Genomic DNA, 144,179 nt, shown 5'->3' with positions numbered 1-144,179 from the left:
TCTCTATGAATGGAGGAGAGAGATACATTGTATCATTATATACATTCTATTATACATTGTATCATTATATACATTCTATTATACATTGTATCATTATATACATTCTATTATACATTGTATCATTATATACATTCTATTATACATTGTATCATTATATACATTCTATTATACATTGTATCATTATATACATTCTATTATACATTGTATCATTATATACATTCTATTATACATTGTATCATTATATACATTGTATCATTATATACATTCCATTATACATTGTATCATTATATACATCCTATTATACATTGTATCATTATATACATCCTATTATACATTGTATCGTTATATACATCCTATTATACATTGTATCGTTATATACATCCTATTATACATTGTATCATTATATACATTGTATCATTATATACATTCTATTATACATTGTATCATTATATACATTCTATTATACATTGTATCATTATATACATTCTATTATACATTGTATCATTATATACATTGTATCATATTATACATTGTATCATTATATACATCCTATTATACATTGTATCATTATATACAGTCTATTATACATTGTATCCTTATATGTATCATTATATACATTGTATCATTATATACAGTGTATCATTATATACATCCTATTATACATTGTATCATTATATACATTGTATCATTATATACATTCCATTATACATTGTATCATTATATACATCCCATTATACATTGTATCATTATATACATTCCATTATACATTGTATCATTATATACATTCCATTATACATTGTATCATTATATACATTCCATTATACATTGTATCATTATATACATCCCATTATACATTGTATCATTATATACATCCCATTATACATTGTTTCTCTCTATCTCCTGGCTTAGAGGTAAAAAATGGTTTTTGGTTCAGGGTCAAAGGTCAGGGTTTTTGTTTTTTTTTTTAATAGGTGTTGGTGTCAGTGTGTTTTTTGTAAACAAAAAACAAAATGCGCACTATTGTTTCTGGACCGTACTCCGGGTACAAATAACATCCACGTATTTGGTATCGCTGCAATTGGCAATAGCTGGAAAATGTGTTTTGGGTTATTTGGTGGTAACAAGAATTCACAGCTACATTTAAAAAATAGTAGGGTTTTTTTTTTGTGGTTTTTTTTGGGCCAGTTTTCCTTTGATAATCTGACTAGAGTTCATTTTCTGACTAGAGCTCCACTTTAATTTTTGCTTTTTGTCTGGCCATCTGTATGAGGAAGTCCCACAGAAAAGAGAGGGGTGGACTGTAGGAGGAGGGGGTGCAGTTTCAAGGACCCCCAGCTTACTACTCCTAATCACACATTCAGATTTTAACTATTCTTGTGACATAAATAACGTTCCAGATGAACCCTCTGCACACGGCCACATCACCTTCTTTAGCAAACTTCGCACAAAAATAGAAATTTTTAGTTCACATACATTGCAGCACATGTTAAAGCCGTGTGTCCATGATCCCTCTCTAGCCAGTCTTTCTCTGTTCTGCCAAAGGGATCCCTCTCTGGCCAGTCCCTACTCTGCTCTGCCAAAGGGATCCCTCTCTGGCCAGTCCCTACTCTGCTCTGCCAAAGGGATCCCTCTCTGGCCAGTCCCTACTCTGCTCTGCCAAAGGGATCCCTCTCTGGCCAGTCCCTACTCTGCTCTGCCAAAGGGATCCCTCTCTGGCCAGTCCCTACTCTGCTCTGCCAAAGGGATCCCTCTCTGGCCAGTCCCTACTCTGCTCTGCCAAAGGGATCCCTCTCTGGCCAGTCCCTACTCTGCTCTGCCAAAGGGATCCCTCTCTGGCCAGTCCCTACTCTGCTCTGCCAAAGGGATCCCTCTCTGGCCAGTCCCTACTCTGCTCTGCCAAAGGGATCCCTCTCTGGCCAGTCCCTACTCTGCTCTGCCAATCTCCAGTGTATAAATCCCAATGAGTAATGACAAAAGCAACCAAGCAGAGCAGAAGACTCCTCCAGTGACACCATTATGTCTGCCTATGTAGTCTTGGTTTCTGTGTTCAGGTCAGCCCTTCATATCTGACACCTTCTCCTTCTACATAGGAGGGACAATGTGAAGACAATGGCGGATCGCGTCCTGCTCATGAGAGCGGAGCTGAAGTCCAGACTGGAGGCCCTCAAAACCCCGGGCACTTGGAAGCACATTGTGGAGCAGATCGGAATGTTCAGCTTCACGGGTCTCAATCGTAAGTATCCGTCCTCTCTGATCCTACAGCTCTACAAATCATATACTTTTCTCACTCTGGAATTTCGAGGTCCAAATTCATGGTGGATATTAACCCCTGCTCTCTGCCACCGCCTCCTCCCGGCCCTTTAAGGGCTTTTGAATGCCTGGAGGTGGGCATTCAGGTCACTTGACCACTGTAATTGGCCGTCACAGCGGTCACATGATCGGAAAGCTTCCAATCACTGCTATGCATCGGGAGCTTTCAGTTCCTGCTGGTGTCTGCACTGGGGGCGCGCGAGGGGTGCTCTCAGCACAGAAAACAGTTTACATCGGACCACATATGTACGGCCTTTTGGTGTTTAAAGCCCACCCAGGGAAAGGCTGTATATATGCGCCACGTTGGCAGAAACCGGTTAGTGGAAGTCGAAGATACCACCTGACAAGTTCGTTCATGGTTTTTTTTTTTCCTTTTTTTTTTTTTTTTTCCCCTCCTAACACGTGTCCTGACTGACCTGGGTAGGAAAGCTGCACATACTTATTTTCAGGTACCGTCATGTAATGTTTTGTATCAGACAGTGGCAGCTGCAGGGGAGAGGAGAGAACACATGACAGCTGGTACAGCCCAGGAGCAGAGATGTCACCCATAGGCTCCTGTGGCCAATCTGCTGTCAGCGCTCCCTCCTCTCCCCTGCAGTCACCACTGACTGACACGGGGATCACTGGGCCGGACCAGCATGAAACTAGGTAAGTATCTTTCTTACACAGGATAGTCAGCATAGGTGATAGGAGAGGGGGAGTGGACATTTGTGAAAGGGATTTGTGCTTCTAATGACCACTGGTAGGTTCCGGCCCCCCATTGGGCCCAAGAGACTGCTCTCTGGAGGAAGAAATTCTCATGCACACAAAGGCTTCCAGAAGGCAATATGAAACTTTATTCATAGATTCTTCTTCTTATATTGTAACAGAAAATCATACAATAGGATTTCGCTGGATACTTGTCAAGGCTGTGTACGTGAACAATTTAGGTTTCTCAAACCTTGAATCAGTTACAAGTAACCAACCGTTATTTTCCCGTGGGACAGAAGTCATTGACTTCTAACTATATCATAGCAGAAACAAATGCTGTTAATACAAAGAAATAACTGGATACTTTCCCTGCCTCTACCAAGGCTAAGATAAAAACAAAAGGATGTGAGCACAGTTCTGGAACACAACTGACACGGCATATTTTCATTAACTCATTCTGGGTATAATATACAACAATTAATCAACATGGAGTACAAAATATGAAAGGGAGGGGAAAACAAAGACATACATTTCCCTTCAATTTGTATGACTACTTGAGTGATAGCCTTGAATTCCACTTAAAAGTGGATGTAAAACTTCCATATCTCCAGTGAAGTGACCCGCCTCAGGTGATAGAGAAATGAAGCCACTCCTACATAAGTTGTACCTGTGTATCTGCTGTCCTCTACATCCATTCATAGTGCAGAATGTACACAGGATCTCTCCGAAAAGCCGGGGGCAGGGAGCTGACATTACATCAGTGAGGAGAGCTGATTGGAGGGAAGGGTCAACAGGAACAGAGCTGAGGCCGCCAATCATCTGGAGCTCCTTCCCCTGTCACCTTCTATCTCTTGGTGTCATGAAAACTCGTGAAGGGATTCATGTTGACAGCAGAGGAAGGAGGCAGCAGACAGAAATGACACTCAGTGCTGTGGACTGAGACAAGTACGCACTATAGAGCAGGGCTGTCAAACTGGTGACCCTCCAGCTGTTGTGAAACTACAAGTCCCATCATGCTTCTGCCTTTGGGAGTCATGCTTGTAACTGTCATTTCTTGCAATGCCTCATGGGACTTGTAGTTTGGCAACAGCTGCAGGGCTGCCAGTTTGACACCCGTGCCATAGAGGGATGTGCTTTGCTCATATTTCATGTCTGAGGGTTACAGCCACTTGAAGCGGAACTAAACCCAGATTACAGACATTAAACGGAACATTTTGGGTAACTCGGCAGAGCGGCACAACTCCTTTGTGTACAATCTGGCAGGGAGGGAGCCGTCTGTCACACTCATCCTTCCCCACTTTGCTACAGGAGGAAAAGCCCCACACATGCAAAAAAAAAAGTTGCCACGCCCCCTCTCCTTTGATTTACATACATCCTGCATGAGTGTCCTTTGCATGTATGAGTGAAGGAAGTGTGACTCCTGCTGCCTCCGCCTGGATGGAGGGGACTTTGTTCACCTCATAGGCTTCTCAACACATCAACCATTTCATCGTCTGCCCCCTTCCTGCCTGCCGGGCGCTTCTGCCCCCTTCCTGCCTGCCGGGCGCTTCTGCCCCCTTCCTGCCTGCTGGGCGCTTCTGCCCCCTTCCTGCCTGCCGGGCGCTTCTGCCCCCTTCCTGCCTGCCGGGCGCTTCTGCCCCCTTCCTGCCTGCTGGGCGCTTCCGCCCCCTTCCTGCCTGCTGGGCGCTTCCGCCCCCTTCCTGCCTGCCGGGCGCTTCCGCCCCCTTCCTGCCTGCCGGGCGCTTCCGCCCCCTTCCTGCCTGCCGGGCGCTTCCGCCCCCTTCCTGCCTGCCGGGCGCTTCCGCCCCCTTCCTGCCTGCCGGGCGCTTCCGCCCCCTTCCTGCCTGCCGGGCGCTTCCGCCCCCTTCCTGGCACTGTTGCCCCCCCCCCCCTCCCTACCTGACACTGCCACCCCCTTCCTGTCCAGGCCAATTTTTTGCTTTCAGCGCGCTCATACTTTGGATACAGCGTTGCATGAGTGCGCAATTGTCAAACAAAAGTTGATTTTTTTTTTTTTTTTTAGCGCTTTCTTTTTGGTGGGATTTAATCACCATGGGGGGGGGGGGGTTATTTTTTGCTAAAATTAAGACTGTAAATTTTTTTTATTTTTTTTAGTTTGTCATAAAATTTTGTAAAGTAATTTTTTCTCCTTCACTGATGTGTGCTAATGAGGCTGCAGTGATGGGCACTGATGAGGAGGCACTAGTAGGTGGCACTGATGGGCATTGACAGGCATCACTGATAGGCAGCACTGAAAGGCATCACTGATATATGGCTCTGTTAGGCGGCATTGACTGGCAGCTCAGTTGGGCGGCACTGATGTGGCATTGATGGGTACTGACTGGTGGCACTGAATGGGCTACACTGCTCATCATGTGCCGATTACTGACTCTCTTCATGAGCTGCCAGCGGGAGGAGAGGACTGCTGATAACCGGCATTTCCTATTTCCATGTGATTGGACACAGCTGATCACATGACAGAGCTGACTTCATTGGCTCTTTACAGTAATTGGTGATCTGCTGTGTCCCAGGGGCACTGTGTACCACCAGTCGCTGCGTGCCCCCCTAGAATGTCATATGATGTCCTCCCAGAATGAGACAACCGCCGCCCGTCCGTCATTTTCGTATGGGGCAGGCAGAAGGTGGTTAAAGGATAAGTTCACCTGAGGAAATCCCTCCAAAATAAGGGAGTCCCTGGTTGTCACCAGAACCAGTGTCCCCATTGGAAGATCTCTCCTCTATTCCTGTTCTGGTGACAACTCAAAAAATTGGTGTTTTCTCCCCCCCCCCCCCCCCCCCCCCAAGTGATAACCATAGAGCGGGCAAATCTCTCCTATGGGGACACAGACTGCAATAAAACCTGACAAGGGGGTCTAATCCTCCCTCCATCAAAAACTTAAAGACAAAAGTTTTTATTTTATTTTTAACGGCTCCCCTACAGACAGATGCCGGCCGGGTGGCAGTTCAAGGCTCGAGAATGCTGAAAGTTGGAATTGCCCTGAGCAGGAAGAGGGGTGAAAGTGCCCGGTATTGAAGGGGTTAATTATACTTCAAGGGGCGCTTTGACCCCTCCTCACTCTTACATCCATACCACCATTGGAGCATCATGAACACGAGGCCACACTACATACATGAATTGTGAGCCTTTATCTGTGTCCAGGGAACAGAGTAGTAATGAATGGCTGAACGCGGGTCCAAGACGCACTTGTAGAATCGGATATAAACCCCAAGACGCAAACCGCGTCCAGACATTCACACCCGTATCCAAGTACTCCGTGTACCCGTGTCCAGCCCTTCATTACTTCTGTTCCCTGGTCAGAGTACGTGGATAAGCATGCGCATGCACGGGTGTGAATGTCTGGACGCGGTTTGTGTGTCTCGAGGTTTATATCTGCGTGATTATACAAGTGTGACTTGTACCCGCGTTCAGCCATTCATTACTATGGGCTGTGTGCTGCGTCTTCTGGGTGTGGAAACGCCCACAATGTGTATGGCCTCCTGCGCCTCTGTGTGCATGCGGGGTTATGGTTTCAAATCTGATTTTATAGAATTTTTTTTTTTTTTCCTTCATGCATAAAAAGGAAACCTTCAAAAAAAATAACCCTTGCTACCCCTTCATTGGGATTCCCGGTAACCCTTGCTACCCCTTCATTGGGATTCCCGGTAACCCTTGCTATCTCCCTTGGGGTACCCCAATAATCCTCCAGACCTCCCCCAGGTTCCCCAAACCATTGGACATCCTAAGCCAAAAACGAAACCATTACAATACAAATGTTGGTCTACTCCATGGAATGTCCCCCAGTGCTGAGCGCCATGTGTTCCCGTAAGACGCAGAACAAGGCAGTTATCTTACAGGGCGCCATATTCAATAGAGGATTGTCCATCCAACCTGGTGACTCGAGTCCCTTCATTTATCCGTGTACCATTATGGTGGTTCTGGAAATCCGCCTTCCCTTTTATATTGTAATAATAAAACTACTAAAATCTCTGATCTCAGCCAATCCAATCGTTTCTCTGTCCAGAACTAAAATCCGATGTGTGTGGACACTCAGGGTGGCGAGGGTAGGGATTGCACTCTTGAGGGGTAGTGAGGGTAGGGATTGCACTCTTGAGGGGTAGCGAGGGTAGGGATTGCACTCTTGAGGGGTAGCGAGGGTAGGGATTGCACGCTGGGGGGGGGGGAGCGAGGGTAGGGACTGCATGTTCGAGGGGGGGGGGAAGGGAAGCGAGGGTAGGGATTGCACGTTCGAGGAGGCGAGGGTAGGGATTGGACGCTCGGGGCGGGGGCGGCGGGGGCGGGGATTGGACGCTCGGGGCGGGGGCGGGGATTGGACGCTCGGGGCGGCGGCGGTGGTTTCACGTTTCTTCCCTAGTCTGATCCTTATTATATATATTTATATTGATGGATAATATTGCTGATAATTGCTGTGTGATGTATAAGGTTTGATGATCGCACTTTTTTTTTTTTTCCCAGCCAAGCAGGTTGAATACCTCATCAAAGAGAAGCACATTTATCTGATGGCCAGCGGTCGCATCAACATGTGCGGTCTGACCACAAAGAACCTGGACTACGTAGCCCAGTCTATATATGAAGCTGTCACCAAGATCCAGTGACACCATCCAGCCGTGTCAGACCGGTGATGGAAATGTCCTCCTTCTGTATGTTTTGTGTTTCTGTTCTCACTACGGCTTTAATGGAACAAACTACCAGGGAGAATGTGCTGAGCTGCAAGTCCCATCCAAGTCTGAGGGTCTCCTGCGCTCCCCAAAATCTACAGTAGTTTACTGTATTCAGGCCATTCCCCCAAATCCCCCCCCCCCCCCATTAAAATCCTATAGCCATATTCTGTGTGCAGAGGGTTCAGGGTACACCCCCCCCCCCCCCCCCCCCCCCACTGTCCAAATCTAGAGCTGTCTTCAGGCCATCCCCCCCCCCATCCAAATCTAGAGCCATATTCTGTGTGCAGAGAGTTCAGGGTAAACCCCCCACTGTCCAAATCTATTGATGTAGCCTGTATTCAGACCATTCCCCCAAATCCCCCCCCCCCCATCCAAATCCTATAGTCATATTCTGTGTGCAGAGGGTTCAGGGTACACCCCCCACACTGTGCACATCTAGAGTTGTATTCAGGCCATTCCCCCCCATCCACATCTGGAGCCATATTCTGTGTGCAGAGGGTTCAGGGTACACCCTGCCCCCCCCCCTGTCCAAATATAGAGCTGTATTCAGGCCATTTCCCCATATCCCCCCCCCCCCCCGACACTATCCACATATACAGCCATATTCTGTGTGCAGAGGGATCAGGGTACACCTTGCTGCCCCCCCCCCCCCCCACACACACACACTGTACAAATCTAGAGCTGTATTCTGTATTCAGGCCTTTCCCCACATCCCCCCCATCCACATCTAGAGCCTTACCCTGTGTGCAGAGGGTTCAGGGTACACCCTGCCCCCCTCCACTGTCCAAATCTAGAGCTATATCCTGTATTCAGGCCATTTCCCCTCATCCCCCCCCCCCCACCACTGTCCGTCCTGTATTCAGGCCATTCCCCCTTATTCCCCCCCCCCCCTGTCCATCCTGAATTCAGAGGATGGGGTTCTGTAGCGGGTTCACATTTGGCAAACCAAACCGTGTGAACAGACCTCATGGTGGGTGAAGACCGATTGATGCCTGATGGGCAGTGCAGGGACAAGGTCATCGAGCAGCACCCAGGGCGACACTGGCACATTACCCCCCCCCCCCATATAATGTATCAGGATCGTGTGTCAGCACAAATCTTCCTTTCTAACAGGAATCCACTCCCCTTGTACAAATCCCTCCAGTCACCCTTTCTGGCACAACCCCCAAATCCCCACTGTGCCCGGGGCAGCCGCCCCTCCTGCCCACCCCTTGTTCCGTTCCTGCTGACGGGTATCCGTTTTATCACCTGTGATGCAGCCCCCCCCCCCCCCCCCGATATGATCTTGTAGTACATAAATCTGAGGATCTCGGGACCATGTAGACTGACATACTGCAGTCTTGGACCTGATTGGATATCAGACTTGTATGGAATTGTGCTGCTGATCTCCCGCTGATCCCGGCTTACAGGACATTCTGGGGTCACCTTCTTATTAAAAGAGAAGTTCGGATTTCCAAAAAAATAAAAATGATTTATACTGACCTGGGTGGGTCAATGCTGCACCTGTCCCCCACCAATCCTGAGGACAAGAATTGAGTGATCAAAGGTCACCAGCTCTCTGCTCTCCCCCTCCTGCGCTCACTGACTCTCCGGGCTGTGGTGGGGGGAGGAGGGGGCTGGCTCAGAGGAGGAGCCGGCTGCCTGTCCTGGCACCTGACTTTAAAGCAGAGATCTCCAAACTACGGCCCTCCAAGTGTTGAACTACAAGTCCCATGAGACCTTCCAAGGCTGGCAGCCACAGTCAAGACTCCCAAAGGCAGAGGCATGATGGGACTTGTAGTACTTCAACAGCTGGAGGGCCATAGTTTGGAGCCCCCTGGTGTAAAGGATAAGTTCACTTTTCGTAACCTGTATGTTACACCCATATTCATGTTATGCTTCACCGCCATTGTGGTTCTTTGAGCACTACAAGCTGACCACCACTAAGGCTGCTGGGACTTGTAGTCACTCATTCACAGCATTCTGTGAATGAGCGACTACATGTCCCAGCAGCCTTAGTGGTGGTCAGCTTGTAGTCCTCAAAGAACCACAATCGCCGTTAAGCACTGTGAAAGTTTGATTCTTCTGGTCAGTATATCTGCTTGCCTGTACACCCCCTCACATCCCCGCACACCCCCTACACCCCCACACACCCTGTACATCCCCGCACACCCCCTACACCTTGTACATCCCTGTTCATCCCCTACACCTCGTACATCCCATACATCCCCACACGTCAAGCAGATATTCTGACAGGTCTGCAGGAGCCCTGCGTGGCGCCAGTGATCTGCTGATAGCAGTGCAATGCTTTCCAGGCTCCTGCAGATAAAAATAATAAATGCACTTTTTTTTTTTTTCACCTGCAAAAAAAAGAGCGTGCATTTTATTTTTTGTTGAAAAGGTGAACTTATCCTTTAAAGTCTGGACCTTTCCCGACCCTGGACTGTGTGAGGGGTGTCAGCTGACAGGGGCTTTATCCTGCCGTGGGCTGCTAATGGGTCACAGCAGTGCAATCCTCTGATCCCAGGAGAAGCCGGGCCGATGTAGCTTTGGCTGTACTTCTCTGTTAATGACATGGGACCCGTGTGACCTGACCGGGGACCCGTGTGACCTGACCGGGGACGACATGGGACCCGTGTGACCTGACCGGGGACGACATGGGACCCGTGTGACCTGACCGGGGACCCGTGTGACCTGACCGGGGACGACATGGGACCCGTGTGACCTGACCGGGGACGACATGGGACCCGTGTGACCTGACCGGGGACGACATGGGACCCGTGTGACCTGGACGAGTATTTCAATGTTGCCTTCAAAGCTTTACCCCGTGTCATTAGTTCACTCAGAACACTTGAAGCTCATTTTGTTTTTCTTTTGTACCAAAGGGGTGAAAAGCCGGGACCTGGCATGCTTTAACTTTGAGGTTTCGGTGCGAGAAATCAGCTTTGATGGCGTTCCTCCACTGATCTCCCCCCCCCCTCCATATATCCAGGCGACGGGAGCGTTCACACAGGCTTTACCTGCTCACTACTATTGTACAGAACATCTCCTGTAGTGAGCATTTCAAGGATAAGTCCACCTAAAATAAATGCAAACCTTTTTGCAGATTAAAAAGGAAATGTATTTGGGGTCGGTTCACACCAGACGCAGTCCAGCATGTCGGGGGTTTTCCTGCATCAAAATGAATGCAGTGTTTTCCATGTATTCCAATGACTGTAGTTCACACTAGTGCAGTCAGGTTCTGGGGCAGAAAAAAAACACGCTGTGGGCCAGTTCACACCACAAAAATGCCTTCCGTTGTTTTTTTGTTTTGCTTACAGTTCACACCACTTTCCGTTCCATTTTTGATGCGTTTTGCTGCCTTCTAGTACAGTTCTGTGCAGAAAAAATGCAACCTGTTCTCATTTTTTTATTTTTTTCTGCGATTTCATGGTGAACTAGCCGTGTGTAAGCCTGGGTTCACACTTGGGCGGGGCCGGCAGTCCTCGGGCGTGTGCGGTGTGCGGGGCCGGCATCCCTCGGGCATGTGTGGTGGGCGGGGCCGGCATCCCTGTGTGGTGGGCGGGGCCAGCATCCCTGGGCGCGGGCAGGTGGTATTCAGAATCTGATTCTTGCAGCCCCTGTCCCGTCTGTGCAGCCGTGTGAATGCGGCTGAAGGTGAATCTTCCATCGTTCGTCATTCATCATGAGAACAAGAAGTGAAGGTTATGCCTCCCAGAAGGGACAGACAGCAAACTGGGGCCTTTAGTTGTTCCTTTGTATTTGGATGGTCGGTGGGGGTGGGGTGGAATTCTCGGCGGCTGTTCTATTCCCATCCTATCACAGGAGTTTTACGCTGGTATTGATTTTATTGCACTTTTTGCTGCTTTGGAGTCATTTCCAAGTGAAGTCGGAGAAGACGATTTACAATCCGGCCCCCTTAATGTAGGGAATCCCACCTGTCGCCGATGGTTCCTCCTGCCTCCATGTTCTCACAGGTAGAATTGTACATTATAGGAGAGCAGTGGACCACGGTACCCCTCACACCCCCCCCCCCCCCGTTTTCTGCTTTTAGCCTCTTCATGCATGCATCCCTGTGCCCGTGTGCAATACGAAGCCTCAATCCAGACGGTTCTATCCGGTGCCACGCAATAGCCGGATATATGTCTGTCTTCATGATCAAACCTTTTGGGAAATGTTGTGTCCTACTGTAATAAAATGATGTATCAGATACGGGTTGCAGATTGTTTTTTTGGTCACCGTATATATCTAGGACAGGAAGTGATTGTTATGGTCACCGTATATATCTAGGACAGGAAGTGATTGTTATGGTCACCGTATATATCTAGGACAGGAAGTGATTGTTATGGTCACCGTATATATCTAGGACAGGAAGTGATTGTTATGGTCACCGTATATATCTAGGACAGGAAGTGATTGTTTTTTTGGTCACTGTATATATCTAGGACAGGAAGTGATTGTTAAAGACTTTACAGACGTGTCCTACAGTGGAATCACACAGAGGAGGCAAGGGGCTGGACACCTCTAACAAATGTTGGAGCCGCTCAGCAGGAATGTACGAGAGGAGTTGAGCTGAAGGAGAGAGCAAGGAGTGAGGCTGTGTGGAAGGAGGCTGAAAGGAGGCCCAGGGGGATGAGGCTCACCTGCAGGCCTGGAGCTGGAAGAGAGGAACGTTTAGAGCTCACTGGCCCCCTGAGGAAGGACCACCTGTATGGGAAGGAGAAGCCCAGCTGATAGGCCTGGTAGCAGCAGCCCTCCCACAAGCGGTACAGGAGAGGATCTGATTGAGTAGACCTGCACCCCCTGGGGGGATAGGGGAAGGAGCACTCTGGTGGGAAACCAGATTAGGCCCCTACTTGTGACTGATCACCTCCATTAAAGGGACAGGAGCCACACCCCCTGCTCAGGGATACCTCCAGATTGCTGGGTGAAGAGGAGAAGTCCACCTGGGGTGGTGCACTGAGGAGACTCTGGCTAGCCCTCCAACAGAGGCTGTGCTGCAGAGACGGCTTGTAAATAGTTCCTGGAAGTAGTCCTCAGTTGATCGGAACCCTTGAGCATCCTGTACCCCCCTCACCCCCTCCCAGTTCAAATCCTTTCCATAAACAACAAAACCAAAGCTGAAGGACTGACTCTGGATGCAAGACTGTGAAGATACATGTTGCCTGGCTGTGCAGGGCTATAGGGGGACCCCAATACTCAGCAACTCCTAAGGGGGTCTCTATCTATCCATTCAGTGGTACCCGCCCCTCGGCGATTGGTGATTGGATGGACCGTCACTCGTAAGCGTCTTTTTCCATGAATTTTCTTAGCAATTATTTTACAGGGTAGGTTGCCGGGTCTTTCCCCAACCCCCACCATGGAGGAGATCCCACATGGCCAGGGATGGAACTAGGACAATTTAGACAGGAGCCAATGAGCCTACCGGCATGTCTTTGGAGTGTGGGAGGAAACCAGAGTACCTGGAGGAAACCCACGTGAACACAGGGAGAACATACAAACTCCATGCAGGAGGCGCCATGGTTGGTAATTGAACCCATGACCCAATTACTGCAAGGCAGAAGTGCTAACCACTATGCCGCCCCCTAAGGGCGTGCTACATAAACATTAAGGGGTGCTACATAAACATTGTTGGTGACCAAGTCCACCCCTTCATGGAAATGGTATTCCCTGATGGCAGCGGCTCCTTTAAGCAGGATAATGCGCCCAGCCACACTGCAAAATGGTTCAAGAATGGTTTGAAGAACACGAGTTTGAGGTGTTGACTTGGCCTCCAAAATCTCCAGAACTCAATCCAATCAAGCATCTGTGGGATGTGCAGGAAAAACAAGTCCGATCTATGGAGGCCCCACCTCCCAGCTTACCGGACTTAACGGATCTGCTCCTGCGGGCTGGGTGCCAGATAACACAGCGAACCTTCAGTGGTCTAGTGGGGTCCATACCTCGATGGATTATGGTGGGTGGTCATAATGTTATGGCTCTGTGACTGTGTAATACACAGCCTGAACCCAGCTGCTATATCAGTCAATAGCCGGATATACATCGATCAGGTTGGTGAGGGGTACCCTGTACTATGGTCCCAAATATTGTACACCCCCCCCCCCCAGAAATCACAATGACTCCAAGGACCAGAAACGCTCTACCCGAACCATCGGAGATACAGCCAGGACCATCGCAGATACAGCCGGGACCATCGCAGATACAGCCGGGACCATCGCAGATACAGCCGGGACCATCGCAGATACAGCCGGGACCATCGGAGATACAGCCGGGACCAACGCAGATACAGCCGGGACCATCGCAGATACAGCCGGAACCATCGGAGATACAGCCGGGACCATCGCAGCTACAGCCGGGACCAACGCAGATACAGCCGGGACCATCGGAGATACAGCCGGGACCAACGCAGATACAGCCGGGACCATCGCAGATACAGCCGGAACCATCGGAGATACAGCCGGGACCATCGCAGCTACAGCCGGGACCAACGCAGATACAGCCGGGACCATCGGAGATACAGCCGGGACCATCGGAGATACAGCCGGGACCATCGCAGATACAGCCGGAACCATCGGAGATACAGCCGGGACCATCGCAGCTACAGCCGGAACCATCGCAGCTACAGCCGGGACCATCGGAGATACAGCCGGGACCATCGGAGATAAAGCCGGAACCATCGGAGATACAGCAGGGACCTTCGGAGATACAGCCGGAACCATTGCAGATACAGCCGGGACCATCGCAGATACAGCCGGAACCATCGGAGATACAGCCGGGACCATCGCAGCTACAGCCGGAACCATCGCAGCTACAGCCGGAACCATCGGAGATACAGCCGGAACCATCGGAGATACAGCCAGGACCATCGGAGATACAGACGGAGATACAGCCGGAACCATCGCAGATACAGCCAGGACCATCGGAGATACAGACGGAGATACAGCCGGAACCATCGGAGATACAGCCAGGACCATCGCAGATACAGCCAGGACCATCGGAGATACAGACGGAGATACAGCCAGAACCATCGGAGATACAGCCTGGACCATCGTAGATACAGCCGGAGATACAGCCGGAACCATCGGAGATACAGCCGGAACCATCGCAGCTACAGCCGGGACCATCGGAGATACAGCCGGGACCATCGGAGATAAAGCCGGAACCATCGGAGATACAGCAGGGACCTTCGGAGATACAGCCGGAACCATTGCAGATACAGCCGGGACCATCGCAGATACAGCCGGAACCATCGGAGATACAGCCGGGACCATCGCAGCTACAGCCGGAACCATCGCAGCTACAGCCGGAACCATCGGAGATACAGCCGGAACCATCGGAGATACAGCCAGGACCATCGGAGATACAGACGGAGATACAGCCGGAACCATCGCAGATACAGCCAGGACCATCGGAGATACAGACGGAGATACAGCCGGAACCATCGGAGATACAGCCAGGACCATCGCAGATACAGCCAGGACCATCGGAGATACAGACGGAGATACAGCCAGAACCATCGGAGATACAGCCTGGACCATCGTAGATACAGCCGGAGATACAGCCGGAACCATCGGAGATACAGCCGGAACCATCGCAGATACAGCCGGGACCATCGCAGATACAGCCGGGACCATCGCAGATACAGCCGGGACCATCGCAGATACAGGAGTTGCTGAGTATTGGGGTCCCCCTATAGCCCTGCACAGCCAGGCAACATGTATCTTCACACAGTCTTGCATCCAGAGTCAGTCCTTCAGCTTTGGTTTTGTTGTTTATGGAAAGGATTTGAACTGGGAGGGGGGGAGGGGGGTACAGGATGCTCAAGGGTTCCAATCAACTGAGGACTACTTCCAGGAACTATTTACAAGCCGTCTCTGCAGCACAGCCTCTGTTGGAGGGCTAGCCAGCGTCTCCTCAGTGCACCACCCCAGACCCCAGGTGGACTTCTCTTCACCCAGCAATCTGGAGGTATCCCTGAGCAGGGGGTGTGGCTCCTGTCCCTTTAATGGAGGTGATCAGTCACAAGTCACAAGTCTAATCTGGTTTCCCACCAGAGTGCTCCTTCCCCTATCCCCCCAGGGGGTGCAGGTCTACTCAATCAGATCCTCTCCTGTACCGCTTGTGGGTTTGCTGCTGCTACCAGGCCTATCAGCTGGGCTTCTCCTTCCCTGCCATACCAGTGGTCCTTGCTCAGGGGGCCAGTGAGCTCCAAACGTTCCGCTCTTCCAGCTCCAGGCCTGCAGGTGGGCCTCCTTTCAGCCTCCTTCCACACAGCCTCACAACTTGCTCTCTCCTTCAGCTCAACTCCTCTCGCACATTCCTGCTGCTGAGCGGGCTCCAACATTTGTTAGAGGTATCCAGCCCCTTGCCAACCTCTTGTTTGGGATTGGCCAGGACCCCTCAAGAGTGTAGCCAACCACTCCTCAGATCCACCCACTGCCTCTAAGGCCTTCCTCCAAAAGCCTCAGCAGGGGGGAATTCTAGAGGGGTTGACCTGCAGAGCCTCTCAGCCCTCACCACAATTTGGCCCCTCCCTGTCTAACCATTGAAGTCTAGCTCCCCCTAGCTAAACTAGGAGGGTGCTATATTTAGGTAGTAGTGATGTCAATGTATGCAGCACTTTACATATATATTGTACATTCACATCAGTCCCCGCCCCCGAGGAGCGTACAATCTAAGGTCCCTAAGTCACATTCATACATACACATACTAGGGACAATTTAGATAGGAGCCAATTAACCTCCCAGCATGTCTTTGGAGTGTTGGAGGAAGCCCGAGTACCTGGAGGAAGCCCACACAGGCACAGGGAGAGCATGCAAGCTTCAGGCAGGTGGTGCCATGGTTGGGATTCGAACCAATGACCCGAGTACTGCCAGGTGGAAGTGCTAACCACTGAGCCACTGTGCTGCCTCCCAATATCCACACGAATGGCAGTACTCGAGGTTTCCCAGCAGAACATTGCCCAATGCATGACATGGCCTCCGCCAGCTTGTCTTCTTCCCATCCTGCATCCCGGTGCCATCTCCTCCCCAGGTAAGTGATGAACACCCACCCGGCCATCCACATGATGGGAAAGAAACCATCCTTCATCAGACCAGGCCACCTTCTTCCATTGCTCTGTGCTCCAGTTCTGGTCCTCACCCTCCCATTGTAGGCACCTTGGCTGTGGACAAAACCTAACTAACTAGTCTTGAAACTGTCCCCTGACACCGCTGCTGACTAACCTGTGTAGGGAAGATGTGTACTTACCTATGGTCAGTTGGTCATGTGATCCGGCTCCCCTGTGTTAGCAGTGGTGACTACAGGGGAGAGGAGGGACTGCCAACAACGTCTGGCCAATGGGAGGCTATGGATGACGTCACCTGTCCAGGCTTTACCAGCCGTTGTCAAGTGTTGCCTCCTCTCCCCTGCAGCCACCTCTGGCAGACACGGGGTCACATGACTGCACTGGAGTGGGCTGAAAACAGGTATGTACATACATTTCTTCCACAGGTTAGTGGGCATGGGTGTCAGGAGGGGGAGGGGACATAAGACTAGTTGGGTTTAGTCCGGAATTTTGCTTTAAATGGGAGAATTTGCTGATCTTCCAGTCGTGTTTAGTGAGGGAAATGGATTTGTTGGAAGCAATAAAACAATATAAAATGTATACAGAGATGGGCCCCCTCTACACGTGAAACATGTCTGCGACTGGAAACCGCACGATGCATGGTGGGTGGTCTATGGTGAGTGTATCAACCCCCTAAAAATGTACAATCACATTGCAGATCAGTGGTCCCGGTATGTGGTGACCGCATTCCTTTTCTTTTCCTCACCCGTCATTTTTACTAAACACACTTCCTGCCCCTGAGCGGCTACGCTCACTCCGCCATTGTATCTATGGAAGGAGCCATGATGGCCAACCAGGGTGGACTTCCTGAGGGGGAGGGGGGGATGCTTGTATTGTATGTTAGATACACCGCCACATCAGGGCTCTCCGCATTCTAAACCGCGTCCTCAGAAATAATAACAGCAAGTCTTCCCAAACTACAAAAACTGGAATGTAGAAACATTGTAAAATATTAGAAATGTCAATATATTGATGTGTTTTACTGCTTAAAGAAATCACAAATGGTGAACGCTGAATAAATCCGGAGGGGGGGGGGGGTTGCAGCGTCACGCAGATCGCTCAGTCCCATCCGGAGACACAATCACCCCATAAATGAGCCACACAGGCAGATTCCTTCCTTTCTTTATTAAAAATACCTCAACAAATATATTTCTGGAATTAGAACAAAACTCAACATCAACATTTCCTCATTGTGCAGAAATACATGAAATCCAGAGAAATCGAGTGCAGCATCTTCTGGTATACGCAAAATTCAGCTGTGGGGACACATAGGAAGCTATGCGGGGGATGGTAACACTCTGGAGCTCTCTCCTCTTCACACTCCTCCCCTCTCTCTCCTCTTCACACTCCTCTTCCCACTCCTCTCTTCTTCCCTCTCCCCACTCCTCTCTCTCCTCTTCCCATTCCTCTCCTCTTCCCACTCCTCTCCTCTCTCTCCTCTTCCCAGTCCTCTCTCCTCTCCTCTCTCTCCTCTTCCCACTCCTCTCCTCTCCCCACTCCTCTCTCCTCTCTCTCCTCTTCCCATTCCTCTCCTCTTCCCACTCCTCTCCTCTCTCTCTCCTCTCCCCACTCCTCTCTCCTCTCTCTCCTCTTCCCACTCCTCTCCTCTCTCTCCTCTTCCCACTCCTCTCCTCTCTCTCCTGTTCCCACTCCTCTCCTCCCTCTCCTCTTCCCTCTCCCCACTCCTCTGTCTCCTCTTCCCACTCCTCTCCTCTCTCTCCTCTTCCCATTCCTCTCCTCTTCCCACTCCTCTCCTCCCTCTCCCTACTCCTCTCCTCTCTCTCCTGTTCCCACTCCTCTCCTCCCTCTCCTCTTCCCTCTCCCCACTCCTCTGTCTCCTCTTCCCACTCCTCTCCTCTCTCTCCTCTTCCCATTCCTCTCCTCTTCCCACTCCTCTCCTCCCTCTCCCTACTCCTCTCCTCTCTCTCCTGTTCCCACTCCTCTCCTCCCTCTCCTCTTCCCTCTCCCCACTCCTCTGTCTCCTCTTCCCACTCCTCTCCTCTCTCTCCTCTTCCCATTCCTCTCCTCTCCCCACTCCTCTCTCTCCTCTTCCCATTCCTCTCCTCTTCCCACTCCTCTCTCTCCTCTTCCCACTCCTCTCCTCTCTCTCCTCTTCCCATTCCTCTCCTCTTCCCTCTCCTCTCCTCCCTCTCCTCTTCCCTTGTTGGAATTTGTTTTGTTGTTTTCGTTGGTCTGGATGGATTTGAAAAATTTAGTTTTTTTTCCGGAAGATTGCTAGATATTAGTTTTCGAAATTCAATATTTCGGGTGGATTTGGTATTCATATATTGAAACTATTCGGAAGAGAAATGGAATGAGCTGATTGGACAATATCGACTGGCGCCATCTGCATCCAAAATCTAACACACGGGTCTCCAAACATTCCAAGCAAAGAGCCAGTTTTCTGTCCTTTGGGGTTTAGGGGTTCCAGACTGTGGCCAGTGGGGGCAGAAAATGCCCGGCGTCAGTGCCCCATCATTGGTGTCATTGGGAGGAATAGTATCCCGTTGTTGATTTTGAAAAGAAGAAAAGTACACCATTGATTGTCAGTGGGAGGAATAGTGCCCCATCATTGGTGTCAGTGGGAGGAATAGTGCCCCATCATTGGTGTCAGTGGGAGGAATAGTGCCCCATCATTGGTGTCGGTGGGAGGAATAGTGCCCCATCATTGGTGTCGGTGGAAGGAATAGTGCCCCATCATTGGTATCGGTGGGAGGAATAGTGCCCCATCATTGGTGTCGGTGGGAGGAATAGTGCCCCATCATTGGTGTCGGTGGGAGGAATAGTGCCCCATCATTGGTGTCGGTGGGAGGAATAGTGCCCCATCATTGGTGTCGGTGGGAGGAATAGTGCCCCATCATTGGTGTCGGTGGGAGGAATAGTGCCCCATCATTGGTGTCGGTGGGAGGAATAGTGCCCCATCATTGGTGTCGGTGGGAGGAATAGTGCCCCATCATTGGTGTCGGTGGGAGGAATAGTGCCCCATCATTGGTGTCGGTGGGAGGAATAGTGCCCCATCATTGGTGTCGGTGGGAGGAATAGTGCCCCATCATTGGTGTCGGTGGGAGGGATAGCGTCCCATCATTGGTGTCGGTGGGAGGGATAGCGCCCCATCATTGGTGTCGGTGGGAGGGATAGCGCCCCATCATTGGTGTCGGTGGGAGGGATAGCGCCCCATCATTGGTGTCGGTGGGAGGAATAGCGCCCCATCATTGGTGTCAGTGGGAGGAATAGCGCCCCATCATTGGTGTCAGTGGGAGGAATAGCGCCCCATCATTGGTATCAGTGGGAGGAATAGCGCCCCATCATTGGTGTCAGTGGGAGGAATAGCGCCCCATCATTGGTGTCAGTGGGAGGAATAGCGCCCCATCATTGGTGTCAGTAGGGGGAATGGCGCCCCATCATTGGTGTCAGTGGGAGGAATGGCGCCCCATCATTGGTGTCAGTTGGGGGAATGGCGCCCCATCATTGGTGTCAGTGGGAGGAATAGTGCCCCATCATTGGTGTCAGTGGGAGGAATAGTGCCCCATCATTGGTGTCAGTTGGGGGAATGGTGCCCCATCATTGGTGTCAGTAGGTGGAATGTGCCCCAAGGGCAAGCAAAGGGCCACATCTGGCCCCCGGGCCGCAGTTTGGAGACCACTGATCTAACAAAGGGAACGAAATTCAGATCCATTAATTATCTGAATCTGAATTTTCAAATGAATTCAAAAGTTGAATTTTGGGCTGAACTACAATCACATCATGTGACGGCAGGAGAAGAATGCATTTCTTAATTTCGTTGTAACTTTTTGGGAACTTTTTGTACAATCGTCATGTTCATTGGAGATTCATATTCATCCAGTCCTCCGAAAATCAGATTTTTGTATTATGAAACAAAACACACGTCCATTCCTCATTCCTCTCCTCCGACTCTGGACCCTTCTCATGTCTCCCCACAAATCTCCCTCCACACACCTCTCCTCCTCATTCCTTATCTTCCCTCTCCACACTCCTCTCCTTGCTCCTCCTCCACACTCCTCTCCTTGCTCCTCCTCCACACTCCTCTCCTCCTCATTCCTTATCACTCCTCTCCTTGCTCCTCCTCCACACTCCTCTCCTCCTCATTCCTTATCACACCTCTCCGCGCTCCTCCTCCACACACCTCTCCTCCTCATTCCTTATCTTCCCTCTCCACACTCCTCTCCTCCTCATTCCTTATCACTCCTCTCCGCGCTCCTCCTCCACACTCCTCTCCTCCTCATTCCTTATCACACCTCTCCGCGCTCCTCCTCCACACACCTCTCCTCCTCATTCCTTATCTTCCCTCTCCACACTCCTCTCCTTGCTCCTCCTCCACACTCCTCTCCTTGCTCCTCCTCCACACTCCTCTCCTCCTCATTCCTTATCACTCCTCTCCTTGCTCCTCCTCCACACTCCTCTCCTCCTCATTCCTTATCACTCCTCTCCTCTTCTCCACACTCCTCTCCTCCTCATTCCTTATCACTCCTCTCCTCCTCACTCCTGTCCTCCTCATTCCTTATCACTCCTCTCCTCTCCTCCACACTCCTCTCCTCCTCATTCCTCTCCTCTCCTCGCTCCTCTCTCCACCACGTTTCCTACATGGCTCACGTTTTTAGCGTGTTACGCTCTGGAAGATCATTTAAAGCAGCAGATCACCTGGTTGAGGTTTTCCAGGGAAATATCAAATACAAACAGTGCAATGAACTATTAATTGTCGGGAGGTTCAGGAATACCCAGCATGGTGCGTCCCGTTAAAGTGGAAGTCAAGGCGTTTCTCTAGCAATCCTTCCACCTAATCCATGTGCCTCACCACCGAGATTTACATGATGAATGCTGACTAAGGATCTGTTCCTGTGGACTGCGGTGATTATGGCAGTGATGGGGACAGTTGTACAGACTGCACACCAGAGATGGGCCCTCCATGACATCCCGTGCCCATAGAGGCCGACATGCAGCAAGGGACCTCCATTGGTCATGTCTTCTGAATGGTCTGCAGGGGAAAGATCCTCCCACTGACCACATCACAGATTACAGATTGGGGCCTCTCCAAGGCTTCATCGTTTGAAATGGAAAGTAGGGCAGCTAGATCATGTGACTTGGCTTTGGTAGATAGATCATGTGACTTGGCTTTGGTAGATAGATCATGTGACTTGGCTTTAGTACAAGGATCATGTGACTTGGCTTTAGTACAAGGATCATGTGACTTGGCTTTGGTAGATAGATCATGTGACTTGGCTTTAGTACAAGGATCATGTGACTTGGCTTTAGTACAAGGATCATGTGACTTGGCTTTAGTACAAGGATCATGTGACTTGGCTTTAGTACAAGGATCATGTGACTTGGCTTTAGTACAAGGATCATGTGACTTGGCTTTGGTAGATAGATCATGTGACTTGGCTTTAGTATAGGGATCATGTGACTTAGCTTTCGTAGATAGATCATGTGACTTGGCTTTCGTACATAGATCATGTGACTTGGCTTTGGTAGATAGATCATGTGACTTGGCTTTGGTAGATAGATCATGTGACTTGGCTTTAGTACAAGGATCATGTGACTTGGCTTTGGTAGATAGATCATGTGACTTGGCTTTGGTAGACAGATCATGTGACTCGGCTTTAGTACAAGGATCATGTGACCTGGTCTTAGTAGACGGGTTTCTGGAATTTTCGCAGGACGGCCATCTTGGTGCCTTGACTTCCACTTTAATGGACATCAACCATTTGTAAACTAATTGGATTCAAGTCACGAAGGGCTCTAGCTGGCTAACATGAAGGCGACAATCACACATATGCATGCGGAATCATGTGCGTTGACAGCAGTATTTAATGCATCTGCACACATGCGGTGTGGTACCCTTGTCCAGTCATCAAAATGCCCCCCCAATTCCCACCACTCTCCCGCTTTCCCGAAAGCACTATATTGTGCTTCCACATGTATGCATTGCGGCGTGTATATGTGTTGCAGTAAACTAGAGGATTGATCATTTGGTCAAAGCTATCAGTTCACAAGGGAGGATGAATTTGTAGGTAATTGGTATCCAATGGGGTAGGTTCTGTAGGAGTGTGGAGGGTATGACAGTGGACACTATGTACAGGAGAGGAGCGTGGAGGGTATGGCGGTGGGCACTATGTACAGGAGAGGAGCGTGGAGGGTATGACGGTGGGCACTATGTACAGGAGAGGAGTGTGGAGGGTATGACGGTGGGCACTATGTACAGGAGAGGAGCGTGGAGGGTATGACGGTGGGCACTATGTACAGGAGAGGAGCGTGGAGGGTATGACAGTGGACACTATGTACAGGAGAGGAGCATGGAGGGTATGACGGTGGACACTATGTACAGGAGAGGAGCGTGGAGGGTATGACGGTGGGCACTATGTACAGGAGAGGAGCGTGGAGGGTATGACAGTGGACACTATGTACAGGAGAGGAGCGTGGAGGATATGACGGTGGACACTATGTACAGGAGAGGAGCGTGGAGGGTATGACGGTGGACACTATGTACAGGAGAGGAGCGTGGAGGGTATGGCGGTGGGCACTATGTACAGGAGAGGAGCGTGGAGGGTATGGCGGTGGGCACTATGTACAGGAGAGGAGCGTGGAGGGTATGACGGTGGGCACTATGTACAGGAGAGGAGCGTGGAGGGTATGGCGGTGGCCACTATGTACAGGAGAGGAGCGTGGAGGGTATGACGGTGGGCACTATGTACAGGAGAGGAGCGTGGAGGGTATGAAGGTGGGCACTTAGTACAGGAGAGGAGCATGGAGGGTATGACGGTGGGCACTATGTACAGGAGAGGAGCGTACATGGTATGGCGGTGGCCACTATGTACAGGAGAGGAGCGTGGAGGGTATGACAGTGGACACTATGTACAGGAGAGGAGCGTGGAGGGTATGACGGTGGGCACTATGTACAGGAGAGGAGCATGGAGGGTATGACGGTGGGCACTATGTACAGGAGAGGAGCGTACATGGTATGGCGGTGGCCACTATGTACAGGAGAGGAGCGTGGAGGGTATGACAGTGGACACTATGTACAGGAGAGGAGCGTGGAGGGTATGGCGGTGGGCACTATGTACAGGAGAGGAGCGTGGAGGATATGACGGTGGACACTATGTACAGGAGAGGAGCGTGGAGGGTATGGCGGTGGGCACTATGTACAGGAGAGGAGCGTGGAGGGTATGACGGTGGGCACTATGTACAGGAGAGGAGCGTGGAGGGTATGACGGTGGGCACTATGTACAGGAGAGGAGCGTGGAGGTATGACGGTGGACACTATGTACAGGAGAGGAGCGTGGAGGGTATGGCGGTGGGCACTATGTACAGGAGAGGAGCGTGGAGGGTATGACGGTGGGCACTATGTACAGGAGAGGAGCGAGGAGGGTATGACGGTGGGCACTATGTACAGGAGAGGAGCGTGGAGGGTATGACGGTGGGCACTATGTACAGGAGAGGAGCGTGGAGGGTATGACGGTGGGCACTATGTACAGGAGAGGAGCGTGGAGGGTATGACAGTGGGCACTATGTACAGGAGAGGAGCGTGGAGGGTATGACGGTGGGCACTATGTACAGGAGAAGAGTGTTGATTTCCCTGTGTGTGCTTCAGGGTTCACATAAACATTCCTCCCTATGGGGTGCCTATAGGTTGTGAACGGTCACCCAACACATCCCAACATCCTTCATACCACACATGACACATCTAATGAAACCCTTTACGGTGCCTTGTGGTCACTACAACACGGGTGGGCTGCCATAGTGCACTGGGGGGGCCATTGATTTGTGGTAACGCATGCACCACTTTAACATGGAAGAGTGACCCCGGCATCGGAAGGCCATGTAAAGTGCCGGCAGCTCGGTGACATAAAACTCTATAATAAATCGTCTCTGTGAACGCCATACATGCGCGATCTCTGAGGTAAAGAACGGTACAATATATATACAGCAGATCCGTCCGCCGCCATTTCACTTCTTATACAAAATAAATATATCTTTATCTCCTTCCATCAGTCAGACGTATCAGAAAATAAAATGTGTCCTTTTGGAAGGTTCTATCCGATGAGGCAGAACGTGGCATGCAGGTGAATCGTCTTCATGAAACGCAATGGGCGGGGCCGCGGATAACTCTGATGTCACCATTCCTTCTCCTCCAGTGATGACACCATCGTCTAGGATCACTCCGCGTCTGATGGTTTATAGGCTGGTGTCACCCATCATGTGACGGAGGTGAAGATCGTTCATCTAATCGGTTCCATGTGATTTCCTCGTTTCTAGAGGCGATCGCTGCGTTTTCACTGACAATCCACATCACCCGTCACAGGCGATACTTCCAGCATGGAAAGATGAAGCAGCGACTTTCCCCGCACAACGATGAACCGAATTCCGCTGACTTTTCTCACTGCGATGAATGCGTTGCTGCACCCGCTGGTGGTTGGGTGGTCAGGATGGCACAGCCGCGCCGCACAGATGACGCCAATCTGTAAAACCTGCCGGCATTTTAGGTCTGGACACAAGGAAGTCTCAGCTGCTCATCGAATTGTGTCGGGATTGATCAGAGCACTAGAGGCGCACAGAGGTTACCACCATCACCTGAATGGCTGGAGCCCTGGGTGCAAAATATCATCCCAACCTGATCTGCAAGGAGATTGTATGCTCCTCCGGGTCTATGTGCTGCTCGAGAATTCCAGCATCCTGCGGAATTTGTGCTTTGAGTGTTCAGTGTGCGGGGATTGGTGGGGATGGTGGAAGGGTCTATCCAGTATGCTGGTGCTCTAGGAATGCCGGAAATAAAAGTGAACTCATAATCTGAATGGCACATCATTGCAGTTATAATGATGGTCAGGTAAAGAGCTGTCCCCGGGGACAGAAGAAGCAGCCATATTGTATGATCTCAGGGGGTCCAATAGATATTCTTCTAAAGTGTAAAAAAAATTGGGAGGGGGAGGGAAGGTGTTGCTCATCAACCAATTGTTTATCTTTTTCAAATTGCTACAAAAAAAATCTATATATATGCATATTGCCCAATATCCGGCCTGATCTCGTTGTTTGGATCCTCCAGTTTCAGCTCTTAGGAGGTCTTATGGTTGAATGGTCTTGCCATGGTTGCACAGTCATTCCATGGTTGGATAGTCCAGCCATGGCCGCATGGTCATCTCATAGTTGGATGGTCTTGGCATGGTTGGATGATAATCTAATGGTTGGATGGTCTTGCCATGGTTGCACAGTCATTCCATGGTTCGATAGTCCAGCCATGGCCGCGTGGTCATCTCATGGTTGGATGGTCTTGGCATGGTTGCACAGTCATTCCATGGTTGGATAGTCCAGCCATGGCCGCGTGGTCATCTCATGGTTGGATGGTCTTGGCATGGTTGGATGATAATCTAATGGTTGGATGGTCTTGCCATGGTTGCACAGTCATTCCATGGTTGGATAGTCCAGCCATGGCCGCATAGTCATCTCATGGTTGGATGGTCTTGGTATGGTTGGATGGTTGTCTCATGGTGGGATGGTCTTGGCATAGTTGGATGTTCTTGGCATGGTTGGATGGCCACCTCATGGTATCTCATGGTTGGATGGTCTTGGCATGGTTGCCTGGTCATCTCATGGTATCTCAGTTGGATGTTCTTGGCATGGTTGGATGGTCACCTCATGGTTGGATGGTCTTGGCATGGTTGGATGGTCGTCTCATGGTTGGATGATCGTCTCATGGTGGGATGGTCTTGGCATGGTTGGATGGTCTTGGCATAGTTGGATGTTCTTGGCATGGTTGGATGGTCACCTCATGGTATCTCATGGTTGGATGGTCTTGGCATGGTTGCATGGTCATCTCATGGTATCTCATAGTTGGATGTTCTTGGCATGGTTGGATGGTCTTGGCACGGGTGGGTGGTCACCTCATAGTTGTATGGTCTTGGCATGGTTGTATGGTCAGCTCATCCTTGAATGGTCTTGGCATGCACAGCAGGTAGGACAGTTGCAGACATCTGTGGTCACAGGTTGTAGCTCTGTAAATGGTTTTCCGATATCTGCAGAATCACAGACAGTACAGGAGTGCATAGACACAGAGACAGGAGGTTCTTCTACTTCCTGTCAGGAATGTGTGGGACTTCCCGCCGCAATCCCGGACTTCCATTCCATCCGTCCATCTTCTTCATGTCATCAGGTGCAGAGCTGAACTTTCTTCTGGACTTTTCTCTGCATCCTTCGATTTTTTTCTGGTTTTACCACCTACAGAAAAGATATAAAAAATATCTGGATTGTTCACATTGGATGTCCCAGCAACAGCATACATGATCTCCTTCCAAACTGACTTTGACCCTTCGCTGAAGCCACCCAGAGGTCCTTTAAGTGAATGTTGTCCCAGCAATCTCATGAGCAGGACGTGGACTCCATGACTCCTGACTGCAGAGACCAGGAGCTGTCTGTGACAGTGTGGCCGGAATTCTGGGAGTGCACAGTGAGCGCGCCCCCAATACAGAACCCAGTGAGCGCGCCCCCAATGCAGAACCCAGTGAGCGCGCCCCCAATACAGAACCCAGTGAGCGCGCCCCCAATACAGAACCGGGGAGTCGCATGGACTCGTGTGTAGCAGCTGGCCAGCTCAGGCCCACCCCCACTCCCACCTTGCTGCTTTATATATTTATTACACCAATAGGAAACACAGGGCCAGTACTAGACTACTGTGTGCCCTAAGGAAGACCAGCTACTTGCACCCCCCTTCCCCCCACCAAAAAAAAAAAAAAAAAAACTTTACCTGTAGTTTTACTTCACCCCTCCGAGCACACATCCTCATTCCCCTCAAATTTCTCACCCTAGCACAAATCCCCCCAATCCCGCCTCCTAGTACAACCCCCCTAATCCCGCCTCCTAGTTCAAATCCCCCCAATCCCGCCTCCTAGTACAACCCCCCTAATCCCGCCTCCTAGTTCAAATCCCCCCAATCCCGCCTCCTAGTACAACCCCCCTAATCCCGCCTCCTAGTTCAAATCCCCCTAATCCCGCCTCCTAGCACAAATCCCCCCAATCCCGCCTCCTAGTACAAATCCCTCCCATACTCCTCTCTCAGCACAAATCCCCCCAATCCCGCCTCCTAGTACAACCCCCCTAATCCCGCCTCCTAGTTCAAATCTCACCCAAATGCCCCTCCTAGCACAACCCCTCCTAATATTCCCTCCCAACCCCCCCTCCTAACACCAATCCCCCCCAATCCCCCCTTTTAACACCAATCCTCCTCTCCTAGCACAAATCCCCCCAATCCCCCCTCCAAACACCAATCCCTCTCTCCTAGCACAAATCCCCTCTCCTAGCACCAATCCCCCCCAATCCCCCCTCTTAGCACAAATCCCCCCCAACCCCCCCTCCTAACACCAATCACCCTCTCATAGCATAAATCCCCCCCAATCCCCTCTTCCAGCACAACTATGCCCCACTCCCCTCCTCTTAGCACAAATCCTCCCCACTCCCCCCCTCCTATCACAAATCCCCCCTCTTAGCACCAATCCCCCCCAATCCCCCTCTCCTAGTGCCAATCCCCCCAATCCCCCTCTCCTATCACAAATCCCCCCAATCCCCCTCTCCTATCACAAATCCCCCCAATCCCCCTCTCCTAGCACCAATCCCCCCAATCCCCCTCTCCTAGCACCAATCCCCCTCTTTTAGTACAAATCCCCCCAATCCCCCTCTCCTAGCACAAATCCCCCCCAATCCCCCCCCCTTAGCACCAATATCCCCCCCTCTTAGCACCAATCCCCCCAATCCCCCTCTCCTAGCAAAAATCCCCCCCATCCCCCCCTCTTAGCACAAATCCCCCCCCCAATCCCCCTCTCCTAACACAAATCCCCCCAATCCCCCTCTCCTAGCACAAATCCCTCAATCCCCCCCTTCTAAGCACAAATCCCCCCAATCCCCCTTACCTAGCACCATCCCCCCCAATCCCCCTCTCCTAGCACATTTTTGCTGGGATCGATCTTTCCTGCTGGATCGTTCTACACCAGATTTGTGCTAGAAAGGGTACTATGGTGTTTGTGTGTGTGTGGGGGAGGGGGGATTTGTGCTAACAGGGATGATTGGGGGTATTTGTGCTAGGAAGGGACATTTGGGGGGGATTTGTGCTAGGAGGGGAAATCTGGAGGGAATTTGTGCTGGGAGGGATTTGTGCTAGAAAAGGTACTATGGTGGTGGGGATTTGTGCTAGGATGGGGGATTGGGAGAATCTGTGCTGGGAGGGGGGATTTGCACTAGGATGGGGGAGTTTGGGGGGTTTGTGCTAGGAGAGGATTTATGCTAACCGGGAAATTTGGGGGGTTTGTGCTAGAAAAGGTACTATGGTGGTGGTTGGAGGGGGGGGGGGGTAATTTGTGCTAGGATGAGGGACTGGGAGAATTTGTGCTGGGAGGGGGGATTTGTGCTAGGATGGGGGAATTTGGGGAGTTTGTGCTAGAAAAGGTACTATGGCGGGGGATGGGGGATTTGTGCTAGGAGAGGATTTGTGTTAACAGGGATGATTGGGGGATTTGTGCTAGAAAAGGAACTGTGGGGGGGGGGGGGGGGATTTGTGCTAGGATGGGGGGTTTGTGCTAGAAAAGGTACTGTGGGGGGGGGGGGGATTTGTGCTAGGATGGGGGAATTTGGGGAGTTTGTGCTAGAAAAGGTACTATGGTGTGGGATGGGGGGGGGGATTTGTGCTAGGAGAGGATTTGTGTTAACAGGGATGATTGGGGGGTTTGTGCTAGAAAAGGAACTGTGGGGGGGGGGGATTTGTGCTAACAGGGATGATTGGGGGTCTTTTGCTAGGTAAGGAAATTTGGGGGGGATTTGTGCTAGGATGGAGGATTGGAAGAATTTGTGCTGGGCGGGGGGGGGGGGGGGGGATTTGGAATGCGGGGAGAGGATTTGTGCTCAGAAGGGAAATTTGATGGGTAGGATTTGTACTAGGAGGGGGGAATTTTTTTTTTTTTGGGGGGGGTGGATTTGTGCTTGGGAGTGTGTGTGTGTGCAGGGGGGGGGGGGCAGAGATTCGTGCTGGGAAGGGGACTTCAGCAGGGGGGTAGATTTGTAGTGGGAGGAAGGGGAATTTACGCTTAGGTAGTCAGCATGCAGATTAGTGCTCCATTTTCTTTTTTTTTGGGGGGGGGGAATTTGCTGACACATAATGCTCATACATCTTGGGGGGGGGGTACAATATGGCATGTTCACCCCGGGCTCTCGGTGGCCTTGTCCCGGCACTGGTTCTGATCCACGGTGAGTATAGTAAACAAACTGTAAGAGCTCCTATGATTTCCCAGTGTGTGGCTTCCTCTAGAACCCCGGGGCCCAACTTGCAGCCCGAGGGCCACAGTCTCCAACCACTCCACAGAATGATCTCTGACCATTTCTTCCAGTAAGTCTTCGGTCTGGGACAGTTTTCTGGAGCATGACATGTAATCAATATATGTGGCCCTTTGGAGACATTAGGGGCCACATCTGATGCGCTCTGTATGGATCGGAGGGGACCCCAATGTTATAGATCAGACAAGTTCCCATACTCAACGTTCGAAGTAATTTCTTCCCCAGCGTCTCCTCTGCGCTGCTCGTCGTAGAGCTGACAATCATCTCATTACAGGGGTGCTCCGGGTCCACGCCAACACACGTGTCTGCATCTGTAGACAAACACATTCCATGTCACTGCCACACACAGGAGGAAACATTCACATATTTCTGGGGCAAAAGAAAACATTTTTCAGCTTTGGAAGAAGAATGGAAAGGTTGGGATCCCCCCCCAGGTTTTTATTGATGCACTACAATACACCTCCCTCCTTTAACAAAAGATCCCAAATTCCTTTTATTGGGTATGTGTGTTTATGCAATACTTCTTAACTAAAAGTTACCAAAAGTGCTACAAAACACCTCCCTCATTAACTACATGTGTGCCATGTGAACATATCTCTGTTGTACCTGATTCACTAAAGACGAACGATGCGATTCTCAGCACAGACCTTATGGCCCTCGAGTATTCGATCCGCAATAAATCAACCAAAGTGCGCCCATTAGTGCTGTCCTTAAAAAGTGATCAAGACCAGTGCAGACCAGTAAGTCCAGTGCAGTCCAGTAAGTAAGTCCAGTGCAGACCAGTGCAGTCCAGTGAAGACCAGTGCAGTCCAGTGCAGTCCAGTGAAGACCAGTGCAGTCCAGTGCAGTCCAGTGAAGACCAGTGCAGACCAGTGCAGTCCAGTGCAGTCCAGTGAAGACCAGTGCAGTCCAGTGAAGACCAGTGCAGACCAGTGCAGTCCAGTGAAGACCAGTGCAGACCAGTGAAGTCCAGTGAAGACCAGTGCAGTCCAGTGAAGACCAGAGCAGTCCAGTGAAGACCAGTGCAGTCCAGTGAAGACCAGTGCAGACCAGTGCAGTCCAGTGAAGACCAGTGCAGACCAGTGAAGTCCAGTGAAGACCAGTGCAGTCCAGTGAAGACCAGTGCAGTCCAGTGAAGACCAGTGCAGTCCAGTGCAGACCAGTGCAGACCAGTGCAGTCCAGTGAAGACCAGTGCAGACCAGTGCAGTCCAGTGAAGACCAGTGCAGTCCAGTGAAGACCAGTGCAGACCAGTCCAGTACAGTGCAGACCAGTGCAGTCCAGTGCAGACCAGTGCAGTACCAGTGCAGTCCATGGTGCTTGGAGCACTTTGTAAGGACTTCACTACTGGATAATTGATTGCACAGTTGTATACAGGGGTGTAAGTACAGGGGTCGCAACTGCAATTCAGCCCCGTGCTCCGGGGGGCCCTTGCGGCCACACCCTGTCACATGGCCTGTCATCAATTACAAAACTCTTCTAGTTGTCCAGTGACAACCGGATTTCCTCTCACTTCCTGATGTGTCTGTAGAACAGGAAACTAAAAGGCAAATCTCCTCCAGAAGGACCCGGACAGTATAGGAAAGAGACCTGAGAAGAGTATTGATCCTTCCTGACACCGTATAAAATAGAAACATGATTGGCTGAGCTTCCCTTTCAATATATTCCCGGCTCCCTTCGCTTGAACGTTCGAGGATCTGAACCTTTGTAGACTTAGTTGGTGTTTGTATTTCATTGTATTTTATTGATTTATTATCCATCAAATATTGGGACTGGCAGCACTAGAGACCCATTGAGCACCAGAGGACTACTTCTGATAATTATAAAGGACTTTATTAGCTGCCTATTCCCCATCATTGTTCTATCCAGACATTCTACACCAGGGGTGTCAAACTGGCGGCTGTTACCAAAACTACAAGTCCCATCATGCCCCTGCCTTTGGGAGTCATGCCTGTAACTGTCAATCTCGCAATGCCTCATGGGACTTGTAGTTTGGCAACAGCTGGAGTTTGACCCCCGTGTTCTACATTCATATTGATATCCTCACTGTACAGCCGCATTCCCCACACTCACCGGATGTGGATTGTCGTATACAGTTAGACTGGTGCTATGGTGACACGGTTCCTCTGGTGCTATGGTGACGCGGTTCCTCTGGTGCTATGGTGACGCGGTTCCTCTGGTGCTATGATGACACGGTTCCTCTGGTGCTATGGTGACACGGTTCTTCTGGTGCTATGGTGACGCGGTTCCTCTGGTGCTATGATGACACGGTTCTTCTGGTGCTATGATGACACGGTTCCTCTGGTCCTATGGTGACACGGTTCCTCTGGTGCTATGATGACACGGTTCTTCTGGTGCTATGATCACACGGTTCCTCTGGTGCTATGATGACACGGTTCTTCTGGTGCTATGGTGACACGGTTCCTCTGGTGCTATGGTGACACGGTTCCTCTGGTGCTATGGTGACACGGTTCCTCTGGTGCTATGGTGACACGGTTCCTCTGGTGCTATGGTGACACATTCCTCTGGTGCTATGGTGACACGGTTCCTCTGGTGCTATGGTGACACGGTTCCTCTGGTGCTATGGTGACACGGTTCCTCTGGTGCTATGGTGACACGGTTCCTCTGGTCCTATGGTGACGTGGTTCCTCTGGTCCTATGGTGACACGGTTCCTCTGGTCCTATGGTGACGCGGTTCCTCTGGTCCTATGGTGACACGGTTCCTCTGGTGCTATGGTGACTCGGTTCCTCTGGTGCTATGGTGACTCGGTTCCTCTGGTCCTATGGTGACACGGTTCCTCTGGTCCTATGGTGACGCGGTTCCTCTGGTCCTATGGTGACGCGGTTCCTCTGGTGCTATGATGACACGGTTCCTCTGGTGCTATGGTGACACGGTTCTTCTGGTGCTATGGTGACGCGGTTCCTCTGGTGCTATGATGACACGGTTCTTCTGGTGCTATGATGACACGGTTCCTCTGGTCCTATGGTGACACGGTTCCTCTGGTGCTATGATGACACGGTTCTTCTGGTGCTATGATCACACGGTTCCTCTGGTGCTATGATGACACGGTTCTTCTGGTGCTATGGTGACACGGTTCCTCTGGTGCTATGGTGACACGGTTCCTCTGGTGCTATGGTGACACGGTTCCTCTGGTGCTATGGTGACACGGTTCCTCTGGTGCTATGGTGACACATTCCTCTGGTGCTATGGTGACACGGTTCCTCTGGTGCTATGGTGACACGGTTCCTCTGGTGCTATGGTGACACGGTTCCTCTGGTGCTATGGTGACACGGTTCCTCTGGTGCTATGGTGACAAGGTTCCTCTGGTGCTATGGTGACACGGTTCCTCTGGTGCTATGGTGACACGGCTCCTCCAGTTCTATACAAGAGTTCCCTGAGTGAGGCTGCTGCCCTGGAGGATCCGGGGAGAGGGGTACCAATGGAAGAGCTGGGTGCAGAGATCTCATTCCGGTGAGTACAAATGGCCCCGGGTGGAAGGAGAAACTGGTAGAGGGAGATGGCTGCTTAAAGTGGGGCTCCACCCAAAAGGGGAAGTTACACTTTAAGCCTTTGTCCTTCACTCCATGTTAAGGATTGGTACCTTTGGTGAGCGGGGGAGGGGGTACCCGAATTTGACAGGCACCCGCTCCCACTTCCACTGTGATCACCTAGGCGATAGGAAGCAGAAGTTGTCCTTCCCATAGTCTTCTGGGACACGTGACAGGTCCCAGAAGACTACGGGGCCATTCACAAAGCTCAGCGCTTCTCGCGCATGCGCAGTGGGCACCCGGCTGTGAAGCCACAAGCTGTCACAGCCGGATGCCCACACTGAAGATGCCGACGCCAGGGAGAGAAGACGGCCGGTGAAACCAGCCATGGTGAGGACACCGCCAGACTGAAGGACAGGTAAGTGTCTCTATTTTACAAGTCAGCAAACACAGTTTTTGTAGCTGCTGACTTTTTTTTTTTATTTTTAGGTGGAACTCCACTTTAAAGTGTTGCATATGCTTTCACATGAGACTCCTGCGGACCGGCCACTAAATATGATTGACTGTGTAATGTGAAGTGACTCCAGAATTGATGTGAAGTGACTGTTCTGCCATCCCCTGAATTCCATCAGTAAAGTGCAGCCATTCTATTCTTTGGTGTGGACATTCTTTCCTTGGGATATGAAGGTCAATCACTGGGACTGTAGTGTGGAGGCCTCTGGTGTGGAGTGGGGAACGATATTGGCCTTAGCAGGAGGGGCAGTGTTCTTGCAGGACAGGAGCAGGAGGTAGGGATGTGTGCTCCTGGCGCCATTACTAGCCAATCACAAAGCCCCTCTAACGTGCGCACTTCACTTACAATAAAGGGGGGGGAGGGGATGATCTAGAGGTGGTTTTGTCTTGGGGGTTGTATTGCTAGGGTTAGGTCTTCTGCTCTCCTGCCTTCTGACCTCTGTGACCTGAAGGTCTTCTGTAGCCACACCCCTTCCCCCATTACTGTATAAGTCCTGGCTGATATCATCTAAACATAAGCCTGCTCCCGCCCCCATTCTAAGCTCTATACTAGCTACCTGGTGATTACTTACCTAGTCTAAGGGCCCCCCAGTCTGGTGTCGCGATCAGCCCAGTGGTGGGCTTCAGGGGGGAAGAGGGAGAGCTGACAACAGATGCCCCAGAGTAAGCCTAGTGGGGACATCTCTGCCCAGGTAATGCAGTTCTTGTCGGCTCTCTCTTGTCTCCCCTGAATCCCACCACTGGGGAGATCATGTGACCAGATGGGAATGCCCCAAGAATAGGTAAGTATAGACATCTTTCCTTTGCAGGATAGTCAGTATAGGGCTTAGTGTGGGGGTGGGAGAAGGTTTAAGCTGAGATAGTGGTGGCTTCACCCACCATTTAGCACGGTGCTGTTAGCCCCACCCCCTGGTCCATCCTCTGTCCCACATAGCGAGTTCCAAAATCCTATTTTCTCTATCAGCCATTGAGGGACACAGCTTGGTTATACTAAAGCACAACTCCATTTATTTTCTTTTTTACCATGCAGTGGGGCTGAACCTCCATTGCATGGATCAGCTGCTTGTTTCTTCTAGGAGTGAGGACTAAGCTCATACTCACCTGATCCGCCGATCCTATGAAAAAACGCACTCCCCACAGTCCAGCGGTGGGCTGTTCCTGTCTGTGGAGTGTGCAGTGAGCGTGCTGATTGTGGTGGAACCGTTCCGCCTGGGCTTCCTCGTGCAGAGCGATGCGTCTCAGCCAATGGTCCCCTTGTCCTTCAAGTCTTCCAGCGCTCTGCCAAGGCGGGTATTAGAGCTCAAAGACAATCCTTCCCTGATATCCCAAACCACGAGTCGGAACTTCGTGTAGGGTAAATGAATGAATCTTTATTGAACACAGCTCAGTATATACAGCACATGCTGGCAGTGATCCCCGCCCCCTTCACCCCCACCATACAGTCTGGCACCTGGTTTTCCCCACCCACAACAAAACTCTACAACACAACAGCAATCAGCACAGTATGAAATCTAGAGAAGTGAAAGACTACAAGTCCCCATTCCCCTAAACAAACAGTGTAGAATGTCTGTCTACATACCAGCTGCTAAACATACACAGCTTTACAAAGGGGAGAACGGGAAGACCACTTACCGAGGGGAGAACGGGGAGACCGCTTACCGAGGGGAGAACGGGAAGACCGCTTACCGAGGGGAGAACGGGAAGACCACTTACCGAGGGGAGAACGAGAAGACCGCTTACCGAGGGGAGAACGGGAAGACCACTTACCGATGGGAGAACGGGAAGGCCGCTTACCGAGGGGAGAAGGGGAAGACCGCTTACCGAGGGGAGAACGGGAAGACCGCTTACCGAGGGGAGAAGGGGAAAACCACTTACCGAGGGGAGAACAGGAAGACCGCTTACCGAGGGGAGAACAGGAAGACCGCTTACCGAGGGGAGAAGGGGAAAACCACTTACCGAGGGGAGAACGGGAAGACCACTTACCGAGAGGAGAACGGGAAGACCACTTACCAAGGGGAGAACGGGAAGACCACTTACCGAGAGGAGAACGGGAAGACCACTTACCGAGGGGAGAACTGGAAGACCACTTACCGAGGGGAGAAGGGGAAGACCGCTTACCGAGGGGAGAAGGGGAAGACCGCTTACCGAGGGGAGAACAGGAAGACCGCTTACCGAGGGGAGAACAGGAAGACCGCTTACCGAGGGGAGAACGGGAAGACCACTTACCGAGGGGAGAACGGGAAGGCCGCTTACCGAGGGGAGAACGGGAAGGCCGCTTACCGAGGGGAGAACGGGAAGGCCGCTTACCGAGGGGAGAACGGGAAGACCACTTACCGAGGGGAGAACGGGAAGGCCACTTACCAAGGGGAGAATGGGAAGACCACTTACCGAGGGGAGAATGGGAAGGCCACTTACCGAGGGGAGAATGGGAAGGCCACTTACCGAGGGGAGAATGGGAAGACCACTTACCAAAGGGAGAAAACCGGAACAGAAAGGGCAAAATGTTATCACAAAAGGCAGGTTCGTCACACTGATGTCATAAACAGTCCATTTACATCAACCAGGTTTGGTGCGCATTTGTCATGTGGGACAATAGGGACAGGCAGGGGCGGACTGACCATTTGGAAACTTAGGCACTGCCCGAGGGCCCGGGGTCAGTAGGGGGCCCCATGAGATGCCCCTGGTACCTTTTTCATAGGCTTTTTTGAGCTTGGGCAAGGACACAGGGGCCCCATGATCCCCTGTTGCCCGGGGGCCCCATGAGTTGTCAGTCCGCCCCTGGGGACAGGTCACCTGTCTGTCAGGGACAGTGCTTAGTGTCAGTGAGGTTCCACACGAGTAGGGAAAAGGGACATGTCTTCCTTCCTGGAAGTCTCCCCAGTTGGGTCTGGACAGGCCAGGCCACATTCCGCTCCACAATACAGACGCTGTTGGCACACCTGAGGCCTACTGTACATCCTGTGAGTGCTCCCGAGCGGGCATGTCAAACAACAACAGGGAAAAATTCCCAGCTCAACTTAACCAACCAGCCTGCAACAAAACAAATTTTCCTAACAGTTCCCGTTCAAAACTGGTTTAGTTTGCACACATTTGCAAATACATGTGTAAGCTGCAGAAGCTCTTCACGGTACCCCAGTATGCAGTTCCTAACTCTATGAAGAGCCTCCATAGTAGAAGCACATGTGTAATAATGGATAGATTGAGGACAGGTATGCCTGGAGGGAGCCCACCCCTCCTTAAAGGCACAGGGGCACACTGGACACCCAGCATATAGCACAATGGCAGCCAAGGTGTCCAGTGCATCCCCCCCACCAATATACCAATAGTACAAACACATGGCAACTGCCCCAGTCTATAACTGGCCTTTCCAGCAAGGAGCACATGGAAGGGTGACACGTGTCAACAACAGAGAATTCCCAACTCAACGTACCAAACAGATGGCAACCAACCGAATGATCCTGTCTGGCAGTTGTTGTGCATTACTGAACTTCAAATTCAATAGAGTTCTATTTCCTGCAAACTGGGCTCTGAGTGTTTACTATCCACCACACTACCCCTCCTGACCAGCCATATAACCCTACGCTGCTGAAGATCATCAAGCCGTGTCCTTCGGTGGACGATAGAGAAAAATGTTTCAGAGACACTGAGATGAAGAAGACACCTAAAGCACCTAAAAGGTGGAATATTTTATGAACATGAACTTCCATTTTAATAAACAGGAAACTTGATGTTCAGCAAAATGTATGTTAAGCCAAGGCTTTCCAACCCATCTGGATCACCTTCTCCCCATGAACACTTGTTTGGGGGGACCAGCACTCCCCCTGTGACAACAGACGCCCAATCTGACACATATCATTTTATAATACTCATCAAACTTCTAGCTTCACCTTCGATGAAAAGGAAAACATTTGATTTCTGTACACGTACTGCACTTATCTTTGTCTGCAAGTTCTTCCTTTATCCGAGGGATATCTTCCATGTGGAGGAACACAGAGTCGTTTGGACTTTTTAACCCATCTGACCTGCTGGTGGCTGGTGGGACAAAATACATCAGATATCAGTGATCAGTCCATCCGCTCCCAAGCAACATCTAGTGATTGAGTCCACTAAGAACCATGATCAAATCATCACATGAAGGGCACAATGTAACCAGAGCAGACAAACCTTCTATGAATGGGATTCCATTGCTATGATTCAATGGGCTCTGTCCCCGTAATAAACATGTAAAATAAAGTTCTCAGAGGAAGATCTCATTCTCAGCGCTCCCATTGCCCACTCTTCTGGTCTCTGCTGTGATCCAGAGAAACCTCCACCAGAAGAATGTTCACTTCCGGGAGTGTCAGATCCCCGGTCTCCCATGCCACTCTATGCTTCCTTCTGCTGACCCCTAGGATGAAGCACAGAACGCAGGGAGAGACCAGGAATCTGACACTCCAGAAACTCAGACCACACAAGTTCAGATGGAGGAAGCTCTGAGGAACATGTTCTTCATTATGAATCTTTCTTGATGTATTGCTATGATTGACAAGTGAAATAGAGTTCTCCCTATAAGAAGATAGTTTTTTTCTCAGCTCTCCCATTGCTCCTCTGGTCTCGGTCTGGTGTGATGGAGAGAAACCTCCACCAAAAGAATGTTCAGTATTTTACACCACCGGGGGTTTCAGATTCCTGGTCACCCACTCTTCTCTGTGCTTCCTCCTGCTGACCCCTCATGCCAGGGTGCTAGGTGTAATCCTGGACTCTGACCTGTCCTTCCAGCCCCAAATCCAATCGCTGTCAACAGCTTGTAGACTTCGCCTCCGTAACATCTCCAACCTCCGTAACATCTCCAACCTCCGTAACATCTCCAAAATTCACCCCTTTTTAACTTATGAAACCCCCAAGCTACTCATTCACTCCCTGGTTATCTCTCGACTTGATTATTGCAACTCCCTTCTCATAGACCTACCTCTCCGTAGGTTATCCCCTCTTCAGTCTATCATTCAGGCTGCTGCCAGAATCATCCACCTTACCAACCGTTCAATGTCTTCAACCCCTCTCTGCCAATCCCTCCATTGGCCTCCATTCAGCATCCTCCACCCCTCTCTGCCAATCCCTCCACTGGCCTCCATTCAGTGTCCTCCACCCCTCTCTGCCAATCCATCCACTGGCCTACATTGTGTCCTCCACCCCTCTCTGCCAATCCCTCCACTGGCCTCCATTCTGTGTCCTCCACCCCTCTCTGCCAAACCCTCCAATGGCCTCCATTCAGTGTCCTCCAGCCCCCTCTCTGCCAATCCCTCCACTGGCCTCCATTCAGTGTCCTCCACCCCTCTCTGCCAATCCCTCCACTGGCCTCCATTCAGTGTCCTCCACCCCTCTCTGCCAATCTCTCCACTGGACTCCATTCAGTGTCCTCCATCCCTCTCTGACAATCTCTCTACTGGCCTCCATTCAGTGTCCTCCACCCATCTCTTCCAATCCCTCCACTGGCCTCCATTCAGTGTCCTCCACCCCTCTCTGCCAATCCCTCCACTGGCCTCCATTCAGTGTCCTCCACCCCTCTCTGCCAATCCCTCCACTGGCCTCCATTCAGTGTCCTCCACACCGCTCTGCCAATCCCTCCACTGGCCTCCATTCAGTGTCCTCCACCCCTCTCTGACAATCCCTCCACTGGCCTCCACTCAGTGTCCTCCACCCCCTCTGACAATCCCTCTACTGGCTTCTGATTGCCCAGTGAGTTACATTCAAAATAGCAACATACAAAGCCATCCACAACTCTGCCCCAAGCTACATCACCAATCTTGTCTCCAAATATCACCTAAATCCTCCTTTCCTCTCATGATCATCTGCTCTCAAGCTCCATGGTCTCCTCCTCCCATGCTTATCTCCAGGACTTCGCCAGAGTCTCTCCCATCCCCTGGAACTCTCTTTTCCCTTAGTTTGTCTGGCTATCGCCTACTCTGTATATTGTACAGCGCTGCCCAAACTGTTGGCGCCATAAATCCTGTATAATAATAATAATATTGAAGCTCGAACCACGAAGCGCGGGGGGAGACCAGGAATCTGACACTCCAGGGACTCAGACCTCTTATTCATATGGAAGTTCTGAAGGACGTTCAATCAGAACCTTTCTTGATGTTTTATTGAAAAAGCTTCATACTGCCAAGACTGAATGACGTTGGGAGCTACGAGGAGCTTCTTTCTGTATGAGAGAAGCAGCGAGGAGCCTTCAGTGGGTGTCTTTGAGAACATCTTTACCACCTAACAACCAGGCAGGACGAAGAAGGGGTTCTATATCAATGGATTACCCACCAGAGTAGACCTGGATGGGATGTACCTGAAGAAACTGAGCCTTGGACAGGTAAGCTGTGCCCCTTGTATGCAGTCTAAGGATTCATTTTCGAATTTGAGAGGAGAAAACCTATATATTTGTACAAGCAGAGCCGTAGATGAACGAGCCACAAATCATCCACCATAAATCTCACCTAAGTTGCAGTTCCTGTCACTGAGCAGAGTGGTGACCGCGTCCTCCTTCGGAGATTCCGACACTCTCTGGTACTTTGTCACTTTTGCAGATTCTCCATCACTGAACACTTCAATATCAGGAGACTGAGGAGAACTGTCCATCCGGCTGGCCGTCAATGCATTCTGGTACTGCTGCCTTGTAATCTGGAGGAGAAAAGACAGACTTTTAGTCAGGAAAAAAGTTCAGACAGTAAAGATACACTATATTGCTCCAAGTATTGGCCCCGCCCTCCCAATCATGGGATTCAGGTATTCCAATCCCCTCCCAATCATGTGATTCAGGTGTTCTAATCCCCTCCCAATCATGTGATTCAGGTGTTCCAATCCCCTCCATATCATGTGATTCAGGTGTTCCAATCCCCTCCATATCATGTGATTCAGGTGTTCCAATCCCCTCCCAATCATGGGATTCAGGTATTCCAATCCCCTCCCAATCATGTGATTCAGGTGTACTAATCCCCTCCCAATCATGTGATTCAGGTGTTCCAATCCCCTCCATATCATGTGATTCAGGTGTTCCAATCCCCTCCATATCATGTGATTCAGGTGTTCCAATCCCCTCCATATCATGTGATTCAGGTGTTCCAATCCCCTCCATATCATGTGATTCAGGTGTTCCAATCCCCTCCATATCATGTGATTCAGGTGTTCCAATCCCCTCCATATCATGTGATTCAGGTGTTCCAATCCCCTCCATATCATGTGATTCAGGTGTTCTAATCCCCTCCCAATCATGTGATCCAGGTGTTCCAATCCCCTCCAAATCATGTGATTTAGGTGTTCCAATCCCCTCCCAATCATGTGATTTAGGTGCTCCAATCCCCTCCCAATCATGTGATTTAGGTGTTCTAATCCCCTCCAAATCATGTAATTTAGGTGCTCCAATCCCCTCCCTATCATGTGATTCAGGTGTTCTAATCCCCTCCCAATCATGTGATTCAGGTGTTCCAATCCCCTCCATATCATGTGATTCAGGTGTTCCAATCCCCTCCATATCATGTGATTCAGGTGTTCCAACCCCTCCATATCATGTGATTCAGGTGTTCCAATCCCCTCCATATCATGTGATTCAGGTGTTCCAATCCCCTCCCAATCATGTGATTCAGGTGTTCCAATTCCCTCCATATCATGTGATTCAGGTGTTCCAATCCCCTCCATATCATGTGATTCAGGTGTTCCAATCCCCTCCCAATCATGTGATTCAGGTATTCCAGTCCCCTCCATATCATGTGATTCAGGTGTTCCAATCCCCTCCATATCATGGGATTCAGGTGTTCCAATCCCCTCCATGGACACAGGTGTATACAATCAAGCCCCTAGGCATGCAGACTGCTTCTACAAACATTGGTGAAAGAATGGGTCACTCTCAGGAGCTCAGTGACTCCAAGCGTGGTCCCGTGATAGGTGGCCACCTGGGCAATAAGTCCATCCGTGACATTTCCTGGCTACTAAATATTCCACGCTCAACTGTTAGTGGGATTATAACAAAGTGGAAGCAACTGGGAACAACAGCCACTCAGCCACCAAGTGGTAGGCCACGTTACATGACAGGGCGGGGTCAGCGCATGCTGAAGCGCACAGTGCGCAGAAGTCACCAACTGTCTGCAGAGTCAATAGCTAAAGACCTCCAAACTTGGTGTGGCCTTCAGATGAGCCCAACAACAGTGTGTAGAGAGCTTCATGGAATGGGTTTCCATGGCCGAGCAGCTGCATCCAAGCCTTCCATCACCAAGTGCAATGCAAAGCGTCGGATGCCGTGGTGTAAAGCACGCCGCCACTGGACTCTAGAGCCGTGGAGGCGTGTTCTCTGGAGTGACCAATCATGCTTCTCTGTCTGGCAATCCGATGGATTCATAGCCACTCAACACTCACAATGATACTTTCCTTTTCTTTTTTATCCAATTTTTGAATTTTTTAATCCACTTTTTAGTTTATTATTTATAACCTTTTGTTCATTATTTATATTTTATTCTATTTTTTACAATGTAATTTAGTCTTTATAATGTCATTTGCATGTACTATTACCAATATGTTTATCATCCTACCATGTTACCACCCATTGTCGATATACCCGCTAGTAACATGTATATATGTTATCATTACTATGAAGCTCCTGTAGAGCCATATCCCACCCTGCAATCATGCTGCATGACCACTAAATATCTGCTCACTACTGTTACATAATTGATGTCCCAGTGCTGCACGGTGAACCTTTTACCCCACTAATCTCCCAGAATATAATTTTTTTTTTTTTCTCAAATTTTGTAAATTTAATAATTTAATTTTAATCCTATAACATATATATACCACTATACATTTTTTAATTTCTTAATTCTTTAATTTTTTGATTTTCTTTTTTTTCTTTTTTAGCTCTGTTTCCTTTTTTATTCTGTATTCTTATTACCCCCATGAACTTTTTTCACATAGCTTCTTTGATTTTCAACTGTTCAAAAATCTTTTATTAATGTCATTTTTCATTTCATTCATTTTTTTCATTTATTCTTTCTTTTTTTCATTTCATCATTTTTCTTTCTTCTTCTTTTTTCTTATTTATTACATCCTCTCTTTTTTCCATTTGGTTTCCTTTACCCCCCCATTTACCATCCATGACTTTACACTATTCACCTGACAGCAATGGTCAATCACTGGTTAATTGGTTAATTGATCAATTAGACTCACATTCCCTATATATTCACCCATGTTCATCCACCTCCCCCTGCTTGAAAAAGGAGCGCACTTCCACCTTCCACGGCCAGCGCATGCTCCGAAACGCGTCGCTGTGCACCCTGGGATCTGACGTCATCACGGCCACGCCGCCGCTGCTTTCCAGCGTGCGTTCCATCCGGCTCTGAGGGAGGACGTGCACGCCGGCCGGCCTCACCGCTGTTCCCCTCCAGCCACCAAGCTGTTCCAGCCGAGAGCTGACCTCCCCACATCGCAGTAAGATGACGGCTCTTCTCCCGGGTCACCACCCCCCCGGTAACTATTGGTAACCACGGTTTGTAAGCTCATGATTACTTCACACATGTGAGTGTTTCTACATTTAGACTTGAATAAAAAGACTTATTGCACTTAGAGGCGCTTCTCTCCTTTTCTCTTCTCTTGGGGATTGGCTGAGGTCCCTCAAGAGTGCAGCCAGCCACTCCTCAAATCCACTCACTGCCTCCAAGGCCCTCCTCCGAAAGCCTCAGAGCAGGGGGAAATTCCAGAGGGGTTAGCCTGCAGAGTGTCTCAGCCCTGACCACAACTTGACCCCTCTGGCTATCTCACCTGAGCTGCTACTCGGCTCCAGACTAACTATTAGGATCTATCTCCCCCCGTGGCTAAACTAGGAGGGTGCTACAAACATATGGACAGTTCACGTCAAGGTTAGTTGTCCACAATTAGGGGGAACATGCTATTTTTAGCATTGGGTATTTTTGTGTTTAATGCAACGCATTTGGTGTCAGTCCAGTGGGGTCAGGTCCAGAGTTTAGTTTCAGCTGAGGCCAGTTCCGGAAAATGGTGGCCTAGTTATTGTTATATGGGTGTTATTTATTCTCTGTGTTGCTTTTTGTTAACGTTTTTGGTTTTCCGTTTGTATCAGAAATAATTGCATCAACGTGTCCTGGGGAACTCAACTAGAAAAATGGTCCCAATTCCATCTGACTAAATACTTTGCGCGTCCATAATCTGGAAAAACTTTTTGAAATGAAAAAATCTGCAGTCGCTCCAAGCTATTAAATTCCTTCTACCTCCAAGTATTCAGGTGCTGCAACAAAGCCTGTCCATGGCCCATCAAACTGTGTCCAAAGAACAAAATGGCCGCACTCTGATGATGGAATGTTCAAACAAAATGATTGGTACAATCCTTCGGACGTAGTAATCTCCACCCACAGACTGTTCCTTCGAATGCATTTCTCCCACCGAAGCTTAGTCAGTGGGTGGGGATGTCTATATCTGCTGGATTGGACAAATAACGGTTTACTGGAAAGTGACATCATCAGAGGGTGGTCACTTTGTTCTTTGGAAAACCTTTTTGAAATGTTAAACCTTTTCTCAAAAATCACAAAGCGGTTCTACAGCAAGTAAGGTTTAGGAGAGACGTCAGTAAACTCAGTGGGTCTATAGTCAGTAAGGTTTAGGAGTAGATGTCAGTAAACTCAGCAGTTTGGTAGGGTTTAGGAGAAGACATCAGTAAACTCAGAAGTTCTATAGTCAGTAGGGTTGAGGAGTAGAGGTCAGTAAACTCAGAAGTTCTATAGTCAGTAGGGTTGAGGAGTAGAGGTCAGTAAACTCAGCAGGTCTATAGTCAGTAAGGTTTAGGAGTAGATATCAGTAAACTCAGAACTTCTATAGTCAGTAAGGTTTAGGAGAGACGTCAGTAAACTCAGCGGGTCTATAGTCAGTAGGGTTTAGGAGTAGACATCAGTAAACTCAGAAGTTCTATAGTCAGTAAGATTTAGGAGAGACGTCAGTAAACTCAGCGGGTCTATAGTCAGTAGGGTTGAGAAGTAGACGTCAGTAAACTCAGCGGGTCTATAGTCAGTAGGGTTGAGGAGTAGACGTCAGTAAACTCAGCAGGTCTATAGTCAGTAGGGTTGAGGAGTAGACGTCAGTAAACTCAGCAGGTCTATAGTCAGTAGGGTTGAGGAGTAGAGGTCAGTAAACTCAGCGGGTCTATAGTCAGTAGGGTTGAGGAGTAGAGGTCAGTAAACTCAGCAGGTCTATAGTCAGTAGGGTTGAGGAGTAGAGGTCAGTAAACTCAGCAGGTCTATAGTCAGTAGGGTTGAGGAGTAGAGGTCAGTAAACTCAGCAGGTCTATAGTCAGTAGGGTTTAGGAGAGACGTCAGTAAACTCAGCGGGTCTATAGTCAGTAGGGTTGAGGAGTCATTGGCAGTGATCTGTTCCATCTTGGACCTCTCATGGTGGCTCACCTTGACGTATTGGACATCGGAGAGGATGTGCACAGAGTAGTCGGGGATGTAGAGGTTGTTGTTGCTGTTGCTGAGCTGGTTGGTGCTCCCCCCGTAGTCGTTGCGTTCTCTGTTAGGGGATTCAGAACGATTCAAGCCACTGCAGCGAGAAGGGGATCTGTTTACTATGGACAGCCGGGGAGGGAGGAAAAGAAAGAAGAACATTGGACAGAAAGTAGGATAAAGAAGGACAGCAAAGGAAATGCAGCGGGTCAGAAGGATACAACTACCGGGTCAGAAGGACACAACTACCGGGTCAGAAGGACACAACTACCGGGTCAGAAGGAGAGAACTACCGGGTCAGAAGGACACAACTACCGGGTCAGAAGGAGACAACTACCTGGTCAGAAGGAGACAACTACCTGGTCAGAAGGAGACAACTACCGGGTCAGAAGGAGACAACTACCTGGTCAGAAGGAGACAACTACCTGGTCAGAAGGAGACAACTACCGGGTCAGAAGGAGACAACTACCTGGTCAGAAGGAGACAACTACCTGGTCAGAAGGAGACAACTACCGGGTCAGAAGGAGACAACTACCTGGTCAGAAGGAGACAACTACCGGGTCAGAAGGACACAACTACCGGGTCAGAAGGACACAACTACCGGGTCAGAAGGAGACAACTACCGGGTCAGAAGGACACAACTACCGGGTCAGAAGGACACAACTACCGGGTCAGATGGACACAACTACCGGGTCAGATGGACACAACTACCCAGACAAGAATGATCATCGCAATCCAGAAATAATACAAATCCCTCCCAGGAACGATCAAAGAAAATTGTCATCTTAAAGAGAACCGGTCACCACTGGGATGAGGCAAGAACTGGAATCTTCACAAATCTTCCTGATTAGCTTTACTTACATATCTGAAGTCTGAGAGTACATAGAGTGGCAGCTGGACGTTATACCTCGAGTTTCCTTCCACCACACCCCAAAATCTGATGTTTTTGTAACTAGATAGGAGCAGGAATTTGGCGGCTTCTTTCACCCTCTCCTGTGCTGTTGGGAAGTGAAGACACCCATTATATTTAGTATTTTGCAGCATGGTACAGAAGGTGGGGCAATGGGTCACCATTTCTGGTTAGCATTGGTGTTTCCCCATTAGAGTGCCCCGAGGGTTTGATCTCAAGGTTCTGAGGTTCTCATGTGCTGTGGGAGAAGACACGAGAAGCCGGATTTGGCCATCATAAGGTCCACCTGCCACTCCTTATTAGACGAGTCTTTGTTATAACAATTATTGGTTTTATGTTTATCCTGCAAACCGGACATCAGTTTTGGTTAGACGTTGGTGGAATAAGTCACCACCTTCCTTGTGTGTCCTGGGATTTCCAAGTAAGGCCTCCTGTCAGCCATGGAGTGCCATCCTTCATCATGTAGAGTTACCCCAGCGTGGGCAACCCCCCATAACTTTAGGATTCCTCAGATTTAGGCAGTTGAAGCAATCCAAGAGGATCATTTCATGAATCAAGATTACTGCACCTGCCCAAGAATCCTGCAGCCTAAACCCTTCCCGAAAGAAGCACGCAGGGCTGTCATTGTGGCCTCCTCCTCACGTACAATGTGCCTGGTTGTCTCTGGCTTCGGTTTCTTTTTCTGTGACCTGGAACAATCCGCAGAGCAGAGAAGGTAAGATGTCCCGTATTGGCTCCAAGGCTGTGACTTGGAAAGTATTAAAGCCAAAGGGTTTTCAGAGAGGTCAGCAATGGCCACCTTTGTGTTTCTCCATTAAAGTGACCCTGTCAGGCTCTCAGAAAACTTCCTCTCCCAATAGTGGGCAGCACAGTGGCTGAGTGGTTAGGACTTCCACCTGGCAGTACTCGGGTCATTGGTTAAAATCCAAACCACGGCACCACCTGCCTGGAGTCTGCATTTTCTTTCTCAGGCCTTGTGATATTTCTCTTCCATGTGGTGCCATTGCTGACAGCATGAAATGGGCGGGGTTTTCTTTGTTAGGTCACGCCCTGTTATAATCACCTGTCTGCTGGACACCTGTTTAATGAATAAATCGACTCACCTGGAGCTTAATTCTTCTTCATTAGGATTTTGTTGTCAAAAGTGTAGCTTTGCTGCGAACATGGGCAGCATAGTGGTTAAGTAATTAGCACTTCTGCCTGGCAGTACTCGGGTCAGTGGTTAAAATCCCAACCACGGCGCCACCTGCCTGGAGTTTGCATGTTCTCCCTGTGCCTGTGTGGGTTTCCTCCAGGTCCTCCAGTTTCCTCCCACACTCCAAAGACATGCTGGGAGGATAATTGGCTCCTGTCTAAATTGGCCCTAATATGTGTATGTATGAATGTGAGTTAGTGACCTTAGATTGTACGCTCCTCGGGGGCGGGGACTAATGTGAATGTACAATATATATGTAAAGCGCTGTTTACATTGACGGTGCTATATAAGTACCTGAAATAAGTAATAAAAGGTATTCTACTCATTTCTCTGGGGGCCCCACATCTCCCACCTTACATTCCAATGGTGATGACCAGACTCTTCAGCATTCAACATAGTTGGTAAGGTCGAATAAAGACGTCATTCCGTCCGGTCCAACCTGTGAGGGTGCGCTGATGTCAGAACCATTTCCCATATCCCTGTATATTGTGTTCACTAAGAAGCCCATCCAAGAGTTGGTATTAAACTACCAATACCTCCCGCTGACACCACCGCTTGTGGCCCCCGTGTCTTCTTACACTTCCTGAGACTACATATATGCCAAGAAATGTATAAAACACAAAAAGGAGTGTCAGATGCCTGCTCCTCCCATCATGCTCTGTGATTCCTTACTCTGAGTGGTCCATGGTGTCTCAGTGTTTTTGTTTTTTTGTTAACTTTTTTGTCTGAGTATAGATCTATGTTTGCCCCATGCATGTTTGAAGCCATTTACTGATGACTGTCTCACTACCTCTCCTGGGAGTCTATTCCTGGCATCAACTACCCTTTCAGTAAAATAATACTTTACATAGTTCCATAGTTAGTCTGGCTGACAAAAGGCAAAAGTCCATTCAGTTCAACCATTAAAAAAAAAAGTTATAATCCGACACCCACAGCTGATCCAGAGGAAGGCAAAAATCCAGCACGATCCAATGTGCTCCTGCAGGGGAAAAATTCCTTCCTGATCCCCCGAGAGGCAATCAGATATTCCCGGGATCAATAATCGGATATTCCCTGGATCAATATTCGGATATTCCCGGGATCACCTTTCCCTATAAATGTTCTATCCAGTTATATTCTGTGTATCCAAGAAAGGATCCAGGACTTTCCTCCAGCAATCCACTGAGCTGGCCACACCCAACTCTGGAGGGAGTCTATGGATCTATCTATGGATGGGAAGGCTGATACGTCAGTCCCAGTGATTTCCTACAAAGTAAAAGTAATCCAAGCACCTAACAAGCCACTGGATTACTTTAAGAGGCGCCAGAAGGGGGCCCACCTCTTTCCCACCACTGCCTTTAGTGGGGTCTCCCGTGTGATTGGGGAGCCCAGCAAGGACACTAGTCACTCAGTGAGAGGAACATCGGGGAGCCCGGCAAGGACAATAGTCACACAGTGAGAGGAACATCGGGGAGCCTGGCAAGGACAATAGTCACACAGTGAGAGGAACATCGGGGAGCCTGGCAAGGACAATAGTCACACAGTGAGAGGAACATCGGGGAGCCCGGCAAGGACAATAGTCACACAGTGAGAGGAACATCGGGGAGCCCGGCAAGGACCCAATCACACAGTGAGAGGAACATCGGGGAGCCTGGCAAGGACAATAGTCACTCAGTGAGAGGAACATCGGGGAGCCCGGCAAGGACCCAATCACACAGTGAGAGGAACATTGGGGAGCCCGGCAAGGACACTAGTCACTCAGTGAGAGGAACATCGGGGAGCCCGGCAAGGACAATAGTCACACAGTGAGAGGAACATCGGGGAGCCTGGCAAGGACAATAGTCACACAGTGAGAGGAACATCGGGGAGCCTGGCAAGGACAATAGTCACACAGTGAGAGGAACATCGGGGAGCCCGGCAAGGACAATAGTCACACAGTGAGAGGAACATCGGGGAGCCTGGCAAGGACCCAATCACACAGTGAGAGGAACATTGGGGAGCCCGGCAAGGACAATAGTCACACAGTGAGAGGAACATCGGGGAGCCCAGCAAAGACACTAGTCACCCAGTGAGAGGAACATTGGGGAGCCCGGCAAGGACACTAGTCACCAGGGGCGGACTGACAACTCATGGGGCCCCTGGGCAATAGGGGATCATGGGGCCCCTGTGTCCTTAACAAATTTAAAAAAGCTTATCAAAAAGGTACCAAGAGCATCTCAAGGGGCCCCCTACTGACCACGGGCCCTCGGGCAGTGCCCGTGTTTCCAAATGGTCAGTCCGCCCCTGCTAGTCACACAGTGAGAGGAACATCGGGGAGCCCAGCAAGGACACTAGTCACACAGTGAGAACATCGGGGAGCCCAGCAAGGACACTAGTCACACAGTGACCCTCCAAGAAGCGACAAGGATTTGCTCACTGCCTGTTTCGGTTCAGTTTACCTGGCTGGTATTGGTGAAGAGAGCAGCCAATCACACTGATCTGTGCCTGATTGGCTGCATTGCAGGTTAAAGAAGAGATGGGGGAGGGGGGGGGTCTAATAGATCCCCAATCTCTCCACATAAAGGACCTCTCACAGCCCAGGAATAAGATATTGTTTATCCCTTGTAATAGTAATAAAGTTGATGAAAAAAAGTAAGTTACAGTGCAAAAAACAAAACATTTTAAATAAAAAAAATGTTAAAGCGCCCCCATTCCCCTGTGCTGACACGCAAAGGTGAACACGCATGTAGGACCCGCACACATATGTAAACCGCAATCGCACCAGACATGTGAGGTGTCACCGCGAATGTCAGAGCGAGAGCAATCATGTTACTGCCAGACCTCCTGTGTGACTCTAAACTGGTCGCCTACAAAGGCTTTAAAAGCGTTGCCCGTGGAGATTTTTAGATACCGTCATTTGGCACCGTACCGCGGTCAGGCGCATTATATATATAATATATATACACACACTGTATGTTGAAATGCGTTTTTTATATGTTACAAAATATATGAAAAATATTTTTAAAAATATACATTTTTTAAATATATTCTTCAGATTTTTTTAACATATAAAAATGTCATTTTAACATATATTTTTACATACATTCGTAAATGCGTTCCAAAAATGTAGATTACGTTTATTTTTAAAGACATACAGTATATTTGAAAATGTATTTTTAAAAATATTTTTCATAAATTTTGTAATATACAAAAAAAATGCATTTCAACATACAGTGTGTATATATATATATATATATATGTGTGTATTGAAATATATTTTGAAATAAATTGAATACGGCCAAAATTGTAGCATTTCAAATATATGTCAATATATTTGGGAAGAATATTTTTAAAATACATTTAAAATATATTTTTCTTCCATGTGGGTTCTAAATCGTTTTCTAGCAAAAAAAAAAAAGATTTTTTTTACATGTAGGAGAGGAATGCCAGGATTGGCCCGGAGTGGAAGTGGTCAAGGAAAAGAATTAAACATCCCTAATATTAAAATAAAAATGTAACAAAAACTGCAAAATGTCAGATGGGGAAAACAAACTGAAGTACAGAGACCCGGCCAACAGAGACCCTAAAACCCAGAGAGTGGGACCACCAGTCAACCTCCAACCAAAACTGAAGTCCCAGGTTTGGGGGCTGAGTTATCCAGGAAGAGATTTGTGATACAATTCAATGAAACGGTATTATTATATGATGATTATATTGCGGGTATAAATGGTGGCTGTGGAAAGGTTGCCCGGCGATGTCTATGGTGCAGGTGGTCAAGGTGGTAAATTGAAGTCTGGTTACATGTGGTAGGTGGAGGTCTCTATTGGGCCAAGTTTGGGGTATTTTCTGGTTATTCCACGTTTGTCGGAGATCTCCTCAGCTTAGCCCCAGACGAGATTTGTTTTGTACTTTTTCAGTAACGGAGGACTTTGTGTGATTTGTGGAACATGAGGCGACTCTTAGTGCTCGTTGTGCAGGAGAAGACTTCCTGCTTATTGTAAATCTTCTGATTTGTTTTCATTAGGACTTGTATTGGATCCATCCTCCAGGTAACCTATAGAAATGAGAAGTTTCCACAATTCCCGGTGGTGTCAAGTGCTGGTCTCTCCTGTTCTGCACATTTCTATTGGCCCGTCACTATGATAGGTGACCTTACTGACCAACAGGAACATGTAGGAGGGGCCTGCCCAAAGCTTGACACGACCAGGAAGAATCCATACGCACTGATATCATCATCCTGGGGGTGCTGAGGACCATGTGTGAAAGGATGGACAGGAACTACTCACTTCTTACATTAGAGTTCTGGAACATGTTCAGTGAAATCAATCCACCTGTAGACTAACGGCATTCTGGGTGCTTACTGCAGGACTTAAAGTGTATCTCCACCACTAAAAATGTGGGGGGGCAGGACTGATGTGTCAGATGGTCCTAGTATGTAAGATAGAGACTTTAGATTGTGAGCTCCTTGGGGGCAGGACTGATGTGTCAGATGGTCCTAGTATGTAAGATAGAGACCTTAGATTGTGAGCTCCTTGGGGGCTGGGACTGATGTGTCAGATGGTTCTAGTATGTAAGAAAGAGACTTTAGATTGTAAGCTCCTTGGGAGATGGGACTGATGTGTCAGATGGTCCTAGTATGTAAAATGGAGACCTTAGATTGTAAGCTCCTTGGGAGATGGGACTGATGTGTCAGATGGTCCTAGTATGTAAGATGGAGACCTTAGATTGTGAGCTCCTTGGGGGCAGGACTGATGTGTCAGATGGTCCTAGTATGTAAGATAGAGACTTTAGATTGTAAGCTCCTTGGGGGCAGGGACTGATGTGTCAGATGGTTCTAGTATGTAAGATAGAGACCTTAGATTGTAAGCTCCTTGGGGGCTGGGACTGATGTGTCAGACGGTCCTAGTATGTAAGATAGAGACCTTAGATTGTGAGCTCCTTGGGGGCTGGGACTGATGTGTCAGATGGTTCTAGTATGTAAGATAGAGACCTTAGATTGTGAGCTCCTTGGGGGCTGGGACTGATGTGTCAGACGGTCCTAGTATGTAAGATAGAGACCTTAGATTGTGAGCTCCTTGGGGGCTGGGACTGATGTGTCAGATGGTTCTAGTATGTAAGATGGAGACCTTAGATTGTGAGCTCCTTGGGGGCTGGGACTGATGTGTCAGATGGTCCTAGTATGTAAGATGGAGACCTTAGATTGTGAGCTCCTTGGGGGCTGGGACTGATGTGTCAGATGGTCCTAGTATGTAAGATGGAGACCTTAGATTGTGAGCTCCTTGGGGGCTGGGACTGATGTGTCAGATGGTCCTAGTATGTAAGATAGAGACCTTAGATTGTGAGCTCCTTGGGGGCTGGGACTGATGTGTCAGATGGTTCTAGTATGTAAGAAAGAGACTTTAGATTGTAAGCTCCTTGGGAGATGGGACTGATGTGTCAGATGGTCCTAGTATGTAAGATGGAGACCTTAGATTGTGAGCTCCTTGGGGGCAGGACTGATGTGTCAGATGGTCCTAGTATGTAAGATAGAGACTTTAGATTGTAAACTCCTTGGGGGCTGGGACTGATGTGTCAGATGGTTCTAGTATGTAAGATAGAGACCTTAGATTGTGAGTTCCTTGGGGGCTGGGACTGATGTGTCAGATGGTCCTAGTATGTAAGATAGAGACCTTAGATTGTGAGCTCCTTGGGGGCTGGGACTGATGTGTCAGATGGTTCTAGTATGTAAGATAGAGACCTTAGATTGTAAGCTCCTTGGGGGCTGGGACTGATGTGTCAGATGGTCCTAGTATGTAAGATAGAGACCTTAGATTGTAAGCTCCTTGGGGGCTGGGACTGATGTGTCAGATGGTTCTAGTATGTAAGATAGAGACCTTAGATTGTAAGCTCCTTGGGGGCTGGGACTGATGTGTCAGATGGTCCTAGTATGTAAGATGGAGACCTTAGACTGTGAGCTCCTTGGGGGCTGGGACTGATGTGTCAGATGGTCCTAGTATGTAAGATGGAGACCTTAGATTGTGAGCTCCTTGGGGGCTGGGACTGATGTGTCAGATGGTCCTAGTATGTAAGATAGAGACTTTAGATTGTGAGCTCCTTGGGGGCAGGACTGATGTGTCAGATGGTCCTAGTATGTAAGATAGAGACCTTAGATTGTGAGCTCCTTGGGGGCTGGGACTGATGTGTCAGATGGTCCTAGTATGTAAGATGGAGACCTTATATTGTGAGCTCCTTGGGGGCTGGGACTGATGTGTCAGATGGGAATGTATAGGCCAGTTGCTCTCCCTGTGCTTGTGTGGGTGTACTCTCACAGTCCAAAAGAATGTTGTTAGGTAATTGGCTCCTGTCTACATTGGCCCTAGTATATGAGATAGAGACCTTAGATTGTAAGCTCCTCGGGGGTGGGGACTGATGTGAAGGTATAGCTGGCTGAGAACTGGCCTGTACAATCCCATGTGATCCTCCAGTGTTCGCAGAACTCCCCATCACAAGAACAAGGTGAGCAGTGACGTAGCACTATGGGTCACATGGCTGAACATCACAAGCCCTCGACACAAGAACATCTTCCCTAAGCTGGCCATACATTAGTAGATTCTCCGCTGAATGTTCCAACCAACATTTGAATGAATGTTCTTAAAATTTCTGAACAAAACATTACTAGTGTACAGCCAGCCCTACATCAAGTCTTCTCACTGGATAATCCATTGATCTGTATTCCATAAATGATCAATAATACACAATAAAAGGGAAGAAACAGACAACGATCTCCTGGTGGGACGATTTCTATGGAGGTTTCCATGCATAGGAGGATCGACTCCAGAACATTCATATATTTATATGAATTCAACCCATTTTCATGATGGAAGGACAGCCATGCACATTACCTGGGGAGCCAGCCAAGGATTCCCCTCTGCTGAAAGCGAAGGTGCGAGATACGGACACAGGTACTGGGAGGGCAAAGCAAAACGGGAGTAAGATCGGGATGAGAGCATACAAATACAGAGCACACACTGGAAAGAGGGATCTCAATGGACGAGAATCCGGCAATTCTACGGGAACAATGTACAAATCTATCCATATGGAGAACACACAAGAAGACGATAAGTGGCACAAGCTTGAAAATGGGTTGTTATCAGAATTAGAAGAACGGTTTTATAAATACTGTTAGAAAAGCAAAAAAATCAAATCGTATTAATAATATATTAGGGATCCAAAAAAAAGAATGCGGAACTTACCATCAGCTCTACACTCTGTACACAAATGGATGGAAATGAACTTTATTAACCTTTGTTCACCTGCAATCCGGCTATGTACTAAAGAGCACCACACCTGACAGTCTACACGTCCACCCTACACTTCCCTCCACACCTGACAGTCTACACGTCCACCCTACACTTCCCTCCACACCTGACAGTCTACATGTCCACCCTCCACACCTGACAGTCTACATGTCCACCCTACACTTCCATCCACACCTGACAGTCTACATGTCCACCCTACACTTCCATCCACACCTGACAGTCTACACGTCCACCCTACACTTCCATCCACACCTGACAGTCTACATGTCCACCCTCCACACCTGACAGTCTACATGTCCACCCTACACTTCCCTCCACACCCGACAGTCTACATGTCCACCGTACACTTCCATCCACACCTGACAGTCTACATGTCCACCCTACACTTCCATCCACACCTGACAGTCTACACGTCCACCCTACACTTCCCTCCACACCTGACAGTCTACACGTCCACCCTACACTTCCATCCACACCTGACAGTCTACATGTCCACCCTACACTTCCATCCACACCTGACAGTCTACATGTCCACCCTACACTTCCATCCACACCTGACAGTCTACATGTCCACCCTACACTTCCCTCCACACCTGACAGTCTACATGTCCACCCTACACTTCCATCCACACCTGACAGTCTACATGTCCACCCTACACTTCCATTCACACCTGACAGTCTACATGTCCACCCTACACTTCCATCCACATCTCACAGTCTACATGTCCACCGTACACTTCCATCCACACCTGACAGTCTACATGTCCACCCTACACTTCCCTCCACACCCGACAGTCTACACGTCCACCGTACACTTCCATCCACACCTGACAGTCTACATGTCCACCCTACACTTCCCTCCACACCCGACAGTCTACATGTCCACCGTACACTTCCATCCACACCTGACAGTCTACATGTCCACCCTACACTTCCCTCCACACCTGACAGTCTACATGTCCACCCTACACTTCCCTCCACACCTGACAGTCTACATGTCCACCCTACACTTCCATCCACACCTGACAGTCTACATGTCCACCCTACACTTCCCTCCACACCTGACAGTCTACATGTCCACCCTACACTTCCATCCACACCTGACAGTCTACATGTCCACCCTACACTTCCCTCCACACCCGACAGTCTACATGTCCACCCTACACTTCTATCCACACCTGACAGTCTACACGTCCGCCCTACACTTCCCTCCACACCCGACAGTCTACATGTCCACCCTACACTTCCCTCCACACCTGACAGTCTACATGTCCACCCTACACTTCCATCCACACCTGACAGTCTACACATCCACCCTACACTTCCCTCTACACCTGACAGTCTACATGTCCACCCTACACTTCCATCCACACCTCAGAGTCTACACGTCTGCCCTACACTTCCCTCCACACCTGACAGTCTACATGTCCACCCTACACTTCCATCCACACCCGACAGTCTACATGTCCACCCTACACTTCCATCCACACCTCACAGTCTACACGTCCACCCTACACTTCCATCCACACCTGACAGTCTACACGTCCACCCTACACTTCCATCCACACCTCACAGTCTACACGTCCACCCTACACTTCCCTCCACACCTGACAGTCTACATGTCCACCCTACACTTCCATCCACACCTGACAGTCTACATGTCCACCCTACACTTCCCTCCACACCTGACAGTCTACATGTCCACCCTACACTTCCCTCCACACCTCACAGTCTACATGTCCACCCTACACTTCCATCCACATCTCACAGTCTACACGTCCGCCCTACACTTCCATCCACACCTGACAGTCTACATGTCCACCCTACACTTCCCTCCACACCTGACAGTCTACATGTCCACCCTACACTTCCATCCACACCTGACAGTCCACATGTCCACCCTACACTTCCATCCACATCTCACAGTCTACATGTCTACCCTACACTTCCATCCACATCTCACAGTCTACACGTCCGCCCTACACTTCCATCCACACCTCACAGTCTACATGTCCACCCTACACTTCCCTCCACACCTGACAGTCTACATGTCCACCCTACACTTCCATCCACACCTGACAGTCTACACGTCCCCCTACACTTCCCTCCACACCTGACAGTCTACACGTCCACCCTACACTTCCATCCACACCACACAGTCTACATGTCCACCCTACACTTCCTTCCACACCCGACAGTCTACATATCCACCCTACACTTCCATCCACATCTCACAGTCTACATGTCCACCCTACACTTCCCTCCACACCTGACAGTCTACACGTCCACCCTACACTTCCATCCACACCTCACAGTCTACACGTCCACTCTACACTTCCATCCACACCTCACAGTCTACATGTCCGCCCTACACTTCCATCCACACCTGACAGTCTACATGTCCACCCTACACTTCCATCCACACCTGACAGTCTACATGTCCACCCTACACTTCCATCCACACCTGACAGTCTACATGTCCACCCTACACTTCCATCCACACCTGACAGTCTACATGTCCACCCTACACTTCCCTCCACACCTGACAGTCTACATGTCCACCCTACACTTTCATCCACACATGACCATCTACACGTCCACCCTACACTTCCATCCACACATGACAGTCTACACGTCCACCCTACACTTCCATCCACACCTGACAGTCTACATGTCCACCCTACACTTCCCTCCACACCTGACAGTCTACATGTCCGCCCTACACTTCCATCCACATCTCACAGTCTACATGTCCACCCTACACTTCCCTCCACACCTGACAGTCTACATGTCCACCCTACACTTCCATCCACACCTGACAGTCTACACGTCCACCCTACACTTCCATCCACACCTGAAAGTCTACATATCCCCCTACACTTCCATCCACACCTGACAGTCTACACGTCCACCCTACACTTCCCTCTACACCTGACAGTCTACATGTCCACCCTACACTTCCATCCACACCTGACAGTCTACATGTCCACCCTACACTTCCATCCACACATGACAGTCTACACGTCCACCCTACACTTCCATCCACACCTGAAAGTCTACATATCCACCCTACACTTCCATCCACACCTGACAGTCTACGTGTCGACCTACACTTCCATCCACACCTGACAGTCTACATGTCCACCCTACACTTCCCTCCACACCTGACAGTCTACACGTCCACCCTACACTTCCATCCACACCTGACAGTCTACACGTCCACCCTACACTTCCCTCTACACCTGACAGTCTACACGTCCACCATACACTTTCATCCACACCTCACAGTCTACACGTCCACCCTACACTTCCATCCACACCTGACAGTCTACACGTCCACCCTACACTTCCCTCCACACCTGACAGTCTACACGTCCACCCTACACTTCCATCCACACCTGACAGTCTACACGTCCACCCTACACTTCCATCCACACCTGACAGTCTACACGTCCACCCTACACTTCCATCCACACCTGACAGTCTACATGTCCGCCCTACACTTCCATCCCCACCTGACAGTCTACACGTCCACCCTACACTTCCATCCACACCTGACAGTCTACATGTCGGCCCTACACTTCCATCCACACCTGACAGTCTACACGTCCACCCTACACTTCCATCCACACCTGGCAGTCTACATGTCCACCCTACACTTCCATCCACACCTGACAGTCTACATGTCCGCCCACACTTCGATCCCCACCTGACAGTCTACATGTCCGCCCTACACTTCCATCCACACCTGACAGTCTACACGTCCACCGTACACTTCCATCCACACCTGACAGTCTACACGTCCACCCTACACTTCCATCCACACCTGACAGTCTACATGTCCACCCTACACTTCCCTCCACACCTGACAGTCTACATGTCCACCCTACACTTCCATCCACACCTGACAGTCTACATGTCCACCCTACACTTCCATCCACACCTGACAGTCTACATGTCCACCCTACACTTCCATCCACACCTGACAGTCTACACGTCCACCGTACACTTCCATCCACACCTGACAGTCTACACGTCCACCCTACACTTCCATCCACACCTGACAGTCTACATGTCCACCCTACACTTCCCTCCACACCTGACAGTCTACATGTCCACCCTACACTTCCATCCACACCTGACAGTCTACATGTCCACCCTACACTTCCATCCACACCTGACAGTCTACATGTCCACCCTACACTTCCATCCACACCTGACAGTCTACAAGTCCACCCTACACTTCCATCCACACCTGACAGTCTACAAGTCCACCCTACACTTCCATCCACACCTGACAGTCTACACGTCCACCCTACACTTTCATCCACACCTGACAGTCTACACGTCCGCCCTACACTTCCATCCACACCTCACAGTCCACATATCCACCCTACACTTCCATCCACACCTGACAGTCTACACGTCCACCCTACACTTCCCTCTACACCTGACAGTCTACATGTCCACCCTACACTTCCATCCACACCTGACAGTCTACACGTCCACCCTACACTTCCATCCACACCTGACAGTCTACATGTCCCCCTACACTTCCCTCCACACCTGACAGTCTACACGTCCACCCTACACTTCCATCCACACCTGACAGTCTACACGTCCACCCTACACTTCCATCCACACCTGACAGTCTACATGTCCACCCTACACTTCCCTCCACACCTGACAGTCTACACGTCCACCCTACACTTCCATCCACACATGACAGTCTACATGTCCATCTACACTTCCATCCACACATGACAGTCTACACGTCCGCCCTACACTTCCATCCACACCTGACAGTCTACATGTCCACCCTACACTTCCCTCCACACCTGACAGTCTACATGTCCATCTACACTTCCATCCACACATGACAGTCTACACGTCCGCCCTACACTTCCATCCACACCTGACAGTCTACATGTCCACCCTACACTTCCCTCCACACATGACAGTCTACATGTCCACCCTACACTTCCATCCACACCTGACAGTCTACACGTCCACCCTACACTTCCCTCCACACCTGACAGTCTACATGTCCACCCTACACTTCCATCCACACCTGACAGTCTACACGTCCACCCTACACTTCCCTCCACACCTGACAGTCTACACGTCCACCCTACACTTCCATCCACACCTGACAGTCTACACGTCCACCCTACACTTCCATCCACACCTGACAGTCTACATGTCCACCCTACACTTCCATCCACACCTGACAGTCTACACATCCACCCTACACTTCCATCCACACCTGACAGTCTACATGTCCACCCTACACTTCCATCCACACCTGACAGTCTACACGTCCGCCCTACATTTCCCTCTACACCTGACAGTCTACATGTCCACCCTACACTTCCATCCACACCTGACAGTCTACATGTCCACCCTACACTTCCCTCCACACCTGACAGTCTACATGTCCGCCCTACACTTCCATCCACACCTGACAGTCTACATGTCCGCCCTACACTTCCCTCCACACCTGACAGTCTACACGTCCACCCTACACTTCCATCCACACCTGACAGTCTACATGTCCACCCTACACTTCCATCCACACCTGACAGTCTACATGTCCACCCTACACTTCCATCCACACCTGACAGTCTACATGTCCGCCCTACACTTCCATCCACACAGTATATATACATTGCACTAAATCTATTCTGGGCCTTCATGAGCACAGTCATTGGGTCACCAGGCGTTACCCCTTTTAATCTTCTCCCTAATTATTTTAGATGGCCACAACCTGATAGGGACAATAAAGCATTCCATCGACCTCAGCCCCCGACAAAGACAGAAATGGCATTCTAGTACAAGGGATCTTAAGACAATAAAGCTTTATTCAGAGATCACCGTCATACCAATGTGACTGTAAGGGACCAATCATAGTAAGTGTACAAAGGCCCCAGAAAGTGAATGTTCCCCATGTATGTCCTTACATGGGTGCAGAATACAATAAGTATTCATTTACATCCTGAGGCTACAAAGTTCTCTCTAAATACATAACATGTAATCTTCATTAGACATAAGGACCCCCCAGGGGATCCCCTCTAAATCTGGTGTCACTTTGTCACCATGATACGCCATGGAGGTTAGTGTCCAGTCAATGAGGGATGGGAACAACTATTTGAACAGCAGAAGTTGGGTATGTAATGTGGCCGGGATGCCGGGGATTATTAGGAAAATGGCCGCTAAAAGTGAACTAACTAATGAACGAACGAATCAGAGGGATGCATGGAAGAGGCATTTCTGGATAAGAAAGGTAATAACTCGACCCTTGAGGTGTCTTGAGCTCGGCAAGTTTATTACAAGTTTAACTTCAGGGCCACCTTCAGCAAGCTAGAGACTTCATTCTAGAGAGGTTCAAGAACACCTGACACCAATCTGATGCACACAAAGGCCCTCATGGAATATTTCACTTGTAACTGGAACCTTTTATATACCACTGAGATACGTGAGAGCCCTCTCCACACTGATCTTCACCAATTATGGAGCAGATGCCTCCAGTGAAGGGGCTTCCAGTGTGTTGGGATAACACAACTCATTTCCAGGCAGATTATATCCTGTTGAAAATCTCTGTACTGATTAAACTCCGACCATTTCTCTTCCTATCCATGACAGAGAGCAGATCTTTCACTGCAGAAACACCACTTCAGTCCACAGGCCATGCTCTGCGGAGTCATGGAGGGTCATGGCGAGTCAGAATCATAGAGAGCCATGGAGACTCATGAAAGGTCATGGAGGGTCATAGAGTATCATGGTGGGTCATAGAATGTCATGGTGGGTCATGGAGATTCATGGACGATCATGGCGAGTCAGAATCAGAGAGAGCCATGGAGACTCATGAAAGGTCATGGAGGGTCATAGAGTATCATGGTGGGTCATAGAATGTCATGGTGGGTCATGGAGATTCATGGAGAGTCATGGAGAGTCATGAAGGTCATGGAGGGTAATAGAGCATCATGGTGGGTCACAGAATGTCATGAAGGGTCATGGAGGATCATAGAGAGTCATGGAGGGTCATGGCGAGTCAGAATCATAGAGAGCCATGCAGACTCTTGAAAGGTCATGGAGGGTAATAGAGTATCATGGTGGGTCATAGAGATTCATGGAGGATCATGGAGATTCATGGAGGATCATGGAGAGTCATGGAGAGTCATGGAGGGTCATGGAGATTCATGGAGGATCATGGAGAGTCATGGAGGGACATGGAGATTCATGGAGAGTCATAAAGGTCATGGAGGGTAATAGAGTATCATGGCGGGTCAGAGAATGTCATGGAGGGTCATGGAGATTCATAGAGGATCATGAAGGGTCATGGAGAGTCAGAATCATAGAGAGCCATGGAGACTCATGAAAGGTCATGGAGGGTAATAGAGTGTCATGGAGAGTCATAGAATGGCATGGAAGATCATGGAGATTCATGGAGGATCATGGAGAGTCATGAAGGTCATAGAGTGCATTGAGAGTCATAAAAAGTCATGGAGGATTATGGAGAGCCATAAAAGTATTACTAAACCCACAACAGTAAAATCAGTCTGTAAATGCAGTAAAGCATACAGTATGTGTTATACTCACTGTGGAACCTGAGGGGGTTAATCCTCTGCATTGTGGGAAAAGGCGGATTGATCCTGTCTTCTCTGATCCTCCCCTTCTTCTACTGTCCCCATTTCATCTCCTGACAGAACACAGCCTCAGAAATATTCTGCACATGCTCAGTTTGGTGTGTATTGGTAGAAAGGTTTTTTGTTTTTTTCTTGGGAGAGTGCATGTGATCAGCACAGTGCAATCAGCTCTGTCCAGACAGAGGGTCGGGGTCCTGCAGCCTCATAGGACAGCAAGAGGAGAATGCAAACTCCTACTACAAGCTTTAACCAGTGCTCTGCTGGACACTGATAGAAGTCACAAGACTGCTCTATACTGCTGATGAGAAAAGGTATTTAGCAGTTTATATTTACTAAAATAATTGCATTTCTGTGTTCTGTGTACTGTGGGAGAGCGGATACAGTGAATGTGGGGTCCGGGGAGAGCGGATATAGTGAATGCGGGGTCCGGGGAGAGCGGATATAGTGAATGCGGGGTCCGGGGAGAGCGGATATAGTGAATGCGGGGTCCGGGGAGAGCGGATATAGTGAAAGCGGGGTCCGGGGAGAGCGGATATAGTGAATGCGGGGTCCGGGGAGAGCGGATATAGTGAACGCGGGGTCCGGGGAGAGCGGATATAGTGAATGCGGGGTCCGGGGAGAGCGGATATAGTGATTGCGGGGTCCGGAGAGAGCGGATATAGTGAATGCGGGGTCCGGGGGGAGCGGATATAGTGAATGCGGGGTCCGGGGGAGCGGATATAGTGAATGCGGGGTCCGGGGAGAGAGGATACAGTGAATGCGGGGTCCGGGGAGAGCGGATATAGTTAAAGCGGGGTCCGGGGAGAGCGGATATAGTGAACGCGGGGTCCGGGGAGAGCGGATATAGTGAATGCGGGGTCCGGGGAGAGCGGATATAGTGAACGCGGGGTCCGGGGAGAGCGGATATAGTGAATGCGGGGTCCGGGGAGAGCGGATATAGTGAATGCGGGGTCCGGGGAGAGCGGATATAGTGAACGCGGGGTCCGGGGAGAGAGGATATAGTGAACGCGGGGTCCGGGGAGAGCGGATATAGTGAACGCGGGGTCCGGGGAGAGCGGATATAGTGAACGCGGGGTCCGGGGAGAGCGGATATAGTGAACGCGGGGTCCGGGGAGAGCGGATATAGTGAACGCGGGGTCCAGGGAGAGAGCGGATATAGTGAATGCGGGGTCCGGGGAGAGCGGATATAGTGAATGCGGGGTCCGGGGAGAGCGGATATAGTGAATGCGGGGTCCGGGGAAAGCGGATACAGCAAATGCGGGGTCCGGGGAGAGCGGATATAGTGAATGCGGGGTCCGGGGAGAGCGGATTCAGTGAATGCGGGGTCCGGGGGAGCGGATATAGTGAATGCGGGGTCCGGGGAGAGCGGATATAGTGAATGCGGGGTCCAGGGAGAGCGGATACAGTGAATGCGGGGTCCGGGGAGAGCGGATTCAGTGAATGCGGGGTCCGGGGGAGCGGATATAGTGAATGCGGGGTCCGGGGAGAGCGGATATAGTGAATGCGGGGTCCAGGGAGAGCGGATATAGTGAATGCGGGGTCCGGGGGGAGGAGATATAGTGAATGCGGGGTCCCGGGAGAGCGGATATAGTGAATGCGGGGTCCGGGGAGAGCGGATATAGTGAATGCGGGGTCCGGGGAGAGCGGATACAGTGAATGCGGGGTCCGGGGGAACGGATATAGTGAATGCGGGGTCCGGAGAGAGCGGATATAGTGAATGCGGGGTCCGGGGGAGCGGATATAGTGAATGCGGGGTCCGGGGAGAGCGGATATAGTTAATGCGGGGTCCGGGGAGAGCGGATATAGTGAATGCGGGGTCCGGAGAGAGCGGATATAGTGAATGCGGGGTCCGGGGGAGCGGATATAGTGAATGCGGGGTCCGGGGAGAGCGGATATAGTTAATGCGGGGTCCGGGGAGAGCGGATATAGTGAACGCGGGGTCCGGGGAGAGCGGATATAGGGAATGCGGGGTCCGGAGAGAGCGGATATAGTGAATGCGGGGTCCGGGGAGAGCGGATATAGTGAATGCGGGGTCCGGGGAGAGCGGATATAGTGAATGCGGGGTCCGGGGGAGCGGATATAGTGAATGCGGGGTCCGGGGAGAGCGGATATAGTTAATGCGGGGTCCGGGGAGAGCGGATACAGTGAATGCGGGGTCCGGGGGGAGCGGATACAGTGAATGCGGGGTCCGGGGGGAGCGGATATACTGAATGCGGGGTCCGGGGAGAGCGGATATAGTGAATGCGGGGTCCGGGGAGAGCGGATATAGTGATTGCGGGGTCTGGAGAGAGCGGATATAGTGAATGCGGGGTCCGGGGGGAGCGGATATAGTGAATGCGGGGTCCGGGGAGAGCGGATATAGTGATTGCGGGGTCTGGAGAGAGCGGATATAGTGAATGCGGGGTCCGGGGGAGCGGATATAGTGAATGCGGGGTCCGGGGAGAGCGGATATAGTGAATGCGGGGTCCGGGGGAGCGGATATAGTGAATGCGGGGTCCGGGGAGAGCAGATATAGTTAATGCGGGGTCCGGGGAGAGCAGATATAGTGAATGCGGGGTCCGGAGAGAGCGGATATAGTGAATGCGGGGTCCGTGGAGAGCGGATATAGTGAATGCGGGGTCCGGGAGATTGGATAGAGTGAATGTAGGGTCCGGGGAGAGCGGATATAGGGAATGTGGGGTCCGGGGAGAGCGGATATAGGGAATGTGGGGTCCGGGGAGAGTGGATAGAGTGAATGCGGGGTCCGGGGAGAGCGGATATGGTGAATGCGGGGTCCGGGGAGAGCGGATACATTGAATGCGGGGTCCGGGGGAGCGGATATACTGAATGCGGGGTCCGGGGAGAGCGGATATAGTGAATGCGGGGTCCGGGGAGAGCGGATATAGTGATTGCGGGGTCTGGAGAGAGCGGATATAGTGAATGCGGGGTCCGGGGGGAGCGGATATAGTGAATGCGGGGTCCGGGGAGAGCGGATATAGTGATTGCGGGGTCTGGAGAGAGCGGATATAGTGAATGCGGGGTCCGGGGGAGCGGATATAGTGAATGCGGGGTCCGGGGAGAGCGGATATAGTGAATGCGGGGTCCGGGGGAGCGGATATAGTGAATGCGGGGTCCGGGGAGAGCAGATATAGTTAATGCGGGGTCCGGGGAGAGCAGATATAGTGAATGCGGGGTCCGGAGAGAGCGGATATAGTGAATGCGGGGTCCGTGGAGAGCGGATATAGTGAATGCGGGGTCCGGGAGATTGGATAGAGTGAATGTAGGGTCCGGGGAGAGCGGATATAGGGAATGTGGGGTCCGGGGAGAGCGGATATAGGGAATGTGGGGTCCGGGGAGAGTGGATAGAGTGAATGCGGGGTCCGGGGAGAGCGGATATGGTGAATGCGGGGTCCGGGGAGAGCGGATACATTGAATGCGGGGTCCGGGGGAGCGGATATAGTGAATGCGGGGTCCGGGGAGAGCGGATATAGTGAATGCGGGGTCCGGGGAGAGCGGATATAGTGAATGCGGGGTCCGGGGAGAGCGGATACAGTGAATGCGGGGTCCGGGGGAGCGGATATACTGAATGCGGGGACCGGAGAGAGCGGATATAGTGAATGCGGGGTCCGGAGAGAGCGGATATAGTGAATGCGGGGCCCGGGGAGAGCGGATAGAGTGAATGCGGGGCCCGGGGAGAGCGGATATAGTGAATGCGGGGTCCGGGGAGAGCGGATATAGTGAATGCGGGGTCCGGGAAGAGCGGATATAGTGAATGCGGGGTCCGGGGAGAGCGGATATAGTGAATGCGGGGTCCGGGGAGATTGGATAGAGTGAATGTGGGGTCTGGGGAGAGCGGATATAGTGAATGCGGGGTCCGGGGAGAGCGGATATAGTGAATGTGGGGTCTGGGGAGAGCGGATATAGTGAATGCGGGGTCCGGGGAGAGCGGATATAGTGAATGCGGGGTCCGGGGAGAGCGGATATAGTGAATGCGGGGTCCGGGGAGAGCGGATATAGTGAATGCGGGGTCTGGGGAGAGCGGATATAGTGAATGCGGGGTCCGGGGATAGCGGATATAGTGAATGTGGGGTCTGGGGAGAGCGGATATAGGGAATGTGGGGTCCGGGGAGAGCGGATATAGTGTATGCGGGGTCCGGGGAGAGCGGATATAGTGTATGCGGGGTCCGGGGAGAGCGGATATAGTGAATGTGGGGTCCGGGGAGAGTGGATAGAGTGAATGCAGAGTTCTGGGTTTAGTAACACTTGAAGGGTCACAGAGAGTCAAGAAGAGTTATGGAGGGTCATTAAGAATCATGGAGGGTCATAGAGGGTAAGGAGGGTCAAAGAAAGTCATGGAGGGTAATAGAGACTCATGGAGGGTCATAGAGAATCATGGAGGGTCATAGAGGTCATGGTGGGTCATAGAGAATCATGGAGGGTCATAGAGGTCATGGTGGGTCATAGAGAATCATGGAGGGTCATGGAGAGTCATGGTGGGTCATGGAGACAGCAGAATGAGCATTGGCCATCCTCACACTACCCGTTGCTCGCTGTCTCTCTGAATATAGTATATCTACGGGGCAGGTATTGTCCTGTCGCTGGCCAACCAATCATCTTTGATAAGTTATTCCTCCCTGTTCTGTTAGAACAAGATATAATTGGTGCCAGGAGTTCCGGCTCCATGTGTACATGTGCACATTTGTCCAAAACACTAATGTATGTTTTTGCCAGGACCACCTATAGAAAGTCTGAGGTTTCATGGCCACATCTCATGGCACGTCATATGGCCACCATCTGAAATCTAAGAACAACGTTGGCTCACCTACAAAATGTAAGAAGACGAGAGAGGGCAATGCTTTTGCTGATATGGGATTGGTGAGGAAACCATCTTTATCAATACACCAAATCAATGAAAGCATAAGCCTCACATCCCCTGCAGTGTATGGGGGGCTCCATTACTATGACTTACTAATGCAGAAAGCCCCCCTTGTGTTGGGTTCTGTGAATGGTCCTCAAAAGACAGACGTCTAAGTATATTTCTCAGGCCACCATTTCTGGACTCTCGTGTAGGTCTACACATTAAGCATGATCAAGCATTGAGCAGCCCCCTAGATATGGTGACCACCCCCCTAGATATGGTGACCACCCCCCTAGATATGGTGACCACCAGGCCACTGGCACCGTGTTTGACTGACATTTATAACCAGGAACACAACTCCAGTCTCCTAAGCCAAGGCTCTATGAGATGTCCATGCTGCTGGCTGCAGACATACTTACAAAGGAAGGACGAACCGGCCAAGCTTCCAACTTTTCTAACATCATTATCTGAAATAAAACAAAAAAGAATAATATATATGTTGAGAACACAAAATGAAAGCTGAAGCTACAAAACGAGGACATCTACAATCTACGGTCTGTATGTAAAAGATGGCGCCTAAGGAGGACTTGGCACAATATGGCGACTTACAAGTGAGCAGAGCGAAGAGTCAGGCTCAGTGAGCGCGCACATGAACATGTGATGATCCGGGTATTGTTACCACTGAACCACAAGAAGACGCTCGTTTTAGGTAAATACTCCTACACATCCGTATAGAACAGACTAGGAGAAGAATCAGAACTGCAGTCCTGCTGCTGGGAAGCTCTGTGTTCCTAGTCTATGATGTGGGAGGTTCCTGAGGGCACATGGAGACTTATTTAAAAACATACCAGAAGAAACTGTTGTCACAATAGCAGGAACTCCATAATATGTGAAGGCGCCATTCTCGAATCGCAGACCTTCCTTGCCAACCTCTACTTCTACTTTACCCTGAAGGAGAAAAACAGAGATTTCACCAGAAGCCATGAGGTATACAAAGGGGTCATGGTGGTACATGGTCTAATAGTGGCATATGGACTAATGGTGGTATGGACTAACGGTGGTACAAGGACTATATACAAATGGTGGTATGGACTAATGGTGGTACATGGACTATATACGAATGGTGGTATGGACTAACGGTGGTACATGGACTATATACGAATGGTGGTACATGGACTACGCAGGAATGGTGGTATGGACTAATGGTGGTACATGGACTATGTAAGAAGGGTGGTATAGAGTAATGGTGGTACATGGACTATCTATGAATGGTGGTATGGATTAATAGTGGTACATGGACTGTGTAAGAATGGTGGTATGTACTAATGGCCACTACTCCGTACTCTTACTACTTGACCTCTCTGCAGCTTTTGACACGGTTGACCATCTCCTCCTCGTCAAAAAACTCCACTTTCTTGGCCTCCGAGACTCCGCTCTCTCCTGGTTCTCCTCCTACCTATCGCAGCGCTCCTTCAGTGTTACCTATAATGCTGCCTCCTCCTCTTCACTCCCTCTCTCTGTAGGGGTCCCTCAAGGTTCTGTCCTTGGACCCCTTCTCTTCTCCATCTACATCTCCTCTCTTGGTCACTTGATAAACTCCCACGGCTTCAATTACCATCTCTATGTTGATGACACACAAATCTATCTTTCTACTCCTCACCTCGCCCCTTCAGTCTCCCCCTCACCTCACCCCTTCAGTCTCCTCCTCACCTTGCCCCTTCAGTCTCCCCCTCACCTCACCCCTTCAGTCTCCTCCTCACCTTGCCCCTTCAGTCTTCTCCTCACCTGACCCCTTCAGTCTCCTCCTCACCTCGCCCCTTCAGTCTCCTCCTCACCTCGCCCCTTCAGTCTCCTCCTCACCTCACCCCTTCAGTCTTCTCCTCACCTCACCCCTTCAGTCTGCTCCTCACCTCACCCACTCAGTCTCCTCCTCACCTCCCCCTTCAGTCTCCTCCTCACCTCCGCCTTCAGTCTCCTCCTCACCTCACCCCTTCAGTCTTCTCCTCACCTGACCCCTTCAGTCTTCTCCTCACCTGACCCCTTCAGTCTCCTCCTCACCTCGCCCATTCAGTCTCCTCCTCACCTCACCCCTTCAGTCTCTTCTCGCATTACTAACCTACTGAGCGACATATCGGATTGGATGTCACTCCACTTCCTCAATTTCAATCTTTCCAAAACTCCATTCAGTGTCCTCCACCCCTCTCTGCCAATCCCTCCACTGGCCTCCATTCAGTGTCCTCCACCCCTCTCTGCCAATCCCTCCACTGGCCTCCATTCAGTGTCCTCCACCCCTCTCTGCCAATCCCTCCACTGACCTCCATCTCTCTCTGCCAATCCCTCCACTGGCCTCCATTCAGTGTCCTCCACCCCTCTCTGCCAATCCCTCCACTGGCCTCCATTCAGTGTACTCCACCCCTCTCTGCCAATCCCTCCACTGGATTCCCATTGCACAACGGATACAATTCAGAACATTAACAATAACATATAAAGCCATTTATATCTCCGCCCCAAATTACATCACCGATCTTGTCTCCAAATATCACCCAAACCGTACTTTCCGCTCCTCGCATGACCTCCTGCTCTCTAGCTCCCTTGTCTCCTCCTCCCATGCTTGTCTCCAGGACTTCTCCAGGGCTTCCCCCATCCTCTGGAATTCTCTACCCCAATCTATCAGACTATTGCCTACTCTGCTCACTTTTAGGCGATCTCTGAAAACCTATCTCTTCAGGGAAGCCTATCCTGCCGTCAGCTAATACTGGAATCTTCTACTTCTCCCACCAGTCCATCCCCCACAGTTACTACCTTTTGTACCACTAGCCCCTCCCTCCTAGATTGTAAACTCCCAGGATCAGCCCCTCCCTCCTAGATTGTCAGCTCCCAGGATCAGGCCCCTCCCTCCTAGATTGTAAGCTCCCGGGATCAGGCCCTCCCTCTTAGATTGTAAGCTCCCAGGATCAGCCCCTCCCTCTTAGATTGTCAGCTCCCAGGATCAGACCCTCCTATCCCTCTTGTATTGATCTGTATTGTTGCTGTATTGTCTCCCGTTATATTGTAGCGCTGAGCAAACTGTTGGCGCCATAAATCCTGTATAATAATAATAATGTAAGAATGGTGGTATGGACTAATGGTGGTACATGGACTATGTAAGAATGGTGGTATGGATGAATGGTGGTATGGACTAATGGTGGTACATGGACTATGTAAGAATGGTGGTATGGATGAATGGTGGTACATGGACTATGTAAGAATGGTGGTATGGATGAATGGTGGTATGGACTAATGGTGGTATGGACTAATGGTGGTACATGGACTATGTATGAATGGTGGTATGGACTAATGGTGGTATGTATGAATGGTGGTATGGACTATGTAAGAATGGTGGTATGGACTAATGGTGGTATGGATGAATGGTGGTATGGACTAATGGTGGTACATGGACTATGTATGAATGGTGGTATAGACTAATGGTGGTACATGGACTATGTATGAATGATGATATGGACTAATGGTGGTATGGACTAATGGTGGAACATGGACTAATGGTGGTATGTATGAATGGTGGTATGGACTAATGGTGGTACATGGACTATGCATGAATGGTGGTATGGACTAATGGTGGTACATGGACTAATGGTGGTATGTATGAATGGTGGTATGGACTAATGGTGGTATGGACTAATGGTGGTATGGACTAATGGTGGTACATGGACTATGTATGAATGGTGGTATGGACTAATGGTGGTATGTATGAATGGTGGTATGGACTATGTATGAATGGTGGTATGGACTATGTATGAATGGTGGTATGGACTATGTATGAATGGTGGTATGGACTATGTATGAATGGTGGTATGGACTAATGTTTCTAGGTGCTTATGGCATGGCTATCCTTTTTATTCCTTTCTTTTAAATCAATCTTTATTGAAAATTCGACAACCGGCACTTGGCGGCTATAATCAGACCAATTGGTCGCAGTGCGGATAACAGCCGCTCCAAGGGACAAGTATATGCTGGGAACTCTTTCCCTTTTTTCTCATTAGAATCTGCTCACACCATGCAATCCGATCTGCTCACACCATGCAATCCGATCTGCTCACACCATGCAATCCGATCTGCTCACACCATGCAATCCGATCTGCTCACACCACGCAATCTGAAGAAAACTGTCAGCACGTTAGTGGATATGGAAGAGTGATGAGGTGGAATGAAGTCTATGGACGTATCTGACATTTTTCATCTTTGAGCTACAAAGCTAAATTTATACCTAAATCCAATTTTTCAGAAAACCTGAGGGAATTATGTTCCCATTTCATATCTTTGAAAGTCCTGCGTGCCATTGGTCTCATCTTTTGTGACCCTTTCCTATTTAGTTTCATGTTTTTATTGGGCCTGACCTTCCCTGACTTCATGGTCCAGCCAACTGCTATTCTACCAGCCAATGAAACAAATGAGGACATTCTCAATGGACCAAAAACATAGCAGAAGTGGGGATCAGCCATTGAAGGACATTGAAGGACAACACTTTTTTTATTTTGCATACAGTAAGGAAAGGTTAATTTTACAATCTGTGTCCCATTGGGGAGATTTCTCTTCATATCCAAGAGGGGCTCCACCAGATATGGATGATATCCAAGTGAAGCTCCACCAAATATGGATGATATCCAAGTGAGGCTCCACCAGATATGGATGATATCCAAGTGAGGCTCCACCAGAGATGGATGATACCCAAGTGGGGCTCCACCAGAGATGGATGATATCCAAGTGAGGCTCCTCCAGAGAGGGATGATACCCAAGTGGGGCTCCACCAGATATGGATGATATCCAAGTGAGGCTCCACCAGAGAGGGATGATACCCAAGTGGGGCTCCACCAGATATGGATGATATCCAAGTGAAGCTCCACCAAATATGGATGATATCCAAGTGAGGCTCCACCAGATATGGATGATATCCAAGTGAGGCTCCACCAGAGATGGATGATACCCAAGTGGGGCTCCACCAGAGATGGATGATATCAAAGTGGGGCTCCATCAGAGATGGATAATGTCAAAGTGGGGCTCCACCAGAGATGGTTGATATCCAAGTGGGGCTTCACCAGAGATGGATGATATCCAAGTGGGGCTCCACCACAGGTGGATGATATCCAAGTGGGGCTCCACCGCAGGTGGATGATATCCAAGTGAGGCTCCACCAGATATGGATAATGTCAAAGTGGGGCCCCACCAGAGATGGCTAATATCCAAGTGGGGCTTCACCAGATATGGATGATATCTAAGTGGGGCTCCACCGCAGGTGGATGATATCCAAGTGAGGCTCCACCTGAGATGGATGATATCCAAGTGAGGCTCCAACTGAGATGGATTATATCCAAGTGAGGCTCCACCAGAGATGGATTATATCTAAGTGGGGCTTCACCAGAGATGGATGATATCCAAGTCGGGCTCCACCAGAGATGGATAATGCCAAAGTGGGGCTCCACCAGAGATGGTTGATATCCAAGTGGGGCTTCACCAGAGATGGATGATATCCAAGTGGGGCTCCACCAGAGATGGTTGATATCCAAGTGGGGCTTCACCAGATATGGATGATATCTAAGTGGGGCTCCACCAGAGGTGGATGATATCCAAGTGAGGCTCCACCAGAGATGGATGATATCCAAGTGAGGCTCTACCAGAGATAGATGATATCCAAGTGAGGCTCCACCAGAGATGGATGATATCCAAGTGGGGGTCCAACAGAGATGGATGATATCCACATGGGGGTCCACCAGAGATGGATGATATCCAAGTGGGGCTCCTCCAGAGATGGTTGATATCAAAGTGGGGCTCCACCAGAGGCGGAAGATATGAAAAGTGGGGTTGGTAACTTACCTGGAGGATTAAAATAAAATAGTCCACTGGCTTATTGCGTTGGTAAAGATAGTGCTCCATAGACCTTTTATTTTTCTCATCAAACTTCAGCTCTTGAATCACATTTGGGTGTTTAAGAAGGCGTAAAAGGATTTTCTCAGACAGGTAAGGAGCTTTGAAAGGCTCGACCTCTGAAAAAAAATGGCAGTGTTAGAAGGTGCTCAACCAATCCAATGTATTATTATTATTATACAGTGTTTATATAGCGGCAGAAGGTTCGCTCAGCGCTGTACAGTAGCGAGGGGGACAGAACATGAGACAAGACAGAAACAATACAATACACGAGGGTTCGAGGGCCCTGCTCTTTTTAGCTTACAATCTAGGACATATCAATCATATATGATGAGTTACTTCGGTCTGTGCCAAGCATTGGTCACTATCATTAAACCCCTCATAGATGTAAGGGGACCACAGGTACAGTCCAACCACAGTGGTTAAGATTAGAGATGAGCGAATTTCTCAAAAATTCGATTCGGCTGATTCGGCGAATTCCAGTGTGAAATTCGATTTGATGCGAATTTCTTCGCTACGAAGATGACTTATAAAAAGGGTTTCTAGGCTTCAGAGAGCCTTTAAATTAGTGCAGAACACTGTACCTTTAATTTAAATGCCCTTGGAGATGAGGAAGGAGAAGGAGAAGGAGAAGGATGAGAAGAAGGAGAAGGATGAGAAGAAGGAGAAGGATGAGAAGAAGGAGAAGGATGAGAAGAAGGAGAAGGATGAGAAGAAGGAGAAGGGTGAGAAGAAGGAGAAGGAGAAGGAGAAGGATGAGAAGAAGGAGAAGGATGAGAAGAAGGAGAAGGATGAGAAGAAGGAGAAGGAGAAGGATGAGAAGAAGGAGAAGGATGAGAAGAAGGAGAAGGATGAGAAGAAGGAGAAGGATGAGAAGAAGGAGAAGGATGAGAAGAAGGAGAAGGATGAGAAGAAGGAGAAGGATGAGAAGAAGGAGAAGGATGAGGAGAAGGAGAAGGATGAGAAGAAGGAGAAGGAGAAGGATGAGAAGAAGGAGAAGGATGAGAAGAAGGAGAAGGATGAGAAGAAGGAGAAGGAGAAGGAGAAGCAGAAGGAGAAGGATGAGAAGAAGGAAAAGGAGAAGGATGAGAAGATGGAGAAGGAGAAGGATGAGAAGAAGGAGAAGGATGAGAAGAAGGAGAAGGAGAAGGATGAGAAGATGGAGAAGGATGAGAAGAAGGATGAGAAGAAGGAGAAGGATGAGAAGAAGGAGAAGGAGAAGGATGAGAAGAAGGAGAAGGATGAGAAGAAGGAGAAGGATGAGAAGAAGGATGAGAAGAAGGAGAAGGATGAGAAGAAGGACAGTTCTGTGACAGTTTCTGTCTATTTCTGACAGTTCTGGGACATTCCTTCCATACAGCGGTTGAAACATTGTATCTATTAGTTTCCATTCAGGATACAGATGTTTCAACCGCTGTACATGTGAAGAAGCTGTCAGAGAACTGTCAGAAATAGAGGAACTCTGCACATACACTTTTTGCCGGCTTGGAATTATTCTTCTTTTCATCCTACTTCTTCTTCTTCTTCATCCTCATCCTCATCCTCTTCTTCTGAGGATGAGGATGAAGAAGAAGAAGAAGTAGGATGAAAAGAAGAATAATTCCAAGCCGGCAAAAAGTGTATGTGCAGAGTTCCTCTATTTCTGACAGTTCTCTCACAGCTTCTTCACATGTACAGCGGTTGAAACATCTGTATCCTAAATGTAAACTAATAGATACAATGTTTCAACCGCTAAACATGTGTTCCTTCTGTCAGAGAACTGTCAGAAATAGCGGAGCTCACTGCAGGGACACTTTTACCGGCTGATCGGGAAATGTTCGATTCGCGCACCCGAAGTAGGCAAAATTTCGGATTCGACGCGAATCGAATATTTCCTGAAATTCGACTCGAATTCCGGTTCGCCTGGTTCGATTCGCTCATCTCTAGTTAAGATGATCCTAAAGTGGAGCAAACTCAACTCAAAGTCAACGTTTCTGCTGCCACAATACAGCAGCCATCTTTTCAGGTAAAACTGGTCTACCCGTTCATTACCCAGGGTGCTCTGGTTCTCCAGATTTGCTGGGTAAGAACATCGTCCTGGCCCTTCTCAGCTCATTAATGAGGATGGGGGGTGGGGGATCAATATTACTGACCGCCAGCCTGGACTGTACATCACTTTAGCCTGAAATTGGTATCAAACAGCGGAATTGCATTGGCAGCACAAACAAGTTTAACCCCTTAATGACCAGTCAACATCTTAACCCCCCAACCCAGTTCTGCAGCTTTGATATGTCTCAGTAAAACTGTCCATGTCTTTACAGCAACTTCGTGCATCCGGGTGAATTACAGTTGTTTTTTAGGATAAATTAGGTCTTAATTTGGTGGTAGATGATAATGGAGATCTCCTGATTTTTAATTTTTTTAAATCAGGCTCAAAATAGTAAGAAACAAAATAAAAATGTAAACTTTTGACATATATTTCCTGCCATTATCATGACCCGACACCGAAAAAAGAAAAATAAATTTTTCCTACTCCTGACATATACGAGAATACGGCATATGTGTATAATGGTTGTACCCGTAGTGGGGTGAAGAAACAATAGTAATAAATATACATATATTGTCGTTCCAATTTGTATATGACGGGATAGCTGATCGAGTACAAATAGGGGGGCCTAAATGAATGGGGATTGTACAATTTTGTGATAGTCAACATCTATGGGAAACAAAAGATATCTGTGACGGGAGCCACTGTGGGTGGGGGGCCCATAGAACACAGCTCACTTTGGAGGGGTGGGGAGACCCCTGTCTCAGCTCCCATATCCCTCTTATGTGTAAGTCACCCTGTGCCTGTTAGGGGTACAGAGTATTCTGTCCTAATACTGGGGTGGGGGGTTGTTGATTCTTTAATGCCATGTGGTTGCATCCCATTGTTCTATTGTGTGTCTTGCTTGGGAGCAAACTATTATGGGATGTATGTGTTTATGTGTATTTGCTTGGTGGGGGGTGCCTCCAGCAGCCCTCCCTCCTGATGGGACTGTCTGTTGGTGTGTCTCTTGTTACTAAATGTAGATTGCCCCGCCCTGTGTCATTATGCAGGGAGGGGGGATTGCCCCGCCCTGTGTCATTATGCAGGGAGGGGGGATTGCCCCACCCTGTGTCATTATGCAGGGAGGGGGGTTGTCCCGCCCTGTGTCATTATGCAGGGAGGGGGGTTGTCCCCTGAGTGTACATATCTTGTATCTGTGTTCAAATAAAGTAGTCTACTTCCTGGTTTACTTCAAGATTGGTGTCGTCTGGTCTTGTATGGTCAGCGGTGGTGTCTGTGGTCAGTGATCGGACAGGGAAGTGTTATCCTAACGGAAGTACTCGGCGCAGTCTGGGTCGGTTCCGTTACAATATCCCATGTTGCTTTATGGGTATTGTAGGCACATGTAGCTATTTTTATAGATGTTTAATGGAAACACTCCAAAGACATGCTGGGAGGTGAATTGGCTCCTGTCTAAATTGTCCCTAGTATGTGTATGTATGAATGTAAGCTAGGAACCTTGGATTGTACGCTCCTCGGGGGCGGGGACTGATGTGAATGTACAATATATATGTAAAGCGCTGTGTAAATTGATGCCGATATATAAGAACCTGAAATAAATAAATTTAAGTACAGGGTACATGGTACCTTCGAAAATCCAGGCTTCATCTTTTCTTTGGTGGCTTTTGAACTGCGATGAACATCAGATTCAAAGAGCCGTTGTGACGGGAGTCACTTTGGGTGGGGGGCCCATGGAACACAGCTCACTTTGGGTGGGGGGCCCATGGAACACGGCTCACTTTGGGTGGGGGCCCATAGAACACAGCTCACTTTGGAGGGGTGGGGAGACCCCTGTCTCAGCTCCCCATATCCCTCTTATGTGTAAGTCCCCCTGTGCCTGTTAGGGGAACAGGGTGATCTGTCCTAATATGGGGGGGGGGGGGGGTTTGGATTGTTTGGTGTCATGTGGTTGTATCCCATTGTTCTATTGTGTGTCTGGCTTGGAAGCAAACTATTATGGGATGTATGTGTTTGTGTGTATTGGCTTGGTGGGGGTGGGGTGTCTCCAGCAGCCCTCCCTCCTGATGGGACTGTCTGCTGGTGTGAAGTTTGAATACCTGTGTGTCTCTTGTTACTAAATGTAGATTGCCCCACCCTGTGTCATTATGCAGGGAGGGGGGATTTTCCCGAGTGTATATATCTTGTATCTGTGTTCAAATAAACTAGTCTACCTTCTGGATTACTTCAAGATTGGTGTCGCCTATTCTTGTATGGTCAGCGGTGGTGTCAGTGGTCGGTGTTCGGACAGATTGGTGTCGTCTAGTCTTGTATGGTCTCTGTGGTGTCAGTGGTCGGTGTTCGGACAGATTGGTGTCGTCTAGTCTTGTATGGTCAGCGGTGGTGTCAGTGGTCGGTGTTCGGACAGATTGGTGTCGTCTAGTCTTGTATGGTCAGCGGTGGTGTCGGTGGTCGGTGTTCGGACAGATTGGTGTCGTCTAGTCTTGTATGGTCAGCGGTGGTGTCAGTGGTCGGTGTTCGGACAGATTGGTGTCATCTAGTCTTGTATGGTCTCTGTGGTGTCAGTGGTCGGTGTTCGGACAGATTGGTGTCGCCTAGTCTTGTATGGTCAGCGGTGGTGTCAGTGGTCGGTGTTCAGACAGATTGGTGTCGTCTAGTCTTGTATGGTCTCTGTGGCGTCAGTGGTCGGTGTTCGGACAGATTGGTGTCGCCTAGTCTTGTATGGTCAGCAGTGGTGTCAGTGGTTGGTGTTCGGACAGATTGGTGTCGTCTAGTCCTGTATGGTCAGCGGTGGTGTCAGTGGTCGGTGTTCGGACAGATTGGTGTCATCTAGTCTTGTATGGTCTCTGTGGTGTCAGTGGTCGGTGTTCGGACAGATTGGTGTCGTATAGTCTTGTATGGTCAGCGGTGGTGTCAGTGGTCGGTGTTCGGACAGATTGGTGTCGTCTAGTCTTGTATGGTCAGCGGTGGTGTCGGTGGTCGGTGTTCGGACAGATTGGTGTCGTCTAGTCTTGTATGGTCAGCGGTGGTGTCAGTGGTCGGTGTTCGGACAGATTGGTGTCGTCTAGTCTTGTATGGTCAGCGGTGGTGTCGGTGGTCGGTGTTTGGACAGATTGGTGTCATCTAGTCTTGTATGGTCAGCGGTGGTGTCAGTGGTCGGTGTTCGGACAGATTGGTGTCGTCTAGTCTTGTATGGTCAGCGGTGGTGTCAGTGGTCGGTGTTCGGACAGATTGGTGTCGCCTAGTCTTGTATGGTCTCTGTGGTGTCAGTGGTCGGTTGTCGGACAGATTGGTGTCGCCTAGTCTTGTATGGTCAGTGGTGGTGTCTGTGGTCGGTGTTCGGACAGATTGGTGTCATCTAGTCTTGTATGGTCAGCGGTGGTGTCAGTGGTCGGTGGTCGGACAGATTGGTGTCGCCTAGTCTTGTATGGTCAGCGGTGGTGTCTGTGGTCGGTGTTCGGACAGATTGGTGTCGTCTAGTCCTGTATGGTCAGCGGTGGTGTCAGTGGTCGGTGTTCAGACAGATTGGTGTCGTCTAGTCCTGTATGGTCTCTGTGGTGTCAGTGGTCGGTGTTCGGACAGATTGGTGTCATCTAGTCTTGTATGGTCAGCGGTGGTGTCTGTGGTCAGTGTTCGGACAGATTGGTGTCGTCTAGTCCTGTATGGTCAGCGGTGGTGTCGGTGGTCGGTGTTCGGACAGATTGGTGTCGCCTAGTCCTGTATGGTCTCTGTGGTGTCAGTGGTCGGTGTTCAGACAGATTGGTGTCTAGTCTTGTATGGTCTCTGTGGTGTCAGTGGTCGGTGTTCGGACAGATTGGTGTCATCTAGTCTTGTATGGTCAGCGGTGGTGTCTGTGGTCGGTGTTCGGACAGATTGGTGTCGCCTAGTCTTGTATGGTCAGTGGCGGTGTCAGTGGTCGGTGTTCGGACAGATTGGTGTCATCTAGTCTTGTATGGTCAGCGGTGGTGTCAGTGGTCGGTGTTCGGACAGATTGGTGTCGTCTAGTCTTGTATGGTCTCTGTGGTGTCAGTGGTCGGTGTTCGGACAGATTGGTGTCATCTAGTCTTGTATGGTCTCTGTGGTGTCAGTGGTCGGTGTTCGGACAGATTGGTGTCGTCTAGTCTTGTATGGTCAGCGGTGGTGTCAGTGGTCGGTGTTCGGACAGATTGGTGTCGCCTAGTCTTGTATGGTCAGCGGTGGTGTCGGTGGTCGGTGTTCGGACGGGGAAGCGGTATTCCAACAGAAGTACCCAAGCGCAGTCTGAGTCGCTCCCATTACAGCCGTCACAGGTTTAGTACAAGTCTGTAAAATAGTGCCGTGCCACCATCCGTATGCAGCAAGTCACAAATATCACGCCGGTGCAGCAGGTATAGAAGATTGTGGCTAATGCCGTGCCAAGTCATTACGTTACTTTAGCCTAATTTATTGGGATGTGACTGCGATAAAAAAACAAACACTGGGGAATGTTTCCCAATGTATAGATGGAGGAGCACCAGATACAAGGGATCCTATCAGAGTGATCACATGATCAGAGGCTCCTCCTAGCGGCTCCTGATCATTAGTTCCAGCCTAGGAGGAATCACTGACAGCAGGTCCTGTGTGCTAGGGGGCGTTATGGAGCATACTCCCTGTACACGCATACTGTATGTGGCGGGATGGCATGCGGTGCAGTCCATACATGTGTACAGCCATCATTAAGTAGTGAAACGTGTCTGCAAAACTGTAAAGCAGGGATTGATCGGGGCCCTCACAGAAACATTTATTAATGAATTCTGTATTTCACAGACATTGTAGGTCCGGGTGGAAATGGTCCCTCAGCACCGAGTCTCTAGGAGTGCGTTTTGAACCTAATGGTCGCTCTAGCAGTACTTACCTGTAGCCATGAAGCGATGGGTGGCCAGGAGGAGCTGAGGAGAAATCTTCACCTTCATCTCACTGTCAGAAAGCTTAAATAGGGAGAAGTCATGTTGTTTCCTCTCTCGATGGGGAATTCTTTCCTTTTTCCTGTTATCAGCTGATAGAAAATGTTCCAAATAATAAAAAAATATATATAAAATTAGAAACATTGTTATTAATAGAAAACTGAACCCAACGGACTTGTCTGGAAGTCAACATTCTGGATGTCTAAGAATTATCACCTGTACATAGAAAAAACCATATTGGATGCCTGCTGAAGCCTTCAGTGATCCAAGTAATTCCCCTCCAACAACCTTTGTACATATTATTAGCAGGCAGAAGGTAAGAGATACTTATTTTTTTATTTTTAATCAACAATATAATATAAAGAATATATACAAAGTATGCAGAAAGGATTACAGAGAGAGGAGGGGACAAGATCTGGATCTGACGGTAATTATAAAGCCGACCTGTCTGGAGTCCACATTGGACCACTAGTTCGGGGAATGGCAGCGATGTGGACCAATCAGAAACCACCTTCACACCGCAATCTTGTAAATGGGTATCGTGGTTTCCATCAGCAAGAGGAGAAGGTTTTCTCAGTTTTGGTCCACTATCTAGGTTGTCCACATTGCCCAATCTTATGACCACTAGTCCCAGGAATGGCAGAAATATGGACAACCCAGAAACCATCTTGACACCAAAATCCTGTAAATGTGGTTTCCATCAGCAAGAGGAGAAGGTTTTCTCAGTTTTGGTCCACTATCTAGGTTGTCCACATTGCCCAATCTTATGACCACTAGTGCCAGGAATGGCAGAGATATGGACAACCCCGAAACCACCTTGACACCAAAATCCTGTAAATTGGTATCATGGTTTCCATCAGCAAGAGGAGAAGGTTTTTCTCAGTTTTGGTCCACCATCTAGATTGTTCACATTGCCCAATCTTATGACCATTAGTGCCAGGAATGGCAGAGATGTGGACAACCCAGAAAGCATCTTGACACCAAAATCCTGTAAATGGGTATCGTGGTTTCCATCAGCAAGAGGAGAAGGTTTTTCTCAGTTTTGGTCCACTATCTAGGTTGTCCACATTGCCCAATCTTATGACCACTAGTCCCAGGAATGGCAGAAATATGGACAACCCAGAAACCATCTTGACACCAAAATCCTGTAAATGTGGTTTCCATCAGCAAGAGGAGAAGGTTTAATCAGTTTTGGTCCACTATCTAGGTTGTCCACATTGCCCAATCTTATGACCACTAGTGCCAGGAATGGCAGAGATATGGACAACCCCGAAACCACCTTGACACCAAAATCCTGTAAATTGGTATCATGGTTTCCATCAGCAAGAGGAGAAGGTTTTTCTCAGTTTTGGTCCACCATCTAGATTGTTCACATTGCCCAATCTTATGACCATTAGTGCCAGGAATGGCAGAGATGTGGACAACCCAGAAAGCATCTTGACACCAAAATCCTGTAAATGGGTATCGTGGTTTCCATCAGCAAGAGGAGAAGGTTTTTCTCAGTTTTGGTCCACCATCTAGATTGTCCACATTGCCCAATCTCATGACCACTAGTGCCAGGAATGGCAGAGATGTGGACAACCCAGAAACCACCTTGACACCAAAATCGTTTAAATGGGTGTCATGGTTTCCATCAGCAAGCAGAGAAGGTTTCCTCAATTTTGGTTCACTTTCTGGGTTTCCATCAACAAGAGGAGAGGAGAAGGTTTTCTTGGGTCTGGTCTCCTCACTGGGTTGCCCACATTCCCACCATTAATACCAGGGTATCTGTCATATGTATATTGGTGGCTCAGGGTGCATTGGGAACTCTGAAAGCAATGGAATGGCACGTGGGAAGGGTTTCTATATGGGTGTCTCTAGACGTTTATATTGTTCTGTCACAAAGAAATCCAATAAAATTGCAAAAAAAAAACCACACACACAATGCTGCAGGGATTTTAAAGGTTCAACCAGCTTGGCACAAACAATCTATTTAAAGTTAAATCAACCCAATAGCTAGGCTTCACGCCTAGGGGTACGGAGATAAAGAGAACAGAGTTCAGATTCTTACTTCACTCCTCGCTCCTGTAGGCTCCCTCCATCCATGTGACTGCTCCTAAAAAAACTCCTCACTAAGGCACTCCCATCTGTGGTCAAACACCTGCCTCCTCCATGTACAACACAGGGTTAAGAGCCCTGCATTGTCCCCAATGACCCCAATAGACCACCCACAGCCCAAAGCCGAGGGGAGAAGAGGGAGCACTGAAGCCTGCCAGAGTGGGATGTAAGGTAAGTACAGTGGGGCAAAAAAGTATTTAGTCCCCACCAATGGTACAAGTTCTCCCACTTACAAAGATGAGAGAGGCCTGTAATTGGCATCATAGGGAGACCTCAACTATGAGAGACAAAATGAGAAAACAAATCCAGACAATCTCATTGGCTGATCTGGAAAGAATTGATTTGCAAATTATGGTGGAAAATAAGTATTTGGTCTCCTACAAACAAGCAAGATTTCTGGCTCTCACAGACCTGGACCTTCTTCTTTAAGAGGCTCCTCTGTCCTGCACTCATTATCAGTATAAAGACACCTGTCCACAACCTCAAACAGTCACACTCCAAACTCCACTATGGTGAAGACCAAAGAGCTGTCGAAGGACACCAGAAACAAAATTGTAGACCTGCACCAGGCTGGGAAGACTGAATCTGCAATAGGCAAGCAGCTTGGTGTGAACAAATCAACTGTGGGAGCAATAATTAGAAAATGGAAGACATACAAGACCACTGATAATCTCCCTCCATCTGGGGCTCCACGCAAGATCTCACCCCGTGGGGTCAAAATGATCACAAGAACGGTGAGCAAAAATCCCAGGACCACATGGGGGGACCTAGTGAATGACCTGCAGAGAGCTGGGACCAACGTAACAAAGGCTACCATCAGTAACACACTACGCCGCCAGGGACTCAGATCCTGCAGTGCCAGACGTGTCCCCCTGCTTAAGCCAGTACATGTCCGGGGCCCGTCTGAAGTTTGCTAGAGAGCATTTGGATGATCCAGAAGAGGATTGGGAGAATGTCATATGGTCAGATGAAACCAAAATAGAACGGTTTGGTAGAAACACAACTCGTCGTGTTTGGAGGAGAGAGAATGCTGAGTTGCATCCAAAGAACACCATACCTACTGTGAAGCATGGGGGTGGCAACATCATGCTTTGGGGCTGTTTCTCCGCAAAGGGACCAGGACGACTGATCCATGTACAGGACAGAATGAATGGGGCCATGTATCGTGAGATTTTGAGTGCAAACCTCCTTCCATCAGCAAGGGCATTGAAGATGAAACGTGGCTGGGTCTTCCAACATGACAATGACCCCAAACATACCGCCCGGGCAACGAAGGAGTGGCTTCGTAAGAAGCATTTCAAGGTCCTGGAGTGGCCTAGCCAGTCTCCAGATCTCAACCCCATAAAAAACCTTTGGAGGGAGTTGAAAGTCCGTGTTGCCCAGCGACAGCCCCAAAACATCACTGCTCTAGAGGAGATCTGCATGGAGGAGGAGATCTGCATGGAGGATGGGCCAACATACCAGCAACAGTGAACTTTTCATATTCACCAAATACTTATTTTCCACCATAATTTGCAAATCAATTCTTTCCAGATCAGCCAATGAGATTGTCTGGATTTGTTTTCTCATTTTGTCTCTCATAGTTGAGGTCTCCCTATGATGCCAATTACAGGCCTCTCTCATCTCTGTAAGTGGGAGAACTTGCACAATTGGTGGGGACTAAATACTTTTTTGCCCCACTGTATTACATCCTCTTCAGGACCCCCTAGACCCCCTTCTCACTGCAGTTGATTTTTTTTTCTCCACCTCACAGTTGGATTGTAAGGTGTACAGTTGTGCTCCAAAGTTTTGATCTCCTGGCAGAAATGGTGAAATTTTGGCATGGATAATGAAAATATGACTGATGCCAAAAAACTGTCTTTTATTGAAGGATAGCGATGATATGACGCCATTTATGATCACATCGTTGTTTGGCTCCTTTTTAAATCCTAATGATAACAGAAATCCCCCAAATGGAATCAGAAGTCTCCCATCGCCTGTAATATTTGGCCTTAATACAGACACAAATGAGCTGCATGGTCAAGTTGCCAGAAAGAAGCCTTTACTGTGCGAATGCCACAAAAAAATCCAGCTACAACATGCCGGACAACACCTTGACGTGCCTCACCAGGATTTTGTATGGCGTTGGCGCAGTGAAAGCTTCTGACAACTCCACCATGCAGCTCATTTTTGTTCAAGTATCATCGTATTGTGCTCCTTGAAACAACCACACCGTCTTTTTCCAGAGCAGCCCGTATTTCTCCTGAGGTTACCTGTGGGGGGTTTTCTTTGTACCCCGAACAATTCTGGAAGTTGTGGCTGCAATCATTCTTGCTCTACCTGAAGTTGGCTTGGTATCAATAGATCCATGAATTTTCTACTTAATAAGTGATTGAACAGCACTGACCAGCATATTCAAGGCTTTGGATATCTTTTATATCCTTTTCCATCTTTATAAAGTTCCATTACTTTGTTACGCAGGTCTTTTGACAGTTCTTTTCTGCTCCCCATGGCTCAGTATCTACCCTGCTCAGTGCATCCATGTGAGAGCGAACAAACTCACTCACTATTTATACACTGACACTGATTGCAATGTAAAAAGCCACAGATGGAAAATGAACCATTTATTTGTCATTGTACCCTGTGTGTGTGTCCCCTTGTGTGTCTGTACCAAGGCCGAACATTCCAGGGGGCGGAGACCTCTGATCCAGGGGTGGAGACTTCTGGTCTGGGGGGTGGAGACTTCTGATCCGGGGGTGGAGACTTCTGATCTGGGCCAGTCGGGGGATTTCTGTTATTAGGAATCAAAAAGCAGCTCTGTGATAATAAATGGCTTCATATCATCACCGTCCTTCAATATAAGAGTTTTTTTGGCATCATCAAGTCAGATTTTTACTATAAATGCCAAAATGTTGTGATTTCTGCCAGGGGAGGGAGACTTTTCAGCACATTTGTATGTACACTCACAATCTACAGTATTATTCTGGCATCATGCCTCATTGTGCACAATTTTCTTACACTAATCATTTCTTGTTGCAAAGTTTCTTTTCAGGAAATCCTGCCAGTAACAACACTTCCTGTGTCAGGGTGACAACACCAAGCACTAACACTGGCAAATAGCAGCAGTGTTGTCAGCCTGCCGCGTGCGCTCTGCTCCTTCGTGACTGAGCTACCAGTCAGGTCTATCAGATTGGTGGCCTCCCGCTTGGTACAGCTGGAGATTGCTCACTATTTCTCCAAGCTGGGTTCGGGGGGAGGTAGGGGCTCTTCGGCTACTTTTTTCAGGTTTCTCAGTTAATAGGCAGCAGTGTGTGTGTGTGTGTGTGGGGGGGGTAAACCTAAACTCAAGTTCTAATTTTGGGTCTGCATGAAAGTATCCTCAATTTTACTTAATCGAGGTTTGAACTACTTACTGTACAGATCCGTCTCATCCAAGATTTCAGATTTGATGATCTCTTCTATGATATCCTCCAGGGTTACAATCCCCATCACTTCATAGAATGGGTCTCCTTCCCCTTCGTTGTTGACTCGCTGAACTATTGCCAAATGGGATTTGCCTGGAACATACAAAACAAAATTGAGACGCTAAATGTAATGACACCAAGTGATGGTGCAGCAAGCAATTCCCAAAGAAGTACATGTTCTGCTATATTTGTCTTCTAGAACATGGGAACAGGGAACCATGGTCTGTAGTAGGCTGACATTGGATACAGATGGACGGGGAGCCATGGTCTGTAGTAGGCTGACGTTGGATGAAGATGGACGGGGAGCCATGGTCTGTAGTAGGCTGACACTGGATAAAGATGGACGGGGAGCCATGGTCTGTAGTAGGCTGACGTTGGATACAGATGGACAGGGAGCCATGGTCTGTAGTAGGCTGACACTGGATAAAGATGGACGGGGAGCCATGGTCTGTGGTAGGCTGACGTTGGATACAGATGGACGGGGAGCCATGGTCTGTAGTAGGCTGACGTTGGATACAGATGGACGGGGAGCCATGGTCTGTAGTAGGCTGACGTTGGATACAGATGGATGGGGAGCCATGGTCTGTAGTAGGCTGACGTTGGATACAGATGGACGGGGAGCCATGGTCTGTAGTAGGTTGATATTGGATAAAGATGGACAGGGAGCCATGGTCTGTGGTAGGCTGACATTGAATACAGATGGACGGGGAGCCATGGTCTGTAGTAGGCTGACATTGGATACAGATGGACAGGGAGGCATGGTCTGTAGTAGGCTGACATTGGATACAGATGGACAGGGAGCCATGGTCTGTAGTAGGCTGACACTGGATAAAGATGGACGGGGAGCCATGGTCTGTGGTAGGCTGACGTTGGATACAGATGGACAGGGAGCCATGGTCTGTAGTAGGCTGACGTTGGATACAGATGGACGGGGAGCCATGGTCTGTAGTAGGCTGACATTGGATACAGATGGACGGGGAGCCATGGTCTGTAGTAGGCTGACATTGGATACAGATGGACAGGGAGCCATGGTCTGTAGTAGGCTGACATTGGATACAGATGGACAGGGAGCCATGGTCTGTAGTAGGCTGACATTGGATACAGATGGACAGGGAGCCATGGTCTGTGGTAGGCTGACGTTGGATACAGATGGACGGGGAGCCATGGTCTGTAGTAGGCTGACGTTGGATACAGATGGACGGGGAGCCATGGTCTGTAGTAGGCTGACATTGGATACAGATGGACGGGGAGCCATGGTCTGTAGTAGGCTGACATTGGATACAGATGGACAGGGAGCCATGGTCTGTAGTAGGCTGACATTGGATAAAGATGGATGGGGAGCCATGGTCTGTATTAGGCTGACATTGGATAAAGATGGATGGGGAGCCATGGTCTGTAGTAGGCTGACATTGGATAAAGATGGATGGGGAGCCATGGTCTGTATTAGGCTGACATTGGATACAGATGGACAGGGAGTCATGGTCTGTAGTAGGCTGACATTGGATAAAGATGGACAGGGAGCCATGGTCTGTATTAGGCTGACATTGGATAAAGATGGACAGGGAGCCATGGTCTGTAGTAGGCTGACATTGAATACAGATGGATGGGGAGCCATGGTCTGTAGTAGGCTGATATTGGATACATAAACGTATAAATGCAGTGCTTAGTAAAATGAGTAAAAAAAACCTCCTCCCCCGATCCGCCCGTCTCCAGTCCTGGGCACAGACTGAACCTGGACTTTGACATGACTATTTGTCTTATGTCAGTTCTGCACCTTAAATGTCATTATTTAGACGTTATTCACACTAGTTGATGAAGCGCTCCACAGCGCATTTATTTATGATTGTTACAAGACTTATATAGGTTGATATATTCATTTTTTTACTCATTTTACTAAGCGCTGCATTTATACGTTTATTTATTTATGGAAGGATTTTGAGGTTCACCTTCATGATAGCTGCTCATCAACCTATTACCTAGCTCTCGTTTTATACCTCTATCATTTTATGACATTGGATACAGATGGACAGGGAGCCATGGTCTGTAGTAGGCTGACATTGAATACAGATGGACAGGGAGCCATGGTCTGTAGTAGGCTGACATTGAATACAGATGGATGGGGAGCCATGGTCTGTGGTAGGCTGACATTGAATACAGATGGATGGGGAGCCATGGTCTGTAGTAGGCTGACATTGAATACAGATGGACAGGGATCCATGGTCTGTAGTAGGCTGACATTGAATACAGATGGATGGGGAGCCATGGTCTGTAGTAGGCTGACATTGAATACAGATGGACAGGGAGTCATGGTCTGTAGTAGGCTGACATTGAATACAGATGGACAGGGAGCCATGGTCTGTAGTAGGCTGACATTGAATACAGATGGACAGGGAGCCATGGTCTGTAGTAGGCTGACATTGAATACAGATGGACAGGGAGCCATGGTCTGTAGTAGGCTGATATTGAATACAGATGGACAGGGATCCATGGTCTGTGGTAGGCTGACATTGAATACAGATGGATGGGGAGCCATGGTCTGTAGTAGGCTGACATTGGATACAGATGGACGGGGAGCCATGGTCTGTAGTAGGCTGACATTGAATACAGATGGACAGGGAGCCATGGTCTGTAGTAGGCTGACATTGAATACAGATGGACAGGGAGCCATGGTCTGTAGTAGGCTGACATTGAATACAGATGGACAGGGAGCCATGGTCTGTAGTAGGCTGACATTGAATACAGATGGACAGGGAGCCATGGTCTGTAGTAGGCTGACATTAGATACAGATGGACAGGGAGCTGTGGGCCGACTCTGGATAGAGATGCAGAGCCATGGTCTCTAGTAAGTTAACTTTGGATACAGATGAATAAGGAGCCATGGTCTCTAGTGGGCAGACATTGAATACAGATGGATGGGGAGCTATGGTCTGTAGTGGGCGGACATTGAATACAGATGGATGGGGAGCCATGGTCTGTAGTGGGCGGACATTGAATACAGATGGATGGGGAGCCATGGTCTCTAGCGGGTAGACATTGAATACAGATGGATGAGGAGCCATGGTCTCCAGTGGGCAGATATTGAATACAGATGGATGGGAGGCCATGGTCTCTAGTGGGCAAACACTGAATACAGATGGATGAGGAGCCATGGTCTCTACTGGGAAGACTTTGAATACAGATGGATGGGGAGCCATGGTCTGTAGTAGGCTGACTTTGGATACAGATGGATGGGAGCTGTGGGCTGACTCTGGATAGAGATGGAGAGCCATGGTCTCTAGTAGGTTAACTTTGGAAACAAATGGATGAGGAGCCATGGTCTCTAGTGGGTGGACATTGAATACAGATGAATGGAGGAGCCATTGTCTCTAGTGGGCAGACATTGAATACAGATGGATGGGGAGCCATGGTCTGTAGTGGACAGACATTGAATACAGATGGATGGAGGAGCCATGGTCTCTAGTGGGCAGACATTGAATACAGATGGCTGGAGGAGCCATGGTCTCTAGTGGGCAGACATTGCATACAGATGGACAGGGAGCTGTGGGCTGACTGGATAGAGATGGAGAGCCATGGTCTTTAGTAGGTTAAGTTTGAATACAGATGGATGGGGAGCCATGGTCTCTAGTGGGCAGACATTGAATACAGATGGATGGAGAGCCATGGTCTCTAGTGGGCAGACATTGAATGCAAAAGGATGGGGAGCCATGGTCTCTAGTGGGTGGACATTGAATACAGATGGATGCGGAGCCAAGGCCTTTAGTGGAATGACTTTCCATCCAAATGGACAAGGAGCTATTGTCTGTAATGGGCTGACTTTTGATAAATGTGGACAGGGTGCAATGGTCTGTAGTGGGCTGATTATGGATACAGATGGACAGGGAGCCATGGTCTCTCCATCCATCTGTAGCCAAAATCTGGATCCAAAGTCAGCCCAGTATAGCCCATGGCTCTCCGTCCATCTGTATCCATAGTCAACCCACTACAGACTATGGCTCCCTGTCCACATGTATGCAAAGTCAGCCCAGTAGAGATCATGGCTACCCATCCATTTGTATCCAAAATCAGCTTATTACAGACTTGGATACAAATGGACAGAGTGCCATGATCTGTAATGGGCTAATTTTGGCTACATGTGGACAGGGAGTCAAGGTATGTAGTGGGCTGACTTTGAATGTAGATGGGTGGGAGCCATAATCTCTAGTGGGCTGACTTTGGATATAAATTGATGGGGAGCCATGGTCTCTAGTGAGCTCACTTTGAATGCAGATGTTCTCGTGTGTCCCACTACAGGTCTGTAGTGATCTGACTTTGATATATGTGGATAGGGAGCCAAGGTGTGTAGTGAGCTTACATTGGATACATGAGGACAGGGAGCCATGGGCTATAGTAGGCTGACTTTGGATATAAATGGACAAGGATCCATGGTTTGTAGTAGGTTGTATACAGATATAAGGGGAGCTATGGTCTGTGAAGGGCTGACTTTGGACAAATGAAGAGGAAGCCATGGTCCATATTGGGCTGACTTCAGATAGAGATGGATAGGAAGCCATGGTCTGTAAAAAGGCTGACTTTTAATATAGACAGACAGGAAGTCATGGTCGGTAGTGGGCTGACTTTGGACACAGATAGACAGGGAGTCATGGTTGGTAGTGGGCTGACTTTGGGTACAGATGGACAAGAAGTCATGGTCAGAAGTGGGCTGACTTTGGATACAGATGGACAAGAAGTCATGGTCGGTAGTGAGCTGACTTTTAATATAGACAGACAGGAAGTCATGGTCGGTAGTGGGCTGACTTTGGACACAGATGGACAGGGAGTCATGGTTGGTAGTGGGCTGACTTTGGACACAGATGGACAGGGAGTCATGGTTGGTAGTGGGCTGACTTTGGACACAGATGGACAGGGAGTCATGGTTGGTAGTGGGCTGACTTTGGGTACAGATGGACAAGAAGTCATGGTCAGAAGTGGGCTGACTTTGGATACAGATGGACAAGAAGTCATGGTCGGTAGTAGGCTGAATTTCAATACATGTAGACGGGGAGTCATGGTCTGCAGTGGGCTGATTTTGGATGCAGAAGGATGGGGAGCTATGGTCTGTAGTGGGCTGATTTTGGATGCAGAAGGATGGGGAGCTATGGTCTGTAGTGGAATGATTTTGGATGCAGAAGGATAAGGAGCCATGGTCTGTAGTGGGCTGACTTTGGATGCAGAAGGAAGGGGAGCCATGGTATATAGTGGGCTGATTTTGGATGCAGAAGGATGGGGAGCCATGGCCTATAGTGGGCTGATTTTGGATGCAGAAGGATGGGGAGCCATGGTATATAGTGGGCTGATTTTGGATGCAGAAGGATGGGGAGCCATGGTCTGTAGTGGGCTGACTTTGGATGCAGAAGGATGGGGAGTCATGGTCTGTAGTGGGCTGACTTTGGATGCAGAAGGATGGGGAGCCATGGTCTGTAGTGGGTTGACTTTGGATGCAGAAGGATGGAGAGTCACAGTCTATAGTGGGCTGACTTTGGATGCAGAAGGATGGGGAGCCATGGTCTGCAGTGGGCTGATTTTGGATGCAGAAGGATGGGGAGCTATGGTCTGTATAGGGCTGATTTTGGATGCAGAAGGATGGGGAGCTATGGTCTGTAGTGGAATGATTTTGGATGCAGAAGGATAAGGAGCCATGGTCTGTAGTGGGCTGACTTTGGATGCAGAAGGAAGGGGAGCCATGGTATATAGTGGGCTGATTTTGGATGCAGAAGGATGGGGAGCCATGGCCTATAGTGGGCTGATTTTGGATGCAGAAGGATGGGGAGCCATGGTATATAGTGGGCTGATTTTGGATGCAGAAGGATGGGGAGCCATGGTCTGTAGTGGGCTGACTTTGGATGCAGAAGGATGGGGAGTCATGGTCTGTAGTGGGCTGACTTTGGATGCAGAAGGATGGGGAGCCATGGTTTGTAGTGGGTTGACTTTGGATGCAGAAGGATGGAGAGTCACAGTCTATAGTGGGCTGACTTTGGATGCAGAAGGATGGGGAGCCATGGTCTATAGTGGGATGAATTTGGATGCAGAAGGATGGGGAGTCATGGTCTGTAGTGGGCTGTCTTTGGATGCAGAAGGATGGGGAGCCATGGTCTATAGTGGGTTGACTTTGGATGCAGAAGGATGGGGAGTCATGGTCTATAGTGGGCTGACTTTGAACAGATGAACAGGGAGCCATGGTCCATACTGGGCTGACTAGAGATGGACAGGAAGCCATGATCTGTAGTGACTTTGGATACAGTTGGACAGCGGACTATGCTCTGTTTTGGGCTGATTAAAATATTTATTCATGAGGACATCTGGGGGTTTAAAGAAAATGTCCATTTTTATTATTGAGTTCTTTTCCATGGAATATATTTTAAAGGGGGAGGGTGGATTCTTTTCTATGCCCGATGTACATTCCTGTAGATGTCTGCATCCCATTCACAGATGAAACTACCATTCTGGGGTTTATACAGAGAGCAAGACTGACCAATCCCATGGACCCCAGGTTCCTGATAAATGACATGGCAGCGGGTGACTGGGAGGATCTGGGGAAGGCAGACGGGGGATCGGGGCCAAGGGTGGGAAGATGAAGATCGGGCCTGGGGGAGGGAAAACGAAGATCAGGCCCGGGGGAGGAAAACAAAGGTAGGGCATGGGGGAAGAAAGAGGAAGATCGGGCCCGGGGGAGAGAAGGCGAAGATTGGGTCCAGGGGAGGGAAGATGGGGATCAGGCCCAAGGGAGGGAAGACAAAGATCGGGCCCAGAGAAGGGAAGATTGGGTCCAGGGGAGGGAAGACAAAGATCGGGCCCAGGGAAGGGAACATTGGGTCCGGGGGAGGGAAGACGAAGATCGGGCCCAAGGGAGAAAATACGGGGGATCAGGCCGAAGAGAGGGAAGATGAAGATGGGGCCCAAGGGAGGGAAGATGAAGATGGGGCCCAAGGGAGGGAAGATGATCGGGCCGAAGGGAGGAAAGATGGGGGATTGGGGCCAAGGGAGGGAAGATGAAGATCAGGCCCAGGGGAGGGAAGACGAAGATGGGGCCCAGGCAAGGGAAGACGGGGGATCAGGTATACGAGGTGTCCTACCTTCCTAGGCTCGCTGTGAGGTGGGACAAGGTGCCCCTCCTCCCTCTATGGCTGTCCAACAATGCAGTGAGCAGGGAGACAAACAGCACTCTCCCCGAACTCCAAACACTTGCCTGCCCACATGGAACATTTAAGCTGACTAGCCCCGCCTCCCCCTACATATCATGTGATTTGCTTGTCTTGGGCAAATGCTTGAAGATAGAAAAAAAAGGCACCTCCATGCTAGCTGAGTTGTCGGATGGCCATGGGGGGGCGGTGGGGTGCCCTGTCCTACCTCACAGCTGGCCTTGGAAAGCACCCAGGAAGATGGGGAACAGAACACATTAATAAATGGAAGAAAGACTTCTCCATTAAGTGCATTTTCATGTAAATCATTTCAGGCAGCGAAAGGGACAACGGATTCCCAGAGCACTGCAGATTACCTAAGGGGACAGCACAGAAGAATCTTAGAAGTATCTGAAAATTCTCAGCTTGAGCTCCTGAACTACATAAACAGGTTATTACTAAACCCTGGAGCCAAGCAGAGTGACAACGCACGTGACCAGGAGTCCGTATACCCGCCGACCGCATGGAATTCTCATATGAAATATTCCACATTCATGACTTAAAACATATGTATATATTTATGTTTATTTTCCAGAAAAAAGAATAGCGTATAAAATTGATACACAGCGGGTCTAAAAAAAATAATAATAACCACATTTTGTTGCTTTGCAGCCTGAAATGAAGACAGACACTGTATTTGTTTTATCCAGCTGTATTTACCCCATGCAACTTATAACATCCAAGTGAAAGGTAAAACACTGACATGTCAGAAAAAAAAAAAACAAAATTCAAAAACAGAATCTCTGAGTTGGAAGAAGGATCCCCCCCCCCGCTGTCAGTATCTTGCTGAACCCCCTTTTGCTGTAATTCCAGCCTTTAGTCTGTTGGGATTTGTCTCTATAACTTTCCACATCTAGACTCTGCGATATTCGATGTTCTTCTCTACAGAACGGCTCAGGTTCAGTGCCATTGGATGGTGGTTTGTGGGCGGCGGCTTCAACCATTCCACAGATTTTCAATGGGGTTGAAGTCTGGACTCTGACTAGGCCATGCCGGGATATTCACCACCTTCTCCTCCAACCACTGGGGGTGCTGTGTGCTTTGGCTCATTGCCATGTTGGAAGGTGAACTTTCTTCCCATGGACAACACTCTGCAGATTTTCCTCTAGAATGGGATGGGATTTTGCCCCATCCATTGTTCCTTCTATCCTGACAAGTGCTACAGAGAAACCCCCCCATAACAGGATATTACCACCCCCCATAACAGGACATTCCCCCCTCCATGCTGTACTGTAGGAATGGTGGTCTTTGGATGGTGAGCTGGCTTGGATTTCCACCAGACATCTGGTTTAGTGTTGAGGCCAAGCCTTCCATTGTGGTCTCCTCTGACCAGATCCCCTTTCTCCATGTGACCTCAGAACCTTCAAGGTGCGTTTTGGCAAAGCTCCATGGTGACGGCATGCGGCCTTTCTTGAGGATCGACTTTTTTCTTGCACGCCTCCCATACAAGCCCCATTGGTGGAGGATTGGTGATCTTGGTGTCACATGCACACAATGACCACTCTGTGTCATCCATTCCTGACACAGCTTCAGAGTTGCTGGAGGCCTCTTGGTGGCCTCTCTGACCAGTTTCCTCCTGGCTCTTTCCTCCAGGTTGGAGCGACGTCCTGATCCAGTGAGGGGCTGTGTTCTACCAAATCCCTCCCCCTTTTTCATAGACGTCGCTCTGCTTCTAGGCATTGATAAATACTTTGTATCCATCTCCTGACTTGTGCCTGTCCACAACTTTATCCTGGTGACAGTGCCTGGCCATGCATAGGTGATTGTTTGCTTCAGCTGTACTACCAGAGACTGAAATGCTCCAGGAAAGCTGTTTTCATGCTGAGCCAATCACAATGATCACAGGGGAGTCACATGGCTTTGTATGCCATAGAGGAGGTGATTGAGTTAGGAGGGGATGATCTTTTCTCCAACTCAGTGGTTCAAAATTTTTACTATTTTCTGAGTAAATACAGCGGGATAAAACAAAATCTGTGTCTGTCTTCATTTCAGGCTGCAAAGCAACAAATGTGAATATTTTAAGATGGGGGACGGGGATTCTTTTCTATACCCGATGTACATTCCTGTAGACGTCTGCATCCCATTCACAGATGAAATTACCATTCTGGGGGTTACACAGGGCGCACGACTGACCAATCACAGGGACCCCAGGATACTGATAAATGACATGGCAGTGGGTGACGGCCCTAGGGAGGGTCCGGGGAGGGAAGACGAGGATTGGCTCAAGGGAAGGGAAGACGAGGGTCGGGCCCGGGGGGAGGAGGGAAGACGAAGGTCGGGCCCGGAGAGGAGGGAAGACGAGGGTCGGGCCCGGGGGGAGGAGGGAAGACGAAGGTCGGGCCCGGGGGGAGGAGGGAAGACGAAGGTCGGGCACGGGGGGAGGAGGGAAGACGAAGGTCGGGCCCGGGGGGAGGAGGGAAGACGAAGGTCGGGCCCGGGGGGAGGAGGGAAGACGAAGGTCGGGCCCGGGGGGAGGAGGGAAGACGAAGGTCGGGCCCGGGGGGAGGAGGGAAGACGAAGGTCGGGCCCGGGGGGAGGAGGGAAGACGAAGGTCGGGCCCGGGGGGAGGAGGGAAGACGAGGGTCGGGCCCGGGGGGAGGAGGGAAGACGAGGGTCGGGCCCGGGGGGAGGAGGGAAGACGAGGGTCGGGCCCGGGGGGAGGAGGGAAGACGAGGGTCGGGCCCGGGGAGGAGGGAAGACGAGGGTCGGGCCCGGGGAGGAGGAAAGACGAGGGTCGGGCCCGGGGAGGAGGGAAGACGAGGGTCGGGCCCGGGGAGGAGGGAAGACGAGGGTCGGGCCCGGGAAGGAGGGAAGACGAGGGTCGGGCCCGGGGAGGAGGGAAGACGAGGGTCGGGCCCGGGGAGGAGGGAAGACGAGGGTCGGGCCCGGGGAGGAGGGAAGACGAGGGTCGAGCCCGGGGAGGAGGGAAGACGAGGGTCGGGCCCGGGGAGGAGGGAAGACGAGGGTCGGGCCCGGGGAGGAGGGAAGACGAGGGTCGGGCCCGGGGAGGAGGGAAGACGAGGGTCGGGCCCGGGGAGGAGGGAAGACGAGGGTCGGGCCCGGGGAGGAGGGAAGACGAGGATCGGATCCGGGGAGGAGGGAAGATGAAGGTCGGATACGGGGAGGAGGGAAGACAAGGATCGGATCCAGGGAGGAGGGAAGATGAGGGTCGGGCCCGGGGAGGAGGGAAGACGAGGATCGGGCCCGGGGAGGAGGGAAGACGAGGATCGAGCCCGGGGAGGAGGAGGGTCGGGCCCGGGGAGGAGGGAAGACGAGGGTCCGGCCCGGGGAGGAGGGAAGACGAGGGTCGGGCCCGGGGAGGAGGGAAGACGAGGGTCGGATCCGGGGAGGAGGGAAGATGAAGGTCGGATACGGGGAGGAGGGAAGACAAGGATCGGATCCAGGGAGGGAAGATGAGGTCAAAAGAGCGAAGCTGACGGTGAACAGAGCAGATAGTGAATGATGAATGGAGCCCAAGGTGAAGGATAGGGATGGTGATGATGATGATGATGAAATGTGCGGGGTGAAGGATAGGGATGGTGATAATAATGAAATGTGCGGGGTGAAGGATAGGGATGGTGATGATGACGATGAATTGCGTGGGGTGAAGGATAGGGATGGTGATGATGAATTGCGTGGGGTGAAGGATAGGGATGGTGATGATGATGAATTGTGTGGGGTGAAGGATAGGGATGGTGATGATGATGAATTGCATGGGGTGAAGGATAGGGATGGTGATGATGAATTGCGTGGGGTGAAGGATAGGGATGGTGATGATGAATTGCGTGGGGTGAAGGATAGGGATGGTGATGATGATGATGAATTGCGTGGGGTGAAGGATAGGGATGGTGATGATGATGATGAATTGCACGGGGTGAAGGATAGGGATGGTGATGATGATGAATTGCACGGGGTGAAGGATAGGTATGATGCAGGGTGTGACTTCCATACTCTTCTGTTGGTCTCACCCTTCTTGAACTCCTCCAGCATGGTGTCCATCTGGGTGTTAGGGATGATGATGGTGAGTAGGGCAGAATGAAGGATGATGATGGTGAATGATGTACATAGTGAAGGATAGGGATGATGGATCATGCATCATATTCCTCCTCACCCTTCTTGAACTCCTCCAGCATGGCGATGGGTGTTGTTGGTCTCACCCTTTTTGAATTCCACAAACATCCAGCTGGGTGTTGTTGGTGAGGATGGCGAATACGGTACATAGTGGAGGAGGATGATGATGATGAGTAGGGTACATAGTGGAGGAGGATGATGATGATGAGTAGGGTACATAGTGGAGGATGATGATGATGAAGAATGGGGCACATAGTGGAGGATGATGATGAAGAATGGGGCACATAGTGGAGGATGATGATGAAGAATGAGGCACATAGTGGAGGATGATGATGAAGAATGAGGCACATAGTGGAGGATGATGATGATGAAGAATGAGGCACATAGTGGAGGATGATGATGATGAAGAATGGGGCACATAGTGGAGGATGATGATGATGAAGAATGGGGCACAGTGGAGGATGATGATGATGAAGAATGGGGCACATAGTGGAGGATGATGATGATGATGAATGGGGCACATAGTGGATGATGATGATGATGAAGAATGGGGCACATACTGGAGGATGATGAACAGGGTACATAGTGGATGATGATGATGAAGAATGGGGCACATAGTGGAGGATGATGATGATGAAGAATGGGGCACATAGTGGAGGATGATGATGATGAAGAATGGGGCACATAGTGGAGGATGATGATGATGAATGGGGCACATACTGGAGGATGATGATGATGAACAGGGTACATAGTGGATGATGATGATGAAGAATGGGGCACATAGTGGAGGATGATGATGATGATGATGAAGAATGGGGCACATAGTGGAGGATGATGATGATGAAGAATGGGGCACATAGTGGAGGATGATGATGATGAAGAATGGGGCACATACTGGAGGATGATGATGATGAACAGGGTACATAGTGGATGATGATGATGAAGAATGGGGCACATAGTGGAGGATGATGATGATGAAGAATGGGGCACATAGTGGAGGATGATGATGATGATGAAGAATGGGGCACATAGTGGAGGATGATGATGATGAAGACTGGGGCATATAGTAGGGGATGAGGATGATGAAGAATGGGGCACATAGTGGAGGACGATGATGATGAAGACTGGGGCACATAGTGGAGGATGATGATGATGATGATGAAGACTGGGGCACATAGTGGAGGATGATGATGAAGAACGGAGCACACAGCGGAGGATGATGATGATGAAGAACGGAGCACACAGCGGAGGATGATGATGATGATGAAGAACAGAGCACAGTGGAGGATGGGGTTGATGATGAAGAATGGGGCACATAGTGGAGAAGGATGATGATGAACGGGGCACAGCGGAGGATGGGGATGATGATGAAAAATGGGGCACACAACGGAGGATGATGATGAAGAACGGGGCACACAGTGGAGGATGACGATGATGAAGAATGGGGCACAGCGGAGGATGATGATGATGAATGGGGCACACAGCGAGGATGATGATGATGATGAACGGGGCAAAGCGGAGGATGATGATGAATGGGGCACACAGCGCAGGATGGGGATGATGATGAACAGGGCACAGCGGAGGATGGGGATGATGATGAAGAATGGGGCACACAGCGGAGGATGATGATGATGATGAAGAACGGGGCAAAGCGGAGGATGATGATGATGAAGAATGGGGCACACAGCGCAGGATGATGATGATGATGATGAACAGGGCACATTGGAGGATGGGGATGATGATGAAGAATGGGGCACACAGTGGAGGATGATGATGATGATGAACAGGGCACAGCGGAGGATGGGGATGATGATGAAAAACGAGGCACAGTAGAGGATGGGGATGACGGCTCACGCTCCTCCTCACCCTTCTTGAACTCCTCGAGCACGGCATCCAGGCGGGTGTCGTTGAAGACGCAGTGGAGGGGGCGGTGGTAGAAGCGGGTGACAGTCTGGAGGGGGGTGCAGTCGTCGGGGTCCACGAAGGCCAGGTCCTTGACGAAGAGGATGTCCACGATGTTGGCGCGGTGGTCGCCCTCGTAGACGGGGATGCGGGTGTAGCCGCTGCGCAGGATGTGGGAGACGGTGGTGAAGTCGAGGACGGCGTCGGCGCGCAGCATGAAGCAGTCCCCCAGCGGGGTGAGGACGTCCTCCACGGCCTTGGTGCGAAGCTCTAGCGCCCCCTGGATGATGTTAAGCTCCTCCTTCAGCAGGTCATTGTAGGGGTCGGCGGCGCGCAGCATCTCCAGCAGCTTCTCGCGGGTGTAGAAGGTGCTGATCTCCTGGCGGAGGGCCCAGTCCAGGAGGCGGGACAGAGGGAAGGACAGCGGGAAGGTGACGGCCATCAGCAGGCGGCTCAGGCAGACGCTCCGCGAGGCGATGGCCAGGCCGTGGCGGGAACACACGGAATAGGGGGCCACCTCCCCGCACAGGAAGACCCCCGCCGTACACGCCAGGACCGCCAACCACGGCTCCGCCGGGAGGACGGCCCGATACAGCCAGCCGGCCAGGGAGGCGTTGGCCAGAGCGTTCCCCAGCAGGAGGGAGCAGAGCAGGAAGGAGCCCCGCCCCCGCACAGACTGGACACGCCCCGCCTGCGCCTTCTCCGCCTCCGAGCCGCTGTTCTGCAGGACGCGGAGCTCTACCGGGTCCAGGGAGAGGAGGGAGAGACGCAGACCCCCAAATATCGCCGACACCCCCAGGAGGACCCCCGACACCAACACCCGCACCCCCCCAGACAGACCCTTCTCCACCTCCAGAACCTCCAGGGAGAACTCCCCGCCCCCATGGTGTTCCCAACTCCGCCCATCATAGGCGCACACCGAGAAGACCCGCCCCCGCTCACCCTTCCGCAACTCCCCCACCCGCACCTCCACCACCGCGGATCCTCCGCCGGGGGCCCCCAGGGGCCCCGACACCTCCACATCCGGGGAACCCCCCTCCCCGCACACCGCCGGATCCTCCACGAACACCAGCCGGGGGCCGCTGCCGTTCACCGGGGGCTGCTGGTAATACAAGCGGAGAGAGAAGCGGCTCCCCTCCGCCGCCCGCAGCGTCCCCCCCTCCAGCGACACCCGACCCCCCACCGTGTCCTCCGGCCGCAGGCCCAGCAACCAACCCGAGCAACACCGGGAGACCAGCAGGAGGACCAGGGGGGAGGGGGACCACCGACACACCGCCATCCCGGAGCCCCGGACACTGGCAGGGGGGAGGAGCCCCGGGCTGGCCAATGGGGAGGGGAGGACGATCTGCGGGGGGAGGAGCTCCGGGTATGACAGGAGGGAGGAGCACCGGGCCGGCCAATGGGGATGGAAGGACGATCTGCGGGGGGAGGATCTCCGGGTATGACAGGGGGAGGAGCCTCAGACTGGCCAATGAAGATGGGAGAAAGCCACACTGGCAGGGGGAGGAGCCCTGGGACGGCCAAACAGGAAGGGAAGATGAGCTACGGGGGGAGGAGCCCCGGATATTGAAGGAGGAGGAGCCCCGGGTCGGCCAATGAGGAGAAGCACAAGCTACAGGGGAGGAGCCTCGGGCTATGACAGAGGGAGGAGCATCGGACCGGCCGATGAGAAAGGGAGGACGAGATATGGGGAGGAGCCGGGGGTCAGCAACTTGCAGGTAGGGGAGTTGCTGGAGGAGGAGCCTCAGGCCCGGCCATTTATAAGGGGAGGAGTTACAGCGGTAGCAACCCTGAGCCGGCCAATGAGAGCGAGAAGACTAAATATAGGGGGAGGAGCCTCTAGCAGGCTACTGACAGATGGGAGGAGCTACAAGTAAAACAGCCAATGAGAGAGGAAAGAGGAGGAGCCTCAGATACTAAAAGGGTTAAGAAACCAAGGGGGAGGAGCCCCGGGTCAGCAAATGACAGGAGGTGGAACCTCGGGGGCGGGGTGATGGTTTCTTTAGGTGTACACTAGTCACATGACTTGTCCTGGGCGTGGCCAGTCTCCCCACGTTACTGGTTGTCGCGGTTGTCAGTAAATAATAATGTTCTCCGTCAGTGAAATTTTCATGTTTTGTCAATAGAAAATGCCAACACTGCCCTCCGAGCCGACCAATGAGAGCGGGAGGACTACCTACAGGGGGAGGAGCCTCTGGGCGACTGCTAACAGATGGGAGGAGCTATATAGGGAGGGGCCCAGGGCCAACAACTGATAGGAGACGTCCCAGCAGTAGGCGGGGACACAGGTCAGCCTATGATATAAGGAGGAGGAGTCTTGGGCCGGCTAGTGAGTAGGAGGAGCCACAGGCCTGCTGACAGGAGGTCCTCCTGGGCCGGTCTCTGATAGTAGGTGGAGCCACACCTCTGACACACCCTGATTATGCGATGTGTAGAACAGAGGTCACATGGGAAGGCAGAAGAGGCGGGAAGAGGGGAGGAGGTGAATGTGAGCATTGGGGGAAATGTATTGATGTTTTCACCCAACATTCACCTCTGTCCAATCAGGAGTGAGAATGTTGATAATGCCCCTCCCCCACCCTCAGGGTCCTCTCCATACATCGACCTCAGATATCGCTGGATGACGATCTGTCCCCAGCCATCAGTCCTGGTGAGTGTACCGCCCCTGAGGAGCTCCAGGAATGGACTCCTCCCCCCAAACGGGGAACCCCCCCCCCACGACAATGTCTCCCCAACCTTCTGAGATTATCTCCCAGAATGGCGTTCCTGGGGGGCGGAGACAGAGTTCTGCGTCCGGGGAACGCGGCCAAACCGGAACTTATCACCCGTATTCGTCATTAACAAGAACTCCACATGGAGCTTTATCCTGTTATACTTTTATTCATCAATCAGACACAAGAAATGTTCACGTTCCGGAGGTGTATATTGCACCATGTATGATGAACACCCAGTGATGTACTGATTGGACACAAGAAATGTTCACGTTCCGGAGGTGTATATTGCACCATGTATGATGAACACCCAGTGATGTACTGATCAGACACAAGAAATGTTCACGTTCCGGAGGTGTATATTGCACCATGTATGATGAAGATCCAGTGATGTACTGATTGGACACAAGAAATGTTCACGTTCCGGAGGTGTTTATTGCACCATGTATGATGAACACCCAGTGATGTACTGATTGGACACAAGAAATGTTCACGTTCCGGAGGTGTTTATTGCACCATGTATGATGAAGATCCAGTGATGTACTGATTGGACACAAGAAATGCCCTCATGTTCCGGAGGTGTATATTGCACCATGTATGATGAACACCCAGTGATGTACTGATTGGACACAAGAAATGCCCTCATGTTCCGGAGGTGTATATTGCACCATGTATGATGAACACCCAGTGATGTACTGATTGGACACAAGAAATGCCCTCATGTTCCGGAGGTGTATATTGCACCATGTATGATGAACACCCAGTGATGTACTGATTACACACAAGAAATGCCCTCATGTTCCGGAGGTGTTTATTGCACCATGTATGATGAAGATCCAGTGATGTACTAATCAGACACATGAAATGTCCTCACGTTCCAGAGGTGTTTATTGCACCATGTATGATGAAGATCCAGTGATGTACTGATTGGACACAAGAAATGCCCTCATGTTCCGGAGGTATTTATTGCACCATGTATGATGAAGATCCAGTGATGTACTAATCAGACACATGAAATGTCCTCACGTTCCGGAGGTGTATATTGCACCATGTATGATGAAGATCCAGTGATGTACTGATTGGACACAAGAAATGCCCTCATGTTTTCCGGAGGTGTTTATTGCACCATGTATGATGAAGATCCAGTGATGTACTAATCAGACACATGAAATGTCCTCACGTTCCGGAGGTGTATATTGCACCATGTATGATGAACACCCAGTGATGTACTGATTGGACACAAGAAATGTCCTCACGTTCCGGAGGTGTATATTGCACCATGTATGAAGAAGATCCAGTGATGTACTGATTGGACACAAGAAATGCCCTCACGTTCTGGAGGTGTTTATTGCACCATGTATGATGAAGATCCAGTGATGTACTGATTGGACACAAGATGGCAGTATCATCTCAGCAGCAGAGTCCTGTACATGCTGAGACCAGACACCGTCCGTCATGTGATGCGAGGCGAAGCCCGGGGCCCCTTAGTGAATGCTATTGCCTGCTATAATGCCATTCCAGGAGCTGTTTGTAGAGTACTTCAGGCCGCTATCCCGATGACTGGTAACGTCATGACGTCATCCGCACACTCCTCCCCGACTTGTTTCGTCACTAGTCATGTGACAATACAGATGGCGTCTGGACTCAGCATGTACAGGACTCTGCTGCTGAGATGATACTGCCATCTGGTGTCTGATCAGTACATCACTGGATGTTCATCATACATGGTGCAATACACACCTCCAGAACATGAGAGCATTTCTTGTGTGTAATCGGTACATCACTGGGTGTTCATCATAGATGGTGCAATACACACCTCCGGAACGTGAGAGCATTTCTTGTGTCCAATCAGCACATCACTGGGTGTTCATCATAGATGGTGCAATACACACCTCCAGAACATGAGAGCATTTCTTGTGTCCAATCAGCACATCACTGGGTGTTCATCATACATGGTGCAATATACACCTCCGGAACATGAGAGCATTTCTTGTGTCCGATCAGTACATCACTGGATCTTCATCATACATGGTGCAATATACACCTCCGGAACATGAGGGCATTTCTTGTGTCCGATCAGTACATCACTGGATGTTCATCATACATGGTGCAATATACACCTCCGGAACGTGAGAGCATTTCTTGTGTATAATCAGTACATCACTGGATCTTCATCATACATGGTGCAATATACACCTCCGGAACGTGAGAGCATTTCTTGTGTCCGATCAGTACATCACTGGGTGTTCATCATACATGGTGCAATATACACCTCCGGAACATGAGGGCATTTCTTGTGTATAATCAGTACATCACTGGATCTTCATCATACATGGTGCAATATACACCTCCGGAACGTGAGGACATTTCTTGTGTATAATCAGTACATCACTGGATCTTCATCATACATGGTGCAATATACACCTCCGGAACGTGAGAGCATTTCTTGTGTATAATCAGTACATCACTGGATCTTCATCATACATGGTGCAATATACACCTCCGGAACGTGAGAGCATTTCTTGTGTATAATCAGTACATCACTGGGTGTTCATCATACATGGTGCAATATACACCTCCGGAACATGAGAGCATTTCTTGTGTGTAATCAGTACATCACTGGATCTTCATCATACATGGTGCAATATACACCTCCGGAACGTGAGAGCATTTCTTGTGTATAATCAGTACATCACTGGGTGTTCATCATACATGGTGCAATATACACCTCCGGAACGTGAGAGCATTTCTTGTGTCCGATCAGTACATCACTGGGTGTTCATCATACATGGTGCAATATACACCTCCGGAACATGAGGGCATTTCTTGTGTATAATCAGTACATCACTGGATCTTCATCATACATGGTGCAATATACACCTCTGGAACGTGAACATTTCTTGTGTCTGATTGATGAATAAAAGTATAACAGGATAAAGCTCCATGTGGAGTTCTTGTTAATGAGGAATACGGGTGACACCAAGACACTCATCAGGAGGAGCTCACTGTGGAGTCTTCATTCAGTGAGCTGATCTTCTGAGTCCATATGGGGCCAAAAGTGCAGTTAGACCGAAACATTGTACAATGTGCAGTCACACGGTGTGAGGTGAGCAGATATACACTGCCACCCCCCAACACTGCCACCCCCCAACACTGCCATCCCCCAACACTGCCACCCCCCAACACTGCCACCCCCCAACACTGTCATCCCCCAACACTGCCACCCCCCAACACTGCCATCCCCCAACACTGCCACCCCCCAACACTGCCACCCCCCAACACTGCCATCCCCCAACACTGCCACCCCCCAACACTGCCACCCCCCAACACTGTCATCCCCCAACACTGCCATCCCCCAACACTGCCACCCCCCAACACTGTCATCCCCCAACACTGTCATCCCCCAACACTGCCATCCCCCGACACTGCCACCCCCCAACACTGTCATCCCCCAACACTGCCATCCCTCGACACTGCCACCCCCCAACACTGCCACCCCCCAACACTGCCACCCCCCAACACTGCCATCCCCCGACACTGCCACCCCCCGACACTGCCACCCCCCGACACTGCCATCCCTCGACACTGCCACCCCCCAACACTGCCACCCCCCAACACTGCCATCCCCCGACACTGCCACCCCCCGACACTGCCACCCCCCGACACTGCCATCCCTCGACACTGCCACCCCCCAACACTGCCACCCCCCAACACTGCCACCCCCCAGCACTGCCATCCCCCAGCACTGCCATCCCTCGACACTGCCACCCCCCAACACTGCCACCCCCCAACACTGTCATCCCCCAGCACTGCCATCCCTCGACACTGCCATCCCCCAACACTGCCACCCCCCAACACTGCCACCCCCCAACACTGCCATCCCCCAACACTGTCATCCCCCAGCACTGCCATCCCTCGACACTGCCACCCCCCAACACTGCCACCCCCCAACACTGTCATCCCCCAACACTGTCATCCCCCAGCACTGCCATCCCTCGACACTGCCACCCCCCAACACTGCCACCCCCCAACACTGCCACCCCCCAACACTGTCATCCCTCGACACTGACGGTGAGCAGATATACGGTGGAGGACGGTGAGCGGATATATGGTGGAGGATGGGGAGCGGATATATGGTGGAGGACGGTGAGCAGATATATGGTGGAGGATGGAGAGCGGATATATGGTGGAGGATGGAGAGCGGATATATGGTGGAGGATGGAGAGCGGATATATGGTGGAGGACGGTGAGCGGATATATGGTGGAGGACGGTGAGCGGATATATGGTGGAGGATGGGGAGCGGATATGGTGGAGGACGGTGAGCGGATATATGGTGGAGGACGGAGAGCGGATATATGGTGGAGGACGGTGAGCGGATATATGGTGGAGGATGGTGAGCGGATATATAGTGGAGGATGGTGAGCGGATATATGGTGGAGGATGGTGAGCGGATATATGGTGGAGGACGGAGAGCAGATATATGGTGGAGGACGGTGAGCGGATATACGGTGGAGGACGGAGAGCGGATATATGGTGGAGGACGGTGAGCGGATATATGGTGGAGGACGGAGATCGGATATATGGTGGAGGACGGAGAGCGGATATATGGTGGAGGATGGTGAGCGGATATATGGTGGAGGACGGTGAGCGGATATATGGTGGAGGACGGAGAGCGGATATATGGTGGAGGACGGAGAGCGGATATATGGTGGAGGACGGAGAGCGGATATATGGTGGAGGACGGAGAGCGGATATATGGTGGAGGACGGAGATCGGATATATGGTGGAGGACGGAGATCGGATATATGGTGGAGGATGGTGAGCAGATATATGGTGGAGGACGGAGAGCGGATATATGGTGGAGGATGGGGAGCGGATATATGGTGGAGGACGGAGAGCGGATATATGGTGGAGGACGGTGAGGAGATATATGGTGGAGGACGGAGATCGGATATATGGTGGAGGACGGTGAGCGGATATATGGTGGAGGACGGAGAGCGGATATATGGTGGAGGATGGGGAGCGGATATATGGTGGAGGACGGAGAGCGGATATATGGTGGAGGACGGTGAGGAGATATATGGTGGAGGACGGAGATCGGATATATGGTGGAGGACGGAGATCGGATATATGGTGGAGGACGGAGAGCGGATATATGGTGGAGGATGGGGAGCGGATATATGGTGGAGGACGGAGAGCGGATATATGGTGGAGGACGGAGATCGGATATATGGTGGAGGATGTCTTTGTACGGGAATTGATGACAGATGCACAGATTTTTCTTTATCCAAAGAACTGAATAAACACTTTATTGATTGAACTCGAGTATTTGAATTACTTTTGTTTGATTCATACTTATTTTTTGTGTTTTTTTTATATATATATATTTGTATTTTTATTTCAATATTAATATTTTTTCCACTATTTTATCTTCTATATATATTTTTTATTTTTTTCACTTTGTTTTTTGGCTATATAAAGATTGTGTCATCCCCCAGCACTGCCATCCCCTGACACTGCCATCCTTCCCGACATTGCCACCCCCCATCCTCCAACACTGCTATCCCCCATCCCCCAACACTGTTATCCCCCAATCCCCCAACACTGACATAACCAACCCCAACACTGCCATCCCCCATCCCCCAACACTGCCATCCCCCCTAATACTGCCATCCCCCAACACTGTCATACCCCATCCCCTAACACTGCCATCCCCTAACACTGCCATCCCCCCATTCCCCAACACTCCCATCCCCCCATCCCTCAACACTGCCATCCCCCAACGTTGCCCTCCCCCAACACTGCTTTCCACCATCCCCGAACACTGCCATCCCCTCATCCCCTAACACTGCTGTCCCCCCATCCCTCGACACTGCCGTCCCCCAACACTGCCATCCCCCAACACGGCCGTCCGATCATCCCTCGACACTGCTGTCCCCCGACACTGCCATCCTCCCATCCCCGAACACTGCCACCCCCCCATCCCCCAACACTGCCATCCCCGACACTGCCTTCCCCCAACACTGCCATCCCCCCAACATTGCCATCCCCCAACACTGCCATCCCCCAACACTGCTGTCCCCCATCCCCCAGCACTGCCATCCCCCAACACTGCCATCCCCCCATCCCGCAACACTGCCATCCCCCAACACTGCTGTCCCACCATTGCCCAACACTGACATCCCCTGACACTGCAATCCACCAACACTGCCAACCTTCCATCCCCCAACACTGCCGTCCCCCCATTCCCCGACACTGCCATCCCCCAACACATCAGAATCCCCTGTCCCCTAGACTCCCCCTCCAATTTGATGGGTTTTATGACATAACAGGAGGAGGATAATAGGAGGAGGAGGAGCCTAGGAAAAGGATAGGAGGAGGAGGAGCCTAGGAGGAGGATAATATGAGTAGATCTCCCAGCATTGAGGATCTATGGTCTGAATTTCAGGGGCAGGATTTATACTGGGAGGACACAATGGGGGAGGGGGGGGGGTTGTAATGTAATAAAGATTTGTGCTGGGGATGATCTTTGTGGGGGGAGGAGGATTCATGATGGGAGGGGAATTTGGGAGAATGATAATCACCTGTGATTGAATGTGGGAACCCCAGAGGGGGTTCCTGTGAGTAGCCAGTCCTAATGAAGCAGCCTGTGGCTCCTGCAACTAATGGTGACCCCTCACATGCAATCGTTCATGCAGACTGCCTGAGTCTAGGGCCCATCACCCGCATCTGAAGGGCCAGGAACCACCTATTCACCCACCTATTGGTCTCGTTGTTTTGTGCCATGCACTTTAATGAAGCATGATCTGTTACCGGAGAGAATCTAAAGCCCATTGAAACCTTCTTTCTCAATGGTGGCATCATTTCCTTCATGGGGCTTCAATTTCCAGCAGAGGTAGATGACGGGGTGTTCTTCCCCCTTGAAAACCTGAGACAACACGGCTCCTAGGCCAACATCTGAGGCATCGGTCTGGGCCACATAGTCCCTTGAAAAGTCAGGCGAGTACGCCACTGGCTGAATACACAAGGCCTGTTTTAAGGCCTCAAAAGCTGTTTGTGCATCAGGGGTCCACTTGACCATGACAGAGTCTTTCCCTTTTGTCACATAGGTCAGGGGAGCAGCCTGTGAGGCAAAATGAGGAATAAAGCCAGTAATGACCAGCGGTTCCCAAAAACGCTCATACCTGCTGCTTGTTGGTGGGGCGTGGCCAACTTTGGATAGCCTCAACTTAGTTTACCTGGGACCTTATCAGACCTCTCCCGATGGTATATCCCAGATACTTGGCCCCCCCTGGCCCAATGATACATTTTTTTATATTGGCTGTAAACCCGGCTTTTCAGATAGAATATAATTCCGTCTGGACTTTCGGTAAATGTGAGTCCCAATCCTCACTATGGATGACCACATCATCTAAGTATGCCGCATCATAGGCATGATAGGGCTGGAGGGTGTTATCCATCACCCGCTGAAAAGTTGCCTGGAGAATTTTACTAACCAGAAGGCATCCTCCGATACTGGAAAGACCCCTTTGGACTTACACGTGTGTTTTTTTTAGCCGTGGCTGATTCCGAAAGAGAAATCTGCCAATACCCTTTAAAATGTATAAAATCGAGCGCTGGGTATAGAGCATATGGTAGCTGCTAGCATTGAAGGTACCTCGAGACCCTCTGCAGTAAATGTTATAAAATAGAAAATGCAGCGCTACATAAATATATAATAGAACTTGTACAATGGGACCGTTCCATAAAATAAAGTAAAATAACGGTCTATGACGAAGGTAAAACCAATAGATTAGTATCTTAAATATATATAATAGAACACGTAAAATGGGACCGTTCCATAAAATAACGGTCTATGACGAAGGTAAAACCAATAGATTAGTATCTTAAATATATATAATAGAACACGTAACATGGGACCGTTCCATAAAATAACGGTCTATGACGAAGGTAAAACCAATAGATTAATATCTTAAATATATATATATAATAGAACACATAAAATGGGACCGTTCCATAAAATAACGGTCTATGACGAAGGTAAAACCAATAGATTAATATCTTAAATATATATATATAATAGAACACGTAAAATGGGACCGTTCCATAAAATAAAGTAAAATAACGGTCTATGACGAAGGTAAAACCAATAGATTAGTATCTTAAATATATATAATAGAACACGTAAAATGGGACCGTTCCATAAAATAAAGTAAAATAACGGTCTATGACGAAGGTAAAACCAATAGATTAATATCTTAAATATATATATATATAATAGAACACATAAAATGGGACCGTTCCATAAAATAAAGTAAAATAACGGTCTATGACGAAGGTAAAACCAATAGATTAGTATCTTAAATATATATAATAGAACACGTAACATGGGACCGTTCCATAAAATAAAGTAAAATAACGGTCTATGACGAAGGTAAAACCAATAGATTAGTATCTTATATGGTACATGTAAATTAGATTAGTATCCCACATGGCACATATAGACAGTAAACACATAAAAAGTTCATATAAAGTGCTGAGGTGGCAATGGTGTTGTGTACATATAATCTCAATACGTTGTGGTTAGGTGGCTTGCGTGATGAGGAAAGACAAACATTGCACTGACCAGATAGCGCAAGGAATGCGCATGGAGCATGTAAGGCCTGCTCCTGGTACTCAGGATATGAAATACTGGAGCAGAGTGGTGTCATCTATGAAGTGGCCACTAAATGTCATCCATCTGAGAGAGAGATATCCAGGATCCAGGGGTGTCACTCGTAGATAACGGGAGGTTTCTGCTACACTCAGCTCCCAGCCACAGCAAAAACCTTCAAAAACACCGGCTCCCAGGAAAGATAAAGAGCCCGTAGAAAAGGCCTCCAATAGTGTGATATCGTTTATTAGATATTAGAAGTGATAACAAAGTAAATTGACTCACATTAGTGGCTCAGCCATCAAAAGACAGCTGGCCTGGCAGTACATGTACAGAAACGTAGTATAATGGCACTTCCTTGAAAAGTTGCCTGGAGAATTTTACTAACCAGAAGGCATCCTCCCATACTGGAAAGACCCCTCTGGACTTACACATGTGTTTTTTTTAGCCGTGGCTGATTCCGAAAGAGAAATGTGCCGATACCCTTTGGTCAGGTCCAGCGTCGTCATATACCAGGCTGTCCCTAGGTGATCAATCAATTCATCTATGCATGGAATGGGCTAGGTGTCAAAGGTGATTTTTATTCCGTTAGCGAAAGTCATCACCAAAAAGACAACTTCCATCTGGTTTGGGCACCAACACAACCGGACTGGACCAGTCACTATTTGACTCCTCTCTGATGATGTTCGTCCATCGTGTCCGATGAGGACCTTGACATCTAACATGTAGTGGGCTGTCCCCGGTGTGTCCATAGATGGCTGGTAAAGCCTATACGGCACGAAATGTTCTGCTACATGTTAGGCAGACATATGTGGGCACCACTGTTGCAGCATTTGCAGCTCTGGCTTTACGGAGTGCTCACTTCTCTTCTGCTGTGATTGTTCTTCTCTCATCAAATGTCTGGCAGCCTTGGTGGATCAGCGTGCGCCACGTCGATCGATCTTCTGCCGGGGTTTCCCAGTAGGTTGTGTCAATATCCAGGGACTTGAAGGAGGCTTTCAATGTGTCTTTGTATCGCTTCCTTTGTCCGCTGTGCAATCGAAGATGTGACTCCTCAATAACCCCAAGTTCAAGAATGTTTTTTACTTCTTGGCAAATTGCCTCTCAGCTGGCTTCTGAAATACAATAGAGTTTCAACTTGACCCTTTCCCCTGGTGGGGTAATAATGTCATGCTCAATCCCAGACACCCACCCTGGAAATGCAGAGAATTTTTCTATATTGTAGAGAACAAATTCTCTATCTTCCTGTTGCTGAGTTTTGATAGAATCTCCGCTGTCCCGACTTCTGAGATTACCACGTTAGGTGGAGCGGGAAGCGGGGCAGTCTCAGAAACCAAAGATTCCCTTCCAGGGTTCTGGCAAATTAAAATGATATGCCTGCTAAGGTTTTTGTCTTAATGGTTGGCTAATTTTATAATTCACGTCACCCATTTTTTCCAACGCTTCATACGGGTTCTGCCACTTGGCCAGGAATTTACTTTCAAATCTTGGGAGCAACACCCAATCACCAGGTGAAAAAGAACAGACCTGGACCTTACAATTGTAAATCATTTGCTGAGTCAACTGGGCTTGAGCCATATGTTCCTTCACAATAGGCGTCACGTGTGTAATTCAATCACACGTCTATGAGGGGAACTCTCACTCTCCCATATTTCCCTGGCAATGTCCAATAGCTCCTGGGGGTGCCTCCCATACAGTAGCTCAAAGGAAGAGAACCCTGTGGACGATTGGGGAACCTCTCTGACAGCAAACATTATATAAGGTAGTAGACAATCTCAAGTCGTTCCGTTTTTATTGACCATCTTCCTCAATATTTGTTTAATGTTTTGTTAAATCTTTCTACCATTCCATCTGTCTGATGGTGATCAGTGAAGTACCAAGTTGTGTCACCTATAGAAGAATGCAAAGTTCTTTAGTTACCCTAGTCATAAACGGGGTGCCCTGGTCGGTGAGGACTTCTTTAGGAATGCCCACATGGATGAAAACCTGAAATAGCTGCTTGGCAATTGTTTTGGCAGAGGTGTTTCAGAGAGGAATCGCTTCTGGGTAATGGGTGGCATAGTCCATTATCACCAAGATGTGTTGGTGCCCTCTAGCGGACTTTAGCAAGGGGCCAATCTAATCCATGGTGATTCTCTCAAAAGGGACCTCAATGATGGGCAGGGGAACTAAAGGACTGCGGAAATACAGCATTGGTGCAGAAATCTGAGACACTGGACAGGAAGAAAAGTAGATTTCCACTTCCTTAGTGATCCCAGGCCAATAGAACATCTGTACTTTTCTTTCTCGGGTCTATTCAGCTCCTAAATGTCCCTGTAAGGGATTTCCGGTGAGACGAATCGTGAATAGAAATGCGCATGCGCATAGAAACGGCCGGAGAAGAGTGGTCCTTGTGCGATCGCGCACACGCATGTGCACACGCACGCACATGTGCACACGCACGGCGAAGATTGGCATCAGACGGGCTATTTAAAGAGTGCCTCTGCCCATTATAGGTGCTGACTGGTCTTCAGCTCCCCCGTGTCCTGCTTGTTCCTGTGTGATTCCTTTGTTGCTGACCCGGCTTGTTCCTGACCTGACTCTGATTGCTCTCCTGATTGATACCGGTTCCTGACTTTGGCTCTGCTCCTGACCTTCGGTTTGCTTCTGATTCTGTACCTCGCTGTCCACCTCTTGATGACCCTGGCTATTCCTATGACATTGCTCCTGTCTCTTTCCCTGGCTACCTGTCTTGCTCTGGTGCACACCTGGTGATCTACAAAACCTGCTTGTTACTACTGTGCCTGAATCAGAGGATCATCAGTCTTCCAAGGTCATTATTTGCAAGAGCTGCAAACCAAACCTACTGGCGCTCTTGCCCCCCTGGTCCCTAGACTCCCTCTGTTCCACCTCCAGTGGGGTCAGCGCTAGTGACGTAAGTGAGGCCGACCTCGTCATTTCAGTCTCCCATCAGGTACGTGATAGTCCCCCTAGAATGTGCCCATGGGCCAGTTCTAAGATCAAATTGCAGTAAGATTTAGGCACCACCAGTTGCTCAGTGGTTTCCTCAGCCCTCTGTGACACCCGGTATAACAGGTCCCTTTCTATGATGAAGTACGAAAGGGCAATCGGGGGGTTCACTAGTTCTCCATCTATTTCACTACATTCTCCCATGCCCTTAGTAATGTGGGGTCCTTCAATAGCTCTCTGTGTACGTCTAGATCACCAAACACTAGAGCCTGCCGTTCCACTTCTGAGGTTTCGGGCTGCTCCCTAGACCCTGTTGTTTTCCCTGCTAATACTGACAAGGGAAACTCAGGTGAATTCTCACCCTTAGAGGATTCCCTAGGAGAACCTTCAGGCTCTGAAGAAACATTTAATGGGGAATCTGAGCCATCCCAGAGCTCCCAGGATTTTGTGAATTCCTTTCCACAATGGCTTCATGTGGTAGTTGGGGAACCTGACCCACCTGATGACACAAGTTACTCAGGGAGGTTTCAAAGGACACTGTTGCTACTGGATACTCTTGATTGAACACAAATGACCACCATTTTTCTAGGGTGCAAGGTTTTTCCAGCTACCAGTTCAGTTTTTACCATCTATTCACATTTTGCATAAAGGTTTCTCATTTCCGGCAGTGTATGTAACAGTTGCAAATAGGGACTGCCATCTCTCTGTAAGAAAGTCACAGTGCATGGGTTCATCAGTTCTTGGGCAATCTGCCATTACATGTCCCTGTTTCCGGGAGAGGTAACAAATTATCCTTCTAGTCACCTCCTGCGGGTTTGGCCTTCCAGGCCGCTCTCGCCAGATATTACAAACAGTCCCCAAAGTACCTTTAGTTCCCACTTTTCCATTCTCTCTACTCTGATCCCTTGGTGCAGTCTTACCCCACTTAGACTCTCCTTAAAGGCAATCCTTTCCTCCAGACAACTCAGCCAGGAACCTCAGGACTTCCACTCCACCTCCTCTCACCACGTCATATAGGACACAAACAAAAGTGTGGAACCTAAGGGGTTAATCCTCTGCACTGTGTAAAAATGCTGTTTGATCCTCAACATTTTTGTCTGGAGTTGTCTGGAGGAAAGGATTGCCTTTAAGGAGAGTCTTTTGCCTTTTGGCCCTGTGTGGGTCGAGGAGGGGAGGTGAGCAGGCATTGCTGCCGTTGGAGGATTCCTTTCTTGAGCACTAGAAGTGAAGATCACAGAGTGTTTCACATTTTTGCATGGACTATTTGAGTTTATTCTGAAACACTGAGTCTATTTATATATTTTTTTTTTTCTTCACTGATTTAAGAAGCGATTTATTTTATTTTATTCTATTTTTATTTTTGTTATAGGGTTTATCACAAGCCATATGTATTATAGAATTTATTGCAGAATCACTATATATTTTTTTGATTTTTTAGGTTTGTCACAAGTATCACGATTTGTCACATTTTTCATGAATTAGTATTATTATGATAATCGTTTCCATCACTGTTATTTGAGTATTTATTATGAATTTTATATTTGTTATTTTTTATCACAGATCTATTAAGAGGTAATAATATATTGGTATATATGAGAGGTGTTTATGAATTTTTGCCACTAATTGATTTAGTTTATAATGTTTTTTATCACTTATAATATCAATTAGTTTAAGCTCAGTGGGTATATATGGTATGAGGGTATATTCGTTTTTTAGATAATTTGGGAGCGCTTCACTATTTAATGCACGGTATGTGTTGGTTCTGTTGACCCTTAGACCCCTGGTCTAAGTTCTCTGTCACTCGTTCTGTCTCTTCAGGCCTGGAGAAGCATTGGTTACAAGTAATCACACATGAGACCGTCTTATAAGTAACCAAAAACTTCTAATTTATTCCACAACGAAAGCTCTCTTTTATAGTACAATATAACGTGCAAGTGAGAATACAAACATTTACGTCAATCCTGAATAATGATGAGAAGCAAAATTTAAGGAATGTCTATAATATTACATAAAAACTTATCTGCTACATACAATAGAATCTCGCTAGATACTTTTCAAGGCTGTGAACATGATCTTTCTCAGGCATTTGTAATTAGTTATAAGTAACAAACAATTATTTTCTCATGGAACAGAAATATTTGACATTTAATTGTATCATAACAGAAACAGGTGCTTGTTAATACAAAGAAATAATTGGATACTTTCACCGTCTCTACCAAGGCTAAGCTAAGATAAAAGATAGAAGAATGTTGTGAGTATAGTTCTGTAATACATAACTGACATAGCATATTTTCATTAACTCATTCTGGTTATAATACAAAACAATTAATCAACATGTTGGTACAAAATGGAGTGGGGAAAACAAAATGACAGACCTAAAAGACATACATTTCCCTTCAGTATGTATTACTTATTGGTTGAGGTTGAGTGATTGCAGCTAGTAGATAGGGACTTACCCATACTAAGCGCAGGAGGATATTCCCCCTTATAAACCAGAAAGTAAACCTGACATTGGCCATCTAACTACAAACACGGGGCCCTAGCTGCAAACACAGGGCCCTAGCTGCAAACACAGGGCCCTAGCTGCAAACACAGGGCCCTAGCTGCAAACACAGGGCCCTAGCTGCAAACACAGGGCCCTAGCTACAAACACAGGGCCCTAACTACAAACACAGGGCCCTAACTACAAACACAGGGCCCGAACTACAAACACAGGGCCCTAACTGCAAACACAGGGCCCTAGCTGCAAACACAGGGCCCTAGCTGCAAACACAGGGCCCTAGCTACAAACACAGGGCCCGAACTTCAAACACAGGGCCCTAACTTCAAACACAGGGCCCTAACTACAAACACAGGGTCCTAACTACAAACACAGGGCCCTAACTACAAACACAGGGCCCTAGCTGCAAACACAGGGCCCTATGGAAAAAATCCTCCTGCTGTTAGGGATCCGGGTATGACCAGAAATGTGTGGACTGACACAGGGAAGTAGCCGGCTTCAAGAACACAGGCGTAGTCAGGCTGGAGAGGTGGAATGGTCAGGCAGGCCGTAAGGTACTGTTAGGTGCCACCTGGCAGTGTCTCTAGCAGCCCACAGCACGGATCTCCTCAGGGCGCGGGGTCTAAGTACCAGCCTGCTATTCACCAGGGCCCCTGATGGTGGGGATGGACTTGGCGCAGACTGGAACCAGGTCGCAACCCCTGAGTGCGTCCGGCTGTGGTAGAGAGTACTGGCAGGGGAGTGCAGGAACGGAGTCTGATGGGAAGAGGCAAGCAGACTTACCAAAGGTGATCCGTGCGGGATGGATGGATCGTCGGGTGAAGTAAGCGTAGTCAGACAGGCCGGGTCGGTATCGTGCGGGCAGCGTGGTACAGGAGGAGCAAGCAGAGAATGGTCGGGGTCACAAGCCAGGTTCAGCAGGTAGCGGGCAGCGCGGTACCGAGGATCAGGCAGAAGGATGGTCAGGCAAGCCAGGGGTTCAACAGGAGACGGTCAGCAGAGGTCAGGAACAATGCAGGGTCAGCAACAAGGCAGGAACACAGGATACCAGGTACAGGGGCTCATGGGAAACATACACCAAGGCCCAGATCACAGGCCTGGTCATTCCTTATATGCACCTCCTGCAATCAGCCCCAGGTGTTTTGGCTGATTGCAGGAATGAGCCTCTGGTTGCTGAGAGCACCAGCTGGCCAGCCCCGGTACTGCAAACCACAAGGCAGGTGAGTCCCACCACTATTGGCGAGTCCATTCCTGACACCTGCGCTTATAATGAGTTGTATAAAACCTGCTAATAGCTGCTGCCACTTAACTTATACTATAAAGTATGTACTCAAATTCACAATTTTTAATAATTTAAACACAGGGCCCTAACTACAAACACAGGGCCCTAACTACAAACACAGGGCCCTAACTACAAACACAGGGCCCTAACTACAAACACAGGGCCCTAGCTACAAACACAGGGCCCTAGCTACAAACACAGGGCCCTAGCTACAAACACAGGGCCCTAGCTACAAACACAGGGCCCTAACTACAAACACAGGGCCCTAACTACAAACACAGGGCCCTAGCTACAAACACAGGGCCCTAGCTACAAACACAGGGCCCTAACTACAAACACAGGGCCCTAACTACAAACACAGGGCCCTAACTACTTGTCCACAAACAGCCTTCTGCTGCCCAGACAGTATGTCTGGTCCATGATCATCACTGTAATAAGCAATCAGAGTGTAAAAATAAAAATCCTGATCACCTCACCGGAGTAGTACAGCACTACTATGGTAACTGTGGTATGTACTGCCTGGTCACAGTGTGTAAAAAAAGAAAAACAAAATAAAAAATTATATATACAGTATATATATATATATATATTTATTTCTATATACATTTTTTTTACATATTGTCACCAGTCTGTGTCCCTGATCACCACCACACCAGTTATATGGTGACGTTGTACTGCACTGGTGGCAGAATGTAAAAAAAAAAATTTCTTTACAACTTCAAAAAACTCATTATGCCTCTTACTAAATAACACGGACTGTCTACTTTCCAAAAAGGGTCATCTGGGAGGTACTTCTATTTATTACAGGTACTGTATATATATATATTGTGGGAACTCGCTTCGAATGGTAGAGCTTTTGTAACGCACACAGCAACTCGCTTCTTTATTTTTCAGGGCCGTTTCAGCCCACTTTTATTTAAATGACAGTTCAATAACATAAGAGGTTCCCCACACGGGGGTATCCACCATCAATATAAACAGCAAGATTCAGCCTCCCGGCTCTCTCAGATATAATCTTCCTCTGGCCTTTCTCTTCAGGCTTATGTCTGTCTCCTGCAGACTTTTCCCAAACTATGGCTCTTGCACACAGCTAGCCACGAGCACACAGCTAATCCCGAGCAGCCCCTTGCTGCTTTTGGCTTCCACCTCTCCTAGGAGAAGCCCACCTGACTTCAAGGCAGTGACCACCTGCCTGCTGGGTTGGAGCCCTCCTGACTCCTGTCTGCCGGGGTGGAGCCCTCCTGACTCCTGTCTGCCGGGGTGGAGCCCTCCTGACTCCTGTCTGCTGGGTTGGAGCCCTCCTGACTCCTGTCTGCTGAGGTGGAGCCCTCCTGACTCCTGTCTGCCGGGGTGGAGCCCTCCTGACTCCTGTCTGCCGGGGTGGAGCCCTCCTGACTCCTGTCTGCTGGGTTGGAGCCCTCCTGACTCCTGTCTGCTGGGTTGGAGCCCTCCTGACTCCTGTCTGCTGAGGTGGAGCCCTCCTGACTCCTGTCTGCTGAGGTGGAGCCCAGAACTCTGGTCCTGACTCTATGAAGAGGCCTGCACACACCTGTGCAATCAGTCTCCTGGCCATTCCCAAAAACCTGGTCCCCGGATTGGAGATTTCATCCCTCCCAGATCTCTTTGATATCTCCAGGCTCCAGATCCCAAAATGGACCTTACAAACAAAGGAGGAAAGTGAAAAGACACTTTTCTCCGTATCAAACACTTACCCTGGAGCCCCTCAACCTGCCTTGTTGAGAATCCTGGGTGACAGATCGCCCCACTGTCACAATATATATATATATACACACAGTGGCACTGTCAATTTACACAGCTCTTTATATATATATATATATATATATATATATATAGTACATTCCCATCAGTCCCCGCCCCCGAGGAGCGCACAATCTAAGGTCCCTAACTCACATTCATACATACACATACTATGGCCAATTTTAGCCAGGAACCAATTAACCTCCCAGCATGTCTTTGGAGTGTGGGAGGAAAACCCACGCAGGCACAGGGAGAACATGCAAACTCCAGTCAGGTGGTGCCATGGTTGGGATTCGAACCAATGACCTGAGTACTGCCAGGCGGAAGTGCTAACTACTTAGCCACTGTGCTGCCCATGTTTGGAGCAAAGCTACATTTTTTACAACAAAATCCCAAATAACAAGAATTCAGCTCCAGGTAAGTCTAATTATTTATTAAATAGGTGTCCAGCAGACAGGTGATTATAAAAGGGCGTTACCTAACTAAGAAAACCCCGCCCATTTCATGCTGTCAACAATGGCACCACATGGTAGAGAAATGTCACCAGGCCTGAGAAAGAAAATAATTTATTTACACAAGAAAGGTGACGGCTACAAGAATATCAGCAAAGCTTATCAGTCAGAATACTGGAGCAAAAGTGATACAAAGATGGAACTGCAACCATCTCACAGAGACGTCCAGGCTGTCCACGAAAGTTAACACCTCAACAGGAGCGTCTTCTGATGAGAAGGGTTAAAGAAAATTGCCATGCAAGTTCACTGCTGTTAGCTAAAGAAGTAGAAAGCCAAACTGGGGGGATTGTTTCCGGTGACACAATACGGCGTACACTGCAGTGGAATGGCATGCATGGGTGTCGTCCACAAAGGAAGCCTCTCCTAAAGTCCACGCATGTGCTGAAAAAGAAGAAGACTACTGGGACTCTGTACTCTGGAGTGATGAGACCAAGATAAATGTTTTCGGAACTGACGGCTTAAAATCTGTATGGTGTCAGGTGAGGTACAAAGAAAAATGCATGGTGTCTACTGTGAAACATGGTGGTGGCAGTGTCCTTCTGTGGGGCTTAATGAGTGCTGCTTGTGTCACGGAGCTTCCTTTCATTGATGGTGTCATGAATTCACAGATGTACGGCTCTATATGGAAAGGGAAGATGCTCCCATCACTCCATGCCCTTGGTCGTCGTGCACTGTTCCAACATGACAACGATCCAAAACACACATCTAAGGCCACTGCTGCATTTCTGAGGAAGAACCGGGGGAAGGGATTCAGGGGCCAAGTATGTCTCCTGATCTGAACCCAATCCAACACCTATGGGGGGAATTCTGAGGAGACAAGCTGGGCATCGTTCTCCATCCAGCATCCAGACTCTAACAGAGGTCTTTCATAAAGAATGGAAAAAGATCGAAGTTGCAATATGCTGCCAACTTGTTCATTCCATGCCTAGAAGACTCGGTGCCATCCTCACCGATCATGGAGGTCAGAATACTCGATGGAGGAGTTCTTGTTGTGGGGGGGTTCATTTTTCCATCAACTCATTGGAGTAAAACTGAAGATTTTGCTCATTACATGACAGTGTAACGGAACTGGAACCCAACTGCACTTGTGTATTTCCATTATAATAGCACTGCTCCGTCCCTCCGTCCGTCCACGGACCCCACCGCTGACCATACAGGACTAGACAAGACCAATCTGTCCGAACACCGACCACGGACCCCACCGCTGACCATACAGGACTAGACAAGACCAATCTGTCCGAACACCGACCACGGACCCCACCGCTGACCATACAGGACTAGACAAGACCAATCTGTCCGAACACCGACCACGGACCCCACCGCTGACCATACAGGACTAGACAAGACCAATCTGTCCGAACACCGACCACGGACCCCACCGCTGACCATACAGGACTAGACAAGACCAATCTGTCCGAACACCGACCACGGACCCCACCGCTGACCATACAGGACTAGACAAGATCAATCTGTCCGAACACCGACCACGGACCCCACCGCTGACCATACAGGACTAGACAAGACCAATCTGTCCGAACACCGACCACGGACCCCACCGCTGACCATACAGGACTAGACAAGACCAATCTGTCCGAACACCGACCACGGACCCCACCGCTGACCATACAGGACTAGACAAGACCAGTCCTGAAATGAATCAGGAAATAGACTACTTTATTTGAACACAGATACAAGATATATACACTCAGGGGACAATCCCCCCTCCCTGCATAATGACACAGGGCGGGGCAAACTACATCTAGCAACAAGAAACACATCAGCAGACAGTCCCACCAGGAGGGAGGGCCGCCCCAGACACCCCCCACCAAGCTATTACACAAACACATACATCCCATAATAGTTTGATCCCAAGCAAGACACACAATAGAACAATGGGATGCAGCCACATGACACCAAACAATCCACAACCCCCCCCAATATTAGGACAGATCCCCCTGTACCCCTAACAGGCACAGGGTGACTTACACATAAGAGGGATATGGGGAGCGGAGACAGGGGTCTCCCCACCTCTCCAAAGTGAGCTGGGTTCCATGGGCCCCCCACCCAAAGTGAGCTGTGTTCCATGGGCCCCCCACCCAAAGTGAGCTGTGTTCCATGGGCCCCCCACCCAAAGTGAGTTGTGTTCCATGGGCCCCCCACCCAAAGTGAGCTGTGTTCCATGGGCCCCCCACCCAAAGTGAGCTGTGTTCCATGGGCCCCCCCACCCAAAGTGAGCTGTGTTCCATGGGCCCCCCACCCAAGGTGAGCTGTGTTCCATGGGCCCCCCACCCAAAGTGAGCTGTGTTCCATGGGCCCCCCACCCAAAGTGAGCTGTGTTCCATGGGCCCCCCACCCAAAGTGAGCTGTGTTCCATGGGCCCCCCCACCCAAAGTCACTCCCGTCACATTTATCTTCACATAATCTATGCATTAGGCTAAAAAAAAGTCCCCCTTATACTTTGCTGAGCCCTCACTCCATCCATCAACATGTATGAGAGCAGCGGCTCTCCCAGGTCTCTCCCTCTTCATTGGCTCCTGCTGCTGTCAATCACAGCCAATGAGGAGTGAATCCGAGTCCCATTCTGTGTGCCTTATGGACAGGAGCAAGCACACACGAGTGCCCCCAGAGCAAGCAGCTTGCTCTGGGGGCACTCAGCGGAGGGGGAGGAGCCATGAGCGGAAGCAGGGGAAGAGGAGAATCAGAGCTGCTCTGTGCAAAACCATTACACAGAGCAGGTAGGTATGACAGGTTTGTGATTTTCATCACTTTTTAGTAAAATTAGTGGCTCTGCAGTCAGCAAGGTTAGGAATAGGCGGCAGTAATCTCAGCAGTTCTACACAGAGGGTATACAGAGCGCCCCCCCCAGAAATGTTATTTCCTGCCCGTCTGATTGGCTCACTGATTTTCCCAGAAGTGTGCACTAAGATGCAAGTCAGGTTTTAGGCATCCCCCGCAACAGGAATTTTAGTTTTGGTGAAATACTCCCCAAAGGGTTAAGTCCTTCTAAAAGGATGCAGACCCTGCCACTTTCAGAGCACAGAGTGCACCAGGTGATTATAATGAACACTGACCTCCCCCAGAATCAGTCTGACCAGGACACGAGGAAACAAACTGCTATTTCTTCAGAGCATCAAAAGGTTGGAATCTGATACAAAGTTCGATATAATCCCGCCAATGTCCATAGATCGCCGGGGGGGGCGGGGGGGGAGGAGTTCCCTTCAGTGCGTACCATGGATAGTGACTCTTCCCGCCACTCCCTCTAATTCCCCGCTGATTACGTCATTTCTGCCATTGGACGGCTGGTTGTGGGCGGAGCTCCCACCTGCCCTTCACATTGGTCCAGGAATGTCATTTCCAAGTTTCTTCACCATCAGGACCAGACATTCCCTGTCATTAAAGACACATACGCCTGGAGGATTCACCTGCAGTGAATGTCTCATTCACTGCTCTATACGTATGCCTCTTGGTAAATATCACATTTATAGTGTATCTGAATCATTTCATAGACGATCCCACCACTAACACACTTCCTGTCAGAGGGTGACAACGCTCATCATACTGTGTCTGGGGAGGAGCAGTGTTGTCACTCAGGTACAGGACACCTATGTACACCAATCAGCCATAACATTATGACCACCCACCTAATACTGAGTAGATCCCCCTTTCCTGACCCCATCATGGACTCCACTAGCCCTCTGAAGGTATGCTGTGGTATCGGCACCAAGCCATCAGTAGAAGATCAGTAGCTGTAGGTTGGGAGGTGGGGCCTCCATGGATAAGACTTGTTCTTCCAGAACATTCCACAGATGCTCAATTGGACTGAGATCTGGAGAATTTCGAGGCCAAGTCATCACCTCAAACTCATTATTGTGTTCCTCAAACCATGCTTGAACCATCTTGGCTGGGCGCATTATTCTACTGAAAGAGGCCACTGCCGTCTGGGAATACCGTTTCCATGAAGGGGTGGACTTGATCACCAACAATGTTTAGGTAGGTGGTCCGTGTCCATCCATACGAGTGGCAGTACCCGAGGTTTCCCAGCAGAACATTGCCCAATGCATGACACGGCCTCCACCATCTCGGTGCCATCTCCTCCCCAGGTAAGTGATGAACACCCACCCGGCCATCCACATGATGGGAAAGAAACATCATTCATCAGACCAGGCCACCTTCTTCCATTGTGCCGTGGTCCAGTTCTGATCTCATGTGCCCATTGTAGGCGGTTCTGGCTGTGGATTCGGGTCAGCATGGACACCCTGACTGGTCTGCGCCTACACAGCCCCCCATACACAACAAATCGCGATGCTCTGTGTGTCCCGACACCTTTCTATCAGAACCAGCATGAACTTTTTCAACAATTTGAGCTCCAGTAGATCTTCTATTGGGTCGGACTACACAGGACAGCCTTCTCCACTCACCTCCATCAATGAGCCTTCCCTCCAACCTCCATCAATGAGCCTCTCCCCCACCTCCATCAATGAGCCTTCCCTCCCCACCTCCATCAATGAGCCCTCCCTCCCCACCTCTATCAATGAGAGCCCCCCCCACCTCCATCAATGAGCCTTCCCTCCAACCTCCATCAATGAGCCTCTCCCCCACCTCCATCAATGAGCCTTCCCTCCCCCACCTCCATCAATGAGCCTTCCCTCCCCACCTCCATCAATGAGCCTTCCCTCCCACCTCCATCAATAAGCCCCCCCCACCTCCATCAATAAGCCTTCCCTCCCCACCTCCATCAATGAGCCTTCCCTCCCCACCTCCATCAATGAGCCTTTCCTCCCCACCTCCATCAATGAGCCTTCTCTCCAACCTCCATCAATAAGCCTCTCCCCCACCTCCATCAATGAGCCTTCTATGACGGGAGTGACTTTGGGTGGGGGGGCATAAAACACAGCTCTCTATGGGATGTATGTGTTTGTGTGTATTGGCTTGGTGGGGGTGTCTCCAGCAGCCCTCCCTCCTGATGGGACTGTCTGCTGGTGTGTCTCTTGTTACTAAATGTAGATTGCCCCACCCTGTGTCATTATGCAGGAAGGGGGGATTGCCCCGCCCTGTGTCATTATGCAGGGAGGGGGGATTGCCCCGCCCTGTGTCATTATGCAGGGAGGGGGGATTGTCCCCTGAGTGTCTATATCTTGTATCTGTGTTCAAATAAAGTAGTCTACTTCCTGATTTACTTCCAGATTGGTGTCGTCTAGTCCTGTATGGTCTCTGTGGTGTCAGTGGTCGGTGTTCGGACAGGGAAGCGATAGTCTAACGGAAGAATCCAAGCGCAGTCTGGGGCCAGTTCCGTTACACCTTCCCTCCCCACCTCTATCAATGGCCCCCCCTACCTCCATCAATGAGCCTTCCCTCCCCACCTACATCAATGAGCCCCCCCACCTCCACCAATGAGCCTTCCCTCCCCATCTCCATCAATGAGCCTTCCCTCCCCACCTCCATCAATGAGCTTCCCTCCCCCAACACCATCATTGAGCCTTCCCTCCTCACCTCTATCAATGAACCTTCCCGCCCCATCTCCATCAATCAGCCTTCCCTCCCCACCTCCATCAATAAACCTTCCCACCCCCACCTCCATTATTGACCCCCCATCTCCATCAATGAGCCTTCCCTCCCCATCTCCATCAATGAGCCTTCCCCTCTTCCAGCTCCATCAATAAACCTCCCCCCACCTCCATCAATGAGCCTCCCCCCCACCTTCATCAATAAGCCTTCTCTGCCCACCTTCATCAATGAGCCTTCCCTCCCCACCTCCATCAATGAGCTTCCCTCCCCCAACTCCATTAATGAGCCTTCCCTCCCCACCTCTATCAATGGACCTTCCCGCCCCATCTCCATCAATGAGCCTTCCCTCCCCACCTCCATCAATAAACCTTCCCGCCCCCACCTCCATTATTGACCCCCCATCTCCATCAATGAGCCTTCCCTCCCCACCTCCATCAATAAACCTTCCCTCCCCACCTCCATCAATGAGCCTTCCCTCCCCACCTCCATCAATGAGCCTTCCCCTCTTCCACCTCCATCAATGAACCTCCCCCCACCTCCATCATTGAGCCTACCCTCTCCCACCTCCATCATTGAGCCTACCCTCTTCCACCTCCATCAGTGAACCTTCCCTCCCCACCTTCAACAATTAACCTCCCCCCCACCTCCATCATTAAGCCTTCCCTCCCCACCTCCATCAATGAGCCTTCCTTCCCCACCTCCATCAATGGGCCTTCCCTCCCCCACCTCCATCAATGGGCCTTCCCTCCCCACCTCTATCAGTGAGCCTTCCCCTTCCACTTTCATCAATGACCCCTCACACACACACACCTCCATCAATATGCCTTCCCTCTTCACCTCTATCAATGGGTTTTCCTTCCCCACCTCTATCAATGAGCTCCTCCTGATTCATGGCCGGCACCTGCTGATCAACTGCGTCCAATCACAGCACAGACCTCTGTATTGACAATTTTATCCACTTACTGACCACAATACGTATATATATATATACACACACACACACTCTATATTGCCCCCTAATCATGTGATTCAGGTGTTCCAATCCCCTCCATATCATGTGATTCAGGTGCTCCAATCCCCTCCCAATCATGTGATTCAGGTGTTCCAATCCCCTCCATATCATGTGATTCAGGTGCTCCAATCCCCTCCCAATCATGTGATTCAGGTGTCCCAATCCCCTCCAATCATGTGATTCAGGTGTTCCGATCCCCTCCATATCATGTGATTCAGGTGTTCCGATCCCCTCCATATCATGTGATTCAGGTGTTCCGATCCCCTCCATATCATGTGATTCAGGTGTTCCAATCCCCTCCATATCATGTGATTCAGGTGTTCCAATCCCCTCCCAATCAAGCAGCTAAAGACCTCCAAACTTGGTGTGGCCTTCAGATGAGCCCAACAACAGTGCGTAGAGAGCTTCATGGAATGGGTTTCCATGGCCGAGCAGCTGCATCCAAGCCTTCCATCACCAAGTGCAATGCAAAGCGTCGGATGCCGTGGTGTAAAGCACGCTGCCACTGGACTCTAGAGCAGTGGAGGAGTGTTCTCTGGAGTGACCAATCATGTTTCTCTATCTGGTGATCTGATGGACGTGTCTGGGTTTGGCGGTGGCCAGGAGAACGGTACTTGCCTGACTGCATTGTGCCAAGTGTAAAGTTTGGTGGAGGGGGGATTATGGTGTGGGGTTGTTTTTCAGGGGTTGGACTTGGCCCCCTAGTTCCAGTGAAGGGAACTCTCAAGGCGACATTTTTGACAATTTCATGCTCCCAACTATGTGGGAAGAGTTTGAGGATGGCCCCTTCCTGTTCCAACATGACTGCCCACCAGTGCACAAAGCAAGGTCCATAAAGACATGGAGGAGCCAGTTTGGGGTGGAGGAACTTGACTGTCCTGCACAGAGTCCTGACCTCAACCCCATAGAACACCTTTGGGATGAATTAGAGCGGAGACTGCGAGCCAGGCCTCCTCCCCCGACATCAGTGCCCCTCCCCCGACATCAGTGCCTGACCTGACAAATGTGCTTCTGGAAGAATGGTCCAACCTTCCCATAGACACCCTCCTAAACCTTGTGGACGGCCTTCCCAGAAGAGTTGGAGCTGTTATAGCTGCAAAGGGCGGGGCCAACTCAATATTGAACCCTACGGACTAAGACTGGGGGGCCATTAAAGGTCAAGTGCGTGGAAAGGGCGGGGCCAACTCAATATTGCACCCTACGGACTAAGACTGGGGGGCATTAAAGGTCATGTGTGTGGAAAGGGCGGGGCCAACTCAATATTGAACCCTACGGACAAAGACTGGGGGGCCATTTAAGGTCATGTGTGTGGGAAGGGCGGGGCCAACTCAATATTGAACCCTACGGACTAAGACTGGGGGGCCATTAAAGGTCATGTGTGTGGAAAGGGCGGGGCCAACTCAATATTGAACCCTACAGACAAAGACTGGGGGCCATTACAGGTCATGTGTGTGGGAAGGGTGGGGCCAACTCAATATTGAACCCTACGGACTAAGACGGGGGGGCCATTAAAGGTCATGTGTGTGGAAAGGGCGGGGCCAACTCAATATTGAACCCTACGGACTAAGACTGGGGGGCCATTAAAGGTCATGTGTGTGGAAAGGGCGGGGCCAACTCAATATTGAACCCTACGGACTAAGACTGGGGGGCCATTAAAGGTCATGTGTGTGGAAAGGGCGGGGCCAACTCAATATTGAACCCTACGGACTAAGACTGGGGGGCCATTAAAGGTCATGTGTGTGGAAAGGGCGGGGCCAACTCAATATTGAACCCTACGGACTAAGACTGGGGGGGGCCATTAAAGGTCATGTGTGTGGAAAGGGCGGGGGCAACTCAATATTGAACCCTACGGACTAAGACTGGGGAGTCATTAAAGGTCATGTGTGTGGAAAGGGCGGGGCCAACTCAATTTTGAACCCTACGGACTAAGACTGGGGGGCCATTACAGGTCATGTGCGTGGAAAGGGCGGGGCCAACCCAATATTGAACCCTACGGACTAAGACTGGGGGTCCATTAAAGGTCATGTGCGGGGAAAGGGCGGGGCCAACTCAATATTGAACCCTCCGGACTAAGACTGGGGGGCCATTAAAGGTCATGTGTGTGGAAAGGGCGGGGCCAACTCAATATTGAACCCTACGAACTAAGACTGGGAGGCCATTAAATGTCATGTGTGGGGGAAAGGGCGGGGCCAACTCAATATTGAACCCTACGAACTAAGACTGGGAGGCCATTAAAGGTCATGTGTGGGGGAAAGGGCGGGGCCAACTCACTATTGAACCCTCCGGACTAAGACTGGGGGGCTATTAAAGGTATAATAATATAATTTAATATATATATATATGTGTTGCGGATTGCAAATGGTTTACCGGGGTTGTGGCTGAAGCTGTGATCCATAACTCTTCAGCAGTCGTTTTTCTTTCTGATAAAAGTGATCTGAGCAGCTGATTAGCCACTGGATCGCTTTTAGAACCATCAGGAGGGGACTCCCCACCCCCCACTGCTTGCTGGTGTTTCCTGAGCATACCATTCTCCCCGATGAGCCCAAGATCCGGTCCGGCTTGCGGTTGCAGCTGCAGGTCACAAAGGTGAGGAAAGACCAGATCATCCATCTTTCCTCCCCTCTATGATCTAGGAGGACTGGAGCAACGTCATGATGTCACTTCCATGCTAGAGCCGATGTAAACTTTTTTGTTTGTTTGTTTCAAGCATAAGATCAATCTTTTTTTTTAAACTTATGCTTTTAAAGGTAGAGGAGTGAATAGGGGTCTTACAGACCCCCGACCTCTCCATAAAGAGGACCTGTCATCCCTTATTTCTATCACAAGGGATGTCTACATTTCTTGTAATGGGAATAAAAATGATTACAAATAAAATAAAAGGACAGTGTAAAAATAAATGAATGAATAAGAAAAAAAATGAAAGCCCCTCCCCCCCTCTGTGCTCGCGTGCAGAAGTGAACGCATACATGAGCCACGCGAACGTCAGAGCGAGAGCAACCATTCTAATGCTGGACTTCCTCTGACTCGGCGTGACATCATCTTTCATATTCTATAAATGAATTGGGGTGTATATTGTGGTTTTTTTTATTATTCATTAAAGTGTATTTTTTCTGAACAATTTGCGTTTGAAGAACCGCTGCGCAAATACCGTGCGACATGAAAAATGTCAGTGATCACCATTTCATTCTAGTCTCTGCTAAAAATATATATACAGTTGTGTTGAGAATACTAGCCGTCAGACATCACTAACCGGATCAATCGCTGTTTTTGCTGGAAATGATATTTCTACGTGGCAGATAATTTCCTAGCAGGTGTAGTAGAGTCATAGAAATCCAACAGACCCGACAGTCATGACATGCATGCTGCTGATTCTGTGTCATTGAATCACTCATTGAAAGGGGCGTGTTCACAATAATAGCCGTGTGGAGTTCTATTAGTGACGTCATTCATTCTTTGATAAACAGGTGGCAATTATTGCCCTTATTTAAGGAAGGAAGGCAGCAAATGTTGGACATGCTGGTTACAGTGCATTTCTCTCTGAAATTCTGAGGAAAATGGGTGGTTCCAGACATTGTTCAGAAGAACAGCGTACCTTGATTAAAAAGTTGATTGGAGGGGAAAACATATAAAGAAGTGCAGAAAATGATCGGCTGCTCAGCTAAAATGATGGCAAATGCTTTTAAATGGCAACCAAAACCTGAAAGACGTGGAAGAAAGCGAAAAACTACCATTGGAATGGATAGAAGAATAGCCAAAATGGGGCGGACTCAGCCAACAATCAGCTCCAGGAAGATGAAAGAAGGTGTGACGTTCCCTGTGAGGACTCAGCCAACAATCAGCTCCAGGAAGATGAAAGAAGGTGTGACGTTCCCTGTGAGGACTCAGCCAACAATCAGCTCCAGGAAGATGAAAGAAGGTGTGACGTTCCCTGTGAGGACTGTTACAATTAGAAGACGCCGATGTGAAGCCAAGCTATCTGCAAGAAGTCCCCGCAAAGTCCCACTGTTGGAAAAAAGACGTGTGCTGAAGAGGTTACAATCTGCCAAAGAGCACATTGACCGGCCTAAAGAGAAATGGGGCAACATTTTGTGGACTGATGGAAGTAAGATTGTTCTTTTTGGGTCTAGTGGGCGGAGACAGTTTGTCAGACGACCCCCAAACACTGAATTCAAGCCACAGTACACTGTGAAGACCGTGAAGCATGGTGGTGCAAGCATCATGATATGGGGATGTTTCTCATACTACGGTGTGGGGCCTATTTATCGCATACCAGGGATCATGGATCAGTTTGAATCCATCAGAATACTTGAAGAGGTCATGCTGCCTTATGCTGAAGAGGAAATGCCCTTGAAATGGGGGTTCCAACAAGACAACGACCCCAAACACACCAGTAAACGGGCAACATCTTGGTTCCAGACCAACAAGATGGACGTTATGGAGTGGCCAGCCCAATCCCCGGATCTTCATCCAATAGAAAACTTGTGGGGTGACATCAAAAATGCCGTTTCTGAGGCCAAACCAAGAAATAGAGAAGAAGTGTGGAATGTGGTCCAATCATCCTGGGCTGGAATACCTGATCACAGGGGCCAGAAGTTGGGGGACTCCATGCAACACAGATGTACTGCAGTTCTCAGAAACAGTGCGACTACAACCAAATATTCATGAAGTCATTCAAAGGAAAGCAAAATCTTCAAACATTTCTCAGTTTATATAGTGAATGTTGGAGTTTGGAAAGAAGAATACAAACACGGCCATTTTTTTGAACCGTCTAATATTCACTTTTCTTCCATTTTTTTAGAGGAACAACACAAATTTGATGTATTTTCTTCATGTTGTGATTTGGAATAGAATGTGTCGTGTTCCCAATGCATTTGTGTGGATGGAAATAAAAGGATTAGAAGGATTTGCAGCTTCAGTCACTTTTCTCATCACACGGATATTATTATGAACACAACTGTATGTATCTGAGGTTTGGGGATTCTAATAATTTTCTAGCAAAAATGTCTTTTTACTCGTAAACAAAAAATGTCAGAAAAGTTTGGCTCCTTAAAGTGGTTACCACACATCGGTAGCAGCTCCCTCTACTCACCACCAGGTGGCACACTCAGCCCAGACTTCAGCTGCCCACAAGTCCCGTCCGTTGCCCCATCTTCCCGTTTTCTGTCTCTTTTTGAACGATTTCCTATCAGAAAAAATGATCCCTTTTCAATAAAACGTTGTTTTTACGATATGCGGCATCTGTGGGTACCGGGGACAGACGTTTGTTTTCTCTCTTGACTGTTTGCAATACTCTCCGGTTACTGAAAATGTATAGAACAGAAATGAATAAAATGGGGTTTTTTTCAAAAGTTTTGGTCTTTTTTTGTTTGTTTAGCAAAAAAAAACTGTCACAGGAAGGATAGGTGAGGGAAAATCTTCCCATGAGGACGCCTGTGCCAGTGACAACCATTCTGAGGGGAGATTTCCTTGTACTTCCTGTTGTGTTTCTGAGACAGAAAGTGAAGAGAAATCTCTCTTAGGGGACAGAAAATAAAAATAAATCTCTCTGATGGGACAGGAAGTGAGGAGAAATCTCTCTGATGAGACAGGAAGTAAAGAGAAATCTCTCTGACGAGACAGGAAGAGAAGATAAGTCAGTGATGGGACAGGAAGTGAAGAGAAATCTCTCTAATTGGACAGGAAGTCAACAAAGTCTCTGATGGGACAGGAAGTGAAAAAAATATCCAATGGGACAAGGAATGAAGAGAAATCTCTCTGATGGGACAGAAAATAAAAATAAATCTCTCTGATGGGACAGGAAGTGAAGAGAAATCTCTTTGATGAGACAAGGAGTGAAAAGAAATCTCTCTGATGAGACAGGAAGTCAAACGAAATCTATCTGATGGGACAGAAAATAAAAATAAATATCTCTGATAGGACAGGAAGTGAGGAGAAATCTCTCTGTTAGGGCAGGAAGTGAAGAAAAGTCTCTGATGGGACAGGAAGTGAAAATAAATCTCTCTGATGGGACAGGAAGTGAAGAGAAATCTCTCTGTTAGGGCAGGAAGTGAAGATAAGTCATTGATGGGACAGGAAGTGAAGATAAATCTCTCTGATGGGACAGAAAGAGAGGAGAAATCTCTCTAAAGGGACAGGATATGAAGAGAAATCTCTGATGGGACAGGAAGTGAAGATACATTTATTTGATGGGACAGGAAGTGAAAAGAAATTTCTCTGATGGGACAGGAAGTAAGCAGAAATCTCTCTAAAGGAACAGGAAGTGAAGAGAAATCTCTGATGGGACAGGAAGTGAAGAGAAATCTCTCTGATGGGACAGAAAGAGAGGAGAAATCTCTCTAAAGGGACAGGATATGAAGAGAAATCTCTGATGGGACAGGAAGTGAAGATACATTTATTTGATGGGACAGGAAGTGAAAAGAAATTTCTCTGATGGGACAGGAAGTAAGCAGAAATCTCTCTAAAGGAACAGGAAGTGAAGAGAAATCTCTGATGGGACAGGAAGTGAAGAGAAATCTCTCTGATGGGACAGAAAGAGAGGAGAAATCTCTCTAAAGGGACAGGATATGAAGAGAAATCTCTGATGGGACAGGAAGTGAAGATACATTTATTTGATGGGACAGGAAGTGAAAAGAAATTTCTCTGATGGGACAGGAAGTAAGCAGAAATCTCTCTAAAGGAACAGGAAGTGAAGAGAAATCTCTGATGGGACAGGAAGTGAAGAGAAATCTCTCTGATGAGACAGGAAGTGAAGATAAGTCTCTGATGAGACAGGAAGTGAAGATAAATCTCTGATGAATAGATATGGTAAGCATCTTCTGCTTCAAGACTGAATGAGAATGTTTTTGCTTTCATTACATTTTTTTTTACCATTTCATTAATAATTAGAAATTCTGACAAATGTTTTTCTGAAACCTTCAAATTGTCATCATTTTTATTCTTTGGAGGTTTTCCTGCCAGCAGCGTGACTCCACCCAGCCACGTCCACGGATGACGTACATACTGTATATAGGGGCTGCTTTACCTTCCATAGATTTTGTATTTCTGTCCATAAAGTCCTTGGATTTGCTCAGCTCTGCTACACAGCAGAGTCCTGTCTGGTGGGCAGAAGATTATTTTTTCTTCTGTAGTTCAGTAACACGTACAGATCTCCTCCCTACCCCCACCCTGTGACTGGACAGAGACTGAGGAGATCCTCCATCGGTCACTCTGCCCTCTCCTGCTATCAGCATGGGTCTGAATCCTAAGACTCCAGTTATATGGAGGAATGTCTCCTCTGGGCTAAATCTGAATTGGTGCAGCGCTACCCCAATACTACAAGCCTTACTGGCTTGTAACGGAACCGGACCCCGACTGCACTTGGGTATTTCCGTTAGACTCCCGCTTCCCTGTCTGAACACCGACCACTGACACCACCGCTGGCCATACGGTACTAGACGACACCAATCTTGAAAGAAATCAGGAAATAGACTACTTTATTTTAATACAGAGATTAAATATATACACTCAGGGGACAACCCCCCCTCCCTGCATAATGACACAGGGCGGGGCAATACACACCCAGTAACAAGAGACACATTAGCAGGCAGTCCCATCAGGGGGAAGGGCTGCTGGAAACACCCCCACCAAGCCAATACACAAACACATACATCCCATAATAGTTTGCTCCCAAGCAAGACACACAATAGAACAATGGGATGCAACCACATGGCATTAAACAATCAATAAGCCCCCCACCCCAATATTAGGACAGATCATCCTGTACCCCTAACAGGCACAGGGTGACTTACACATAAGAGGGATATGGGGAGCTGAGACAGAGGTCTCCCCACCTTTCCAAAGTGAGCTGTGTTCCATGGGCCCCCCACCCAAAGTCACTCCCGTCACATGGTGATAATTAAACCAATAAACGTGTCAAGAGTTCACCCCGCATGCCACACCCACAGCGACTAGCTAACCGAGGTGCACACGTGCAGCTGTGACTTGGGGTAAGAGGGAATAAAGGGAACTTTGAATATATAAAACCGTATATAAGATCAGCCGTGATATACTTTCACAGCTGCACTACCTCTGCCCACCACCGGAGGGAGACTCCAATCCAGCTGGTTGACCACACACTGGCAGATACAAATCTTATATACAATCTGGTGCACTAATTCCCAAAAACAGATAATTAAACCAATGAACGATATACAATAAATATGTATAATAGAATAGAATGCACATAAAACAGTGTAAGACATTCAAAATGCTCATAAAAACTTATAAGTGACTAAAAAATGCCACCGATGCAATACAGCGATTACAACAAATCAATCTCTCACAGTTTATAAAGTGAGCTGATCTACCATAGTGAGAAAAATAAATAAATAATGTGTAGAAAAAGAAAAAGAAACGCCAGTGAAAAGAAAAAGTCCTGATATTTATGAACTATAATAAACATAAAAGGTGAATCCCTGAATGTGGGATCAATAATCACACTGAGAGGGATGGTGATGATCAATAATCACACTGAGAGGAATGGTGATGATCAATAATCACACTGAGAGGAACGGTGACGATCAATAATCACACTGAGAGGAAGGGTGACGATCAATAATCACACTGAGAGGGATGGTGACGATCAATAATCACACTGAGAGGAACGGTGACGATCAATAATCACACTGAGAGGGATGGTGATGATCAATAATCACACTGAGAGGAACGGTGACGATCAATAATCACACTGAGAGGAATGGGGATGATCAATAATCACACTGAGAGGGATGGTGACGATCAATAATCACACTGAGAGGAAGGGTGACGATCAATAATCACACTGAGAGGGATGGTGACGATCAATAATCACACTGAGAGGGATGGTGACGATCAATAATCACACTGAGAGGGAGGGTGACGATCAATAATCACACTGAGAGGGAGGGTGACCCCCCTGGGGGTGGGTTAGTAGATATCACGCCTGGTCCCCCCTCTCAGATTGTATTGGTCCACTGCCTGGTCCCCCCCTCTCGGATTGTATCGGTCCACAGCCTGGTCCCCCACTCTCGGATTGTATCGGTCCACAGCCTGGTCCCCCCTCTCGGATTGTATCGGTCCACAGCCTGGTCCCCCCTCTCGGATTGTATCGGTCCACAGCCTGGTCCCCCACTCTCGGATTGTATCGGTCCACAGCCTGGTCCCCCACTCTCGGATTGTATTGGTCCACGGCCTGGTCCCCCACTCTCGGATTGTATTGGTCCACGGCCTGGTCCCCCCTCTCGGATTGTATCGGTCCACAGCCTGGTCCCCCACTCTCGGATTGTATCGGTCCACAGCCTGGTCCCCCACTCTCGGATTGTATTGGTCCACGGCCTGGTCCCCCACTCTCGGATTGTATTGGTCCACGGCCTGGTCCCCCCTCTCGGATTGTATCGGTCCACAGCCTGGTCCCCCACTCTCGGATTGTATTGGTCCACAGCCTGGTCCCCCACTCTCGGATTGTATTGGTCCACAGCCTGGTCCCCCCTCTCGGATTGTATCGGTCCACGGCCTGGTCCCCCACTCTCGGATTGTATCGGTCCACAGCCTGGTCCCCCCTCTCGGATTGTATTGGTCCACGGCCTGGTCCCCCACTCTCGGATTGTATTGGTCCACGGCCTGGTCCCCCACTCTCGGATTGTATTGGTCCACGGCCTGGTCCCCCCTCTCGGATTGTATCGGTCCACGGCCTGGTCCCCCACTCTCGGATTGTATCGGTCCACAGCCTGGTCCCCCCTCTCGGATTGTATCGGTCCACGGCCTGGTCCCCCACTCTCGGATTGTATTGGTCCACAGCCTGGTCCCCCACTCTCGGATTGTATCAGTCCACAGCCTGGTCCCCCACTCTCGGATTGTATTGGTCCACGGCCTGGTCCCCCCTCTCGGATTGTATCGGTCCACGGCCTGGTCCCCCCTCTCGGATTGTATCGGTCCACAGCCTGGTCCCCCCTCTCGGATTGTATCGGTCCACGGCCTGGTCCCCCCTCTCGGATTGTATCGGTCCACGGCCTGGTCCCCCCTCTCGGATTGTATCGGTCCACAGCCTGGTCCCCCACTCTCGGATTGTATTGGTCCACGGCCTGGTCCCCCACTCTCGGATTGTATTGGTCCACGGCCTGGTCCCCCACTCTCGGATTGTATTGGTCCACGGCCTGGTCCCCCACTCTCGGATTGTATTGGTCCACGGCCTGGTCCCCCCTCTCGGATTGTATCGGTCCATGGCCTGGTCCCCCCCTCTCGGATTGTATCGGTCCACGGCCTGGTCCCCCACTCTCGGATTGTATTGGTCCACGGCCTGGTCCCCCCTCTCGGATTGTATCGGTCCATGGCCTGGTCCCCCCCTCTCGGATTGTATTGGTCCACGGCCTGGTCCCCCCTCTCGGATTGTATCGGTCCATGGCCTGGTCCCCCCCTCTCGGATTGTATCGGTCCACGGCCTGGTCCCCCACTCTCGGATTGTATTGGTCCATGGCCTGGTCCCCCACTCTCGGATTGTATTGGTCCACAGCCTGGTCCCCCACTCTCGGATTGTATCAGTCCACAGCCTGGTCCCCCACTCTCGGATTGTATTGGTCCACGGCCTGGTCCCCCACTCTCGGATTGTATCAGTCCACAGCGTGGTCCCCCACTCTCGGATTGTATTGGTCCATGGCCTGGTATATATAACTATATAGCTCTTCCGCCTGGCAGTACTCGGGTCATTGGCTCCTGTCTATAGTGTCCCTAGTCTGTGTATGAATGGGAGTTAGGGACCTTAGATTGTACGCTCCTCGGGGGCGGGGCCTGTGGGAATGTACAATAGCACTGCATAGATTGATGGCGCTATATAAGTACCAGAAATAATATCCCTGTGTGTGGATACAATGGAATCTGTAAGCTTCATATTTATACTTCCTTATCGATTCTTATTATGTTTACTTTTGTTTTTCTTTTCTTCTCTTCTATTTTCTTCACTTCTATACTCTTCTCTTCTCTTTCATTTCTCCTCCTTTCTGTTTACTTTTATGTTCTTTTCTGTTTTCTTTTATTTTCCCTTTTCTCTTCTTTTCTCTCTTTCCTCGTCTCTTCTTTTCTATTTCTTCTCTCTTTTCTTTGCTTTCTCTATCATCATTATCATACAATATATTGAAAAACATAACCACATCTTCCTTCCCTATTCTTTTTCTTTTCTTTTCTCCTTTATCTTCATTTCTCTTTTTTCTTCTTTTTTCTTTTCTTTTATCTTCCCTTTTCTATTTGTTTCTCTTCTGTTTTCTCTTCTCTTCTTTTCTCCTTTCTCTTTTTGATTTCTGTTCTCTTTTTTTTCCCTTTTCTTTCTCTATCATCACTATCATACAATATATTGAATTATTATGTCCACATCTTCCTTCCCTATTCTTTTTTTTTTCTTTTCTCTTCTTTTCTCCTTTCTCCTTTATCTTCTTTTCTCTTTTTTCTTCTTTTCTCTTTTCTTTTATCTTCCATTTTCTATTTGTTTCTCTTCTTTTTCTCTTCTCCTTTCTCTTTTTTTCTTCTTTACTATATTCTTTTCTCTTCTCTTCTTTTCTCCTTTTTTTTTTATTTCTCTTCTCTTTTTTTTCCTTTTCTTTCTCTATTATCATTATCATACAATATATTGAATAACATGCCCACATCTTCCTTCCCTATTCTTTTTCTTTTCTATCTTCTTTTCTCTTTTTTCTTCTTTTCTCCTTTCTCTTTTCTCTTTTTGATTTCTCTTCTCTTTACTTTTCTCTTTTCTTTTCTAATTTCTCCTCTTTACTCTTTTCTTTGCTTTCTCTATCATCACTATCATACAATATATTGAATTAATATGTCCGCATCTTCCTTCCCTATTCTTTTCCTTTTCTTTTATCTTCCATTTTCTATTTGTTTCTCTTCTCTCTTCTCTTCCTTCCTCCTTTCTCTTTTCTCTTTTTGATTTCTCTTCTATTTTTTTCCTTTTCTTTCTCTATCATCACTATCATACAATATATTGAATAACATGTCCACATCTTCCTTCCCGATTCTTTTTCTTTTCTTTGTCCTCTTTTCTTCTTTTCTTTTCTCTTTTCTCCTTTATCTTCTTTTCTCTTCTTTTCTTTTCTCTTCCCTTTTCTATTTGTTTCTCTTCTCTTTTCTTTTTTTCTTCTTTTCTCTTCTCTTTTCTCCTTTCTCTTTTTGGTTTCTCTTCTTTTTTTTTTCTTCTTTTCTCTTTTCTTTTCTCTTCTCTTCTCCTTTCTCTTTTTGATTTCTCTTCTCTTTTCTTTTTTTCTTCTTTTCTCTTCTCTTCTTTTCTCCTTTCTTTTCTCTTCTCTTTTCTCTTCTCTTCTTTTCTCCTTTCTTTTCTCTTCTCTTTTCTCTTCTCTTCTTTTCTCCTTTCTCTTTTTGATTTCTCTTCTCTTTTCTCTTCTCTTCTTTTCTCCTTTCTCTTTTTGATTTCTCTTCTCTTTTCCTTCCCTTTTCTTCCTCTATCATCACTATCATACAATATATTGAACCCCGAGGTCCACGTCTTCTTTCCCTTTTCTTCCTCTCTCATCAGTATCATACAATATATTGAACCCCCAGGTCCACGTCTTCTTTCCCTTTTCTTCCTCTCTCATCAGTATCATACAATATATTGAACCCCCGAGTCCACGCCTGCCTTCCTTTTCTTCTTTCTGTATCCTGACTATCACATCACGAGTTATTATATCCACATTTTCCTTTTCTCATCACTATCACATTTCGAGGTATTCTGTCTAATGAAACAATGATGGCCGCCACTCGTGGTCTCCATACGTTCCTACCTTTGAGCGCACTAATACTTGACTCCATCATGTCTGCATCTTTTCAGAATTCTGATACCGGACTGACACCCCGAGGCAATGAGACCAAAGCACGTCAGATGAAAAGCCGGAACATCCTGGCTCCTCTCCTGGCTCCTCTCCTGGCTCCTCTCCTGGCTCCTCTGTACTTCATCATCCCGGTAGGATCAGTGGTGGGATGTATTTGCCCCCTTCCTTTCCCCGTGTCCCGGCTGCCACGTCTGGAATGTTCTCTCCTTCTCTATGTATTGCCCAATCTTATCATTTTTCTTAATTCAAGAGTTTGAAGCTGAATTGATTTTCGGTATCTGGAGGGAATTGTTCCATCTGAAGTTCCGTGTATAGGAAGCAGCATTGTGAACAGATGTGGTCTTGTTAACCAGTTCCTGACCGCGCCACAGACAAAAGATGGCTACAGTGTGGTCAGCTAGTTCTGGGAGGGTGTCCACGAATATCTTTCAGACACAGCTGATCACATGTCTAGGTATAGAGCCAATCAGAGGGGCCTTTTACCATGTGATCACCTGTGTCCAATCACAGCTGAGCACAGTTAAAATAAGTAATGCCGGTTATCGTCAGTCCTGTCCTCGCACTGACGGCACGTGAGGAGAGGAGAGCCGGTGAGAGGCATTCCTCAGAGGGGACAACTACACTGATCATCAGAGCCCATCAGTGCGGCTAATACTGCCCATCAGTGCCGCATATTGGTGAAGCCTCATCAGTGCTGCATATTGGTGCAACCTCATCAGTGCCGCATATTGGTGCAACCTCATCAGTGCCGCATATTGGTGCAACCTCATCAGTGCCGCATATTGGTGCAACCTCAGCAGTGCCACATATTGGTGCAACCTCATCAGTGCCGCATATTGGTGCAACCTCAGCAGTGCCGCATATTGGTGAAGCCTCATCAGTGCCACATATTGGTGCAACCTCATCAGTGCCGCATATTGGTGCAACCTCAGCAGTGCCGCATATTGGTGAAGCCTCATCAGTGCCGCATATTGGTGCAACCTCAGCAGTGCCGCATATTGGTGAAGCCTCATCAATGCCGCATATTGGTGCAACCTCATCAGTGCCGCATATTGGTGCAACCTCATCAGTGCCGCATATTGGTGAAACCTCATCAGTGCCGCATATTGGTGCAACCTCATCAGTGCCGCATATTGGTGCAACCTCAGCAGTGCCGCATATTGGTGCAACCTCATCAGTGCCGCATATTGGTGCAACCTCAGCAGTGCCGCATATTGGTGCAACCTCATCAGTGCCGCATATTGGTGCAACCTCAGCAGTGCCACATATTGGTGCAACCTCATCAGTGCCGCATATTGGTGCAACCTCATCAGTGCCTCATATTGGTGCAACCTCATCAGTGCCGCATATTGGTGCAACCTCATCAGTGCCGCATATTGGTGCAACCTCATCAGTGCCGCATATTGGTGCAACCTCATCAGTGCCGCATATTGGTGCAACCTCAGCAGTGCCGCATATTGGTGCAACCTCATCAGTGCCGCATATTGGTGCAACCTCAGCAGTGCCGCATATTGGTGCAACCTCATCAGTGCCGCATATTGGTGCAACCTCATCAGTGCCGCATATTGGTGCAACCTCAGCAGTGCCGCATATTGGTGCAACCTCAGCAGTGCCGCATATTGGTGCAACCTCATCAGTGCCGCATATTGGTGCAACCTCATCAGTGCCGCATATTGGTGCAACCTCAGCAGTGCCGCATATTGGTGCAACCTCAGCAGTGCCGCATATTTTTGCAACCTCAGCAGTGCCGCATATTGGTGCAACCTCAGCAGTGCCGCATATTGGTGCAACATCATCAGTGCCGCATATTGGTGCAACCTCATCAGTGCCGCATATTGGTGCAACCTCATCAGTGCCGCATATTTTTGCAACCTCAGCAGTGCCGCATATTTTTGCAACCTCAGCAGTGCCACATATTGGTGCAACCTCAGCAGTGCCGCATATCGGTGCAACCTCATCAGTGCCGCATATCGGTGCAACCTCATCAGTGCCACATATCGGTGCAACCTCATCAGTGCCGCATATCGGTGCAACCTCATCAGTGCCGCATATCGGTGCAACCTCATCAGTGCAGGAGAAAAATCTCCTATTTAACAGAAAGTAAGAAAGTGGAAGAGAAGAGAAGGAAGAGGAGAGAAGAGAAGGAAGAGGAGAGAGGAGAAGAGGAGAGGAGAGGAGAGAAGGGAGAGGAGAGAAGAGAAGGAAGAGGAGAAGAGAAGAGAGGAGAAGAGAAGGAAGAGGAGAAGAGAGGAGAAGAGAAGAGAAGGAAGAGGAGAAGAGAGGAGAAGAGAAGGAAGAGGAGAAGAGAAGGAAGAGGAGAAGAGAAGAGAAGGAAGAGGAGAAGGGAGAAGAGAAGGAAGAGGAGAAGAGAAGGAAGAGGAGAGGAGAAGAGAGGGGAAAGAGGAGAGAGAAGAGAGGAGAGGGGAAAGAGGAGAGAGGAGAGAAGGAAGAGGAGAGAGGAAAGAGAAGAGAGGAGAGAAGGAAGAGGAGAGAGGAAAGAGAAGAGAGGAAAGAGAGGAGAGTAGAAGGAAGAGGAGAGAGGAGAAGAGAGGAGAAGAGAAGGAAGAGGAGAGAGGAGAAGAGAGGAGAAGAGAAGGAAGAGGAGAGAGGAGAAGAGAGGAGAAGAGAAGGAAGAGGAGAGAGGAGAAGAGAGGAGAAGAGGAGAGGAGAGAGGAGAAGAGAGGAGAAGAGAAGGAAGAGGAGAGAGGAGAAGAGAGGAGAAGAGAAGGAAGAGGAGAGAGGAGAAGAGAGGAGAAGAGGAGAGGAGAGAGGAGAAGAGAGGAGAAGAGAAGGAAGAGGAGAGAGGAGAAGAGAGGAGAAGAGGAGAGGAGAGAGGAGAAGAGAGGAGAGAGGAAAGAGAAGAGAGGAGAGAGGGAAGAGGAGAGAGGAAAGAGAAGAGAGGAGAGAAGGAAGAGGAGAGAGGAGAGAGAAGAGAGGAGAGAGGTGAAGAGAGGAGAAGAGAGGAGAGAGAAGAGAGGAGAGGAGAGAGGGGAAAGAGGAGAGAGGAGAGGGGAGAGAGGAGAGAGAAGAAAGAAGAGGAGAAAAGAGGAGAGAAGAGAGGTGAGAGGTGAGAGGAGATTTGTCATTACTGATGTTAGATTTACAATGAAATGCCACTATTTCTGCACACGTGGTGCCCAGCACCACGGGAATAACACGCTTGATGAATGTACAGTGGGTGGGACCATACGTGGGAGCCCCTATAGAGACACACTAAAGCACTACAAAGGGTCCAAGTCATAACAAACTTGCAGGAAATCATCTTTTTATTTGTTTCATTAAAAATTGGTTCTGAAGATGTGACGAGGGAGCAGGGGGGGGGCGAGGCCAAGCCACGTTGTGTGTGTCTATGGATTCAGACAGCCCGGCTTGGGATCGAGAATTAGAAGTGGCTTCCTATGGTGGCACACCAAGAAGAGGAGGAGACAGAAGCGCCGGCGGGGTGGGACCCCAGAAGAGAAGGACCGGGGGGCAGTCAGCGCACAGAGCGGGTAAGTATGACAGGGTTGGTATTGCAAAATAAACCCAGTGCAGTGCTAACATGTTCACGTACAGCAACCGCTTCCCGACCCCCCCATAAGGGGAGGGACCACTACAGGGCACCGCAAAATCATGTACAGGATATAGGGGGTGGGGGGTCACCCCAATACAGATCACAGGATATGGGGGGCCACCAAATTATTGCTCACAGGATATAGGGGGTGGGGGCCACCCCAATGCTGCTCACAGTATATGGGGGGTGGCGTGGTCACCCCAATACTGATCACAGGATATAGGGGGTGGGGGGTCACCCAAATACTACTTACAGGATATAGGGGGTAGGAGGTCATCTCAATATGACCACAGGGTATGGGGGGAGGGGAGTCATTAAATACTGAATGGATTTGGATTTCTCTTCATTTACTTTCCATTTTGGTAATTGCCATTGGGGGGTTAATCCTTAATTTTGGGGAGCTCCTGCCATTGGGGGGTTAACCCCTCATTTTGGGGAATTCCTTCCATTGGGGGACTCCTTATGCAATGAGGCCGCCACCCATTCCATGCGGAAAACATACGAGAATTTGTCTATACACAAAGGAATGGTGGGGGGTTCTGGGTAGATCCATTCATGGCAAATGGTTGTTTGTGCTACAAGGGAGATGACAATCAGGAGTTGTTGAGATTTTAAAATCTGGTATGTTGATTGGGCCAAAGAGTGCCTGTTCAGGGGTCAGAGGTAAGTAGATTACGAAGTGTGTGGTAGCACCCCACATGGAAGAGAAATATATTTGAAATACTACAATTTTGGCCATATGCAATATATATAAAAAAAACTATATATAAATATATTTATAGTGAAGGAAATGCGTATTTGCCCCCCTGCTGATGGTGAATGTTGGCCCCTCACACAGAAATGATCGGTCTAACAATGGAATGTTCCCCCTCACACAGAAACGATCGGTCTAACAATGGAATGTTCGCCCCTCACACAGAAATGATCGGTCTAACAATGGAATGTTCGCCCCTCACACAGAAATGATCGGTCTAACAATGGAATGTTCGCCCCTCACACAGAAATGATCGGTCTAACAATGGAATGTTCGCCCCTCACACAGAAATGATCGGTCTAACAATGGAATGTTCGCCCCTCACACAGAAACGATCAGTCTAACAATGGAATGTTCGCCCCTCACACAGAAATGATCGGTCTAACAATGGAATGTTCCCCCTCACACAGAAACGATCGGTCTAACAATGGAATGTTCGGTGTAACACTGAGAGACAGAATACAACAACAAATTCAGCAGAAATGCGTCTAACAAATGATGACGGATCTGCATGTTCATGAGGGAAAGAAGGATTTGATCCCCTATCATTCAGCAGGATTTCTGGCTCCCAGGTGTCTCTCATACAGGTAACAAGCTGAGATTAGAAGCAGTCTCTTAAAGGGAGTGCTGCTAATCTCATTGTGTTACCTGTATAAAAGACACCTGTCCACAGGAGCCATCAAACCATCAGATTCCAAACTCTCCACCATGGCAAAGACCAAAGAGCTGTCCAAGGATGTCAGGGACAAGATGGTAGACCTACACAAGGCTGGACTGGGCTACCAAACTATGGCCAAGCAGCTTGGTGAGAAGGTGACAACAGTTGGTGCAATCATTCACAAATGGAAGAAACACAAAACAAGTGTCAGTCTCCCTAGGTCTGGTGCACCATGCAAGATCTCACCTCGTGGAGTGTCAATGATCATGAGAACAGTGAGGAATCATCCCAGAACTACACGTGAGGATCTTGTCAATGATCTCCAGGCAGCTGGGACCACAGTCACCAAGAAAACAATTGGTAACACACTACGCCGACAAGGACTGAAATCCTGCAGTGCCCGCACGGTCCCTCTGCTCAAGAAAGCCCATGTCCAGGCCCGTCTGAAGTCTGCCACTGAACATCTGAATGATGCCGAGGAGGACTGGTGGGAAGTGTTGTGG

At 49.3% G+C, this 144,179-nt stretch overlaps 2 protein-coding genes across 3 annotated transcripts; one reads left to right on the top strand and one right to left on the bottom strand.

The window, feature by feature from the left end:
- The first annotated feature begins 2,072 nt into the window (after nt 1–2,072).
- LOC149435371 (aspartate aminotransferase, cytoplasmic-like) lies at nt 2,073–11,869 on the top strand. The gene is made up of 2 exons (XM_089662722.1): nt 2,073–2,233; nt 7,475–11,869. Exons 1-2 carry the CDS (start codon nt 2,110–2,112, stop codon nt 7,612–7,614), a joined length of 264 nt encoding a protein of 87 aa, XP_089518848.1. The 5' UTR covers nt 2,073–2,109; the 3' UTR covers nt 7,615–11,869.
- A 10,688-nt stretch (nt 11,870–22,557) lies between these two features.
- On the bottom strand, nt 22,558–100,327 carry LOC149435370 (metal transporter CNNM1-like). Of its 2 annotated transcripts, XM_089662720.1 has the most exons (12): nt 98,957–100,327; nt 85,755–85,898; nt 80,217–80,357; nt 73,267–73,436; nt 68,247–68,346; nt 67,818–67,865; nt 54,499–54,561; nt 45,513–45,676; nt 40,557–40,740; nt 38,017–38,121; nt 30,286–30,399; nt 22,558–26,989 (listed from the first exon to the last, which is right to left on the bottom strand). In XM_089662720.1, the coding sequence occupies exons 1-12, from the start codon at nt 100,269–100,271 to the stop codon at nt 26,913–26,915; spliced, it is 2,625 nt and encodes an 874-aa protein (XP_089518846.1). In that variant the 5' UTR covers nt 100,272–100,327; the 3' UTR covers nt 22,558–26,912. The 2 variants fall into 2 exon arrangements, with proteins under 2 accessions (XP_089518846.1, XP_089518847.1); XM_089662721.1 differs by lacking the exon at nt 54,499–54,561.
- Between the last annotated feature and the right edge of the window lie 43,852 nt (nt 100,328–144,179).

This window comes from Staurois parvus, unplaced genomic scaffold (assembly GCF_062004578.1).
Source record: "Staurois parvus isolate SC_StPar_1 unplaced genomic scaffold, SC_StPar_1.0 ptg001527l, whole genome shotgun sequence".
Lineage (NCBI taxonomy): Eukaryota > Metazoa > Chordata > Amphibia > Anura > Ranidae > Staurois > Staurois parvus.
The sequence above is the reverse complement of the archived record's forward strand: the minus strand, read 5'-3'. Positions and strand labels throughout refer to the sequence as shown.

Excerpts from the sequence above, each read along its gene's own strand:
- LOC149435371 (XM_089662722.1), top strand. The coding sequence starts at position 2,110 with ATGGCGGATCGCGTCCTGCTCATGAGAGCGGAGCTGAAGTCCAGACTG. Across the intron at positions 2,234-7,474 it reads CAGCTTCACGGGTCTCAATC|CCAAGCAGGTTGAATACCTC; the intron begins GTAAGTATCCGT and ends TTTTTTTCCCAG.
- LOC149435370 (XM_089662720.1), bottom strand. The coding sequence starts at position 100,271 with ATGGCGGTGTGTCGGTGGTCCCCCTCCCCCCTGGTCCTCCTGCTGGTC. Across the intron at positions 85,899-98,956 it reads GCTCGAGGAGTTCAAGAAGG|GCAAATCCCATTTGGCAATA; the intron begins GTGAGGAGGAGC and ends TGTATGTTCCAG. Across the intron at positions 40,741-45,512 it reads CCGATGTCCAATACGTCAAG|ATTACAAGGCAGCAGTACCA; the intron begins GTGAGCCACCAT and ends TTTCTCCTCCAG.